Source organism: Astatotilapia calliptera, chromosome 20 (genome assembly GCF_900246225.1).
Source record: "Astatotilapia calliptera chromosome 20, fAstCal1.2, whole genome shotgun sequence".
Lineage (NCBI taxonomy): Eukaryota > Metazoa > Chordata > Actinopteri > Cichliformes > Cichlidae > Astatotilapia > Astatotilapia calliptera.
In genome coordinates, this window is record NC_039321.1 from 20,442,121 (window position 1) to 20,559,567 (window position 117,447).

At 40.3% G+C, this 117,447-nt stretch overlaps 4 protein-coding genes and 1 non-coding gene across 10 annotated transcripts; 3 read left to right on the forward strand and 2 right to left on the reverse strand.

Moving 5' to 3' along the window:
* The first annotated feature begins 26,591 nt into the window (after window positions 1-26,591).
* trnaq-uug (transfer RNA glutamine (anticodon UUG)) lies at window positions 26,592-26,663 on the forward strand. Its single transcript has one exon. It is a non-coding gene; the product is annotated as a tRNA-Gln (tRNA).
* A 2,079-nt stretch (window positions 26,664-28,742) lies between these two features.
* calcrl2 (calcitonin receptor-like 2) lies at window positions 28,743-70,627 on the reverse strand. 2 transcript variants are annotated; one of them, XM_026154779.1, is made up of 14 exons: window positions 70,562-70,627; window positions 70,171-70,292; window positions 43,838-43,895; window positions 43,523-43,697; window positions 39,126-39,233; window positions 37,424-37,536; window positions 36,602-36,693; window positions 36,256-36,385; window positions 35,908-36,061; window positions 35,352-35,412; window positions 34,127-34,193; window positions 32,033-32,251; window positions 31,760-31,801; window positions 28,743-31,584 (listed from the first exon to the last, which is right to left on the reverse strand). In XM_026154779.1, the coding sequence occupies exons 1-14, from the start codon at window positions 70,610-70,612 to the stop codon at window positions 31,306-31,308; spliced, it is 1,671 nt and encodes a 556-aa protein (XP_026010564.1). In that variant the 5' UTR covers window positions 70,613-70,627; the 3' UTR covers window positions 28,743-31,305. The 2 variants fall into 2 exon arrangements, with proteins under 2 accessions (XP_026010564.1, XP_026010565.1); XM_026154780.1 differs by lacking the exons at window positions 70,171-70,292; window positions 70,562-70,627 and adding an exon at window positions 69,595-69,615.
* Window positions 70,628-71,114: 487 nt separating this feature from the next.
* On the forward strand, window positions 71,115-94,022 carry itchb (itchy E3 ubiquitin protein ligase b). 3 transcript variants are annotated; one of them, XM_026154778.1, is made up of 24 exons: window positions 71,115-71,234; window positions 74,186-74,277; window positions 75,188-75,329; window positions 77,348-77,472; window positions 79,220-79,354; window positions 79,677-79,722; window positions 79,832-80,013; window positions 80,721-80,967; window positions 81,770-81,865; window positions 82,067-82,241; window positions 83,346-83,415; window positions 84,077-84,161; window positions 84,294-84,422; window positions 85,583-85,655; window positions 86,105-86,176; window positions 86,354-86,442; window positions 86,573-86,732; window positions 88,378-88,511; window positions 90,656-90,796; window positions 90,977-91,097; window positions 91,175-91,279; window positions 91,384-91,480; window positions 91,730-91,802; window positions 92,159-94,022. In XM_026154778.1, the coding sequence occupies exons 2-24, from the start codon at window positions 74,208-74,210 to the stop codon at window positions 92,256-92,258; spliced, it is 2,667 nt and encodes an 888-aa protein (XP_026010563.1). In that variant the 5' UTR covers window positions 71,115-71,234; window positions 74,186-74,207; the 3' UTR covers window positions 92,259-94,022. The 3 variants fall into 3 exon arrangements, with proteins under 3 accessions (XP_026010563.1, XP_026010561.1, XP_026010562.1); XM_026154776.1 differs by having other exon boundaries at window positions 71,167-71,302; XM_026154777.1 differs by lacking the exons at window positions 74,186-74,277; window positions 75,188-75,329 and having other exon boundaries at window positions 71,167-71,302.
* Window positions 94,023-96,923: 2,901 nt separating this feature from the next.
* znf341 (zinc finger protein 341) lies at window positions 96,924-105,100 on the reverse strand. Of its 3 annotated transcripts, none has more exons than XM_026154774.1 (16): window positions 105,022-105,100; window positions 104,312-104,422; window positions 102,998-103,188; window positions 102,567-102,716; window positions 102,156-102,479; window positions 101,887-102,070; window positions 101,654-101,744; window positions 101,482-101,572; window positions 101,237-101,402; window positions 99,708-99,925; window positions 99,379-99,587; window positions 98,974-99,070; window positions 98,648-98,780; window positions 98,081-98,192; window positions 97,919-97,989; window positions 96,924-97,789 (listed from the first exon to the last, which is right to left on the reverse strand). In XM_026154774.1, the coding sequence occupies exons 1-16, from the start codon at window positions 105,050-105,052 to the stop codon at window positions 97,248-97,250; spliced, it is 2,721 nt and encodes a 906-aa protein (XP_026010559.1). In that variant the 5' UTR covers window positions 105,053-105,100; the 3' UTR covers window positions 96,924-97,247. The 3 variants fall into 3 exon arrangements, with proteins under 3 accessions (XP_026010559.1, XP_026010560.1, XP_026010558.1); XM_026154775.1 differs by having other exon boundaries at window positions 99,379-99,554; window positions 101,654-101,747; XM_026154773.1 differs by having other exon boundaries at window positions 101,654-101,747; window positions 105,022-105,099.
* Window positions 105,101-105,534: 434 nt separating this feature from the next.
* Window positions 105,535-113,620, forward strand: e2f1 (E2F transcription factor 1). Its single transcript, XM_026155241.1, has 7 exons — window positions 105,535-106,921; window positions 107,161-107,260; window positions 109,876-110,095; window positions 110,250-110,402; window positions 110,683-110,797; window positions 110,882-111,164; window positions 113,007-113,620. Exons 1-7 carry the CDS (start codon window positions 106,670-106,672, stop codon window positions 113,246-113,248), a joined length of 1,365 nt encoding a protein of 454 aa, XP_026011026.1. The 5' UTR covers window positions 105,535-106,669; the 3' UTR covers window positions 113,249-113,620.
* Window positions 113,621-117,447: the final 3,827 nt, after the last annotated feature.

The following is a 117,447-nucleotide window of genomic DNA, read 5'->3' on the forward strand; positions in this document are numbered from 1 at the left end:
ATTTGAAGCTTAAATGTGTCCGCATTTCTCATCATGAATCATATATGGTTCACCTATACATAATATATGAAAGTTCCAGCTTCTTCTAACCTTTGTGCTCCCTCTGTACTGGAAACTGGTGGTAGCTGATAGTATACCCATGATGACGGGATAACGGCTTAGCCTAGAAAACATTTTGACCGACTCGCCTATGGTATGTGTCCATAATTTACCGTATATTGGGACACACGCCAAAGCTAATTTGTTTACTGGGTGAAAGAATTCTGTGGGAATGATAGGGCCCTGTGGTGCTATTCTGTGTCACCCCTGGGCGGTTACTGTAGCACATCAATCACCACATCGCCCACTCTGTAATTAGAACTGATTCTCTTCTTTTAGCTATCTCTTGTCATTTCCCTGGATGGCTCAGGGTATCACTCTGTATGACTTGGTTTATGTTACTTATTTATTTTTTTGTTTATTTATTGCTTGATCTCATTGCTTTATGAAAATCCCATGAGCTGGATTTCAAACCTTCCAACCTATGCAAAGCTGGCACTGACAACAAGCCAGTTACATAAATCCATAAGTTTCTGTACATGTGGGACTGAAAGCACTGATACCATGTGAGCATATTGATGGCTTGAACTTTTCTGTAGAAGTAGGAATTTTTTAGCATTTGGCATAAGGAAACCTGTTGTGCTTTGTTTTTGCAGCAGACCATGCTAACTTTCTCTGCTCTATGCCCCTGCAATTGCTGATAGACCTCCTGTCTTAATACACCTACATGCTTTGCGTGTTCTTAGATGCACTGTAACATTGAGATATTTCTCTACAGAAGTAGCCACTGTGGTATCTCGATGCATTTACATGTCTTTGCGTCACAGTGTGATATGCATGCGAGCCTAAGCCACTTCTGCATCCTGTACACTATAGACCCATGCTGCAACTTACTGAAACATTTTCCACAAGTGTCATTTATCAGTATGTTGTCACCATTAATGCTTGATGACACACAGGTTGAGGCTGTGCAGGTCAGTCTAGCTGCCGGAGGTCAAAGGTATTCACGCGTTCCTGTTTAACCTTTCAATTCAAGTAAACACTAACACATTGCTCTTCTCCTTCTTATAGGTGCGACTGAGCATGTCAATACACTATCTCGCTGAGTCATTCGGTCATACAGTTATGTGGCATTATTCTGTCAAAGCCTAATGTCGGCTTGATTACTGCATTGAAAATCTTTACTTTTAAGCTCTGCGCCATGAGGATAGTCAGCAGTGAATGGCACTGTAAAGGTCATTCGAGCTGACGACTGCAGATTCTCATACTTCTATTCATGTCACTCTCCCATTTTTAAGAGTAATTGAATTGCATTGCCTACTTGTAGTTTAGTTGTCATTTTCTGCATATAAGGAACAGGCCACCTTGGTTAAAATGATCTGTATGGTTGGATATCACATAAGGGAGGGAGATCAAAGCTTTTCTATTTGTTTCCCGCTTTTTCATTTAAATATTAACTGGGTTAGACAATCTCCATTTACTAACCAAATATGGATGTCAAAAAACTAATGTTTACTGAAAAATATAATGGAATCCTTCAAAACTGGATATGTGGTTCCTATCGCCAAATAGCCTTTGTAACTGCAATAAATGCATTATTCAAATTTACAGCAGCATGGCTGCTCCCATTTGGCTGATAACAGTAATGTTTCTTCTTCCCCACCCCCCGCCTGACTTTCTTATCTCAATCAAGCGGTGCATGAATCAGTGCAGCCAGCTTTAACAGGGCAAATATATATGCATGTACATTCATAAACCAATATACGTGACAATCACGTGTACGGGATATTTCCTCTGTACAGCGTTGCCTGTGTGTGCATGTGCTGGAATCTAGGCCATCCCTTGTTGCTTTGTGTCTGAGAGGCGGATCAGTCTATACGATGCAAGGCATATGGGCGTGTTTATGTCAGGGGCATGCGCACAAGGGACTTAGTCTTCCTCTGGGTTTGTGTGTGCATGAGAAAGAGAACAAAAAAGAGAGAGCGAGAGAGAGAAGGTGAGCGAGTATCACATGAGATGCCCGGATTTTCTCGGGGTGTTTTCACTGTGCACACACACTACAGCAATAGGAGCAGAAGAAACACGAGGACTCCTCATAGCTCTCTCTTCCTCAATAGTTTCCTTCCTAGAACTCGGAATGTCTCCATCTCACTTTAATGCCCCCACCTACTAACCAACGCACACACACATACACACACAGCACTCTCTCCCACTCACAGGGTGAGTCTAGAAAACAGCTGGAAAAGCAAATAGTTGCAGGCAGCCCTGGCCCACTGGCTCTTATATATGACTGGACCTTTACTTGGATGAATGCAGTCCTCACACTGGTTTTTCAGCTGCAGTCAGACGGCACAAAGACCAGTGCAATTGCACAAACCTAAAGGAATGCTGCAGTACTTGGCAAACACACTCTTTGATCAGCTTCACAGTGTGCAGCCAGAAGATTGGTTGCTGTGTCCCCTGAGTGAGCCACAAGATTCTCAGGGATGTTTTGGCACCTACACGGCCGCACACAGGAACACACTGTCCAGGGAAAGGAGCAGTCTCAGTAACAATCAGGCCCTTTCCTCTGTCCCCATTTTAAGATTTTTTTTATGCTCCTTGGCTCTGCCTCATCCTTCAGCTCTTCGACAATGTCATCACAAGCCTCCAACATCAATAAACTGGACCCAATATTCTCAACAAATTTGCTGCATTCTTTCCATTCAGACACAAGGAAATTTGAGAGCTGAGCAAAAGTGGAACATGGGGTCAGTAAGTCAGCAAATTGTTTTTGCCACTCCTGCATAGACCAGGCTTTGTTAGCATAGTCCGCTCTGATTAGAATTTACAAACCTGAACTGTAATGTTATTGGAACTAGATTACAGTCATGTAAATGGAAATCCATTTTACAGTTTTATTCAACCAGAAAACAGTTAAAAATAAGGCAACAGCGACTTGAAATGTGCTACATTTCATGGTAATCCATCTTAATGTTGAGACATTTCAGTCATAATCACAAATGTCATTCTTGGGGTAAGACTAAAGCCCATGAATCACCAGAGTAAGCAGGACTGACTTATTTATTTCCTCTGTTTATAAATATCAGTATAACATATTACTCATGTCCGTATTATAACAAGCCATATTTCTTGTGGACAGTCTTCTTAGCTAAGTTCTTCTGCTCTGTAATGAACGCGGTCCAGCAAGAGTGCAGTGTAGAAATGCAGCAAATGTGTTATCAGTGTAGCTTTGTCAGAAATCAGGGAGAAACTTACAGAAATCAGAGCCGCCGTGCAATCTGTCCATCCATCTGCCATACTCAAGTCTGGCACTGCGTTTCAACATAATTATGAAACTCGAGGAGTATTTCTCTCATACACAGCAGATAGTGCCTATTCAGCACCTTGCCCATTGTGCCCAGAACACACTGTTAAAATTCTTACAAACCACATAAAGGAAGTTTTGTATCCTGAGATTAGTGGTACCAAGTAAAAGCTCTGACCGCCAAAATCCCACTGACGCTGCAGTCCACTTTATGGAACATAAACAAGAACCAATCGAGCCGCAGAAAATGTGAAACTTGACCTGTTGTTTCTTTTCAGAGTTTTAAGTTTCCTTTTGATGACATGTTTTCTACATGCGCCAGTTTTACTTACTCATCTGGTTACATGTTATGTAAATGGTTGGCTTTTTTTTAACAAAGAGGAACTGATTCTGTTTATTTGACTCTGTTTTTAAAAAAGTGGTTTTTGTTCTGTTTACAAAATACAAAAAGCATTTACAAATGTGAGATTTTTCTTGTCTCACATGTCTGACACATCAGGTATTTATTTTACCATTTCAAACAATTTGCTTCTTCCTTTTTAGATGCTGTTTTTTTCACCTTGAGGTTCCAACAGGGACATAGAATGTGCTCTATACAAGCAATAATAATACTGATAATAATAATAATGAAAAAATAAACAAAAAAGCACACACAAAAATATTTAAATATCTCTTAAAATTGCATTTGAGCTTTTAATTAGTTGTAGTAAATGATTCCCTTAATCATTTAAATTTATTGTCAATGGAGATTTTTTGTAGAAACCTGCATTATATTTTATATATGTTTCAACACAATTTTACAATAAAATGGAATGAAATATCTAAATCACAATACTTCATAATATCATTTACTTTAAATTCATTAATATCATCAACAATTTTCCCTGTTTGTGGATATGAAAAGGAAAGAACCAGCAGAACACATGCAACTGGTTTCCCCCAAAAATAATGATTATGCTGAAGACATCAATGTCTCGAAACTACTGTGTAAATGTGATGCAAATATCTTTATAGAGTTACTGTAACAGTCATTCTTGCACTTTCCTTTTTCTCAGAATACATCCGTGTCTCACGTTTCCTCAAGAAGTGATGAGCTACAAAATATGTTGCCTGTGTAAACTGCACATTTAGACACACTCAAGCACTCCTTTCTGTGCCGCTGGAGCTCATTTTATTTGTTCACAATCTGAGAAATCATATATGTTACGTTACTGTATTGCCACTTGGCTGACGAGCGCATAGGGGTGGGGTTATTTGATGGATTATTTCCAGTCTTTTCAGCTCCTCAGGAAGCGTTTAATGTGAAGTGGCTGGGTGGGAGAGAGAGCGCAAGCACTTCCAGCCAGAGTGGAGCAGTCCACCGCGAACACCTACACAGTCATAAATCACCTCTATCATAACACACCACCTGTGTACAGACAGAGTCTGCAAAAATAGTTTCCATCTGCGCTTAAAAGAGATTTTTATTTTTTATTTTGGTCAAATGATGGAATAATTGTAGAATTATTCAATGTGGAAAAAACACAGGCTGCTCTAGGAGTTTACAGCTTAAGTAAAACCATACAACAGCAATATCACAGAGCACTTAAAGCTGTATTTATAAATAAAATGAATTTATACATTTGCATCAATGCCTAATACACATAAATGTTGAAGTAGTTGGGATATAGGTTGACTGAATAGAAGCAGGAGGATGAAAACACAGAAGACTTTTCTTTAAAAAAACAGTTTTCTTACTTTTTTGCTACTAACAGTTATTTTAATTGAACCCTCAGAAAAGAATTATTCTTACAAGCTGTGGGGTTGTAATACTTGTCATAAAGAGCTCAAAGTGAAATGTTTTAAATAGTTTAAATGTTTAAAACCAAAACACTTGGAAAGCACCTGGCTGAAAAAATGCACAAGATCGCTATGAATACAAATATTTTGCAAAAACCCTGAGCTACAAAAACGTTACAAAGTAAAGTAAAACCACACAAATGTCTCGGAGTAAAATAGCTTTCCAGAAAAGTAGTGCAGTTTAAGTATAGCTTAAGATAGTGCTTAATTGTAGTATTTGAATGTGTTTAACTATATGTCACCACTGCTTCAGTCAGATTTAAATTATTTGGCAAATTCATTAACATTTATGTTGATTTATGCAAATCAATTAGGAACAAATGATCAGAACTGTCAGATATTTAATGTGATAATTCTGATAAACACCAAATAACGACTTGAAGAAACTTATCAGTAATTTCTTTTATTCATTATTTTCAGTAATGTAAGTATTAATAAAGATGCTGTGTTTGTAATTAAAAAAACCTCTCCTTGCCTTGTGTACCCAAATATGTATTTGAAGGTAAATAAAATAAGTCATAAAACAATAAATACAAAAGGAAACATCTATGTTGAAGTTAAACAACACTAAAACAAAGTAAATATTGCACTAAAAAATTGGTTTGTTCTATATAGATTGTTTTTCTTTAGATTTAAAAAATATAGTCTGCCAAGATTCAATTAAACTTAAACATTTGTTTTATAATACATCTTCTTGTTCACATATAATATTGGTTTAAAAAAAAATATAAGCAAATAATGACAGAAAACTAAAGATATAATCATCTGAGAAAAGAAAAAAAGAAGATATACATTGTACTTATAAGAGCAGCATCTTACCACATTATAACATATTAATCATAACCTGGCTGAAAGCACAGAGGAAGCAAAAATGGAAGAAAAGCAGCTCCCACATTTCACACATAGCTCTTAGACATTCTGTGTAGAATTGAGAAAGATTTCTACAGATTTTAGATTGAGTGAAAGTATACGTTTTCCAGCTGTGGCAGAGGTGGTAGAGAGTCGTGATCATTTACACGGAGGAAAGTGTTGAGGACAGATGAATGACAGTTTGAGATTCTTGAGTGAAAAGAAATACGAGGGAATGTGATAGTTTGGGATACTTTGGTGCTAAAGTTGAAGATTTATGTGGGAAGCAGGGAACATTATCACCCTGTTTTACGAGGTTATGCCATGCCCTGTGGATACCGCTTGAACAGAGCAACTTCCTCTGATGGCAGGACACTGAGCCGAAGAAAAGGCTCACAGTGATGCAAAGACTATTTACGGAAGAAGCCTTCAGTTAGTATTTTCTTTATATTGGAGCTATCTATTGAGCTGTCGTGGGAACAGCTTTGCCTGTTGTACAGAAGAATTAACCAAGCCAATTCACTAGCTGGGAGGTGCTTTAAGAAGAGCGGAGTGAAATATCACCACATAATCTCAAACATATGCAGCTAGATTACCAAAAATCAGTAAAGCCTTGTGTTTGAAACATAAACTGATTTTTCTCAGTCAATACATGTTTCATTGCCTCTCTAATTTACTCGATAAATTAAAGTGTCAGTTAAATTTTTGGCTTATTTTAAGACTAGGTAAGATCAATTCACAAAACACAAGACCATTACATGGGGTTAAGTCCACACATTTAAAACAACATCTTAGGTTTCTTTTAGAGCTGTGGTAATGTGGACTTCAACTGATTCTCTATCTAAAGTATGTGCACAAACATAAAGGAGAAGTTTCTGGGTGGGGAGGGAGAAGTCACAAAAAGAGAGACTGCACACAGTGCAGATGGATGAGACAATGGACTGCCGCGTCATCATTCGACAACCCTGATCAATGTCAAGCGGTTGCACAACACCAAACCCCCTCTCTTTTGTCCTCCTTTCTTGCTTCATCTCCTGTCGCCCCGCAGGCTTGCGCTCGGTCCATGCAGGAGAAGTAATTACAGAAAGTTATTCTTTCTGAAGCCAAAATAAGAAAGATCCCAAACCGCTACGATGTGGTGACAATAAGACATGATAAGAAAACACAGAAAATCTTTAAATGGATCATTTTGTCAACATTCAAAGTTCAAAGAGCCCTCCAAAGTTTGGTGCCTCATCTCTCATCCTACAGCATTATATACTACATTGCTACATTAGGTAAAGACTTTTAGTGTTTTTGTTGTTTTTTTCAATGCAGGGTTTCTCAGCTGTTTTCATTCCTGTCACTCCTCCCTCTCCCACCGGCCCATCAGGACCTCCACTGTACTGCTAAATGGAAGGGAGGAAGCCCTGCCAGCCTAAACTGAAGCACTCTTCCGTGTCCAAATTGCTCACGTTCCCTTTCTTTAATTGCCGCACATCTTCCAAAAAGTCCACGTGCTGCGTAACAGCATAAAGGAATACCTGCCGTGTCAGAGGCCAAAATGGAGTGCCAGTGTTGGCTAGAAGCCCACAGATGACATACTTTCTCATGAGCACGAATAAGCCTGATAACTCCAGCTATCATCTAAACTTCATATATAAAAAAATGGGGGTTGTCTTTTTAGAACTGAAGCTAGAGAACAGAGCAGCAGGGCGAGACCCCTTCTTTTCCAGCTGTATTATTCGCCCTTACTCGTGTTATTTTTCTCATGGCATTTTTGTCCCTTTTTTTGATGTGATTTCACTGAACTATGAAATCATACACTTTGACTACTGGCAATTTCCTACCACTAAAATTCCTGTTTTTATGTAGTATCCCACACATCCCACACTGGTTTCCCCACAGCTGGAAACTGGCAGCAGGTTTCAAAAATGAGATGGTGCCTTACAAGTTCTTCTTCGCCCTATTGTTGGACATGTTGTTTGTTTGTTCTTTATGTCATTGGCGCAGAGGCTCTTGCTGTTTTGCTTTTCCCTCCGCTGGAGGTTAGGCAGTGTCTATTTGTCTTTGCCCCTCGTTTTTTCCTTCTACAGTCCATGGAAATGATCACGGCTCTCTACCACCTCTGACACAGCTGGAAAACGTACGCTTTCACTCATTCTAAGTGCACAAAAGTTAATGAAACAACTGGAAATCTTTGTCATTTCTACACAGAATTTCAAGTGCTGTTTTCTAGCATGAGCTGTAGAATATTCGTGAGCAGATCCAGGTAACACACATCACAATACTCCAGGGGTTAAACTGAGCACGGAACATGTGACTCTAGGAACATACACATCCGAAAACAAACATGTGGGAGGAATTGTTACTCTGTTTGGCCATTAGGGTTTAAATTAAATGGCAGTGATCTGATTAAACTAAGTCCAAACTGAAAGCAATAATAATAATAATAATATGAAATAAATGCATTGAATTACACTTAAATTTCCACAATTATTTACTTACTATTTGTTTATTATTTAAATTTACCACAATTAGTCTAATGAGAAAAAAATCCATGTCTTATTTATAATTGAAATAATCCCTAGATGAAGACATAACTTTATTTTTGACAGTACTGTTTTAGACCTTTGCATGTGTGCAAACAAATGCCTGATGCATATTACAGCAGTACATATGGTTGGGCGCCTCAGGATATGTTTCCACATGTTTGGTGGCATACACCAGGATGTCTGTGTGTGGCCAGGCATACTCCACCGAAGTACAGGCTGTCTTGTGCTGCTGATGTTTTGCTCTCCTTCTAAGACAACAGGTGTAAATCTGGATAAGCCCGAATGCTTTCTCCATTATCCTGTATAATTTCCACAGAGGGGAAAAAAGAGAGAAAGGAAGATCTGAGGAGGCATGAAAGGCTTGAAAAATCTCTGGCTTTCCCCAGCTGTGCAGCCGAATGAAGAGACAAAACGTGCATGAGCACACACGCTCATATGCGTATTTACAGTGTGTGTAAGTCCATAAATTTATACTTTGTGCATGAGTGGTGTGTGTTTATCCCATTAAAATAAAAGAACATCAGAAGAAAATCATAAACTGGAAACGCTGAAAAGCGTAAAGCCTCAGAGCCAGGGTTATACATAGAAAATTACACACTGGCGTACCAACACCGCCTTTCTTGAGCTTGGACATGCAAACACTGAAATTCGCCACAAACACGATTCCTACTGAGACAGCCAGTGCACGCAGCATTATTCCTTAACATCCCGGCTTTGTATTTACTCAACCGATGAAGGTCTGCCTGCCACTGCTGCTATCTGACCACCAAACTGTTATGTAATTGCAAGGCGGCTCTATTTTAATTTTTTAAACCTCTACTTTTAAAAAGCTTTGAGGTAAAACCAGGAGAAGCATGATTGTTGAAAGTCTCCAGGCAAAGCAATAAGCTCCCTGACAAGCTCAGGTTAAATGTTTAATGTGAGGGGGGAAAGGGAACTGTGTGTGTGTGTGTGTGTGTGTGTGTGTGTGTGTGTGTGTGTGTGTGTGTGTGCGCGCGTGCGCGCGTGCGGGCATGAGTGACAGGTAGGACATAATAAAGCAAGCTCAGTCAGTCGGTAAGTGACTGTTTGAGGCAGTGTTTCCATTGTCAGGTTTTGACAAAAGCATTTTAAAGCTGAGAGGAAATAAAGCTCTTGCGTGTAAAGATTCGAAGGTCGGTGTGGGACGGAGCGTCTGCTGTAGCGACCCCTGTTTGGTTCAGACTCATTTGGCTTACATTTTAAATGTTCAGCTTAAGAACTTGACTTGAGAGGGAGAAAAGGAACAGGACTGTTAGGCCCCTAGACACTGCTGCTGTCGCCCTGAGTTGTCATGGGTAAATGTTTGACTACGAGTGTCCGTGCTTGTCATATTTGCTGCATGCTAGCGTGCAGTGGAGGCCTGTGAGAGGGGAGCAGACAGTAAGCAGTGTAAGCAGGAGTAAGCATGCAAGCTAAGCTAAATTTTTTTAATTATCATTTATGTTCGCACCAGGGTATGTACGCATACACTCCTGCTTCCGGATATGTGCACTTTAGACACTTTTTAGCACTTTTTATTTCGCACTATTTATCACACACTTGTATACTCTGTATTTTCTTATTCATGCTCTTATTTACTGTATTTACCTAACCATAGGGACTGTGTACATATTTGTAAGTTCTCATTTGCTTTTCAATATAAAGCCACAACTGTTTGACTGTTTGGCTCAATGGTCAAAGAATAGCTGATATTGTCTAAACAAAGTGTTAAACTGCTCACATTTTTTTGTGAAAAAAATGAAACAATATTTTTCCTTTAGTGAACAGCACTTATCCTTGAAAGAGTAGTTGTCAAACAGCTAACAGATCATCTGCAGAGGAATGGTTTATTTGAAGAGTTTCAGTCAGGTTTCAGAGTTCATCACAGCACAGAAACAGCTTTAGTGAAGGTTACAAATGATCTTCTTATGGCCTCTGACAGTGGACTCATCTCTGTGCTTGTCCTGCTAGACCTTAGTGCAGCATTCGATACTGTTGACCATAATATCCTATTAGAGCGATTAGAACATGCTGTAGGTACAGGGAGTGCAGAATTATTAGGCAAGTTGTATTTTTGAGGAATAATTGTATTATTGAACAACAACCATGTTCTCAATGAACCCAAAAAACTCATTAATATCAAAGCTGAATGTTTTTGGAAGTAGTTTTTAGTTTGTTTTTAGTTTTAGCTATTTTAGGGGGATATCTGTGTGTGCAGGTGACTATTACTATGCATAATTATTAGGCAACTTAACAAAAAACAAATATATACCCATTTCAATTATTTATTTTTACCAGTGAAACCAATATAACATCTCCACATTCACAAATATACATTTCTGACATTCAAAAACAAAACAAAAACAAATCAGCGACCAATATAGCCACCTTTCTTTGCAAGGACACTCAAAAGCCTGCCATCCATGGACAGTGTTGGGGAGTAACGGAATACATGTACCGCCGTTACGTATTTAAAATACAAAATATGAGTAACTGTATTCCGTTACAGTTACCGTTTAAAAGGGTGGTATTCAGAATACAGTTACTTTGTTGAAATAAATGGATTACACTGCGGTACTTTCCTGTTTCATTTTGTCGCGGGTCAGGACTGTTTGGGTTTTGTTTGACAGGAACGTTCTGTTGTTCCAGGCGGCAGCGTTACGGTTGCCATGGTTACAGGGCGACGCTCTCTCTCTCTCTGCGACTGTGTGTTTCCTGGGTGAGAGAGCGCCTTTTCGTTGTTGTGCTAAGCTAACAGGCAGAATGCTACAAGCATAGCTCTAAAGAATGTAGCATCATGGGCAGTGTAGTCCGTGTTGCAGGGAGAATGGACTGCCATACACATTATGGGTCTGTGAGCGCGAGGAGGGAGAAAAAGGGGAGTGGAAAGGTACGAGTTGTCATCGAGGAAAAACGGGAGCTGGAAGCATGTAAATATAATAATAACCACTGCAGCCAAGAAGAGTGCCTGACGAGCCCAGTTGTAAGTAAGCTATTAAGACTCGACTGTACACCGTGTTCGTGTTTTCCTCCGAAAACAATAAGTTCCGTTGGAGCAGCCTTTCAACGCCTCTCTCTGTCTCTCGCAAGAAAAGTTGACCCACACAACAAAGTAAAGCTAGTTTTCGGCTACGAGCCGACAGGGACCCCGCCGTATTAGTCAGAGGTCCCTTTACTACAGTTCGGAGTCGCGGACCTTCAGTAATATTAATAAATCACACAGCAATAGTACATTCACGTTGTTGTAAAAAGCATGATAATATATTAAGTAATCCAAAGTATTCAGAATACGTTACGGTCATTGAGTAACGTAACGGAATACGTTACAGAATACATTTTGGGGCATGTATTCTGTATTCTGTAACGGAATACATTTTAAAAGTAACCTTCCCAACACTGTCCATGGATTCTGTCAGTGTTTTGATCTGTTCACCATCAACGTTGCGTGCAGCAGCAACCACAGCCTCCCAGACACTGTTCAGAGAGGTGTACTGTTTTCCCTCCTTGTAAATCTCACATTTGATGATGGACCACAGGTTCTCAATGGGGTTCAGATCAGGTGAACAAGGAGGCCATGTCATTAGTTTTTCTTCTTTTATACCCTTTCTTGCCAGCCACGCTGTGGAGTACTTGGACGCGTGTGATGGAGCATTGTCCTGCATGGAAATCGTGTTTTTCTTGAAGGATGCAGACTTCTTCCTGTACCACTGCTTGAAGAAGGTGTCTTCCAGAAACTGGCAGTAGGACTGGGAGTTGAGCTTGACTCCATCCTCAACCCGAAAAGGCCCCACAAGCTCATCTTTGATGATACCAGCCCAAACCAGTACTCCACCTCCACCTTGCTGGCGTCTAAGTCGGACCGGAGCTCTCTGCCCTTTACCAATCCAGCCACGGGCCCATCCATCTGGCCCATCAAGACTCACTCTCATTTCATCAGTCCATAAAACCTTAGAAAAATCAGTCTTGAGATATTTCTTGGCCCAGTCTTGACGTTTCAGCTTGTGTCTTGTTCAGTAGTGGTCGTCTTTCAGCCTTTCTTACCTTGGCCATGTCTCTGAGTATTGCACACCTTGTGCTTTTGGGCACTCCAGTGATGTTGCAGCTCTGAAATATGGCCAAACTGGTGGCAAGTGGCATCTTGGTAGCTGCACGCTTGACTTTTCTCAGTTCATGGGCAGTTATTTTGCACCTTGGTTTTTCCACACGCTTCTTGCGACCCTGTTGACTATTTTGAATGAAACGCTTGATTGTTCGATGATCACGCTTCAGAAGCTTTGCAATTTTGAGACTGCTGCATCCCTCTGCAAGATATCTCACTATTTTTGACTATTTATGGCACCAAAACCCATGCCACTTTCAGCCTGTCAAGTCCTTCTTTTGACCCATTTTGCCAAAGGAAAGGACGTTGCCTAATAATTATGCACACCTGATATAGGGTGTTGATGTCATTAGACCACACCCCTTCTCATTACAGAGATGCACATCACCTAATATGCTTAATTGGTAGTAGGCTTTCGAGCCTATACAGCTTGGAGTAAGACAACATGCATGAAGAGGATGATGTGGACAAAATACTCATTTGCCTAATAATTCTGCACTCCCTGTATTACAGGTACTGCACTGCAGTGGTTTGTATCATATCTATCTAATAGACTCCAATTTGTACATGTAAATGGAGAGTCCTCTTCACACACTGAGGTTAATTATGGAGTTCCACAGGGTTCAGTGCTAGGACCAATTCTGTTTACATTATACATGCTTCCCTTAGGCAGCATCATTAGAAGACATAGCATACATTTTCACTGCTATGCAGATGACACCCAGCTCTATCTGTCCATGAAGCCAGATAACACACACCAATTAGTTAAACTGCAGGAATGTCTTCAAGACATAAAGACCTGGATGGCCGCTAACTTTCTGCTTCTTAATTCAGATAAAACTGAGGTTATTGTACTCGGCCCTGAAAAGCCTAGAAATATGGTATCTAACCAGATTCTTACTCTGGATGGCATTACCTTGGCCTCCAGTAATGCTGTGAGGAACCTTGGAGTCATTTTTGACCAGGATATGTCCTTCAACGCACATATTAAACAAATATGTAAGACTGTGTTCTTCCATTTGCGCAACATCTCTAAAATTAGAAATATCCTGTCTCAGAGTGACGCTGAAAAACTAGTTCATGCATTTATTACTTCCAGGCTGGACGACTGTAATTCATTATTATCAGGATGTCCAAAAAACTCACTGAAAAGCCTTCAGCTAATCCAAAATGCTGCAGCAAGAGTGCTGACAGGGACTAGAAAGAGAGAGCATATTTCTCCTGTTTTGGCTTCCCTTCATTGGCTTCCTGTTAAATCTAGAATTGAATTCAAAATCCTGCTCCTCACATACAAGGTCTTAAATAATCAGGCCCCATCTTATCTCAATGACCTTGTAGTACCATATCACCCTATTAGAGCACTTCGCTCTCGCTCTGCAGGCCTACTTGTTGTTCCTAGAGTATTTAAAAGTAGAATGGGAGGCAGAGCCTTCAGTTTTCAGGCCTCTCTTCTGTGGAACCAGCTTCCAGTTTGGATTCAGGAGACAGACACTATCTCTACTTTCAAGATTAGGCTTAAAACTTTCCTTTTTGCTAAAGCATATAGTTAGGGCTGGACCAGGTGACCCTGAATCCTCCCTTAGTTATGCTGCAATAGACGTAGGCTGCCAGGGGATTCCCATGATGCATCGAGTTTTTCCTTTCCAGTCACCTTTCTCACTCACTATGTATTAATAGACCTCTCTGCATTGAATCATATCTGTTATTAACCTCTGTCTCTCTTCCACAGCATGTCTTTTATCCTGTCTTCCTTCTCTCACCCCAACCGGTCGCAGCAGATGGCCGCCCCTCCCTGAGCCTGGTTCTGCCAGAGGTTTCTTCCTGTTAAAAGGGAGTTTTTCCTTCCCACTGTCGCCAAAGTGCTTGCTCATAGGGGGTCATATGATTGTTGGGTTTTTCTCTGTATCTATGAAGCGCCTTGAGGCGAATTTTGTTGTGATTTGGCGCTATATAAATAAAATTGAATTGAATTGAATTATAGTGGCACAGTCATAGCAATGATTTACTTGGTATTACACAGGGAAAAAATTTACACTATCATGTCATCCAAAACAAAAGAAATAAATCTTGTTCCACGGCAATATTTGTTTATTTGTTTTAAAAACATGTATTCTTTTAAAACTTTGCTTTTGGATTTTGTGTAATTAATTTTGTCCTGGACAGAGAAGCAAAACTTAAAAAGACTAATAATGTCTCTACCCATACAGAAAAGAAATAGTAAAAACTTATATGTGATTACTCATGAAAGTGGCCACTTTCATGAGTAAATCACATAAGGCTTACATGATTTACTCATGAAGGTGGCCACTTTCGCATTACTTTCATACATTGTTTTAGTAAGTATCCAAAACATACAAGTTTCATTATATAATTTTTCAAGGGATCTTATATCTGTTTTCACACTTATATGCTTTTCATACAAGTTTCACACAAGACAGATACAAACTTTATAAGATTTATATATATCTTTTCCATATGGGTACCTTTAATCTAAGCAATCATTCTATAACACTCTAAAAACACACACACATTTACATATACACTGGAACACACATTATGCCATTAGTGACTTTGTAAACAGAATACAACATCTAAACCATGTCAGCATCGACTGCTGCATGCTACTGCAACTGCAATAATTTATAACAGTCACAAAACAGTGCAGGGAATCACTGAACATCCTGTCATTCTTCTACACTGGAAAATAACTCAAAATGTTAGAAATATTCCAGTGTTAGAAAATCAGCACTGCTCAGTGTTAGCCATTGTTGGTTAATCTTCAAAACTGACTAGGTTACTTTTAAACATATAACACTGTCAAAAGTGTTAATTTAACACTCAACAGTGTTGTATTTAACACTCAGAGGTGTGGACCCATATAGACACTCTCCAGTGTTAATTTAACACTGGAGATTTTGCTGTGTACCTTTGGCTACAAATTCTCATAAACCTCACACTTAATGCTGTCCTTCTGTAAAGTATTACCTAAAAACAGGACAAATAAACAATTTGTTATAATGGATAATAATAATGGATTGGATTTATATAGCGCTTTTCAAGACACCCAAAGCGCTTTACAATACCACTATTCATTCACTCTCACATTCACACACTGGTGGAGGCAAGCTACAGTTGTAGCCACAGCTGCCCTGGGGCAGACTGACAGAAGCGAGGCTGCCATATCGTGCCATCGGCCCCTCTGGCCAATCTTAAATGCTGTTGTCTCACTTCCCCATCCTTATTCCTCTTCCTTCCCCATGGGCAGGATGTGCTTATCTGACCAGGATCCACCATGATTGCAAATTGTTGCATGTTTTACAGTCTTCAATTTCATGACTTACACCTGTAGAATACTTTGACCACAAAATACAAATACTACCAATAATTGCTCTTAGAGTCTTTCGTCACGTTCTGTGATCATTTTGAGATTTGAGCCAAAGCAACTGGGAAAAACTCTAAGCTTAAATGAGTTCCGAATGAATAATGTGGGAGCTACTCAGATAAACATTTTACACAGGACACGAAGGGGCGATGACATGTGGTGGTGTGGCGAGGGGAAGACGACAAATTATACAAAGATGCAGACGGTGCAGAGGATGGTTGCGGGATGCACATCACATTACAAGAGCAGTAGGTGTGAAGTTGATGACAGTCTGTGGCCAGAGTGAAAGCAATAGTTTGTGACTTAAGTATACCTCTGCACATAGAAGGCTTATCCTTTATTTCATTTTGATAGTGTATGTATTTTTGTGTGGTGTAGTGCAGCATAATTTTCAGCTTGTTTTTTTTTTTTACGTCTTTTTTTATACTATACTATACACGTATAATTTTATTTGTATAGCACCTTTCAAGACAGAAATCACAAAGTGCTTCACAGAAAAGCTAAAACATAAAAACATAAATCAACCAAAAGCAAGTTTAAAAAGATGAGTTTTTGGCTGTTTTTTAAATGAAACCACTGAGTCCACAGATCTCAGGCTTAAAGGGAGTTCCAGAGTCTGGGGGCCACAGTTACAAACACTCTATCGCCTTTCGTTTTCAGCCTCATATGTTGGACGACCAGCAAGCCCTGATCACATGACCTCAGGGACCTGCTGGGAATGTACGGATGTACGGTACCAATTTTTTGGGAGCACAACAAGGAATTCAGTTTTCTCCTCATTTAGCTGAAGAATGTTATCAGCCATCCATCCCCTAACGAAATCTAAGCACCTATGCAAAATCAGTAGTTTGGAAACATCTTGGGGCTTAAAGGAGATATATAACTGAATATTATCTGCCTAGCAGTGATAAGAAATATCTTTAAAAGTGCTCAATAAGTGCTGAAGAGAGGGTATATACAGCAAAAACCATAAAGGCCCCAAAACAGAGCCCTGTGGCACACCATATTCAAGAGAAGTAGAAGAGGACCTGTATTTAGAATTAGCCACTGAAAAAGATCGTTCACACAGATAAGATGCCAACCAGTCCAAAGCGGACCCTGATATACCCAACCAATGTCTCAGCCTATCTAGCAAAATGTGATGGTCAACAGCATCAAAGGCAGAAGTCAGGTCCAACATCAGCAGGACAGAGCATTGTCCTGCATCATAATTCATCAGGATGTCACCAGAGAGTCTAATAAGTGCAGTTTCAGTAGAGTGTGCTCTACAAAAACCAGACTGGAATTTATCCAGAATGCTGTATATATCTAGAACAGCAATAAGCTGCTTAGCAACAACCTTTTCTAAAATCTTAGCAATGAATGGTAATTTTGAAATTGGTCTGTAGCTGCTAAGAAGAGAAGCGTCAAGCTTAGTTTTTTTTTAACAATGGGTGAATGACAGCATGTAAAGCCATGTCCTCATGAAATCAGTGTCTCAACAGTATTCACTTGTGTTTAGAAAAATGTCTTTAATTTCAAAATGAAAGGAAATTCTTCTCCAGACTTCTGAAAAGCCTGAATAACTAGCTTTTTGATGGCACTTCATCTCCAAGGTCTCTTGCAATACAAGTTAGTTTTATACATCCATGTGTATTTAAGCTGGCAGCCAGAATGATTAAAAAGAGTGAAATGGGATTAAAGACGTTAGTATTTTGTCACTAATTTAATTTTCATTACACATTACATTGCATCGGAAACCTCAAAAGAAACTTAGTTGGACTAGAGTGGAAAGTAATGGTCTCATAATAGCCAACGTGCAATCCAATTTTTCCCTTTCAGCAAGAAACACTGACTTCTTGTCATTTACGAGCTGAAAAAAGAAACATCTTTCATCTTGTCTGACATTCTAACATTATTCATGGCTTACAAATCAAGAGCATAAAGTCCAGCGTGTGGCCGTAGAAGTCTTTAAAGTTCTAAAATAAGACCATTAACACTATACTTCTGTTTGCAAACCACCTGCAAAAAACCTGGAATGAATTACAGCCCAGGACCATCTAAGCCAATCAGACAAGCAGGATCCCAGGAGGACGCCAGCAGCTTTCTTTGTGAAAGCGTGATTTAAATTACCACAAGTGGAACTAAATAAATATAAATTCTTCTAAACTTTAGGAAAGAGTGTGACTAAATATTCATTTCTCAAGATCCACTAAACTACTGTTCCAGTGAACAATCAATCTTTGGGGAAGAAGTTTCTTCAAACACAGATTAGTTGGATATTTTGGGAGACTCTGGTTTATTGAATGTGCTCATCACTCCAATTTCTCTATAATGCATTTGAAGCTATATTAAGATATCAGCTAGTTTTTATCTTAGCTTAAAAAATATTAATTTGTTCTTGGTATGCAGAATTGGCCAGTTTGTCTACGTCCAAAGGTTAAAATAAACTTCTTCTAGCACATCAGAAGCTCAATTATCAACAATGAATATGTTACTTACCTAATCCAAACGGCAAGTTTAAAAACACCTGTCTGGTCATTCTGTATTTAGCATAATGATGATTGGATAGGCTCATTGCCAGCGTGAATCAGGTCACATTGTGCCTTTCCTTTGCCTTTTTGCTTCTTTGATGAAGGGGACCCCTTCATTAATAAAATTAAGCACTATGCCAGGGGTCACCTCCTGCCATCCTCAAAACACCTGTAAATCGCTGAAAAGGGGGGAATAATTCTTCATAGACCTGGCACTCTGTACACAGTGTGCTGTTGCCAAGTTCAGTTTAATCTCCACACCTTAATTATAAAAAATGACTGTGTCTGACTTTGGTTACTGGGGAAACTGCATGCTGGGTACTGGAACATCAAAAAGGATAGTTCCTTTCCTGTTAACTCAAAAGGTTTTCCGTTTTCAGTGAAAAATGTGTTTGTCTGAAGATAACTTTAAACATGTAAAAGTACCAGTTTTTGTAGACAGGATCATATGTGTCTTCTCATTAGGAAAGGGATTTGTGTCAGTGTGGGACTGCAGCCTAGCTTTATATTGTTAAATGGTAATTATGAGGCAATGTGTTTCAGGTCATTATACAGAAAAATGTGATTAGTGCATTACTTTTAAGAATAAGTGATATCAACAATGGAATCAAAATGACTAAATTCTTTCATGCCTTGAACTACCGCAGTGGAGCAGCAAGTTTAACACTATCCTGGCCACTTATGGTATATACTGTGTGTGTTATATTGCAGGGGGCAGTATTACAGATCTTGTGAAGCAGTGTAGCATACCAGGTTCAAAAACAAGCAAAGGATAAGAATCACTAGAAAATTAGCTCGTTTGGCAAAAATATATTTTTGCTTGTTTTGATCCAAATGGCCTTTTTTGCATGATAGTAACTAATATTCAAATGCTGATTTGCAAAACGATTGTCAGAATAATACTCTGATGTGTCTTCTTGCCTTAGACGCCTTCCCTTATGACTCCATTTGATTTGCAAGGCAGCCTCACTATTTTACACACACACGCACGCACACATCCTTGCTTACAGTGTGAGCCTGTCTGTGGGAGTTCTTCTCAGTACAGTATGCAGTCTGTGGGTTTTATCAGAGGCGTCCCACCTGGAGGGAGTCTGGAGGCAAAATCACAGCTTCAGACAGATTTAGAGCTCTTTCTGCTCCACAGGAATGAACGAGCGGTGTTTGTCTTGCACCGTGTTTGAATAGTTCTCTTTTTGAGAGCGAGCCTCCCATTGGAAAGTGGCTCCTGGGGTGTGAGGATGCATAATGATGCCGTTGGATAAAAGTCTTGCATCTGTGAAATGGTGACAGAACACACAGAAGCAACAAAAAGATTATAATTAAAGGAAAGCAAAGTATTTCTGCACTTTTTCATTATTATTATTCAGTGAAAAGTTAGCCTTGACTAATCTTTGACATGTCAAAGAGGTTTTTTTCATCCTATGAATAACAATGTTAAAATGTGTTTTGCAGAATTCCAGCCTTTAATGAGTAAGAGAAATGACAAAGGCCTCAATGAAAAAAACATTTTTTAAAAAGAACGTTGGAGTCAAGCATGTTCCTGGTTTGTTAGCTATTAATCTCCCCATGCAAGGCTTTCCTCATAACTTTTTAGCACCTTGTTTAATGTTGGGTAAAGAGGACACTTAAGAAAAGATGAGACACATAAATGTTCCAGTTTAAGAATCAAAATCAGAGCAGTCTGAATTGCAACTCTGGGCATATCCAGTCATATATTTTCTGTGGATGGAGGAGGAAGACGTGTTCGGCAGCTGTCACTACTGAGAACTGTGTACCTTCTTAAAATATAGTGAAGGGCCAAAAATAGGTCACATGCCTGTTTCTGAGGCTGATATGTGCCTCGGATTTAATTTAGTCAGGCTGACTAAGATGCACGAGTATATGCTTTTTTAATGACTTGTCAAAAGTGCATGTGGTTACAATCAGAACACGTCTGTTTATAGTCTGTTTATAGGTATGCCACATCATAATGATTGCTCTCTCTCTGATATATATATGTATCAATGGAGGGAAACCAAATCAGGTGACCTCGCTATGAGCAGATTCATGAAGCCTCAGAATAAACATATAGCACGTTCAATTAATGTGATAAATGATCATTATAAATCCACAGTTCTCTGTGATCACTCTGAATGCAGGGGAGCTCAGATTAATAATGCCCCTCTTCATGGTGACTGTCTCCAGTGTAGCAAAAGTATTTAGTATTTTTTCTTTTGCTTGAATTTGTGAAATTATTATAATTCTATACATTACGGCTTTGAGCAAGGTGGAAAAGTTGTGAAAGCTCTCGTGTAACTAATAATTTGCCATCATCTACATTTGGGCCTTTGTAGTGCAACTATTGTGTCCTTTAGCTCAGGTCCCCCAGGAACAACAGCAGACTGCGAGGCAATTTTAGCCCCCTGATCACGCTCTAAATTTCACATCACGTGACCATCACAGAACTCGACATGTATTGTTCTCACCGATGGTTACAAAAGAAACGCAATTGAAGCCATCAAAGTCTCACTGAGATAAAGGGTTTGTGAAGTTTTAAAAAAATGTTCAACCTATGCAGGAAGGGATCAACTTAGAGGCAACTTAGAAGATTATGCCATGTGCTAATATAACATTCATGGCACACATATTAGCATTAGCACTGATAAGGATCTGATGTACAGTCATAGCTACTGACATCAAACTTTATATATTGCCTGAGTTTTTGTGAGTTATTTTTCTAGATTAAAAAAACAAACAAACAAATTTTGATAAAAAGATCAAACTTTATTTATCCCAAAGAATAATTCTTGTACTGCTCAGAAAAATCACACTGAAAAATAATAAAAAAAATAGAAGAATATATATGGAGCAATAATGTAATAGATTAACATCAACACCTAAAAGTATGACACTAAATATAAAGTATTCACTGTAGAATTTAAGAGAATCTTAAATTAGGATTAATGTAAGTTTATTTCTGTTCACTTTATACTTGTACATGTTTGTTATGTAAAATAATGACAACACAAAAAGTCAATACGTGAAACAGCTGCAACAGACAAAAGACAGAGAACTAGGCAATCTGCACAAAGTCGTGAAAACAAGGTTAAAGGGATGTCCTGGCTGCTGTGTTTACAATATTGTTATTTTTAGAATATTAGATAAAGCCTCAGAGTGATCCAGTAACTGAAAGTAAAGATGATACAAAAATAAACCACTGTGAAGTCGGAGTAAATAAAACAGAAAGAAGGCGAGTATTAGCGGAAAGGCTACAATTTGCGCTGCTTCTGGTTTCAATTTCATCTCATTATCCTGAAATGAGAACATTCTCAGAGCCTTATTTTGAGATACTGCTCATAGTTTTCTAGTGATTATAAATTTGCCAATCTTGCACATGCTTTATGGTTGCATATTTAAGCAAGGTTTAGTACAATTTCATTTTCATTTTGCTTTAAGTGGCCATTTAGAGTGTGGATTTCACTAAAGTGCTTACTGTGACTGAAGTTTAGTCACAATAAAAAAACCACAAAATTTCTACTCATGGTAGCAAGGAAGGTTTGATCAGTTTTTTATTATGTATCGCTGCAGTATAAACCAGAATGGTATTGGTTTTTTAAATTTATTTACTTTTTCTTTCTGTTTCTGCTGTCTCCTCTGTGGCAATCAGGCAGGGAGACTCTCACCAGGGCCAGGCAGGCATGGAAGCACAGACAGGAAGTGACTAGATCACATGTGACAATACTGCACTGAAGGAGGCCTGCACATCTACCACTGCGGACAGAGTGACATTACGGAGACATAGAAGGGGGTGGCAGTCACTGCCCATGCAGAAGTGAACACAAAGGAAGAGGTTGTAATTGGTTCATATACAATTTCCATCACCGCGAAAGCAGGGAGAAAAACTAAAGTGATCTGTAACTGTGAGTCTGTGTGAAAAAAAAGAAAATCAATTTGTCAAGAGACCACATCTCAACCGCAGGGAGCGAGAGACGTGTTAGAGTGAGATCAGGAGAGATTATAAGAGCAAGCTGAGAAGGGGGGCGTGAGTCCAAAGGTGCTTATCTGAAGCTGTGTGAGTTACATAAACACTGACCCCTGCCTGCCTGCCTGCCTGCTTGCTTTGCTGCTGGATGGAAATCAGGTTGCAGCATCCAGTCAGAGCATTTAAGGTCACAATCATGGCCAGGACGCTATGTACAGCCAAGAGGTGACACAGCAGGCTGAGACACCAATAATATCTACAGTACACCAGAGTACACTGAAGGGCTAGGAAATATGTTTTTGGCTTGTTGCCTCATAGCGGTGTTCACAAGTGCTCTACACTCTTTGCCTTTTGAAAACTAACCAAGATGAACAGATTTTCTGGAGATTAGGGGGGGAAAGGCGTAATTTTGGTAATTGTTGTTAAAAGTTGTTTAGATTCATCCTGTTAGGGATACAATGTAATCCCATCCCAAGACGCTGTACCCTTAGCGTGGTTGAAGATATTGCTGTGCGATACTGCACATTTTGGCACCAATCTGATGCCAGATACAGGGCCAGTATCACCAATAACAATACTTTTGATATATAATGGCAGTTTATGTGAGGGAGAGCAGTGTGTCGTGATTCATGAGATGAATGGTCGTTAATTTGCCAATTCTGAACACATTTTAATGACCACTAAATCACTGTGATTTTTACTGTACGTTATAATTAGCTAATACAAAAAAACACATCTTTTAGCTTTTTGTGGGGTTTGGAGATCTGGATTGCAAATATGCCTGTCTCTACACAAAAAGATTCACACATTTTTCACAGTGCATGTTTGAGGTATAGTTTTTTTTATAACCAAAAAAGTGTCGTTCATGTGTGACCCATTGGACGCTGCCTGCATTTGCTCTTTCCTGCAGCACCTGCAGTACCCACATTGCTCGAGCCGCACACCTTACCTTTTACGAGCTTGGCTAACATCACAGAATATCAGATTAAATATGTGATGGCTTGCAAGGGCGAAATTTGGACACGCTTCAGTTAAAATGCCAAAGAGGGAGCGAGTGTATTCATACCAAGAGAGGCTGCACAGCCATCAAAGAGCTAGATCACAAATCTCAAGAGATGCTGCAAAGCACACCTGCGTAGAGTAATGGGGGTTAGCTGAGGTGCCTGCCTGTAAATTTGAAGTTCAGAAGAAACAGTGTGCTTTACTGTCTTTTTCCTCTCCTGATTTACTGCAAATGCGGGATCTTACTTCATTGTCTTTCGCCAGACCTTTCATTGACACTTTTTCCTGTGAAAAACTGGAATACTATCCCATTGTGATGTTGCCACAAAAGATGAGCCTTAATAAGACCAAGCCTTTAAATCAATAACAAATATTCTCAAGAGTAATCCACCTTTTGCAAATCACACCCCTTTAAAATCAGACCAGACAAACCCCAGCTAGACGATGATATCTGCAGTTATGGCCCGAAGAGCTACATGAAAGCTAAAGACGCTGTTTGCAGATTTGAAATATGTATTGCAGTATTGCAATACCTGAACTCCTTTTTCTGTCCATAGTGTGTTTGCAAAGAGAGACTTAGGCGATCGGAGCAAATACTTTATGCTGTCAGTTTTGATTGGTCACAAACTAAGCAGTGACATTGCTCACTTAGCTTAGACACTGAATTAAAGCTTTGACATTTATTGTAACACAGGTATAATTCAGCTACAATTTAGTAGCTAAAAATAATGTTTTTTTCAGAATGCTTTTCATGCTCATCTTAAGAAATGATTCACTTAATGCTTTTGAAACCTGTTACCTTCACTCATTCTTTTCCTCACTGTAATAGTGAAGGGCAGCAGCAGTTAGGAAGGAGCCATCATTTTACAGCTAAGAAGGACTTAAAAATGATCGGCAGCTCTTTTCGTTTCTCTTTGAAGCATGAACTTGCTGGCTTTGTCTGTCAGACATGTTCTTATAATGATAATGCCTTAAGCTCAGCCTCCAATTTCTTAAATAAAGGTTGAACATTTTAGTGCACTGCACGTGTTATACATGAAAGAGGTTTTTTTTAAAGCTTCAAAAGATTAGATGGTTGATTTGTAACTGATTTGTGTTGATAGAGCTGTTTTTTTTAAAGCTGTTGACTCATGAAACAGTATTAAGTCAATAGATGTGAAAACTGGGTGAAAAATAAGTCCACTGACCCACTCATCAATAGTTTATGTGCTAACTTGGTAACACTGATTCTACCCCAGTTCACACATGATTAAAATAAACTTTACTGATGCATACTATAGCAAAAAAATGACTTAAAAATACTAAAACTATAAACATTGTAAAAGCGCATTCCAGAAAAATGAAACAGTGTATAGTGTGTAGAACATACTGAAGGGCCACGCATACCATCTTGTCTTGCCTGGACAAGAACTGAGGCTATCACTAAAACAGGATTTAGCCTAAATCTGACAGGCTGGGATTAAAGGAAAAGAAAAGAGGCTCATCTACTCCTGTGCCTGCTCACATGTGATGTGCATATGGGATTTATTCATGCTTGCACTCAGCAGTTTTTCACCTCGAATGCTTCAAATGATCTTTGATCATGAAACTTTCAAAATGTCAATAAATGTGTGTGTAAATTTAAGTTGGGTAGAGATAAACATAGCACATCGATAATGACCCTGCATTTGATAATTGGGTGAAATTAAAACTATCAGGGCTGTTCTCAAAATAAAGATTGAAATGATATCTTATCTATTTCCTTCTGTGTGGCTGACCTACTTCTATAGGGGTTACCACAGTATAGGATGATCTGCAACAAACACTCCACTAAATTGATTTCAGTCACATTCCTGCATCCAAAGTTCAACACCACATTGATTTCCCTCTGATCCTTCTTAGGTCGAATGTGAGTGTAACCAAGTGGCCTGTTTGCTTAAACATACGTGCATTAAAACCAGTCTTTAATGGGGCCGAAGGTGAAGCGGGAGGCATCCGCTCACATGCTAGAGATTGTAACGAGTATGGCTGCTTTAAGCTGTTAGTATAGATAAGCTGTGGGGTATCAAGTGAATGTATCACCATAGCACCTCTCTATTACACTATGTGTGGATGGAGCTGTATTGGATGGACTTGCAGAGCTTATACAGAGAAGCTCATCCACAGCATTCTGTAATTATCTAGGTCTGCACAACTGGGGCAGAACCAGTCGTGCTTATTCGGCTGTAGTGCATAAGCTCAGTGACCGTGGAAACTTATTTTTAGGTTTGATTAAAATATAATCAATCTCATTTAGGGGGAAAATGTCATTACAATAGCTTAAACAGTGTAGGGACAGAACTTATAGCCTGCCTGATTACCTGCATTTTCAACAAAGCATCCGGGGGTGGTGATTTAATATGCGTGGAATTCCTTCCTGTACAGCCCAATAAAGAGCACGGTTTTAGTGAAATTATATAATAAAAATGCAAACGATACAAAAACATAGAGAAGTAGACGACGGTGTGGAGTGTGGTTAAAAACACATCCTCTGCTGCCTCCACGTGGCGTATTGTGTTACTACAACTCAGCAATAACCAACAACACCTAATGATAATAACATAACATAACAGATGTATATATGTACTTTATTCTCACCCTGCTTTCTCATTTATCATTCAGTTCATTTCAAGCATCCAAAGTAATTTACGTGTGCGGTAAGAATGAACCTGGAAGCAACGGTTAAGGTTAGCGGCGTTTCATATGAGAACTGTGTTGTAATGCTAGCTAGTTATACTACTGAGTACACGTAAACTACTACTCATATAAAAGCGCATAGAATCAACGCTGCCTTTTCAGTCTTTGGCATGTTTGAGTTAGCTAAAGGAGCTCGCTTAAAACTTACAACATGTCTTTGCAGCTAACGTCACTCATATCCTGTTAGCTGTCTTTAAAAAGCTATAAACATAAATTACAGTTTACTGTCATCGTTTCAGCTGTGTCGTTGTAATGTAGCTGAACGTAAATAGACAAATACACCTAAAATTTTAAGCAGAGAGTCTCTTCACTTTCTTCAAAAGTCGACGACCCACACTGGCGATACCATCCGGTCCCATGGTGTAATGGTTAGCACTCTGGACTTTGAATCCAGCGATCCGAGTTCAAATCTCGGTGGGACCTCGTCCTTTTCTACTACAGTACAATAAAATACGGTTTTCTTTCAGAAAATCGACATGTACTTAGAAAACAGCGAATAACCTTAAAGCAGATATGTATGCCCATGTTTAAGATATTTTACAAAATAATGTATTATACACCTAAATACTTGGGGAAGATTGTCCTATCGTATCAACCAAGTGATTTGTTATTTGATGATCTAATGGTAAATGGCCTGTATTTGTATAGCGCTTTTCTAGTCCCTAAGGACCCCAAAGTGCTTTACACATCCAGTCATCCACCCATTCACACACACATTCACACACTGGTGATGGCAAGCTACATTGTAGCCACAGCCACCCTGGGGCCATTGACAGAGGTCAATGGTCAATGGAATGGAAATCTAAATGAATAATTCTAAATGAATTATCAATTCATTAACAAATGCCTTTAATGAAAAACGAATTTACAGAAAAAACTCTAAACATTAAACTCTCAATAAAACCTAAATCTATTTAAAATTGCAATTTGCTTTCCCTATTAGCTGCTGGATTAACTATTCAATTAACTTTAGCATTTCAGTGACTATTTTGGTCCTCGGAAATGATCAAACAATGAATTGGTGTATTAAAGGTGAAATATTAATGTGTACACAAATTTACTAATACATATTTTACTGCACAATTCATTAATAAATCAGGAAACGTTTCATTTTGATGCTGGTCATCCTAGCAAACCGCTTATTTCCCAACATATAATCTCAATTAGCTGTTAAAGTTAATAGTACTTATTTTAATTACTTTATATAGTGTTGGTTTACACTAAATAAGATATATTAAATAAAATAAATAATAAACAAACCAAAAAAGAAATAAAGTAGCACACAGATTGCCATATTAAATATACGCCAAATAATAAAGTAACTAGCAAAAGTTAAAATAGTTTAATGGGAAAATAGTTGAGCATAAGTATGTAAAATAACAGCAGAAACACTTGTGTAAATTACAAATATTCCCAAAATAACCCAAAGTATAGAATAGTAACAGACACAGCTGGATTATAGTCACACAAATTTATTTCCACACATAAATGGCAGTGTTAAAAATATAAATACAGTATTATGTTTGTCTGTGTAGGTTCTCAGTCATCCACGTCATGGCGATCTAAGCAGCTGTGAAAGAAACACGACTGGAGTTCTTTAGGGTTCTTGAAGACAGATGGCTTGAAAGAGGAGTGAAAGACGCTATCTATGTCCACTGTGAACGACCATCCTTGAGTCGCTTTTCTTTCCAAGCTCCTTAGAGTAATATGTTTGAAGTGAAAATTTGTTTTGGCACTTTATTGGAATGTTTCTCAAATTGCTTTGCAAATGCATCCATGACAGTTGTTTCTCTGCTGAGCAGGCACTTCCCAAGTGGGTGGGATTAAGTGAAATAGCTCTTTCTCATGCTTAGTTAATTTCCTGTTACCTCACTATATTCACACTGGAGCCTTTGTTTTTCTATTATGATGTGTGTGTATGCATGCTGTAATAACAGCTAAATACATTTGCTAACAGCTCACCTTTAACAATAAGACTTGTTCAGTTTTCTAGTGGACTGTAGCCAGGATACATACAGTGCACTACTATTAAATTGTATTTCTGTAAAGTCACTGTAAATGCATAACTGTGCAAAGGGAGGGGGAAAGCATTGTGTAACAATAATAAGCACTCTTTGAAATAATAAAACAGCAACACTATGGAAAAACTATAACAAAAAAGGCACACACATCTGTTACGCACAAACTCTTCTCCTGTCTACAGAAGTTAGACAAAAGCTCATCTTCGTTTCATCTGAAACCTCAGGGTATTAAAGCTTTACATCAGATCAGTATAACCTGTTCCATTACAATAAAAGTAATATAATTATAAAAGAAACATTAATGGCAGACATTAAATAAGTGCTTTTTTTTCATACATTGTTCACGAGAAAGTAGTGGGGAATTTGTGAAGAAACAAATCGTCTGATACCAACAATTGGTGGTTTAAAGTTCAACATTCCTTTTCCCCCCCTTTAAACACATGAAACATGAATAGATTTTCCTTATATTTTTGTTGTGTGTAGCTATTTATTTACTTTTATATGCTCTACCCAGCTGGTTGTTGTGTTTGCTTCATTCCAAACAGGTGTGTTACCAACAGGGAAGTTGCAGAGTGCCCCCTGGTGGACAAAATATTCATCATCAACATTCATGACATAGTTGAAGGGTAGCTCTCCATCTTGTTTTCTTTTACAAATTTGAATTATCAACTATATTTAATGTCTTCAGTACCAACAGATTGGCTGAGATTGGCTGATAGTATTGGTCTGCCGATAAATTGGTCAGGGTCTAGTGCACACACTATTTATGGAACTTCTCTGAGCCTTTCCTGTACTTAAACCTCAGCCTCAGAGTTTTGAGCCAACCTAGTTGAGCCGTTCTAGTTCTAATCTCATTGTAGAGAAACTGAAACCGGAGCTCAGCAAGAGACAATGAGAAAAGACGAGCAAAAGAAATATTTTTTTGCATATGTAAATATAGTTTGGATAATATGTAAATAAAGTTTTGAAAAATAAAATACCACTCCTGTATTTTAGCTCTTTTGCTGACTGTCCAAAAACCCCCAACATTCTGGCTGCTCAGTTACAGATTGAAGTTAAGGGATAAAACTCCAAACTATAACTAGTCACGACAAGTCTAGTTAAACCACAACAACACACAATATTGTTTAGTCTTTACCTTACATTCTCTTGAACTGAACTAACTGAATTACATTGTGTAAGAAACAGCTAGCATAGCAGTTGCTAGCTTCACATTTTGCTAAATTTTAACTTGGTTCAGCTTTTCACCTCAGTGGGTTTGCTTGTGTCATTTACTTAGGTGATGAAGTACCATAACGCCACTTCAATTTACCAAAATTGGTATTTTTCGACAAAATGCTAAAGAATACGTAGGGTTTAAGTTTCAGATTATCCAGCTGCAGCTATTGGGCCAGCTAGCTTAAACTTTGGATATAATTTTTAGATTTACATGTCTAGTTAGCTGCCTTTCTGTATCATTTGGTTTTGAAAAAAAAATTAACATCTTTTTTTTTTTTCATTGTTACAGTAAAAGCCAACTCAAACTAAATATTACAGCATTTTGCCTTTTTTGCATTTTGTATAGGGCAGATTAGTTCTATAACAGTGTATTTTCCAAACTCTCTGGGCACAGCACTCCCTCTGGTAATAAATTCCAGCTCTATTATAGGATTCACTGTGATGTGAAATTTAATATGTGAAACAACTTAAATGAGGATGCTGGCTTTCAAGACAACATGAGGTGTTTTTATCTTTCTTAAATAAAAGTTTGTAAAAAAAAAAATCACATCTCTGGGCTACGACATTCACTTGGTCACTCTGATATACAGTTAAGCATTCGGCAGCTCTATGGGGCAACTAATGACACAAACACTCACCTGAAAATATGCATTAACTGTTTAGAAAAGAGCAATGTTTTAATACACAGTTATCAGAGGTTTAAATAAGGCTTCAGATAAAATATCTGGATTGATTGCAGTTGCTGGAACTCTCAATATGAGGTCCCGCAAGGTGTCCATGAAAGTGAAAGAGGAAATCATTCCCAAAAAATAAACCTATCAGACAGATAGCAAAAGCTTTTCAAGTGGCCAAATCAACAATCTACTACATTTAGTAGAAAATGTAGTGCTGACCATTAACAGCTCTAAAAGATCTGGAAGCCCACAAAAGGCAACTTAAAGAAGATGATTGCAAATTCTTTCCTTGTTTAGCAAGACCCTTTGAATTTAGCTAACCCAAGAACGCTCTCAGGGAGGTAGCTGTATAATTTTAAAGTCTACAATCAAGCTAGTCACCTCATCTCAGTCTAATAAAGCATGCTTTTCAGTTACTAAATACAAAACTAGCGGCAGGGAAACAAGCAGCAACTGAATGTGGCTGCGGTTAAGACCTGGCAGAGCATCTCAAAGGAAATGCACCATTGATGATATCCATAGTTTTTAGACTCCAAAAGGATTTTCATCCAAATCTTTAAAAACTGTTCAATTAAAATTAAAATTTAAAGTAATTGGTTTATCCAATTACTCAAAGAAAATAGGGGACAATGTAATAAAATGGCTAGAATTCCTAAACAGCTAATGCAATACTTTTATTAATCGCATATTGATTGTTTGATTTGCTGTAGATCGTGTTTGGTGGTGTAGAGATGTGTCATTGTCCAAAAATCTATTTTCCTAACTGCATCTAAGATACAGTGTCAGGATTGTCATCTTTCTCTATTCTGATGAAAACTACAAAAAACAAACAACAACTGAAACTTGACTTGACTGCAGCAACATAACAAAACGTTACAATACGATTACTGGATATTACTGGATATGATGAACGACGATGATGAACGCTTGTTTTTTTCATCAGTTCCTAAAAGTCCAAAAACGTAAGCGTAGAAATGTGCCTGTGTGAGCTACACATTAAATGCTTTTAAATCGCTCTCCAGACATTATGTACATACATACAAAACCTAACATTTATTGTGAAAACTCTCCGTCAGTCCCTGTTTTTTTCAGTGTGTGTGTTGTGTGTGTGTGTATATGGCACTAAAACCGTCACCTCTGTGTTTTATCCAATCAGATTTGAGTGGTCTCCAGAATGTTGCTTATCTCCCCGTTGGTGCATGCATTGCTCTTCTTCCTGCTGGCGTTTTGCGGCACCACGGAGATCGAGTCCTTTTTTTCCGAAGGTGCATTGGCAGACGGCTCTACGTTCATGGTGATGCGGCTGGTTTCGGTGATGGAAGAGTTGGTGTGGTAGTTAAAGTGGTTGTTGGTGAGAGGTGTTTCACCCCAGCCGGTTTTGCCCCAGGCAGATTTACACTGAAACCACTTCCTCCGCACTGCTGTTTGAGCCTGCACATCAACAGTGAATAAATGTCATCTTATCTATGCTCTTTTGCCAATTCTAAGTCAACATTTTGGAAATTCGGACAGAATTTATATCGAATGAGTAAAAAAAAATCTGCATTATTTGTGTCATGACTGAAGTCTTAGTCAGTTTAGCACTTTGAAAATTTCTTAGACATACCTCAGCATTGCAGAAACAGAAAATAGATGCCACCAGGAGTCCCTGAAAAGTAACAGCCAGACAGATTCAATAGCAGTAAAAAAACATTTCTTAGTGAGAGCACTATACATGGTAAATTTGGAATGGGTTAATATTAATACACAGTGCTTATTTATGCAGTTTTAGGAGCAAAAAGTGCTCTTTGTCACTGCATGTTGCAAATTATCGAAAGCACTCTTTTGGTTTGATCACAGAGTTTAATGTATCTCAAGTGTGCCATTGTTTTGAGTGTACCTGGAAGTGAGTGAAGATGTTAAGAAAGAACTCATAGACAGCGTGGCTAATGCGTCCATCCGGCGCCCAAGGTATGAGGATATACTGGATTCCCAGCAGAGGGATGAGGATGAGCGTGGCTCTAACTGCTTTCATGTAGGTCGTGGACTCAGCACAGTGTGTCTCTTTCAGTTTGGTTATCAGAACCCGGACGATATTCAGGAGAAAGAAAAAGTTCACCTGGATAGATGGATGGAGGGGGATAGAGAAAAATATATGTGGTTAAAACAAATATGGATGAAAAGAATGAAACATAATGTTTATTATGAGGCTTTAAAAAAAATCTTTTATACGGAAAATACAACAAGTGGCCTGATGGTGGCACTGGAGTCCCAGTAATTAAGGAGACTGAAGTTTAATACATGACTACTTACTGTCTACATTGTGTGCCTTTTACAGTTTAATACAATCATTTTGGCACTCGTTTCAGAACCTGGATGTCATGTTGGGTACTACGTGCTAATGTGTAACATGTTTTCAGGCCAAATCTGCTCTACAGTAATACTTTTTCTCTTGTAATTATTCCAGTGGAATTGACACTAAACCAGGCAGAGACACACTCTTAACTGATGAACAATAGTTGGCCGTGATTGGCTTCTTCTGCATCAGAAGACAACTTCAACAATGTGGAATCTGTAAGTATCCCAACCACTGCACATATGCTGAAAAGGTACCCAATTTCCCTAAAACAGCTCTACTATGTGCTTTTCGAGAGAAATGCAGACATAGAGAAGCAACAGACCATTAAGTATGTTCAGTTTATGGCTCTGGATGCAAGTAAAAACACTCTTAAGTTCATTTTTGTGGCTCAGGCAGGCTTCCAACAAGCCAAGACAAAGAGCGAGGTCAGAATTTCACTGGCCAGTGGAACACCATCACAGTATCTTGACAACGAGAGGCCAACATCACATGTCTGCTGCTATATTAGAAGATGGTGTGGTGGGATGCAGATCTTGTGTTGGCTCATACAATGCAGAGCTCCTTGTAGCATTCTTTATGAGCTAAATCTGGTCTTTGGGACTGCTGGGGAATTCTGTGATACTGTGTGGGACAATGTTAATTTGCATGATGCTTTCAGCTGGAACCATGGTTTCAGGATCATCCACAGCTCACCATCATAGACTTGCCCATGCACTCTCCTTTCCTCTGTGTGACTGAGGATTTTTCCCCACATGGAAGTAGAAAATATGTGACAGGCATCTGCATCAACAAGTGATCATCCTCCAGACATGCAACATAACAGCAGACAAGTGTCGGGCCTGGACTCGCCAAAGGTTCTTTCCAATATGTTCCAATATGTATATTATTTTTAGCAAATTGCTTTCATTTAAAGGGAACCACGCTGTTATTTACAGTGTATTTTATCTATCTAGTCGGCTATTTTTCTTCACTTATCTGGGTCCCAGTTGTGGGGGCAGCAGACTAATTGGAGACTAAGTTTTTTCCCAAGCCAAACGAGAGATGTAATCTCTCCAGCATGTCCTGGGTCTGCCCCAGAGGCCTCCTGTTGAGTGGAACATGCCTGGAGCAACTCATCTAGGAGGTGCATAGCAGAGGCTCTCCTCGTCTTACAGTGGATTTCATTAGTAAATTTAACATTTGTTCATTGACTCCACTGCATCTGTTGTATTCTCTCTACTGGTTCTTTTACAGCAACGACATATGTGTACTGCATGTACTCTAATATTCAATGATTTTCTAAACAACTAAACAGTGAAACTGTACCAGTTTTCCTTAAAAACATATGAACGCAAATGCAGTGTTTTGAATGAGAATTTTGTTTTTAGCGTTTTGAAAAATGACATCCAGGTTCTGAAACTAGTGCCAAAGCTATGATTTTATTAGCATTTTATCATTTTACTGTAATTATGCTGGCAATATTTATCATGGCACTTAAAGGCTGACACAGCGTATTTGATCTCTCTGTTAATAAATGAATGTGTATCTGGTATATTGTCTATTTCATGTATCAGAGTGTGCAGCAGTGTAATGAACTGTCACTCAATATTTAAAATTTGGGTAAAAGATATTTAAAATGCACTGTTATCAACTCACAATGAGTGCAACATGAATGGGGGCGTGTATGATGTAGAGCAGCTGAGTGTGTGTGCTAATCCAGCACCTGAAACAAACACAAAGAGGAAATCATTGTTCATCGTTTGTGCCACACTCAATGAACACTGCAATTTGATGAGATAATTCTATATTTTATAATTCTTCTTAACAAAAGACTGTACTATGAGGCTAGAGTAAAGACCTGCAAAAGCACTTTATTCTTTGAGTCCATACCGGAGGCTGAACAAAGGATCACAGTGTTTTTTTTAAATATTCTTATATAGTCTCTTATGTTTTATTGTATAAAAATATTTTACTGAAAAAGCAGTTAAATTGACAGATATTCTAAAAAAAAAAAACTCCCCAAATTTTAAAAACTTCTGAACAAAGTTCAGATGGGAGAAATTTCATAATGGAAGCTCTGATTCAAACCAAATTAGATGTGACAGATGTGGGCAGAGGGTTCTTCTACGTATCTGAAAAAAAGAATATAAATATCATGATGGACTGATTGAATAGAGTGCTACATATATAAAAATATAAAGATCAGTAAACACCAAACATTTTTGGGGGGAGAAGGTCTGACTGTGATGAATCCAGCAATATAAACCATGTGACTGTATCAGGTGAACTTAATATTCTACATTAAAAAAGCACGTAGCAAGTAAAATAAAGGTGTGGAAGGGGTGGAGCTATCAAATTATCCAAAAACTATAACTGACAAATTAAAAATATAATACCACAATATATTTTACTCAACTAATGTCAAAGGTGTTCATCTGCTTATAATAATGATGATGGCAAAACATCTTTTACGAAGCTGCTGTAGACATAGTCGCTATATAAACTATCCCTGTAAGCCACAATCTTTATCAGTGTTTTCGCAGGCTGTAAAGATTGTGGCTTATGGGAATGGGTCACATTGCAGCTTGTACATGTGGATTACAGTGAATCAAATTACTCTCAGCGAGTCAGGCTTTGTCAGTCATTAGCTTATATCCATTATATACTGACCTTAGTTTGTTGAACATTTTTCAGTCAAATATTTCTATACAAGAATCCACTTCATATTTTAGAGACTATAGAAAAGATGAAAAACTCTCTTGTGCTTTGCTCTACTTCCAGTACGGATATCTCTACACGTCTTACTACATTTCTCATCTTAGTCTGAGCTTCTGATTTACAGAGATGACAATGGCAAAACAGTAAATGTGCTGCATCTTACGGGTCGTTGTGGAAAAGCCCACGAGCCACAGCGTATGTGACAGCAGGAACGATGGGAAAACCTTTGGACAGAGAGAGAGAAAATCAGAAATGAATACTAGTCTGACACCCAGGATCTCTGCAGAGGCTGCTGCAGCCGCAGCAGTACATCTTAGTGTATTAGTGAATGAGGATGTATATGTATGTATAATACATGCTCACGTGTTTGGATACAGTGCCGTGAAAAAGTATTTACCCTCTTCCTGATTTCTTAGTTTTGTTTTGTTCTTTTTTTATATATATATATTTGTCATGCATATCATGTTTCAGATCATCAAGCAAATTTTAATAGTGGACAAAGATAACCAGAGTAAATAATTAAGAGGAAATAATAATAATAATCCCCTTAACAATAATATTAAGGGGGAAAAAAGCTATCCCAACCTACCTGGCCCTTTGTGGCCAGAGCCAGGTCTGCAAATTTGCTGCTAACATGATGCAAATTCCTACATAACTAGACTAAGGAACTCCAAGAAGAATTGGAAAAGGCACAAATGTGTGTGATCCTCCTGACTCACCCCACCCCAGGATGTAGTACCAGAAGAGCTGCTGTTCCCCAACAAAGACGGCCACTATGATGAGTGTGTGGAGGTAGATGCCTTCACACAGCATCCAGAAGTAGGTGGAAGTAGAGGTATACTGAGTCAGTACAGCCAGGATCTTACAGTTCACCTGATAGAGGGGATATCGTAAGTCCTTATATACTGAATATGTTATAAGCAGATTTTTTATAAATATGTAATTAAACACAAACAGAGGACCACAGGTGAAAACTGAGAAAGGCACTAGACTATGGATTATAAGGCCTTTTTGAAAACAGAGAAAACTCATGAGTGTAATGAGATGAAGACTAGTTGGTGGCTCACAGAGTTGCTGGTGTCTGTGCCCTGGTTATTGACTATGCTGAATGTGAGCCATATCATAGTAACAATTGAGTTTAAGATGAAGGAAAGAAACATGTTCTTATGAAGGGAGATTCTCTGGCAGCTAAGGCTCCTGAAAGAGAGCAGAGAGAGCAAAGGAACAGCATTAATGGACTACCGTATTAGTTACGGGTGCTTCAGAGTGAACTAATACTTTTCTCAGGAGATTAATATTCCCATTCAAGCAATCACCATTATTTTCTATGATAATTTAATCATATGATTATGAAGAGGGAAAAAACAAGAAGCAGTCAATTAACCCAGACAGAAGAAACCTCCCATGACTCACTTGAAGTAGGAGAAGATGGTCAGACTGATGACTAAGGACACAATGGAAAGACTATGACCCACCATGGCCATGTAGTAGACACTGATGGCAAGCTGCAGGGAACAAATTGCTCAGCTATGATGAATGTAAATAGATTTATCGCTGACTAAGAGTGATTTTCTTTTAAAATTAAGATGTTAGCCAGCACAGAATACAATCTTTGCATCTTCTCTTCACAGTATGTGAAAGCAGCACACAGCAATGCAAATAAAACAACTGTAAACTCTCTTCTGAGAGAGAAAGTATTTGCTGAATGGCCATCAATTAAGATGCACTAAACAGTAATCACTGCTGGAGAAATGGCATGGGAATTTTAAATTGATTAAAGACAATATACAAAAAGTCTGACAGGCTTTAGAGATTTGTTTCTGACAGGAATATTCTTCAAACAACTGGCCTGTTCAGTCTAGACATGAGGTTGATTAGACTAAAAGCAGATTTGAGCAAGGTGAAAATTTCTATCAGAACTCTACTTAGACATATTTTGGAGGGTTAGATGAGTTTGCAAAGTTTTATGGCTTTCTAATAGTTAAATTGGCATCTCCAAATCAGATCAAATGAGATAAGATAAAATTGCAAGTTGAAAGTTGAAAGTGCGAACAAATTCTAACTCCAGTCAGAAAATTTCACAAAAAACATTCATTTATTCAGAAAAATAGCTCCCGAAACAGTGGCACACAGAACCAGATTACAGTAAAGGTCAATGCTCCAATTTGGTCAATTCAGCCAAAACCAAACCAAATTAAACAAATGCAGTAAATGATGAAAATAGCTCCATTTTACCTTGAGTTTGTGGTTAGTGTGTGCAGAACACATGGTGTAGTTAGACCAGATTCTCTTGCTCTCTGGGTGATGGAACCACTGGCCATCAGGATTACAGACTTTGGTAACCCTCTCTGTTGAATGAACAGATTTTACATGTTGTCATAGTTGGCAATGATAGGCCCATTATACATGAAATACAGCACGTGGACGATTTGTAGTACATGCAGTTAGGTCTGTTCTTTGCTGCACAAAGGGACAATTTTTGCAGTTTTGCCCCTGTAAACCACTACAGTGGATTTTAAATAAAACCATCAAATTGTCCTTGAAGTGAAGGCTTTTAGCTTTAATTAAAAGGGTTTAACAAAATTATTACAGTTTAACAAATGCAACAACTTTTAAACACAGTCCCCCATTTTTGAAGTCTCTAAATTAGTTAGACAAACTAACTTAATTTTTAAATATCAGGACTGTTTTTAATACTTACATGAAGTCAATGACTGCCTTAAGACTTTAACCCATGGACATCTTTAACCCTGGAGAACCCATGGGCTCGGATCTGACCCCATTGGTTCTCCAGGGTTAAATGCTGTTTTTTCACCCTTGAAATGATCTGCCATGTGTCTACTGTAGCTTATTTAAGTTGCTGTTTGTTTGTGGAACTTTCTGCATTTAACTAGCGAAAAGGTTGTTTTTGCAATATGCTTTGGGTCATTTTCGTCTTACCCAACAGTTTTGCAGCATTTGGCTGAATCTGAGCAGAGAGTATAGCCCTGTTCACTTCAGAATTCATCCTGCTATTTCAACTAAAAGTCAAAACACCATTCATCACTAGTGATCTAGTTCCACTAGCAGCCGTACGGGCACATGCCATAACAAAGTCTCCACTATGTTGGACAGATGATTCCGCTTTGTCTTCCTTTTCTAGTAAATTACCCTTAGTTTCATCAGATTTTTCTGGAAAGTCAAATCTGGTTTTCTTGTTCATTAGTGTAACCAGTGGTTTGCACCTTGTTGTAAACCACCTGTACTTCATTCATGAAGGTGTATCTTGATTGCAGACTTTTGACAATGACATGCCTACCCCCTTGAAAGTGTTCTTGACTTGGCTAAATGTTTCAGAGTTGGTTTTCTGAACCATCGACAGAATTCTGTCAACATCCTCTCTAGTTGTCTTCTGATCAGTGCAAAAAATTGTTTTAACACTGCACAAGATTGTTGATTTGGCTACTCCTTTAGTTTTCCGATCACACTAATAGATTTATTTTGGTTTTGATCCTAATGACGGGCTTCTTCACTTGCACTGATAACTTTTTGAGCCTTACATTGACTAAAATGACTAAAAAAGCTATAAAACACAAATTCATTACTTTGAATGAAATTCAGACATTACGTGTCCTTTATTTCTCACGAAATAGCAAGGGAATGGACACCTGTCCAAGAAACTTCTTGTCAGTCCAATGAAAATGAAAATTGGTGACTATGTATCGACTATGTATAGAAATGCCTCTAATTCCTAAACAAATAATACAACATTTTTGTTAAACCCGTTTGATTGTGATTTAGAGATCAATCACATCTTCATTACTTGATTTAAAATTAACTATGGTGGTGTAAATTCAAAACTATAACTATCTTTGTTCAATCTATTATTCACTTACTGTATCAGTACAAATAAAAAAGAAGAATACAAAGAGACCATGTGTGTCCATTACGGCCTTACCAGTAGGGTCAAAGTCCATAAAATATGCTGGACACATCTGCATGACAGTTCCTGGAGCTGAATCATCCCAACATAGCCAGCCATCCCATGTACGGTTACAGTAAGGGCCTAAAGAGGGCAGAGGAGAAATGTCATTGAGATTTGCATGTCTGTGCAGTGGTAATTTAGGGTAAGATAACCATAAAACACACACACACACACACACACACACACACACACACACACACACACACACACACACACACACACACACACACACACACACAGACAGAGAGAGAGAGAGAGAGAGAGAGAGAGAGAGAGAGAGAGAGAGAGAGAGCAGCTGGATAGTGTAGTGGTAACACTATAAGCCTTTTGGAAGTTCTAACCAAGTGGTGGCTAAGATGAATAGGCACATAGACAGGGGTGCACATAAGTGGTCCGCAGGTGCGCATTCGCTGTCAAAATAAAAGACGTGCACCAGATAAGAAGTTGCAACGCGTGTTTGCGTAGATAAAAGGCACTGTTTTTGTCCGCTAGAGTGAGATTTTCACGGCATATTCTGCACCACATCTCTGTGCGTTCATCATTTGAAGCCAGCTCACCTCCTGCAACCACTTTTCAATACGTGCTTCTTTTGCGGTTCGGACTCCTTATGACATTTCTTTGGAGGTGGAGGAACACCAAAGTAATTGCTTAAAGGAGCTTATCTGGTGCGCATCTTTTATTTTGACAGCGAATCCGCACCTGCGGACCACTTTTGTGCACCCCTGCAAATAGCTCAATACAGCGGCACACAGAAAGGAATTGGCAGTAATACCAGAGGGGTAAAACACCAGCCACTTGTAGACAGAGCAGTTCCTCAAGACTGCAAGACCAGACTGACCAACATGTCCACTGCCTGGATTGACTACAAGAAAGCATATTACTCAATGCCCCACGCATGGATCCTAGAATACCTAACACTATACAAGATCAACAGGACCTTAGGAGACTTTAAAGTTTGTAATATTTGCAGATGACACAAATATATTTTGTTCAGGTGTGGAATTGCCACAGGTTTTGGAGATGATCATACAGGAATTAACGATATTAAAGAAGTGATTTGATATAAATGAATTATCATTGAATCTAGATAAAAACTAATTTATGTTGTTTGGAAACCAAAATAAAAATATCAAAGTAGAAATATGTGTTGACAATGTATATTTAGAAAGAGTAAATGTAATAAAATTTCTTGGTGTGATCATTGACCACAAGGTCTGTTGGAAACCACACATTACTTATGTTCGAGGGAAATTGGCACGGAGCATTGCCGTCCTGGGGAAAGCAAATAATATATAAAGTAAGAAATAAATTGCTTCCAAAAGAAATCTGTAAATTGTTTATAGAAAGACAAGGTGGGTGTAACTTAAGTAAGTAAGTAAAACTTTATTTATATAGCACCTTTCAAGATAAAAATCACAAAGTGCTTCACAGAAGCTAAAGAGGGAGGGAAATAGAATTTGAAAATACAAAGCGCTAGAACAACTTTGAAAAGTATGTCTATCTCTATAGCAGGAGTTAAATTATGGAACAGTCTAACAGAAGAAATGAAAGAAAGTAACAACATAAACTAGTTTAAAATGAAATATAAAAAACAATTTTTTTAACAAATATAAGAATGAAGAAAACAGGGTTAACCCAGTGCGGAAATGTTGTTCGTAATAGTGTTTTAGTTTGTTTGTCTCATAATTTGTCAATCTGCAAACGTTACCACTCAGTCCTTATTTATATGAAAGTAACTATACTGTGGTGGGGCTTGTTTATTTGTTTTGTTTATTTGTTTGTTTTGTTTTGTCTTTGCTTTACTTTTACTTCATATGTTGTTTGTTTAATTTAAGGCTAAAAGAAAATTTAATTAAAGGCAAAATTTGAGGGGGTAGGGAATAATAAGTGTAGACTTCTGCCTACTCCTTTTCAAACAAAAGAATGGAATGATATTTTGTAATGAATGTGAAGGCGCATGTTTGAAATAAAAATGAACTGAACTGAACTGAACTTCATTACAAACTCAATGGGGACATGGCAAACAACTCTAGAAGCCAACTTCAACTGCATAAGCCTTAAACCCCTTGGTGAGCAATGGCTATGGATACCGACTATGGAGTGGAGCAATTGACAGCCACCTCCTCTACATGGATGACATCGAGCTATATGCCAAGAGTGAATGAGACATCGATTCACCAATACGCACCACTAGGATCTACAGCAGTGACATCGGAATGTCATTCGGATTGGAAAAAGTTGAATAGTAACAAAGAGAGCGAAGGTAGTCAGAAAAGAGGGGATCAAACTACCAGAAATGAATTCTACAGGCAGCAGAAACCCAAGAAAGAAAAAGAGCAAGGAGAAGAATCATCATGGTAGGACAGGCCCCTTCATGGTATGTATGAAGGCAGATTGAGGAAATTGTATCAGTGGCTGGACAAAGTTGGACTGAAAGACAATACAGAGGCCCTAATCATGGCACCACAAGAAATAGGTCTTAGCACGAGCTCAATAGAAGCAGGGTTCTACCACACCAAGCAAGATCCCAGGTGCAGGCTGTGCAAAGATTCCCTGGGATACATGGAACAACATAAACAAGTGGCCAGCATATACACAGAAACATCCGTGCTGACTATGGCCTGGAAGTCCCACGGTCAAAATGGGACATGGTTCCTAGGGTGGTTGAGAATGACCAAGCTAAGTTCCTGTGGGACTTCCAGATACAGACAGACAAACTGGTGATAGCTAACCAGCCAGACATAGTAGTGGTGGACAAGCAGAGGAAGATGGCTGTAGTGATTGATGTAGCTATACTGAGTAATAGCAACATCAGGACGAAGGAACACAAGAAGCTTGAGAAGTAGGGCTGAGAGAAGAGCTCAAGAAGATGTTAAGGGTGAAGGCAATAGCTGTTCCGTTGGTAATCAGAGCACTGAGTGCAGTGCCCTTGAAGCTTGGCAAGTGCCACCAGTAGATCCCAGACATCCAAGATTTCTGTCCAGAAGAGCGCAGTCCAAGGAACAGCAAAGATACAGCTAAAAGAACACCCGGAGGGGCGAGAGGCACCCTAAAGTGATTATACACCAACTGCTCATTTTGAATTTATTTTATCATCCACAGGCAACCCTTTAAATTATTATTACTATTTATATAGATTTTCCATTCATTATAAATAGTGTGTTACTCTTATATAGAGAGTGTAACCACAGCTGGGCTACACAAAGCTTCTCAACAATACTCGGAAATTCGCTTATACCAGGTCCCACAGAGGCATGCTGGGAATTGAAACACACAATAACATTTCAAAGGCAGTGAAGTACTGAATGGGAGTAACAGGCACTGGGGAAATACAAAGGGCAAGTTTCCTTTCTTTCTGACTCACTTCCTCTCTCTCTCTCTTCCTCTCTCTCTCTGTCCCTCTCTCTTTCTCTTTTCCAAGGAATGTGCACACACCAAATAGGAAGGACTGCCAGTAATACACCTCACTTCCTTACTATTCAACTGCTATCAGTTACTTAATATGTTATATGTTGCTTTACGATATATATACACTACTGTGCTGTAAACAAAATGCTGTAAACAAAGAGTGCTTTCAGAAAAAGAAATGATTGTTTATTGGCCCCAAATGTATTCTGCAGCAGGATAATGACCCCAAACACACAGCCAAAGTCATTAATAACTCTCTTCAGCGTAAAGAAGAACAAGAAGTACTGGAAGTGATGCTATGGCCCCCACAGATCCCTAATATCAACATCATCAAGTGCCTTTATGTATTTTTACTTGATAAACAGAAAATAAAGCAACTGCTTTATCACACAGAGAGGTCTACACAATAGCAATGGACTCCTTTACTGCCCCCGAAAGGTGGAGGATGGAAAATATCCAGACTTTTGTTGATGGTGGTTCAGGGGTTTATTTCAAGCCAATTTCACATTCTAAAACAACTTAGTGGGTTAGCGGTAAACAACCCCACCTCCTGTGTATGCTTGCTCTACGGAGCTTTTAAATGCCATTGCTACCAACATTTAAAGTCTTCCGATATAGGTGAGGAATTTGAGGAGTTTTTCTTCTGCCTTGGTGAGATCATGAGTTAAAGTTTTATTTTCCCTTTCCTCTTCATTTACTAGTAATGCAACAAGTCATCTGTTCTAGCACTGGCTCTGATATAATTATGTGGAATGTTTTCCAAACACAATGAAAATAGATGAATTTTTATTAATTAATTTTATTAATTAATTGTTTCATGCATACTGTGCATGTTTATATTTGCAGAAGAAACGATTTCAATGCTTCTTTAATACTGCAGCATCCTCCATCTACCAGGAATAATATACTTAAAAGAAATTCATCCAGCTGGGATGGAACAATGGGTAAAGTGTTATCATCACCTTCTTCTGTTACTGGATCGTGGATTATTTTCAAGTAGCATTCAAACTGAGCAGCCAGGATCTGCCGTCTCGACTGTCCAAGTAAGTCGGCCAAATCCATGTTAGTAAAATTCTCCTGCCGTGGCATTGTTTTTTCAGTGACTGCCAGGGACTCCATATCCTGACAGTGGGCCACCTGGGCAAGGTAGTCATCAAAAACAAAGAGTATGTTAGAGATACTACAAATCTACGTCCTCTAATTTAATCAAAGCACATTCTGGCTTTGACATAAAGCATTAGACACTTAAATAGCTAATGGGTGAAAGGAGTACTCACCTCTGTGAAGAGTGCCAGTGCAACCAGCAGGGAGAGTGTTAGGGTTTTCCACATTTCTCTAAAAGGAAAAGAAGAACATGAACAATGTAACTGTGAAACATCTGTACGCTAAGTCTCCCACCATATGTACATGTGAAGTGGCTTCAGCTGCATCATTCAAGTACGACATAAAACCACCACTAGCATGCATGAAATCAAGCGCTCCGCATAGCGTCACTGTTGCAGGCCGAACCCAAATGCCTCTGTGTGAACGCACAGTTTTTATAAGCATATTCGTGTATGTTTATTCGCTGTTTGTGTATCTTCTCATTTATCAGCAAAGGAAGTTCATGCTCCCGCAGTCATTTCTCTCTACTGTCCACTCAGGGTCACAGAAACAGATGTGTGTTTATTGTTATTTTGGGGCAAAAGAGCAGCGAGTTCCCTTTAGCTTTTCATCTTTAATGAGCCAGCCAGTTACAGAGTCTCTAACAACAAATACACAGTCAGTGCTTTAATTCTGTTGTTCTCGCTCTCTATAGTCAGACTTTGTTTCGGGGATTTGCTCAATGCAAAAATCTACAGCTGCATATTCTGTTTAATTTTTCCTTGAAGCAAAATGTATTGTGAAACGGAGGCATCTACATTTTTTTTAAGATTTCAAATGATTAAAGTCAAACACAACTGATAAAATAGCAACATTTTATCAACATGGTTACAAAAACATTTTGCCAGATGTGAAAGGGATATAAACTGAAGAGTGTATGAGAAAAATATCTGAAAAAGCAATAAGAGTTCGCATTATCGTCAATAAATTCTCTGTAGGGGACAGAGTAATGAAAGCATTTTGACAGATGCGAATAAGAGAGATAGAAAAGCAAAAGGGGAAAGAAATGTGTGGAAATGTTGTGAGTCAGCGGTGTTGTTTCTCTAAATATTCAGTTTTATAATTATTTTTGTGTGTGTAAAAGAGCCTGGAGAGAAGAGCTCTCAGAATACAGGCAGACTTGATTTCATCATCCAAAATCTTCTGCGTGACTGGATCATTTTTTTCTCCACTCAATCCAACATATAAGATGAAAACGTTTAAGTTTACAACTGAAATATTCTTGTTTGATGCTTTTGTCTCTGTTGCTTATTTACTCATTGTGACAATAGAATATATTAAAAATAGTTTTGTAACTCTCGTGAAAATTTAGTTCTCTTATTTTTAATTGAACATACACTGGTGATGAAAAGAAAGAAACAAACACTGAACGGTGTAGGTGAGGACAGTAAGCAGGCTTGGTAGACAGATTAACAAATAACAGGACCCATCAAACGCTTAGTTATTCAAATAATTAAACATTTAAGAAAACATGCTTAAAATATAAACTTAATGTATTTCAATTAAGTAAATTTAATTTGACCAGATTCCATTAAATGTAACATTTTATATTCTACACAAGTAAAATTACCATATAATAAAATGAAGTTAAGTCAGCATTATCGACATCAATATTTTTTTAGTGTACTAAAAATAAACTAAAATAACAGAGAAAATTAAATGTATGCTGATTTCTTCACAGATTACAGCTTGTTCAAAATGCTTCTATCACTCCAGTTCTTGCTGACTTGCATTGGCTACCCATCAAATATTGTATTGATTTTAAAATCTTGTTGCTAATAAATAATATTGCGCCTAGCTATCTCACTGACCTTCTCAGCCTGTACACTCCTAGTCGAGCGTTAAGATCATCAGGTCAGTTACTCTTGGTGCAGCCTAGGTCTCGACTGAGGACCAGAAGACGATCGTGCCTTTGTCTCAGCTGCACCTAACCTCTGGAACAGCCTTCCTGCTACTACTATTCGTGCCTTGGACTCTATCCAATCTTTCACATTACGGTTGAAAACTTACCTATTTAATCTGGCATTCCCAACTAGCTAGTGCCCTCATCTCATCTATTTTAATCGTATTATTATATCTTTGTTTAGCCTCTTAGCTGATATTATATTTGTATGAATTGACCCTCCGAATTGAGGTCTGATACCTACTTTATTTAGCCCACACTTCTGGTCTAATTAGTGCTTCCCATCTGTTAGTGTTAGTGCTAGTGCTTGTTTTGTATTTTGGTAATGCCTTTTATATAAATTTATTTTGATCTATTGTAATATTGTGAAGCACTTTTCAAGCCTTTGGTTTTAAACGTGCTATTTAAATAAAGTTGTATTGTATTCTTATAAGTCTGGACACAGACTGGATGTCATGTTGTATTGCGTAAAACAGCTTAAACTACACTTATTATAATTAAAATATCAGTTCGCCAATGTTAAAAGTTAAAGTCAAGTGCTTCTCAAATGCTCATGAGTCAGTCGCAAGCATATAAAAATGACTTGTAACTAGGTTTGAAGTGAAGGCAACACACAGGAAATGTCCCAAGCTCATTACAGCAAAGCTTGCCTGCAAGATTCTTTCCGAACTGCTTGCTTCTGCAGTTTTCCTCCACCAACCCAGAGAAAGTTTTGGTATTGCTGAGTCTGCTAAGATCAAGTGCAACCACGGATTACTTTAGATTGTTTAACCACAGCTTTTTCCCCCAGCTGAGGAGTATTTCAAATCGACTGCAGCACAGGGGGAATTTAATGTGAATATTGATCTTTAAGTAACTTACAGAAGTAAAAAAGTCACTTGTGTTTTTGCATTCTTTATATTAAGAATCATCAACTATTATCTTTACTACTACCATGTGCAAATAGGTTTCTGATTTGGTCTTTTAATGCCATCCTACCAGCGAAGAACAACATCGTAGCCACAGGCTATTGTAGCCTGCCCTTACTTTTTTTTTCTTCGCATCACAAACTGTGCTGTGACAGTTTTTCCCATGAACTTCAGTTCTGAGTTTCCGTCAGTGACAATGATGACACGCACAAACACACACAAATATTTATAATTATGATTCAATCCATCAAGAACCAAACAATGATTGCCCCTCTTTCTGTTTTGTACACAGTTGCCTCTCGTAATGTATTGTTCCCCATCAGAACATTGTTAACCCAAGGACACGCACCCGCACATATCATAATGCCTTGGCAAGTGCTCGCTATGTGCCATTGTCACCAATAAACACTGCTTGCAATCTATCTGTGAATTGTAGCCAAGTGGTTTGGATTGTCTTTGTTTTGCGGTAACAAACTGAGATGCTATTGCTGATTCGTCACTTCCTTTGTCCCTGTGGTTTTATTGTCTTTTATTTTCTCTTAGGCCGTCACCTCTCAATTTGAACTTAGGTGATGCAGATGCATGCTGATTTGACTGTGCCCAGAGAATTGTGTGTCCTATATTCAGCCAGACACATTAAGACGCACACATACAATAAAGCCAACACCCTTTCCGCTTGATCTCTTTCTTTTTCTCTTACTGCTGCTCTTGAAGACTCTTCCTCTCAAACTATTTTTTGTCCTCTGGTTTTTCTCATCCTACACTGCTTCCTGTCAGCATTTATCTCAGTCATACCGGTTCATCTGGTGAGAACAAAAGCCCGAAAATCACTGACATGTCAGTGAGACTGAAGAATATTGTGACTGCTTTTCTTTTACGGCTATGAAAAAAAGCTGGGAATCACTGCTGACCAGTGTTTGAACTCAGAGATTCAAACAGTGTTTAAAAAAAGAAAAGTCGTACTGAGTGCAGACATAAAAAAACACATCACTTTGACAAAGCATCAGCACATGCAGCTTACAATAACCTGGTTCATGAAGAAAACAATGAGTCTTTATACTGTAGCTCTGAGCACCATTACAGCAGGCCAGCTGGGACAGTATCACTAATACTGTGTAAAATAACAACAATAACATAAGTTTCCCCCCTAATTTAGTTAACCTTTCCACACCATTATATTAAGAAATTTTACTTTATAAGTCACTATGCTGTCAATCTCCAAACAATCTCCAAATTTTGACCATGTTTATTAAAAGTCCCAGCACCGTCTGCAGTACATGTAGCAGAGTAGCATAACAGCTGAGCAGAGACTGATGTGGGTCAAGTCCCTGTGCTTTTCTTGTGTTGCATGGCTTACTTGGATAGATATTTATATTGCACTAGTCTACACTTACCCAGCGCTCAAATATTTACACTGTAAAACCAAAAGATCCACACACATACACGGAGCAGTTTCTATGCCCTTTTGGTGCATTTTGTCCAGCACACGCGCACTCATTGCCACTACATGGTGGTTCAGTAACTTGCCCTGATTAGTAGACCTAAGACACGGCTTTGGTTTTAATCAGCTGTGCTGTGATTTACCACCATATTTATACTTGAATGATCAGTTTTCCACAGATGAGGTTTTTTTCTTATAAAAAATAATTAAAAGTCTGTTAAGGCATTCTTGTGGTTCCTTGACTTTCCAAAATTAAAGCCTTCATCTGTCAGGCTCCTCACCTGTGAAATCAACCCTCAGTTTGACTTCAGGAAGCAGACATCCTCTCTACTTTTCTGCTCATACACTACTTATCCTTTTCTTTTCTCTTTCCTCTCAAACCCAACAGATCGTGGTAAAAGACGCCCGCCTCTCTGACCTTGATTGTGCTTGAGGTTTCTTCCTGTTAAAAGGGAGCTTTTAATTTCCACCGTCACCTACTGTTTTCTCACAGGTTATCATTTCCCCATTGATACTGTACGTCTTTACCCTACAGTATAAATTGTCTTAAGGTGTTGTTGTTGTGAGCTGGGGCTAAACAAATAAACCTGAATTAAATTAAATACTTTAAAGATTAGGTTTCAAAGTTTATTTTTTATCGGGCAGATCCCTCCTCAGATTAGGTCATCTACCCAACTACCAATCTTGAATTCCCAACTTTAAACATTCTTCTTCTCATTTCCCAGCTTCAGGCCAGCTTCTGTTTTATTTTCCCCACTGTGTCTCTTTTTCTTTTACTATCTTCATTTTTAGTATTTATGAAAGTTGCTATGAATTTATTTTTATTATTATTTTTTTATCCTTCATTTGTATTGTTTTCTTTTTTGATTGATTGATTGATTTTGATTTTACTGTTGTGCAGCATTTTGGTCAATGTCTGTTGTTTAAATGTGCTGTAGAAATAAACTAACTTGACTTGACTTTTTGATAAAGCTTACTGTTACTGTGGATCACGTGATCCACTAGCTGCTCACATTACAGTCCTCCATGAGGCTGATCCTGATCTTGGAAAAACTTCCTTCCAGGCTGATGATCCTGGAATAATGACCTTTTAACTGGAAGTGTCTTCCTGTTAAAAAGGAAGGCTTGCTCCACATAGTGCTTGCTCATAAGGGATTATTTGAATGTTGGGGTCTTCTCTCCAATATCATATCTCAATAAAACTGAATTTAATTGGAATTAGATTGACATGTATATGATTATTGAACTAGTGACAAAAGCACTAAAAGCACTATTTTAAAATTTTAATTTTAAAATAAAAATAAAAACATTAGCAAAATTACATAACAGCAACTAAACTTCAGTATAGGTCAGGCTTTTACCAATAGCTCAGTGCATTCCTTTAATAGAGTTCTTTCTTTCTTTCTTTCTTTCTTTCTTTCTTTCTTTCTTTCTTTCTTTCTCTTTCTTTCTTTCTTTCTTTCTTTCTTTCTTTCTTTCTTTCTTTCCCTAGTGAGATGTTTAGATGGTCTGACAGCGGTCACTGTCAAACTGGTATGCATTGCTTGCTTGTCTGGTAACAGCTGTAAAAACAAATCAAGGCCACCAGTTCACCACATGTAGCAGCCTCACACTAGTAATAATGCAGGAGTAACAGCAGAGAGTCATCACCTATTGGAAGTGCTAATAACAGAAAATACTAACATGAGTCCAAACACGTGTCAGATGCTGTAGCCTTTCTTGGCAACCACAGAACTCAAGGTGATGTTTTCAGTGGATGGCGAGGTTTCACTCACAGACCTCGCAACATATGCGCAGCAGTTTGAAGTAATTAGGCCAAACTGCTACTTCACAAGTGATTTTGGCAAATGAATTCTGATTAAGATAAACTGTCAGACTCTAAAAGAAGGAGCGACCTAACAATAAAACCTAACACGTTTTATGGAATAGAAAATGAAGAAACATACCAGGATCCTGATGTTCTGAGGTCATAAAATGCTTTAAAAAAAGGATCAGTCATCTGTGGTATTGTGAGAAGCCTTTATTGCTAAAGACTTTTTCTCTCCTTAAACAGAATTGTTTCTCATTATTTTTGTTAAACCAAAGTGACTCTAATAAATCGTCCCTTTCCCTCTTTCTGGAAGGCAGAACATAAATATGTCTACATCTGAAAAAGTACAAACTGTACCTCTTGATAGTTCATGAGAAACAGAAACATGGGAGTCTGACTGGAGTGGCCCGTATTAAGCAAAAAGTCAGAGAAAAATATTGATAATGTAGAGATAGCTTAACAATAACAACAACCGTGCTATGTTTCTTTGGCCTGTGTTCCACCCTTTCATTTCCTTCCAGTGTTTGAATATCACCACACTGTAATGTTTTTGCACAAAATACACAAGAAGAACAATCCTGCCCACAAGAAAACCACCACCCTGTAGCTTTAACACTTCTTGTAATGAGGAGCTTTGAAATGGTTGCTGTTCTTCAGATACAGCAGGCATCAAAACCACATCAACATACTGAAGATTGTGGCCCACATAAAGGACCCCTTGAGCTCTCCTGCATTATCCAGGGCCCAGGGGAGAAAAAGCTTGACCTTGGCGCTTCTAAAACCAATACAATTGTTGTAGATTTCCATTTTTGAAGGAATGGATTACACCTTAAATCGGTGAGGTCATCTTTGCAAAAAAAGCCAAGAGTGCCTACATTTTCTGGGGGTGAAAAATGTAAAAATATTCAGTCATCGAAAGAATTCTGCAGGTCTTTTGTAAGAGCATCAGTGATAGCTTGATTTGTAGCTATGACGAACATTGGCACAATCCCGAAGAACATTTGGATCAGGAATACAATAATCGTACTAGATCGGGAATCACGAAACACTTACAGGAACAAACTACAGTTAAATGGGTTAAATGAATCAGGACACAACACACTATCTACAGGATCAGTACACAATTTCTCCAGCTGGACATAACCATAGCAAATTTCCCATCAACCTCCTGGTACTTGGACTGGTACTTATACGTTAGAAAGGACTATATCCAGTCCATTTACTAATACTAGTCCATTTACGATTTATCCTTTGCCTTTTGGACACACACTGTTTTATATTTATCTTGAACTATGTCTATCCAGCTAATATTATTATATTTCATTTAGTTATTTCATTTACATGACCATTTTAATTTGAACAGTATATTTAGTTTTATAGTCTCACAGTTCTTAAACCTGGCTCCTATTTTATCTTTCAGTGTGAACGGACGCTCTTTTCCAAAAATGAGACGAATCAAGTCAATTCCATCTGAATCGAGCTATTTACTGACAAGCTCCCTAAACGGCTACTTTTTCTCAAACTGCCTTTTTCTTTAAATCAGTTGTGACGTCCTATAGTTTCCACAATGCCAGTTTGACAGCATCCAAAGAGTGGTCATTTCCATCATGAAGTTACATGTGCAACATGTGTAGGCAGGAGAAGCAGTGGTGATGTTATCAGCAGAAGATACAAGAAGACTTCCAATTAGGGGGGAACTACGAGAGACACAGCATGTCTCATAACATCACTGCATTCCGGTCTTTTGAGGTAACTGTTTCTGAGAAATAGTGTTTCTGTAGTGTGGTTAGTATGTCCTGTATAGCACTGTTTTCCCTGTTTTACTGTGTTTGCTAAAATCCCCTATTGTAGAGTAAGAGTTTAGATCTTCCCCAGTCCTTACTGAATAGATTTAATTCATTATTGAATCTAGTTCTTCATGATCAGTGATATTGTAGCAAAATATATTCAATTCAGTTCAGTTTTATTTATATACAGGGAGTGCAGAATTATTAGGCAAATGAGTATTTTGTCCACATCATCCTCTTCATGCATGTTGTCTTACTCCAAGCTGTATAGGCTCGAAAGCCTACTACCAATTAAGCATATTAGGTGATGTGCATCTCTGTAATGAGAAGGGGTGTGGTCTAATGACATCAACACCCTATATCAGGTGTGCATAATTATTAGGCAACGTCCTTTCCTTTGGCAAAATGGGTCAAAAGAAGGACTTGACAGGCTCAGAAAAGTCAAAAATAGTGAGATATCTTGCAGAGGGATGAAGCAGTCTCAAAATTGCAAAGCTTCTGAAGCGTGATCATCGAACAATCAAGCGTTTCATTCAAAATAGTCAACAGGGTCGCAAGAAGCGTGTGGAAAAACCAAGGCACAAAATAACTGCCCATGAACTGAGAAAAGTCAAGCGTGCAGCTGCCAAGATGCCACTTGCCACCAGTTTGGCCATATTTCAGAGCTGCAACATCACTGGAGTGCCCAAAAGCACAAGGTGTGCAATACTCAGAGACATGGCCAAGGTAAGAAAGGCTGAAAGACGACCACCACTGAACAAGACACACAAGCTGAAACGTCAAGACTGGGCCAAGAAATATCTCAAGACTGGTTTTTCTAAGGTTTTATGGACTGATGAAATGAGAGTGAGTCTTGATGGGCCAGATGGATGGGCCCGTGGCTGGATTGGTAAAGGGCAGAGAGCTCCAGTCCGACTCAGACGCCAGCAAGGTGGAGGTGGAGTACTGGTTTGGGCTGGTATCATCAAAGATGAGCTTGTGGGGCCTTTTCGGGTTGAGGATGGAGTCAAGCTCAACTCCCAGTCCTACTGCCAGTTTCTGGAAGACACCTTCTTCAAGCAGTGGTACAGGAAGAAGTCTGCATCCTTCAAGAAAAACATGATTTTCATGCAGGACAATGCTCCATCACACGCGTCCAAGTACTCCACAGCGTGGCTGGCAAGAAAGGGTATAAAAGAAGAAAAACTAATGACATGGCCACCTTGTTCACCTGATCTGAACCCCATTGAGAACCTGTGGTCCATCATCAAATGTGAGATTTACAAGGAGGGAAAACAGTACACCTCTCTGAACAGTGTCTGGGAGGCTGTGGTTGCTGCTGCACGCAATGTTGATGGTGAACAGATCAAAACACTGACAGAATCCATGGATGGCAGGCTTTTGAGTGTCCTTGCAAAGAAAGGTGGCTATATTGGTCGCTGATTTGTTTTTGTTTTGTTTTTGAATGTCAGAAATGTATATTTGTGAATGTGGAGATGTTATATTGGTTTCACTGGTAAAAATAAATAATTGAAATGGGTATATATTTGTTTTTTGTTAAGTTGCCTAATAATTATGCACAGTAATAGTCACCTGCACACACAGATATCCCCCTAAAATAGCTAAAACTAAAAACAAACTACAAACTACTTCCAAAAACATTCAGCTTTGATATTAATGAGTTTTTTGGGTTCATTGAGAACATGGTTGTTGTTCAATAATAAAATTATTCCTCAAAAATACAACTTGCCTAATAATTCTGCACTCCCTGTACCTACAGCATGTTCTAATCGCTCTAATAGGATATTATGGTCAACAGTATCGAATGCTGCACTAAGGTCTAGCAGGACAAGCACAGAGATGAGTCCACTGTCAGAGGCCATAAGAAGATCATTTGTAACCTTCACTAAAGCTGTTTCTGTGCTGTGATGAACTCTGAAACCTGACTGAAACTCTTCAAATAAACCATTCCTCTGCAGATGATCTGTTAGCTGTTTGACAACTACTCTTTCAAGGATAAGTGCTGTTCACTAAAGGAAAAATATTGTTTCATTTTTTTCACGAAAAAATGTGAGCAGTTTAACACTTTGTTTAGACAATATCAGCTATTCTTTGACCATTGAGCCAAACAGTCAAACAGTTGTGGCTTTAGATATCCCCCTAAAATAGCTAAAACTAAAAACAAACTAAAAACTACTTCCAGAAACATTCAGCTTTGATATTAATGAGTTTTTTGGGTTCATTGAGAACATGGTTGTTGTTCAATAATAAAATTATTCCTCAAAAATACAACTTGCCTAATAATTCTGCACTCCCTGTAGTGCCAAAACACAACGCCAGTCACCTCTACCCACATAGCAAGCAGGTCTGGCCTGGATCTGGTATCAAGCCGGCACTGCTGGTTGACTTCTGGCATGATAAGACGTATGTCATCCAGATATGGGCCAGGTTTGGCAATGATGCCACTGTTTATGCGATGGCATGCCACATCTGGCCCGATTGTGGTTTGGTGTATGTGGCCCAGGCCCATAGAAAATAGGTCTTCCCTGGATCCGGCATCAAGCTGGCACTTCTGACTGACTGGTGTCATGGCAGGGTGTATGTCAACCAGATGTGGGCCAGGTCTGGCAATGATGGCACTATTTATCTTCCTATTTTCCTATTTTAGTCAGAAGACCTAAATGCCATGTTGCAATACTATACTGCTATGGTAGCCAACGTTTCAAATGCAGATTTGACAAGTTTGTGAGTGTACACTATATCCCAAACCTAGTGACGGTTTACTCTCTGCACCAGTGGGTGGCTGTAGCTCAGGAGGTAGAGCAGGCCACCTACTGATCGGAAGGTTAGTGGTTTGATCCCTGGCTCCTCTAGTCTGCAAGTCTGTGTATGAATATAGTTAGAAAGCACTCAGTCTAGAGAAAGTGGGAGAATGTGGAATGTTGTATAGAGTACTTTGAGTAATCTGGGAGAGTAGAAGAGCGCTATATATGAATCAGTCCATTCACCATTCACTGTCTGAACAGTTTTGTCATGTTACTTTTGCACTATTATGTTCCAGCACATGTTGTTATTACATGGCTTGATTAAGGTACACATTAGGCTGACATCTGGGCCAGCACAGGGCCAGCAGTGTGTTTGCAACTGGCCCTTGGCTGCACACAACTTACACATGGCCCACATACCGCAAAGAATGACGGCCCTTTGGTGGCCCAAATCAGGTTTACCAGAGGTAATCCACACATGGGCCAGCAAAGGACCACCAGTGTGTCTGCAACTGGTCTTGTGCTGGCCCATGTGTGGGCCACCTCTGGCAAACCAGATCTGGGCCACCAAAGGGCTGTTATTCTTTGCGGTATGTGGGCCATGTATAAGAACATTGTGTGGGCCAGATCGGGGCCATACCAATTTTGCTATGTGGGTAGGTGATGTACAAGTCATACAGTCTCAAATAATATGTAATAGAGACATGACTGGTATTATCACTTGAACTAACAAACATGTTATCCAGTGGCTGTAGATAGCAACTACAACTTTTTAGCCAGGGTTTAAAAAAAAAAAAAAATCCAATTAATTTATATAAATCATTTCACAGTGAGGAAGGTCGTTAACAAAAGACATAGCTTTTAAATGTCTGACAAGACTCGGCTCCCCAGCAAATTCAGTCTGTTTAAAGAACTCCAAACTTTCATCACTGGATCTGCAGGTAACTCTTGTTAAAGTTCAAGTGTTTGAAACCAGGAGAAGACTGCATTTGTGTGTTTGTGCATTGATTATTATAACACTCTTCTTTCTGGGTTACCAAAAAAAGGTTTTAGAGGTTTACAGATTTACAGATGGTACAAAACGCAGCTGCTTGGATTTTAGCCAAAAATTGTGAAATTTGAGCACATTACCCCAGTACTGAAATGTCTTCACTGGTTGCCTTGTCAGGTTCGAGCAGATTTTAAGTTCCTGTTGCTCACCTACAAGGCTTTAACCATGTCACGCATAGTGGCCACTACAGTGGACAGCTATCGTTGTGGACAGCTGTTTTCTTGTATTTGTGTCAGTGTTGATATACTTGCACATAAACCACTACACTGGACACTGATGTGTCAAATTCATAAGTCAAAACGTATGTTGTGCACCTAAGTGGACATGTAACCAACTCTTTGAAAAGTACATATTTTAAAAAATGAAGTTCAAAAATGCCTAAAGATGAATAAAAGTACTTAATAAAAAAAATCCTGATTGAGGTTGTCATAATTCATGCATGAAAGGGTTAAAGCTAAGTTAAAGACCTACTTGGTCACCTGATCCTATGCGTCTTAATTTTATGCCTATTAGTTTTTAAATTGTTATCAGTTTTTAAATTGTAATGTTTTTTGTATTGCTTTTATTCACTTATCTTTTTTTAAATATTCAAATAGCTGTTCAGCACTTTGTTTAAAAGCGCTTCATAAATAAAGTTATCATTTTTATTATTAATGTAACCTCCATCAGAAGCCTATGTCACATCTGCTGATATTTTTGATTAATAAATGAATGAAAGTGCACATTTTTCCTTGCTTGAAGGTAGAACAAATTTCCCTGCCGTGGGATCAATAAAGTCTTATCTTATCTTATCTTATCTTATCTTATCTTATCTTATCTTAGACTATCAATTTTGATAAAATGTTTGCTTCTTGCTCAGAAAAGCAAAAAAAAAAAATTGGTTAAAAAGAAATTCCTATAATTTTCATGGGACATACTTGTTTTTTTTGCATGACTATATGGTCTGTACTACAGCTCACCAGCCGGAACTAATAAGAAATCCAAATGTTTTTGTTTTTGCTGTCCCAGAATTAGCTTTATTGGTTCTTTTACTCAGTAAAATGGACTGCAGATGTGGGGCGATCGTGGCTCAAGAGTTGGGAGTTCGCCTTGTAATCGGAAGGTTGCCGGTTCGAGCCCCGGCTTGGACAGTCTCGGTCGTTGTGTCCTTGGGCAAGACACTTCACCCGTTGCCTACTGGTGGTGGTCAGAGGGCCCGGTGGCGCCAGTGTCCGGCAGCCTCGCCTCTGTCAGTGCGCCCCAGGGTGGCTGTGGCTACATTGTAGCTTGCCATCACCAGTGTGTGAATGGGTGGATGACAGGTTGTGTAAAGCGCTTTGGGGTCCTTAGGGACTAGAAAAGCGCTATACAAATACAGGCCATTTACCATTTGCAGATGCTGCTGTGAAATAAAACGACTTTTTTTTTCCTCCACTGACCCTAGTGGTCATTATTGCATAATTGCACAATGGCTAATTTTGTATAAACTAAAATAGAATATTATTGTTAGCACATGTGTTATCAATTGCAGTATTGCATTTTTGCAGGGTTAAAGGAATTTCAACTGTAGGGGAAAAAAGCATTTTTGCCTTAAAAGCAGTAACTCGAGAAAGTTATTTTGGGAAGAATGCAGTTAGTTTGAGAAAATCCAGACCCCATGGGTATATATAAAAGAACAAAAGCTCAGACTGAAAGCTTAAATTAATTATGAAAAACCAATTTAAAAACTAACAGGCCTAAGAGCAAATAGCTGGCTGGAATTCTCACGCTGCTGTCAGCAACATAACAGAAAAAAGGACTGTGTAATTAAAAACTCTTCTTTGTTAGATAACTAAAACAAATGCCACTCAAAGCAACAATGAATGCACTCCACTGGATAAGAGAGAGTTTATCAGTGATAAGATAAAATACCACAAACACCATGGAGAACCAGAGGGAAGAAAAAGAAAAACTGGCCTTGATATTTATTTACAAGCCATATTTCAACTGTAGCTGAAAACTGTTCTGCACATCAAAGCTCTAATAAGCTCTACAGCTTGTTTATGTATCAATAAGTACTTAGAGTTAAATTTAAGTGCCAATATTGTTTAAATGTTTAAAAAACTATCATTGACCTAAACTTCCATTAACAAAAGTCTTTCAGACTACTGAGTGACTGTCTGAAAAGCATACTTAAAAGTGTAAACACTCCTCATTTTGTAAATACTTGAGCTTATATATTCATAAAGTGCTGTTGATGTTAACATTTCATTCTTACTTTTTGCAGGATGGAAGGACTTTAAGTTGCACGTACTGTAGAAGTTAGATATGGTAGAATCCAACCATAAAGGTCAACCTTCAGGGTCATAACCCAGATAACCCTGGAGGTGACGTAAGATAATAGGCGGGGGTGGTGGTGGTGGTGGTGGCTTTGGTTTGAATACCTCTCTTTTTTGAGTTCATTTAACTCACCAATGCGCAAGCAAAAGTGAATTTAATCTGCAGGGCACTTTATTTTCCCATGGGGTCCCATGAAAAACTGGGACTGCTGTGGAGGGCCCATTAATCATTCCCAAACACTAAAGCTACTGTGTCTACATTTTCAGGCACCTTATATGACTCTTCCATGTTTGACAGTTAGGGGTATGAATTTAATTTTCTGAAGGGGCCATATGACTGGGCCTGTTGTGGAGGGCCACACCAAGAGACTCCAAAGTGCACACAGAATACTTTTAATTTAATAACATTTCATAAAAGTACTGTTTAAACTCAAACCTTGAGGCAGAAAAGTAACTAGTAACTGTATCTCTTAGGGTTGAATTGTTAAATAAAGTGCTCATATACAGTAAATTTAGATTTGAATGAATTTACTTTGTTTCTAATAATGCTTACAGAGTCAAACAGGTATTTGTGGCTCATCCAGCTATATGGTTTTTTTTTTTTGTTTTTTGTTTTTTGTTTTTGCCTGTCCCATTTAGTTCTTTTGCCATCAGAATTGTTGTCTAAAGGCGAAGAAAGATGCCCAACGGATTTACTTTACCAAATTGACCATCCCAGCCTTGCCGTAATGGTCTATTTGATTCACCTTTTATTGTTTATTTTATTTATTTTTTATTTTCACTTGCTAGATACGGGACAGACTTGAATGAGGAAAAGAAAAGGGAGAAAGGAAGAGGGGGGGGAAACAGCGGAGAAGAGGGACGGGGATAAAGGGCAAAAAAAACAAAAACCAACTAAATAAGCAGACAAAAAAAATACATATATCAATCACCTGGATCACCTGTTGAGAAAGAAAAAAGAAAACAAGCAGAAGAAAACGAGAGTAATACAATAAACAACATCACGATGATATATGGGAATATAACAGTAAATACTAAATATTAAACATTATTGTGCAGCACGTAAGATCGACAGCGCACAGTGTGCTTTGAGGTAGGAGCCAAAAAGGGTGTAGTTTGTGTGTGTGAGCACCCGTGTGTACACCTGTGAGCATGGACGCGCTTGTTTTTAAAAGTAATGATCTGCTAGAGGGTGTGGGGGGGCCACTGCCCCGTCCTCCAGGGCATGAAGCAGGTATGGAGGAGATCAAAACTCCAGGCATCCAGAGGCCCCTAGAACACAAGAGACCAAGGAAGACCAACAGAGGGGCAGCCGCGCCACTGTCCCAGAAAGAGCTGAGGAGAGTCCCAGATGAGGGGTCACTCAGCAGCCACGGAGCAGAAGCCAGGGGGTTGCAGTGACGTGCCCGTGAGCTCCGCTGCTCCGCTGCTTGATGTTTCTTAAATATCCAACATTTAAAGTGAGTTTTTTCCAGTTCCTTTCAGTAAGTTGCTCTCGAACACTATCTAGTAGGTCAAACTGTCACAGCTTCTCTCCCATGCAGGTCTACTGTGGCTGAGGAAGTGTCCCTCAGTGCATCTGTTCACACATTATTTTTATTTATTTGTATTTCACTGGGGGTGGGGTGGGCATCACAGAGCGGCAACACAAACCATAGTAATATGTGAGGGAAGGGAGACAGGAAGGATGGATCTTCTGTCATCCTGCACCAGCTTCCTGCCTGCTCTCCCCTTGCCACTTCTAAAGAGCCCAACAGGTTAAAAATAAGCCATTGTAATGTGTACACAAAGGGATATGGAAAGGACTTTTATAGCGGGGGGACACAGATAACATTCTCAAAGCTTCTTAATATAAAAACACTCAGTTCGGTAGGGAGAGGTGAGGAAGTTCATTTGCAGAATTATAAACTGAACAATGTTGCATCTATTCTGTCACCCTTTGTAGTTCAGTTTGTGGGTGTCGAGTACAAAGTAAAATGGGAGGGCAAGTTCGCTGTAAGTCACAACTTTGTTTAACATGCTAATATGTAAACATGCAATAAATCTACACAGTATGAAAGGTCTGCACCTTAGAACAACACGCAGCAACACTACACATCAGTAGTGAGCGAGAGGAGGGAGGTTTGGGGTCTTCACACACCCCTGTTCTCTGCTGGCCATCAGGGCGGGGGGGCTGGGAGGAGGTGTGGCCGTCCGATTGGGATCTGGGATGCGGGGCCTCCCTGCTGCTGCGGGCACTCAGATACAGTGGGGCAAAAAAGTATTTAGTCAGCCACCGATTGTGCAAGTTCCCCCATTTAAAATGATGACAGAGGTCAGTAATTTGCACCAGAGGTACACTTCAACTGTGAGAGACAGAATGTGAAAAAAAAATCCATGAATTCACATGGTAGGATTTGTAAAGAATTTATTCATAAATCAGGGTGGAAAATAAGTATTTGGTCACCTCAAACAAGGAAAATCTCTGGCTCTCACAGACCTGTAACGTCTTCTGTAAGAAGCTTTTCTGTCCCCTACTCGTTACCTGTATGAATGGCACCTGTTTGAACTCATCATCTGTATAAAAGACACCTGTCCACAGCCTCAAACAGTCAGACTCCAAACTCCGCCATGGCCAAGACCAAAGAGCTTTCGAAGGACACCAGGAAAAGTATTGTAGACCTGCACCAGACTGGGAAGAGTGAATCTACAATAGGCAAGCAGCTTGGTGTGAAAAAATCAACTGTGGGAGCAATCATCAGAAAATGGAAGACATACAAGACCACTGATAATCTCCCTCGATCTGGGGCTCCACGCAAGATCTCATCCCGTGGGGTCAAAATGATCATGAGAACGGTGAGCAAAGATCCCAGAACCACACGGGTGTTACACCCCGGCCTAGGCAACCGGGGTGCAACGTAGAAAAACAAAGATAAGGAAAATAAAACCACGAAGGCCCTCCACCAAAATCCCAAAACGAAGGTGTCCCAAACGAAAATATTAACAAACCCATTCACAACTATTTACAACAGACTATTTATTTACAACAAACACACCAAACTATTTACAGCACGGGGAAGATCGCGACTATGACATACTGAAACACAAGGCTTAAATACATAGAAGGAGCAATCAGGGAATGGACCACAGGAGGGAAACACAGCTGGGGCAAATTAGAACTGACGAGACAGGGAAAACGTAAACTGAACACACTAAGATAACACGGACTTTCAAAGTAAAGCAGGAAATACATAACAGTCACGCAAAAACAAAACACTGACACACCGAAACGTAACATTTCCCCCTACCCAAAAATCAAACATGTAACCCCAAGTGAAATGTTTGATCAAAACCGGATGAAGGCTGGTGGAGGCTGGAGCGGTCCCACAGACCCTCCAGCGAAGACGGATGAAGTCTGGAGCGGTCCCACGGACCCTCCAGCGAAGGCAGACGAAGGCTGGAGCGGTGCCTCGGACCCTCCAGCGAAGACAAACGAAGACTGAAGCGGTGCCTCGGACCCTCCAGCAAAGGCAGACGAAGGCTGGAGCGGTGCCTCGGACCCTCCAGCGAAGGCGGACGAAGGCTGAAGCGGTCCCTCCAACGGACCCTCCAGCGAAGACGGACGAAGGCTGATGAAGGCTGGAGCGGTCCCACTGACCCTCCAGCAGACGACGAAGGCTGGAGCGGTCCCTCGGACCCTCCAGCGAAGGCGGATGAAGGCTGGAGCGGTCCCTCGGACCCTCCAGCGGAGACGGACGGCGGAAGCGAAGGCAGACGAAGCTGATGAAGGCTGGAGCGGTCCCACTGACCCTCCAGCAGACGACGAAGGCTGGAGCCGTCCCTCGGACCCTCCAGCGAAGGCGGATGAAGGCTGGAGCGGTCCCACGGACCCTCCAGCGACGACAAAGGCTGGGGCGGTCCCACGGACCCTCCCCCCAGCGAAGGCGGATGAAGGCAGACGAAGCTGATGGAGGCTGGAGCGGTCCCACGGACCCTCCAGCAGACGACGAAGGCTGGTGCGGTCCCCCGGACCCTCCAGCAGAGGCGGATGAAGGCTGGAGCGGTCCCTCGGACGCTCCAGCGAAGGCGGATGAGCAGCCCACCAGCTGCACACACGGACATGCAGCCCACCAGCTGCACACACGGACACGCAGCCCACCAGCTGCAGAAGGCTGGAGCGGTCCCTCGGATCCTCCAGCGAAGGCGGATGAAGGCTGGAGCGGTCCCACGGACCCTCCAGCGGAGGCAGATGAAACTGATGGAGGCTGGAGCGGTCCCCCTGACCCTCCAGCAGACGACGAAGGCTGGAGTGGTCCCACGGACCCTCCAACGAAGGCGGATGAAGGCTGGAGCGGTCCCCGGGCCCTCCAGCGAAGACAGAAGGCCGAAGCTGTCCCTCCTTCGGACCCTCCAGCAGACGACAAAGGCTGGGGCAGTCCCCGGACCCCCCAGCGAAGGCAATCCCGGACGAGCCCCCATATGTTACACCCCGGCCTAGGCAACCGGGGTGCAACGTAGAAAAACACACGAGGAAAAAAACTAAAGCTCTCCACCAAAATCCCAAAACGAAGGTGTCTCAAACGAAAATATTAACAAACCCATTCACAACTATTTACAACAGACTATTTATTTACAACAAACACACCAAACTATTTACAACACGGGGGAGATCGCGACTATGACATACTGAAACACAAGGCTTAAATACATAGAAGGAGCAATCAGGGAATGGACCACAGGAGGGAAACACAGCTGGGGCAAATTAGAACTGACGAGACAGGGAAAACGTAAACTGAACACACTAAGATAACACGGACTTTCAAAGTAAAGCAGGAAATACATAACAGTCACGCAAAAACAAAACACTGACACACCGAAACGTAACATTTCCCCCCACCCAAAAATCAAACATTTAACACCAAGTGAAAAGTTTGATCCAGACAGACGAAGCCGATGAAGGCTGGAGCGGTCCCACTGACCCTCCAGCAGACAACGAAGGCTGGAGTGGTCCCACGGACCCTCCAACGAAGGCGGATGAAGGCTGGAGCGGTCCCCGGGCCCTCCAGCGAAGACAGAAGACATTTGTTTTTCTACGTTACACCCCGGCCTAGGCAACCGGGGTGCAACGTAGAAAAACAAAGATAAGGAAAATAAAACCACGAAGGCCCTCCACCAAAATCCCAAAACGAAGGTGTCCCAAACGAAAATATTAACAAACCCATTCACAACTATTTACAACAGACTATTTATTTACAACAAACACACCAAACTATTTACAGCACGGGGAAGATCGCGACTATGACATACTGAAACACAAGGCTTAAATACATAGAAGGAGCAATCAGGGAATGGACCACAGGAGGGAAACACAGCTGGGGCAAATTAGAACTGACGAGACAGGGAAAACGTAAACTGAACACACTAAGATAACACGGACTTTCAAAGTAAAGCAGGAAATACATAACAGTCACGCAAAAACAAAACACTGACACACCGAAACGTAACACGGGGGGACCTGGTGAATGACCTGCAGAGAGCTGGGACCAAAGTAACAAAGGTCACCATCAGTAACACACTACAACGGCAGGGAATCAAATCCCGCAGTGCCAGACGTGTTCTGCTGCTGAAGCCAGTGCATGTCCAGGCCCGTCTGAAGTTTGCCAGAGAGCACATGGATGATACAGCAGAGGATTGGGAGAATGTCATGTGGTCAGATGGAACCAAAGTAGAACTTTTTGGTATAAACTCAACTCGTCGTGTTTGGAGGAAGAAGAATACTGAGTTGCATCCCAAGAACACCATACCTACTGTGAAGCATGTTCAACATCATGCTATGGGGCTGTTTTTCTGCCAAGGGGACAGGACGACTGATCCATGTTAAGGACAGAATGAATGGGGCCATGTATCGTGAGATTTTGAGCCAAAACCTCCTTCCATCAGTGAGAACTTTGAAGATGAAACGAGGCTGGGTCTTCCAACATGACAATGATCCAAAACACACCGCCCGGGCAACAAAGGAGTGGCTCCGTAAGAAGCATTTGAAAGTCCTGGAGTGGCCTAGCCAGTCTCCAGACCTCAACCCCATAGAAAATCTGTGGCGGGAGTTGAAAGTCCGTGTTGCTCGGCGACAGCCCCAAAACATCACTGCTCTCGAGAAGATCTGCATGGAGGAATGGGCCAAAATACCAGCTACTGTGTGTGCAAACCTGGTAAAGACCTATAGTAAACGTTTGACCTCTGTTATTGCCAACAAAGGTTATGTTACAAAGTATTGAGTTGTATTTTTGTTATTGGCCAAATACTTATTTTCCACCCTGATTTACGAATAAATTCTTTACAAATCCTACCATGTGGATTCATGGATTTTTTTTTCACATTCTGTCTCTCACAGTTGAAGTGTACCTCTGGTGCAAATTACTGACCTCTGTCATCATTTTAGGTGGGGGAACTTGCACAATCGGTGGCTGACTAAATACTTTTTTGCCCCACTGTATGTACCAGCTCACTCCCAGTGACTACTTGGCGGGGCCTGGTGCCTGTTGCTCGGTCAGGTCGGGTCTTACACTCCACCTCTCTGGGAACTCTCAGGCCCTCCAAAGGCCTATCTCCCCTCACCACACTCACACACACAACTGATGCCTTCAGGGGTCGGTGCGTTGGTGGTTCTTGGTGTCCGGGGCTGGGTGCTGAGATATGTACCAGCTCACTCCCGGTGACTACTTGGCGGGGCCTGGTGCCTGTTGCTCGGTCAGGCCTCTTCCGGGGCAAAGGGGGCCCTCGGGCCTCTGGGCCTGCGGCTCGGTTCACTCTGGCACAGCTGGCTGCCGGCAGAGCCGGCGGGCACGCCACTGCAGCCCCCTCTGGCTTCTGCTCTGTGGCTACTGGGTGACCCCTCATCTGGGGCTCTCCTCAGCTCTTCCCAGGAGGGTGGCACGGATGCCCCTCTCGCACTCTGGGGCCTCTGGATGTCTGGAGCTTGGATCTCTTCCATGCCTGCTTCATGCCCTGGGGGACGGGGCTATGGCTCTCTACATCCTCTAGCAGACCATTACATGGGGAAACCTTTTGAATACAAGCACGCTGATCCACACAGGTGTGCACACGGGTGTTCACTGTTCATAGACATAAACTACACCTCTATTGGCTGCTATTTCCAAGCACATTATGCGCTGTCGGTCCTGCTTGCTACACAACAACATTCAATATTTAGTATTTACTGCTGTTTACACTTAGCTAGATTAACGTGATGGTGTTGTGTTTAGTATGTTGCTCTGTTTTTTTTTGCTTGTTTTCTCTTCTTTTTCTCTCAACAGGTGACGTGCCCTTTCTCACTGTCCCTCTTCCCTTCTGTTTTTCTCTTCCTTCATCTTTCTTTCTCCCTTTCCTATCCTTCAGTCATGTCTGTCCCATCTGTTACAACTGAAAATAAAATAAAATAAATAATAACAACAACAAAGGTTGATCAAATGGAGCAATACAGCAAGGCCGTGATGATCCATTGGGTATCCTTGTTGGTCTTCAGACAACAATTCTGACGGCTAAAGAACCAAATGGGACAGGCAGAAAAAAAGAAGAAAAAAATGAACAGTATGAAAGGTCAAACAAGGCCTCCTTTGTTGCTCATAACTTACATCACTAGAAAAATAAGCTATGTCGTAATTTCAAACAAGGAGGTACTAATTGAAAAAACAGACTATATGCAGCACAGAGCAGCTCAGCTAGTCCTGAACAGCAGCCCCGAGGTCATTTTTCTCACAAGTAGGCAGACGTTTACAGTAATTTGGAGTGTGTTTGGAGATATCAATACCATTACAGATTCATTTGTTTGCCTTAAGTAATATAAAACACGTCACATAATTTTTATTATTATTTTTTAATAAACGGGAGGATGAGAAAGTCTATTTACCACATCTGCACTCATAGTTCAGTACTGTTCACAAACCCAGAAATAATTTCCATGAGCTGGCTTTACTAAACCTAATCATGCTGTGCAGTCACACAACAGAGGTTATCAACTTGCCAGTCACTTGTGGCCAGGAGCTTGTAAACATGGAGTGAGAGTGCACACTTCTTGTTCTATTTCTCACAAAGAGGAAAAAACTATAAACCTAAACAAATATGAGGAATAAGCGACAAAGCTGGTGAAGCCAAAGCCAGGAAGAAAAGCTGGCTCTGGCCAGACTGTGCCAAGTTGTGAAGTTGAAAGCCTTATCAATAACACTTCCCCTGCATTAACAAAAAGGTAGATCCCTCTGTAGTTACAATTCTGTGTTCCACTAAATTAATGTCTTTCTTAGATGTGTGCATGTAGCATGGATTACACTTGTCCTTAATATTGCAACCATGTTGGTGTTGAATGGTGAGTAGTTAAACAACTAACAATAAAAACCTGTACAACCTTATAGTGACAACCTGCACAAGTCTTTAGGGTTTTAATTAAGATTATATCTAAAAACATCTCATTAAGCTGCCTGTCAGCAAAAGATATGATTTTGCTGGTCTCTGAGTAAGCCACCTCTTAACGCTTAGCTTTGAAGAGAGTTGAATATCTCACTAGTTCTAACTAAACTGAATTGAAAATATTCTGAAAATAACTGCTTCATAAAAACCATTCATATTAAACCCGAGGTTACCTCGCTAGCACCCCACATCTTGCTTCTAATTTCAGAAATGTTTCCAAAAACACATCCTATAAAATGTTTTTCACTTGATTTGTAAGTCTGGCAAAAGTGGAAATATCTAGTGTATCTAGTATAGTGTCAATTCCATTGCATCCCCCCATATAACACTGCTTTTACATTCAGGTATTTAGCTTGCTAAGCAGATGGTTCCTTATTTTGTCTGTTGTTTGATGCAGCTAGTGAGAGCCACGAGACTCAACCATATGATAAATGTGTTTTGAAAAGCATCTACAAGCATCATGGCGGTTCAGAGTTAGGAGATCATTCTCAGTCTGTTTGTCACTATGTTTGAATCATTTCACATCATATTTGTATCTGATTCCATTTAATACTGATATTACGTAACAATGCTAACCCTGGATCCAGGCCGATCTGAGGACTCGTGTTTCTGTTTTCCCTTATATGCAAAGAGATTTTCATTGATATGCTACTGAGTCATATCTGCATGTTATGATCTGTTTAGAAATGCTGACTCATTGCTATAGTTGTTTGTACACTGAAAAAAAATATTTATGCCCCAAATACTGACTTTAAATAATCTGATTACATTTCAGTTTCCCATGTTACATTAGTACAGTGTAAAATGTTGAATTTGATCAAATCTGGTCAAATGAAATTGACTTGATTGGTATTCAGTTTATACCAAGCGTATTTTCCTTAATGATTAGTTATTTGAATAAATGAACCTATAATTTTATATAATTAGTGCTTTACAGATTTTTGTGAGTGTATCTCTGTCCAGCTGCATCCAGAGGCATTTTGGTGCGCACTGGCTGATAACTCCCTTCAGAAATCAAAAGTGAACTGAAAAATTTCAGAGGTCTTTGCATTTCTGCATTTGTCTGGTGTAATTAAAAAAAAAAAAACAAGTTGAAAATGTGGAGCTACAAGGAAGACCCCTTGTGAATGCAGGAACAAAGTGAAGGTAGCTTCTTTCTTCTTTTGTCTGGCAATATCTACTCACACATCTTATAAGCAGCTGTTTGGGAATAGAAGACACATTTCCAATAGTAAACAAGTGAGAGTCACTTATAAAACCTGCCCACTAACCTGTTGCAGAACAACAAGAGCCAGCAACTAGTCAACACACAAGAGCCTGTTATGCAATAACCACAAGGAGCTTTAATTACAGGTCAAACAGGGTACTTGAACCTACCGGCAGGGGGTGATGGAAAGGATGCACAGCGCTTTCATAAAACAAATGCTTTCTACTTAGAGTGACCTCAAAGAAATATGATCTCCACATTGTAAAGTGATCCAGACAAAACGTATTGTTTGATTTAAAACACTTTACAGTTGAGGCTCTGTGTTTGTTTGATGCTATGAACAACGGCAAGGTGTGCAGAAAGTGGTCTCTTAACATTATCTGATTCTGTAAATCACTTATGAGAGTCAGCCCACCAATAGCACCAGGATTTACAGCCACCATGTTGTCCATGTATGACTTATTGGGAGCTTGGTTATGTTCCCATAGCTGGACCCAAAAATAGCTCCTGCAGCTTGGAGCTATGCCATGCGGTTCCTTTTTTGTTTCTTATTTATACTTTTTTGTCCCTGGGACCATAAAAGAAGCACAAGCAGCACGGACCAGTGAATAGAGGAAGTCTGACATCTTCTTAACTGCTCTATCCAACCAAACACAAGCGCTCCCACCTAACAGATTACTGCCAACACCCGTGGCTAATGATGACACAGAGGGAAGTTAAAACTAATAAAATGGTAAATATGCCAGGTTTAGCCATCCTTCCCATCTATCAGCCAGCGTGGGAGCAAGCACACCCTGACACAGTTCCCAGATATGGTCAGCCTGACACCATGTTCACTACCAAAGCATCTACTATGATTCTCCCCCCCCCCATTTCCCATATATCACACTAAAGTTCTTCTTTAGTTTCCCCTTGAGAATAAACAGACTCAGTCTTGTTCTTTCTTTCCTCCACTTATTCAACTTCCTAGGAAAAAGAAAATCTAATATAGCCATGTAAAAAAATGGAATAATTCAAATGTGACATCAACAAGGTGGTTCCTGTTGTAGAAATAACCTTTAAAATGACCTTTATCTCTAAAGTTTTATAGATAACACAATCTAAAAAAAAATAAAAAATCCTATCTATGACTGAATGACAGGTCATCTTAGGCTACCTAACAACAAACCCTGCAACTCACCACCTATTATTAACATACAGCATGCAACCCAAACTGTCAGTTATCTACCACTGAGCCTAAAATAAGCTCATATTTTTATTTTTATTTTCTTGTTTTGTTTTATGTAGCAGTGGGGGGGGGGGGGGGGGGGGGGGGTCGGGGTCGGGCAGGGGGGTTTGTTGGCCTGTTTGTGTTATGAAAACTGAAAAGCCAGTTGGGGGTTGGGACCAAAGTAGCAGCTCAAACACCTATTAATACACTGATAGCTGCCTGGCAAGAGCAGGCTGTTCCACTCAGACACACACTAGAGTGCAGGGGTGCAAAGTTTCCCACAGGCACATGCAAAGTCCAGGAAACATCTTAGAGCATTCACACGAAATCAAGCAATGAGGTGGTCTGAAAGCTGAGAATGCACAGGTATGATGACTACACCTTGGCAACACTAGGTCGAGAGCACAGTGTTGAAGAAACTTAATTCGAATGGCAAATATAAGAAACAAATGCACAAAGCAAAACAGGAAACTGTTGTTGACATAAAAGTTTCTTGTAAAGTTTTGATAGAAATGTAATAAAACAAGTGAGAGTCACTTATACAGAGCATGTAATTCTCTATCGCTCTTTTTTTTTAAACACACACACATTCAAAGCAGGTCCTACCAGTCTGCAGAGGTTTTCTAGTGATTGCTAATGTGCATGTAGAAGGAAATGAAAATCACCCGGGAGAAATGCAAATGCTAAGAGAAATAACAAAGCACTTGTCAGTCTGATGCGAACAACTTCGAGCAAGCTTGTGTGCACCTCTGTGTTTCCTATATTATTTTACTCTCTGTGCTGTTAAGTCAGACTGAATGTCAAAAGGAGCACTTGGGGATGCCTTCCTTAATTTGCGTTCTGTAATTAGTTTATCAACCGGCATTACTCAAGGATGTGAAGATTTTACAACAGCAATGTCAATTTCAGCAGAAATCCCTTCCCCACATTGCTTACTGCTTTAAAAAACTGTTCTATTAGAAGCCATCTAGCGTTTGATTGAATCTCAGAGTGCTCCTAATGACAGGAAACACTATCACCTCCCACTAAAGCACTGCTATATTGTCCATCTTTACTGTCAGATGTCATTTACTTTTCATGCTATGTTGACTCACTGCAGACTCCCTGATGTTGACCATCTGCCATCTGTGCTTCGCAGTAGTGAAGATAATCATGGCATACACTATTTTATCCCTCTGTATTCTATTCATATATTACTTAGAACTGCAACAGCAGTAGCAGCCAAGGAGTCAGCTCAGGGTGTGACCTTCCCTCAACTTGCATGAACCCTATATACAAAACCCCATAAGGGAAAAAAAATGTTAGAATCTTTTAATATTGCATAAAATGCTTTCAGTGAGTGTCAGCTACAAAAACCTTATTGTTCTCTATCATAATAAACATACTCGTAAATAGTTCTATTATTTTTTGTGAAAAAATACAACGTGCATGATTATTACTACGTGTTACAGACACCTTGTATCGGATTTACATGCCTACATCGTGGATTTTCCACAGTCATGGAGTAACTTTTCTTATGCATTGCATTGGTGCAGTTTTTCTTTTTCATAAGACACAACACGTTTGCATCTTGCGCTGTGTGGCCACAATTCAAGTGAAGGCTCATAAACATTGTAATAAGTCGTGCCCTGGACTGTTCCTAATGCCTGATGTTGAGATTTGTGGCTTACCTTTTCTTTGAGTTAGCTGTCAAACTGTCTTCTCCTCCAAATATCCCCATGCTTGCATGATCCGAACAGAGAACTGTCTCATGCTGTCTCTGTATCAACAGTGACCAAACCCGACCACCCCGCTATAGGAGTCAAGACAAACGTCATAGCGAATACTACGTTCCTGTTAGCACTTTCAAAATAAAGCATCTCTGAACTGAACTGACATATTTGTATTCATTAAGTGTATAGTACAATACATCCTATTTTACATTTATGTTCTATTTATTAGATTGTAATATCTATGAATTATAACACACGCAGTATGTAGTATATTAACCTATTGCAATATTAAATTTAGTAAGCTTTAGTAAACACTCTTCTCTTTGTCCCTACAGCTCTTTGTCCTCACCGAGGAGGTGACAACGATTACACAGTCAGCTATACAGCACAACACTTCCATCTGCCGTTTGTTGTTGGACCACCATCTGTAAATAGGAAACAGCCTCCATAAGAAATATTTCTAACCAAATTAGAAATATGACTACATTTAAAGTCAAATACAAAATATGTTGGTTATCAAGTAGTCTTTTGATATTTTTAATGGCATGTTAAATTTTACATTGTCAAGAGCTACATAGGACAGATTAAGATTGAACAGGAATTTCTTTTTGCACACAAGAGATTTGTGGATATTTTATTCTAACTGTATTTACCTAAGCCTATTTTCACTAAACACATCATAAACACATTTATGTATCAAGTTTGCCACAGAAGATGATGGATATCCTTCATATCAAGTATATATAAAAATATATTCGTTATTTTAAAAAATGCTGCACAAGGCATTAAAAACATTGCGTTAACGTAAGGTTTATGAGTAGACTGCAAGTACCTTAAATGCATCATTATGTTTACTGACCGTCTATTGGTTCGTAGCACTACAACTCTTGTCCAATCACGGCACAAAGAGGGAGTAGCGTGCGCGCTCCACCTTGTTTCGATCACGTGATACGAGCTTACGAAGATGGTGGAAGTTTCTTCTTCCTTGAAGTGAAACCCCCAACAGAAACCCAAACATCCTGGTGAGCGAAGGCTGGGTGGACATTTTAGATACAGCGCGTTAGTTTTACAGCTCCTCGCTCGGACTCCGGTAAGTAATGGGAGCCAATAACTGGAGTTCTCATCGGTGATATTAGCTTTTTCCACAGCCGTTGGACTTTGGGATTTCCAGCCAGCCATGATGATGACACAAGCTAGCAGGCTAGTAATTAGCCTGGGCTGGGATGGCACCAGGCTGTCAATTCTGGTGGCCAGCTGACATTCAACACGTACTCAGCAACTCTAGTTAAAAAGCCACAGCGGCGAACATAACTAAAAGTGGTCAACTTCATGGCTTTTGACTTTGGCAACCAGGACATACTGTACTTCTTTCTCCGGCTAACCGAATTAGCGTTAGCTTGTTATCAATTCCTAGTTGGATTAAATTATGTAATCTTACGAACGTTTCTTAGCTTAGCATCCAAGACACGGAATGTGGAGGTACATTGAGTAGTTTCTTCTCAGCTATGTGCTGTCATTTGCGAAGGAAGGTGCGCCACACTCAATCTGATATTTTAGTAGTTCGATTAAATCTTTACGCTTAGACGTCATGGAGTCATTTCTCAGTACGCTATTGAGGAATGTTGAAGTGATTTGGTAGGAATTTATATTATTATAAATGGGTTTGTGTCAGTGAAGCAGTGAAAAGAAGTGTTATTAAAGGTATACGGAAGCTTGTTGACTCTTCGGGAAACTGACTGCACCTGTCAAACGTCACTGCTCCCAAGTGCCCTCCATTAGCAAGCTGTCCTGACCGCATAGTTTTCTCTTTTGACATAATTGCTTTGTAAACATAATGCAAGAATGACGTTTACGTTATTTTGTGCCCTCAGTCGCAATTGTTCTCAACAGTCTCCGATTTTTACTTATAATGACGGTTTTTGAGTATTGTTTGCTTGAATCGTAATATTAGAAAACCCATTTGTCCCTTTTATCTGACAAAGATTTCGTGTTCGTCATTGCGACGGTATGTTGTTTTGATGTGCTGCATTGTTTTGCCCTCTTAGTCATGATGTAAACAGCGTGTCCATGTGATTTAACAAGGTGTTAGCAACCTTGACAATAGAAGTTCAGCATATAGTAATGAAAAGCTCCTCTTATGCGGTTTTGGTCATACTGTTCAAAATAGTTGGTTCACCTGCAACACCACAGCACTAACAGGCAATAGTTGAATCAGTCTGAGTTCAAATTAGTTTCAAGAAACCCCAGATGCACTTTGTGAAATAGTGGGAGATGTTGCTTAGCTGAAAACACAAAAATCCAGTTTAGTATCCAGGAAATACACTCATCCATGATACACATTCAGCCTACTTGCAAGGATGCAAAGTCAGCAATTATAATGAATTATTGACTGAGACCCGTAGCCAACGTGAAAGTTTACCCGGGAGCTCCTCACTGTCTCCTGCTCTGCTGTGTGCGTAGACTGTTGGATGAGCTAGAGCTGAGGACCCTGCATTATTCAGTGCCACACTGAAGTAACCACAATCAAGAAAAGATCACAGGGCCTGCTTCAGAGCTTTCGGAGTTCATATACTGTTGACATGCTTATAAGCAAACAGTATAACTGGCCCTGGCAACCTTATCCTCAGAACCAATTATTGCTGTTGTCGGTGTATTTTTGGCATGAGCTTTATGTAATTGCTCTCATGTATTATATAAATGAAATTGTGATCTTAAAGTGAAGACTGGTGACAAAGATCACAAGTTTTTTTGTAAGACCCATAAGATTTTCTTTTACAGCCACCTTACAGGTTTCACAGCCTGCAGCCCTGGCCTTTGCCTCCTTTTGTGGTCTTTTATTACCTTCCATGATGACGCAGCATTTAGGAGATTTTTACTGTTGCTTGAACTGATATTCTTTTTATTTTGAGTTTACCGTCAGTCTGTTCCCTTGTTGCGGACGTTTAACAGGTCATTATACTGTTTAGTGTTGTTAAGGATGGGATCCTGAAAGGAAATACAATTTTTTTTTTTTTTTTTTTTTTTTTAATGTAGACTTTCTACTATTCAAAATGACTCTCCAGGTGATGAGATTATTTAGGTAGAAGTCTTTGTACAAAGGAAAAAATATGTATGCATGTTGCTGATGTCCTAAGTAGGGTGTCCGTTGAGCTAAGCTAAGCTAACTTGTTTGCACAGATTTGGCGAGAATAGTGATTTGGCGTATTTCTTGTTTATCTTAGACTTTGAAAATAATTGGGTAAAGGCTGCTTGCTTCAAGCCAAACCCAGTGAAAGCATTTGCACAGGAATATAGGAAGAAATATGCATTAGAGGTAATTTGGAGCCCACAGTTATGATACTTTTGTGTCAGCTATGGAAGATGTACGAGCTTGATGTGCTTTATGCATCTTGCAAGGTTCTTATAGTGACTGACTGTTATAGCTTTGACTGCTGAACTGCAGCTGATTAAATTGACTAATTGATTAATTCAGTTTTAGTTGCAACAAATGTAGTCTCAGTGCACTTTACAGACAGGTGTTGGAGCGAGTTTTCCATTAATCAAATAGTTAGTGGTTTGTTTCCCAGCTTTGCCACCAAATGTCTGTGACTGTGTATGAATGAAAGTCATTGTGTACTATTTTAATCTCAGATGTTGTACATTTTAAGAGTATTTCAGTAAGAAATATAGTTGCAGTATAACTCCTGTAGTTAATGAAAATTTGCTCAAAGCTCTGATATTTTTCTATTTTACTGTACAGTGTAGATTTGCAGAGATAATTTGTGAAATATAAATATTTTTAATGTAGTGTTTCATATTTTTTTAACCTATTAATAGTCAGAAATCAGTTCAGCTCACAATGTAAGCTAAATATATTTGAGCTAAATGATCTCACCAGTATGGTGCACATCTGCAACTTACAGATGAGATCATTTAGTCATATCTGTATGAGTTCTGCATGATTGTCACCAACCTAATGATGTGTTGTATACAGGCCTTTATACCAGCCCTATGTCATGGCCAGTGGAGCCACCAAGTCGGGCACTTCCAATGGATACCCTATTAGGGCACAGCTACAAATCGTTGGTGAGTCTTCGGTCTTCATCAAGAAGTGAAGACCGACACACAGAGGTTAAAATAAAAGTCAGGTTGACTTATTTTATTTCTGAGCATTCAGATAGCTGCTTAAGTTTTTCAGATGTTCTCATTAGTAAAAATCTGTGCTTCTTGCTATTACTGCATATTTTTTACTACCAGTTAAAAAAACAAAATTTGTATGTTTGCTCATTCACAAAGAAAGGAACAGTCTCTAATTGTTATGGTAATAATAGAGTGAGAGAATACCAACCACAAAATCCAGAACAAACTGATTTGCATGTCATAGAGTGAAATAAGAATTTCATCCCCTACAACCACACCACAATTCTGGCTCCCACTAATTACAATCAGTCATTCAATTATATTTATTATATTCCTGATCTCAACTCATATTGTGTATGAAGCGCACCTCTCCACAGAATCAATTTCTTCCATTCCAACATAGCCGTCACCACGGGCAAGACCAAAGAGCTGCCCAAGACGTCAGCTGGGTCGTAGACATGCACATGGGTCCGTGGATCAGTCTTCCATCATGACAATGTCTCAAAACATACTGTCAAGCAGCACATTAAGGTCACATAGTGTTCTAACCAGTCTCCAGACCTGAATCCTGTAGAAAAATCTGTGAAGGGAAAGAAACCTCAAGCTGCCAAGCGGCAGCCTAGAAACCTAAAGGGTTTAGAGTTTTAGCGTTTGGGACTTTGTTTCTCTTCATTAAAATGACTGTCCATTTCTTTGTAAGTAAACTTGTAAATTCAGCAGGGGATCAAATAATTGTTCCCCCACTGCCTTCATACTAGTATTTTGTTCCTAAATTAAAGTTGTAAACAATTTATTTGTTTTGTTTTGGACTCCAACATCTGACTGCTCATTTACTATATGTATTCTTCCTGTTTAGTGCTATCAGCAAAACTGAAAGAAAACAAGAAAAACTGGTTTGGTCCCAGTCCCTATGTGGAAGTGACAGTCGACGGCCAGTCCAAGAAAACAGAGAAATGTACCAACACTCACAGCCCCAAATGGAAGCAGCCGCTCACTGTGTGAGTCAGTCTTGCCAGGATTACTAGACTCTTATATTAATTCATATCATAGATACTCCTATGCCATACTTCTATTTTATTACCCATAAAAGGTATTTAACTCGAGCCAAACCTGTCTAAATAAAACCTGTATTTAAATTGCAAATGTTTGAATTTATGAGAAAGGATACAGAATGAATTCTAATGTTTAAATGTGCCCATAAAACATCTAATAGCCCACTTACTCAGATGCCATAGACTGTTTATTGTCATAAATGTTACTACTTATATTTTCAGGAAACCAAACCAACTGTGTATTTACCAAATCAACTAGAGAGCAGAGTAGAGTAATTGCATCATTCACAGTTTAAAAAGATAGATCTGTATTTATCTTATGTTGCGACAGACCCTTTTCAGTCCTCTTCTTGCAAACAGGAGGTTTGAACAGTAGGTTAATACAGCTGTGAGATGACCATATTAAGGATATCCCCTGTTTTTGACATCATACAACATCTAAAACCCTAATTTTTAACTCACCAGAACTACTTTTACAAATGCTGACCTCATTATTTGAAACTTTGCCCATGTTTGTATAAATATCCATATGAAAATCGGCAAAAGCATAAAGGGCACCCTTTAAAGATTCTCTAAGCATCTCTATGGAGTGAGAAATATTCAACTATGTTGAAGGAAAACAAAAGTTTTGGCACTAATAAAATGATAGTAGTTTATATTTGTAGCTTATAAAATATGCATATCAAAAAGAGAGCATATAGTAAATAATGCCTGTGCTCCTCGGTGAGAAGAGCATCTTTCCATTGTTCAAACATTTTTACAGCCCATTTAATGGCTATAATCCCTAGAGACTGCATTAAGTGATTAATAAAAACAGTGTGGTAATTTGGGTTTTGGCTCAAAGGAAGAAGTGTACCATGCACGATTACTGCTGACTGCACTATGCGGTAAGACAAATCATCATTTCCCCAGCAAACTGTCAGTTTCTCTCATGAGAATATAAAAATAGAATTTCACTGAAACTGTGCAATTGTTTTTCGTGCATACGCTCTTGGGATCGGTTTTCATAGAGTTTCCAGTTTAAAGAGAAGTTTAAAGACCTGTGTGTTTGGAATTGGCTTCCATTAGCAGTTACAGTCCCACACAGTTGGGTGAGTGTCCTGTGCATTTACAGGACTCCTGTTTCCAAGAATGCACTTCACATTTAGTGCACTCACACCACTTCACTTCCTGCAGTAAAAATATTCACACATTTAGCACCCCCTTAATTTTAGCCTATCTAATGTCTCCTTCTATGCAAAGTGGCCTTCTTATTATAGAACCCTCCTACAGTTTCTTTTAGACCAACGGGGGAAGCGTTATTATATAACAAGTGTTTACTATGGGGTGTAACCGGACCCAGTCCACATATCCACTGTCTCTTTTCCTGGTGACTGTTAAACAACTGTCGTAGTGACGGTCATGGACACTCACTGTCCCTGAATAGCTTTTGAACTTTATTGTCTGTGGTTCGCTTTCAGGACAACACAAAGATTTTTGCTGCTCATACAGACAAAGTGGTGTTCACTGTTTAGCTTGGTAAAACAGTTGTCAAATAGATTGCAGTGCTGGGAATTCCTGAGAGTAATTGGTTGTTATTTCCTATATTTGTAATTATTGATGCTTGTAGAACTTATCATTGGGAATTGTACTTAACACAAATGTTAGATTGGAGCTGTAAAAGGTTTTAAGACTCACACAAAATGGTATTCACTTGACATTGGCTAGCTAAGGACTTGTGATTGAGAAGTGGAATAAGAACTGCTTACAGATTTATTCATTTAGACAATGGAAAGTCTATAAAAACACTATCAGCACATATTAATCTGTCAACCTGGTTGTTGAAATGGTGTACACGGCCATGAAGAACTTTCCTATGTTAGCTTTTCAATCGAAAAAAGCATGTTTGTTTTTTTTCTTTCTCTTTTTAGTTTGTTTTTTAAACTTTCAAAAGTAACTGTTTCTAAATATATTGGTTTTCACAGGATCGTAACTCCATTCAGCAAACTAGTGTTTCGTGTGTGGAGCCACCAGACCCTGAAGTCAGATCTGTTGCTAGGGATGGCCACGCTGGATCTTAGTGAAACACTCAAATCTAATGACATGAAAAGTGAGTATATATGACACAAAGGGGAAAAAAAGGTTCCTACATACAAGCGGTGCGTTCTGCCTTAAAGGTAGAGTAAGGAGTCTAGTCATTTGGGTGGGGTCAGAGTAGAGCTCCTGTACTTCCACACTACAAGGAGCCAGCTGAGGTGGTTCAGGCATCTGACTAAGATGCCTCCTAGGTGAGCTGTGTGGGGACATGTCCAATTGAAAGGAAACAGCTGGGAGATTATGCTTCTTGGCTCTCTGAGGAATACCTCAACTTACCCCTAGAAGAGCTGCAGGATGAAACATGTTAGCTTGGTAAAAACAGTGTCTTGTCACTCTGAGCCTTGCCTCAGAGTTGACATATATGATTATAAAGATATATAATTTAGTAAAATTTTTGCGAAGGGATCAAATATAGAGAATAAATTTTGCAAGCATCTGATGACAAAAAAAAGGGAAACCCTCAACCCTTTAAATTATGTTTATCACATACAGCCGTTTGCCAGTGATGAAGCAAGATGTACTCAAAAGTACCACAGAAAATGTAAATTAAGTCCCTGTTTTACAAATTCTTGTGCCTTGACAAAGAAGTTTGATACACAAGTCAGACAGCTGTGATAGGCTCCAGCACATAATAATATGCAGCGGAAAATCAATGAATTGACTGATCCAGCAAATAAGATCCTGGATACAAGCCGTAGAAATGCGCTTTGGCTAACCCAAGTAACACAACAGTTGCACATAGAACAAAGGAGATTGCTAAATATAAGAAATTATATGTGTAGACAATTAGACAGTAATGGTTAACTAGTAATTTTCTACTGCAAAAGTAAACTGCTGCAAGTATAAACCACATCACTTCCTGCCCACCAAAGTTTTGTCAGATAATTTCCTGCTGTCTGTGTGAGTTGATGCAGGTTTACATGGTTTCACTGCAGCACACGCACATACAGAAAGAATTTCAGAGCGCTTACAGATGTGGTTTATCTGACTTACACCCAGTAAAACAATCAGTAGAGTATTCCATTTATAATCTTTGTCATCTGCTTGTATGCTGGAAGATTTTTGGTCTGTTTATCTTTTTGTTTTTCCCTCATAAAGACCAGTTCACTGTGCGGTCATTTTTTAATTTTTTTATATGCATGGACCCTGTCCAGCAGAGCAGAGCTAATGACAGGGAGCTCTGGGAGCAAATCAAATGTCAAGAGCTGACTTTGATATCAGAGCAGGGAAACACATGCTGATTGCCATAACTTTGTAATTTAAATATTCAAGATTTCATGTTTGAAATCATTTGTCATGTTTGTTTTTTGTGTTTTGGTGTTGTTTTCCACCTCAAAAATGAACCTTTTCATTATTGTACTAGGTACAATATTTAGCCATAACAGAAGCAGGAAAACAGTCTTTTAAGTAATCTTTCTCATTTAATTAAAAAATGTATTATAATATATAATTACATCTCCTGGCGGTGAGCAGGGTAAACTGCTTCTGTCACTGTGCTATCAATAAATGGTTATAACAGTGCTTTTATATTTCTTTTTGTTAGTATCCAGTATGTGATCTCAGGAGGCTTACGGGGGGCAAAAAGTACTTCTTTTTCTACTATGAATGTTGTGTAAAATACTACTGTGTATTGTTGGTTAGAATTTTTTTAAGGGACATTATACCACTGACTGAAGTAAAGTTTGGTGGCATCATTAATGGCAAGGTTTGTATTTCAGATGCCATAGTAGCACTGACCATCGTGTGTTTCTTGTATGTAGTTTCTGAGGTGGTGCAGACCTTACAACTGTGTGCAGACAGGGACGAGTCAGACGTGGTGGGGGACCTGTCTGTCTGCCTTGACGGCATGACTGTTGATCCTGATATGTTCGCAAAAGCAGAAGCCGACCATCACAGTGAGTCACGGAAGAGCACAAAGAGGAACTTACATTGGAAGCATGTGAAGTTTTTCATTTTATGTTGTCATTTTTTTGTTTTATTTTACAGGACCTTTATTTTTTTGTTTTTGTTTTGTTTTTTACAACTTTTTTTTTTTTTTTTTTTTAAAGTGAAAAAGGGGACTGAAGATATTTTGACATGTTTTTTTTTTTCAGAAGTTCAACTTTTCATCCATGTCAGCAGTACTAATAGCAGAGTTCTTAATTATTTGACTGGTTATGTTACATTCTAACAGAATCTCTCATTTTGACTCTTTTCTCTTGCATGCTTTTATTTCAGGTACATCAAATGGGGAGTCGCAGCCAAATGGTGATCATTCCATAAGGTACAGTACATCTTCCTGTCTTTAGGCAAGTTCTACCAGTGTCACATTTCTGGTTTCTTCTTTTTTTTTTCTGCTTTGTTTATCAGTATCCACCCACCCTCCTCCACAGGCACAGTCGAGACAGCTCTCCGGCTGTGGACAGCATAGAGCACAAGTCCTCTCCTAGTGGCCGTAGATCAGTAAACAGCACAGGGTCTCCATCGGTATCTTCAACAGGGCTGAGGCCTGTTCGACCACCTAGGCCATCTAGACCTCCGCCTCCAACCCCACGCAGACCCAACTCTTCACCAGGTAAGAGATTTAATGAGTGAAAACTGCTCTAATCTGTCAAGACACTGAAACTATGAACTAAAGGAAAACAAAGAAGAAGAGACACTCTTTTTCTATACCCACTCTCTACCATCATTCCAGTGTCAAATATTTAACCCAGAGGTAGATCTGGAATTAAGCCAAAGCACAACTTGCTCTTGATATGTTTGTACAACTGGTTTCCTTAAATATGAGCTTTCTTCATGCACAACAACACAGAGATGCACAATAAGATCATTTCTAGCTAAATCCTCTCGCACATGCGCCTTAATGATCTCTTATAATCATATTAATTCCACAGTTTTGTTCTTGCACTCCAAAATGGGGCCGATTCACACAATTCATGATTGGCAGCTCAAAATGAACTTTATTTAACTTACAGTGTTCCTTGTTTCAACTATGCAGTTCATTCGCTGTCTGAAACGAGGCATTTTAAGTTAAGTTTCTTCTAATTGGCTGGCCCTCACCAGTACAAAAAGATTTGAACAAAAATGCTCATAGTTAGATCCATGTCCCTAAGGTGAATATTTTAAGGAAATGGTGACATCACACAGTAGTGACATTCAAGAGCAGACAAAACTGTCTTAAAATTTGTTTAGAGCAGTGTGAAGCCTGTTGAAGCCTGTTGAAGCCTTGTTCATATGCTCTGGCCGTGTTTAAAGTGAGGATCCACCATTTTCTTTCTTCAGCATCTTCCAGCAATGACTCTGCTGCAGCAGACTGCAGCGACGGCCAGTCAGGTTCTGATACCCCAGTGCGAGCGCCGGCCTCGGGTCCCTCATCAGCCCCAGACTCAAGTCCATCATGGGGCTCTGACAGGAACTCCACAGTGGCCTCCGGTTCTGGAGCTGCAGCAACCAGGCAGCCGACCAGCACCATCACCCCTGCTGTCACTCCCAGAGTCCCCGCAGTCAGCACAGGACCCTTGCCTCCTGGGTTGGTGCTCATTTTCTAATTCTTGCAGAAGAACTGAGAGAGGTTTTCTGTACAGTCATAAGTCATGAATGTGAAAGAATGGAAATGATTATCTAATCTCCAAAGCCATGCTAAGCAATAATAGTGCCCAAGCCAAACTACTAATTGCTAAAGCGGCTGACTGCGCTGTAGTATAAATAGACCAAGAAAAGGAAGCTTCATCCAGAGAAAAAATGCTTAACTACTGAGGAAAAAATAAAGAAAAGGGGCTGTTGCTTAGCCGTAAATTAATGTTTTCTAAAACAGAACAGAAATACCTGAACAAGGCAAGGTCAGATGAGCATTTATATTCCATTCATCAATCTAATGACACGTTAGATGACGGAGCATGCTGAATATTGTAACGATAAAAAAATCAAACGAATATGCAAACATGAGTGATAAATGTGAGAGCAGTTTTTAGCATAGCAGGATCTTCTTACTGAAAAGACAAGGTGACATGCTACTTGTTTGTCTGTTGAGAGCAGATATGCCTAAACAGTGAATGACTTTATCTCACATTTTATATATTAAACATGGTTGTGACAATCGTGGTCTTTTTTTTGGTCTGGCTTCATCCAGCCTGTAATTCTGTAAACATCCCTTTCTGAGCTCTGTGCTCCTATGACATCATTGTGACCTTCACTGGCTGTTAGCTGTTTTTCTACTAGGATGACTCATGTAGAAAATGCTAGAAATTATAAATCTGTACCTAATCTGCTAGAGTAGTGTCTTGCACCATTAAGAAAAGTGGCCTGAACTTTATCATTGTTCCTTTTTCTAGATGGGAGCAGAGAGTGGATCAGAACGGCAGGCTTTATTATGTTGATCACGTGGAGAAGAAAACAACGTGGGAACGGCCTGAACCACTGCCCCATGGGTAAACAAAAAAAACCCTCTATCACTTAGATTTTTCTTAGAAAGTCATCTCTAGTGTTATTGGACTGTTATAATAGTAGATACTGGTTATATTATTGTTGTTCACTTCGTCCAGTGATATATTTGTCATGTCCTTTAGCCTGGAAAAAGTGTATGGTTTTTCTGTCATTAAAGCATTTATTCCCCCCCTTTACACCTTCAGCTGGGAGCGTCGTGTTGACCAAATGGGGCGGGTCTACTTTGTTGATCACATGACACGTACCACCACATGGCAACGCCCCACTGTGGAGTCAGTGCGCAATTATGAACAATGGCAGCACCAGCGAAGCCAGCTGCAGGGCGCCATGCAGCAATTCAACCAGAGATTTATATTTGGGGTGAGACATCCTCTTTATCATGTGATGCATTGTGTTGACTTGGATGGTAATAAGCTGGAATATAGTGACTATAGGTGTGTCTCATCTGTGAATTTACAGTCTTGTAATACAAATACTAAATGCAAAGAAAAGCGCCTGGACTTCTTTAAGTTGCTTGAAGACGTTTCACCTCTCATCCGAGAAGCTTCTTCAGTTCTAAGGTCAAACTGTGAGGAGTTCCAGATTTAAACCTAGTGGGAGTATCCCGCCAAAGAGGGACAAAAGGACCCCCTGATGATCCTCTAATCGCCTGAGCCAAGGTGTGAAAATGGGTGTGGGTCCCAATCAGCCAGGGTTTCGGGTGAGCTCATTGTGAAACCTGGCCCCACCTTATCATGCGAATTCCTGGCCCAGGATCTACATCCTGGGCCATCTGACCTCAGGAATTTGACCTTAGAACTGAAGAAGCTTCTCGGATGAGAGGTGAAACGTCTTCAAGCAACTTAAAGAAGTCCAGGCGCTTTTCTTTGCAAGCTCCTTTGACTACAATGACCTGGATTACTGAGAACCTTCACAGACACAAATACTAAATGATTAGGAAATGGGATTTTGATTGAAGATCGATTGAAGGATGCAAGTTGAGAAAAAAAGCTAGATATCTTTCTTTTCTTGAAGCATTTTATACAAAATATATACATAAGTACTGTGCTGGATATAGCTTATAGTTTACTTTATGTTGCCATATTTCTGTGACATTGCTATTAATGGAAAAAGGTGGCTCACTGCTTTTGAGATGTTACTTTGGCCCTGTAGTTACAGGCCTCTTGCTCTAATATAGAATAGAATAGCCCTTTATTGTCATTGTACATGTACAACGAAATTGTGGGTGCTCCACGCCACCTGTGTCAGAATAAAATACAAATAGTAGACAGCAGGAATAAGCGGGGTGTGGGGGGAAAACACAAAAAGATGCACAGTAGTTGGGATCGCTGTGCCACTGCATATGTCCTTACACGCCACTATCTTAAAAACATGCCAAGCTTGTTAAACACAAAGCTTGGCATATCTGTTATGTCATACATACAAGTGAAGACGCTTCATTAACGATCATCTTCTGCTGTGTAGGCCCAAGACCAGGCCACAGCCACTCAAAATAAGGAGTATGATCCTCTTGGGCCTCTACCACAGGGATGGGGTAAGGTCATAATGACTTTCTAATTTAAATACAAAAGTTTCTGTCACTGTTAACTACAATTGTTGCTAAGAGACATCCACACAGGAAGCCATTTGCTTGTTGTGCAATGCTTTGTTGCTGATAGTGTTTTACCAGCGGACATTCAAGGTTCCAGTTGCTGAGATGAACTCTATGTCAATCAGTGTCCTACACTCTCATTGGAAGTGGCTTAAATCGCATATTGTTCTCATATTTTCTGTCACATTTGGATTTTTCATTGTTTTAGCATTTGAACATCAGTTTTCAACATTTATTGTGACTGCCTTCTGGAACCTGTTGGATTATATTCGATGTCTACATTGGGGACTTTTTTTCTAGCAGTAGCCTGGTAGCTGCTGAGCTGCCAGCCCTGATATAAAGTGTTATATCATGATAGCCACAGCAGGATTTATTTTTATTATTTAATATAACCCCTTTAAATTAAGCTATCTTTATATTTGATTAAGGTAGAGATGTTTGTAGCATGAAAAAGACACTCGTCCCTAATTTCTCAATAATAATAAAGTTAAATAATTCAAAGGTAGCTATGCTTAATTGTGGCTTTTGCATTAATCTATTATAATGTAAAGTAAAGATGGAGTTAGGGTAGGGCAATATAATGTCTCACTTTGTGTGCTTGCAGAGAAGAGAACAGACTCCAATGGCAGAGTTTATTTTGTGCATCACCCTACACGGTCAACACAGTGGGAGGATCCAAGAACACAGGGGTTAGTGTGTGTTTGCATATTCCACTGTTTTTGTTATCAGATAAACATAAAACTTGTATATCTGTAGTGTGTTTTTTTTCATAACCTTTACTGAGAACATTAAACAGGAAAAGGTCTAATATTGTTTTTCAGTTTGCTGAATGAGAAGCCCCTTCCTGAAGGCTGGGAGATGCGCTTCACTGTAGACGGTATTCCTTATTTTGTCGACCACACCAGGAGAACCACCACCTACATCGACCCCCGCACTGGAAAATCCTCACTGTATGTTATTCCAATGCATTCTTTTCCATTCTCCCAATTTTAAGGCTTCAGAAAGATATAGAAGACACAGTCACATTGGCTAACTAAAAGACGTACATTCTTTTCAAAAATAGTTTTATTGCTAATTACTGCCATAATGATACTTTGTAACAGAAGCAACAAACACGTTTATATCTCAAACCATCTTGTGTTCTTCTAAACATAATCATCATTCTTTTAAAAGACATTCTGAGTATTTTGGAAACAAGGTTTTATCTTAATAGTCTGGTTTGACCGAAGCAGGTACTAAAGAAACACAACAACAAAAAGCTGTGCTGCTATATGAATTTGTTTCTAAAAGAACTTATTGGTTTGTCTTTGGGATTTAGTTTTTCCTTTTAGTGGCCCCTTTTTAACTATCATTTGTTAGTGACATGTGATCTGGATTCACTGTCAGTGACATTCTGGCTGCACACAGTCTTTTCAACAGTTCTGCGTGCCACAGATAAGTAAGCAAGTGCGTTTGAGTTTCCAGCCAGAGAATACAAAAGACTGGTTTAATGTTATGCAGAAAGTCATTCTGGTGTGCTGATAAGCTGTTACTGAAACAAAGGCAGGTACTTGAAGACCTTTTTTGTTTGTTGTTGTTTTTTGTTTTGCTTTTTTTTTGGGGGGGGGGGATCAACATAAATAGTTTAATTTCACAGTTGATCTAGCATCTCACAAGGTAGCTTTGATATACCTGATAGTTATGTTTCAGCTGATTTTCAGTCATATGTGTCACTGTCCTAAGAATCCCTCTCTAATTTTAGAAGTCGTGATGCATTAGCCTGATATGACTAATGGGTCACCTAGTCTCCTACAGCATTCTCAGTCCTGATAGTTACTGAGTTGAGGCTTGGGTCTGGTTTTTTCACTCAGGTGGAAAAACCAGTTTGGGTGGAAGGTGATGAGAATGTGGTTATGTAAACTAAGATGAACAGTGGCGAAATTCACATGTTTATAACCTTCTCATGTACGTTTTTGTAAGTGGATCGCTTTTTTAAAATATATTTTGCAAGGACATTTATGTGGGCGTTCATGGGAGTGGAAGCGAGTGTGAGATCGAAATATCTGAAAGTAATATTTAAGGTATTAACGGATTAAATGAAACTCTGGTTTTTCCTTCTTTTTTGTCACAGTGAAAATGGACCCCAGATCACCTATGTTCGAGACTTCAAAGCCAAAGTACAGTACTTCAGATTCTGGTGCCAGGTGGGTGTCGCTACAGGAAAGGAGAGTTGTTGTCTTTAGAATAAAAATCTGCAGATTCCTGGCATTACACCATATCCACTGACACTATGTGGAAAATGGAGTATTTCATATCTTTCTAATGGATCTCTCAAATTGCATGATGAAACAAAGTAGAGATGAATTCCGTTTAGTCAGTCATAAATTTATTCACGGTGACTGATGACCTTAGGTTCATTTCAACTCAATTTGTTGTTATCAAGTCTGAACTCCCACAGTCTTCGATGGATAACAAAAAATCCCAAGTCATCATAAACAAGGGAGTGCACTGTTTTTGCTTTATTTAGTGTGCATGTGTAATATTTGTGTGCGTACCATGTTAAATTAAAAAAAAAACTTAATCCTTCCTTTAAGGCGAACCAGTGAGTCTTCACTGCAAAATTAACTGTTGCTGGCATTTTTCTTTTCTCCAGCAACTGGCGATGCCTCAACACGTCAAGATCAACGTATCCAGAAAAACCCTGTTTGAGGACTCCTTCCAGCAGGTACAGCAACCACCTTGAGCCACACTGTTCATTGTATTTATTAATGCATAATAATGACAAAAGTGCAGGGCATAAAGTAAGCAGACTGTAAAATTCCTAATTATGATACTGGGGTATTTTGTTTTAGAATAATAGTGATTTCACAGGTGGTATATCAGTCTGTTGTCTTTGTTGTAGATAATGAGCTTAAATGCTCAAGATCTGCGAAGGAGGCTGTGGATCATCTTCCCTGGAGAAGAAGGGCTTGACTATGGCGGTGTTTCCAGGTTAGTTATGAGAAGTCTCAGAATTCATAGCATAGAACTATTATTGGGCTGCTGCTGTCATTTTTATTTATGTATTTGCTGGATTTCTCATCCCACACTCACTTCTGCCTTGTCTTCTCCTCACTCACAGGGAGTGGTTCTTCCTGCTGTCCCATGAGGTTTTGAACCCGATGTATTGCCTGTTTGAATATGCTGGTAAAGATAACTACTGTCTTCAGATCAACCCAGCCTCCTACATCAACCCTGACCACCTCAAGTATTTCAAGTTCATAGGACGCTTTATTGCCATGGTTAGTCACTTTCTCATATGCTGGTTTTAAAGCTGTAATGGCAAGTAAGATATTGTAAGAGTCACTGTAGCATTATTTATAACAGTAAGGTGTTTCTCTTTGGCTCTCAGCGAAGGCGGTCGCACCTTTTCTCCTCTCCCTTATCTTCCCTGCTTAGATCCTCATGTCCTTGTCTTGTCTCGTGTTTTTTTGTTTTTTTTTTTTTTTTATTACTTTCCCTGGAACACACTCTCACAGTCTGTATCTAAAACCTAAAGAGAATTATGGATTTGATCAACTGGTCTCTGAATGCTATTGACACCCTTTTCTCAACGAGAAGTCTGGGCTCGGGAGAGCCCGAGTGCCCTGGAGGGACTTTCCCTGCCGGATACACAATGGACGGGTGGCAGACATGGAGGATCGTGTGCCTGGCGGGACTGTCGATCGAGGACGCTGAAGATATCTACCTATTCGGAACCATGATAACAGGGTTCTTGCTGATCGGAGCTGGCTTGGCCCTGGCTTATCGGAGAATTAAGAAAGCGGAACTGGCTGTTCAAACCCCCCCCAAGGCTGCCCGCTGGGATTGAAACGATGGGACGAGGTGCGGCTTCTCAGGTAGGGCTCACTGAATGCAGCATGGTTAAGAGCTTGGAGGCGCTAACGGCTGCAGTGAAGGCTCAGAATAACACCTCTGAGCGTATATTGGATTACATCAGGGAAGAATCCACTCGGAACAACACCTCTGGGCGGAAGCTGGATTACATCGCGGATCAGTTGGCTGCGGTCATGAGGTCTCAGAATCTGCTCTGTGAGCAAAAAACTGAAAAGACCACAGAATTGAAGGTAAATAACATCATGGAGAAACTCGCAGCTATCCAACGGGAGATTGAGAGACCAGTGTCGGTGTCGGAGTGTTAAAACAGCTTGAAATTCTCATGAGTTGTTTGTAAAAGAAAAATCACCATTATAATAATGCGGCTACCCCTTCGGCGCCAGCTGTGGGCTCAAGGCCGGAACCGAACAAAAACTCCCTGATAACGACTGTTGAGTCTGTTCCTTCCCATTCCATGCAAGGCCACCTGGGTTGGCTGGTAGACTGTTTTCTTAGCCTGGCAGGGCAAAGGACACTGTCTCAGCTGAACTATGGACACGCACACACATACACTTACACTGATAAGCACACACTCATCCCCCTCCATTTCCAAACGCCTTCGATGCTTGTTTCCTGCGGGGGAACACGTCAGGTCTGTGTGACGCGCTGGGATGGTAGCGCTGTGCAGGGCGGCTGCTGTGTTCGCTTCGGATTACTCCTCACCCCCACCCAATCCTGTGGCTTGTCATGTCCTTCACAATGTTGTGCTGTGGACATTTTTGTGCTTTTTGTGCAGAGGAGTTTTTTTGTTTCCTGTTCTCATGCTGTCCTACCATGGAAGCACAGCATGAGTAGAGGTCTCTTTTTCCTCTTGTACTTTCCCATTGTAATGTACATTTCAGTGTTTTTCAGTAACGCTACCGATCTCAGACTTGTATCCCCATGTAATGTCTGTGTTGTGTGTGTATGGTCGGGGGGGGGGTCCCATTTCACTGCAGGGCAACCTGCATGTGGCGAATAAAGCTTTGATTGATTGTGTGTAATAATGATGAACATGCATTTCCCCCTCAGGCTCTTTTCCATGGCAAGTTCATCGACACTGGTTTCTCACTGCCATTTTACAAGCGCATCCTCAACAAGCCGCTGACCCTCCACGACCTGGAGTCCATTGATCCAGAGTTCTACAACTCCCTCATGTGGATCAAGTGAGTTCACAAAACTGCTGTGTGTGTAAAGCGGTTTGAGAGACGATGCATTCTTAATTATTCTCATTCTAAATGAACTTGTTGACATTTCTTATTACAAAGTTACTAATACATTAGATTGTTTATGTCTTTGTATTGGTGTGTATCACCCTATACATCTCAGGTTTTATTTATGACGAGAAGAGTAACAGTGTGCTTAATGTGCTGCTCGTGTTTATTTGTGTGGAGAAATGACACATCACTGCACTTTGTTACACTAACTCATTAATGAAAGAAGAACTGTCCCCCAAACGGCAGGGGCTGTAATAAAACTTTGATGTTTTATGATTTTTTTTTTTTTATTACAACATGCTGACGTCAGCCTGCTGACAACGAGCTGATACCTGACCTTTGACCTGTGACCTTGAAGCACATACAGTCTAAAATGGTTTATTTTCTATCTTTTTCACCCACATGATTGGGGCAGAATTGGCTGAAATCTTTTGCTTTTATAAGCTGTAAAAACGTGAGATTTTTAAGATGTATTCATGCAGCGTGTGATTTCTTTTGCGAAACATTATGGGTCCATCTTGACGTTGTAGGGTCTCATATTGGGGGGGAGTAACCATATGTCCTTTCATATTGCACTGGTCAACTTGGGCGCTAAAAATGAAGGTCAACCCAGTTGCTCACATCCCCAGAGACCCTGTTATTGGGAAGTTTGAAGAAAAGAAATTGTGGGTAAAATAAAGCTTTTACTGCTTTTCACATTTTGTGGGGCCTTGACTTTGATCCGATAATTTTTTATTTTATTTATTTATTTATCCATCCATCCATCCATTCGCTTCCGCTTATCCTTTTTCAGGGTCGCGGGGGGCGCTGGAGCCAATCCCAGCTGTCATAGGGCGAGAGGCGGGGTACACCCTGGACAGGTCGCCAGTCTGTCGCAGGGCCAACATACAGGGACAGACAACCATTCGCACTCACTTTCATTCGCACATTCACACCTAGTGACAATTTGGGTTATCCAATTAACCTATCCCCACAAGCTGCATGTCTTTGGACGGTGGGAGGAAGCCGGAGTACCCGGAGGGAACCCACGCAAACACGGGGAGAACATGCAAACTCCACACAGAAAGACCCCGGCCTGATGTTGGAATTGAACTCAGGACCTTCTTGCTGTGCGGCAACAGTGCTAACCACCGTGCCTTTATTTATTTATTTATTTATTTATTACCAAAAATTAAATAGACTCAAGCTGTCATGGGTTTTTTACCATCACATAATATCTTGAAAACTGTGGATGCTACACTGCTGACAAACAAAACAAATTAAGCCGATTACATATTTCCTGTCTTTGTGGGGACAGCCAATTGAAATGATGCCTCAAAACCCCCTCAAGATGAGTACTGAGCTCAGTCATTTGGGATTGCAAAGTCTAGTCCTATTAAGTAATCTAACCTACAAAGAACTGGAGAAAAAAATCAGTGAAGTCTTATCTAAAAAGCTTGAGAAGAAAAGTGGCTAGACTTGAGTGTTTTTTTTGAGTACGTTTCACATCTCATCCGAGAAGCTTATTCAGTTCTGGAAGTTTTATATTAACTGGCTACAGATGACATAAATATTTTTATGCCATCATTAATTGTCAACAGAACCCCAGCACAATGATCAAAACCTCCATTAACATCCTGCGGTTAGCCAAACATCTCATGTGATTTTTAGTCCTTTTTAGTCACATGAATAACTGTGACTAGTAACTCAAAACTGAATTTACATTTTTACAAAATAATTGATTCCATGTTCTTCAGTCACTTTTAATTACCTTCTAATGCTAATCTAATCTAATTCAAGCTTAACATTTCCTGGGGAAACCATGAAGAAAATGTTCTTAAAATTGGGCCTTGAGTAGCTCTAAATCCCCTTAGGCAACATTTTAGCTGGATGAGCGGAGGAAGAAATGTCGTCAGCAGCATTAATAGGTCACTGAAACGTGTTAGTCTTTAACCCTTGGTCAGGTTTTCAAATCATTCTTGGCTGCAGCAAATTTCCTGTGGTGTTAGACTCTCAGAGCTTTAAGTGTAGAATGTGTCATGATAACGGAATAACATGACACGGATGAAAACTTGTTGTAACAGTAATGCTGCAGGGACCTTGTTGCTCTTTAGGGATAACAACATTGAGGAGTGCGGGCTGGAGATGTTCTTCTCTGTTGACAAGGAGATCCTGGGGGAGATCTCCACCCATGAGCTGAAGCCAGGAGGAGGTGACATCCAAGTCACAGAAGAGAACAAGGAGGAGTACATCAGGTGGATTTCAGGGTTTTCCATTTAGTTGTTAATTCAGATCATTGTCTATTATTATTATTATTATTATTATTATTATTATTATTATTATTATGTCAATTCAATATAAGGCTCATATGACATGTTTATTAAGATAAGAGGTTTTTTTAGGTTTTAAGGTTGGGCTTGTGTTTGCCTGTGCAGGCTGGTGGCAGAGTGGCGCCTGTCCAGAGGAGTAGAAGAGCAGACACAGGCTTTCTTTGAAGGCTTCAATGAGGTCCTCCCTCAGCAGTACCTGCAGTACTTTGATGCAAAAGAGTTGGAAGTATGCTTAAAGACAAATACTCAAGAATGGAGTGGGCGGTATACTTTTTGTCTTAATGAAAATGTATTCCATCCCAGGTCATGCTGTGTGGTATGCAGGAGATTGACCTGGTAGACTGGCAAAGAAACACCATCTACAGACACTATGCTCGCAGCAGTAAACAGATCGTCTGGTTCTGGCAGGTCAGTGTGAAGCCGAAGGAGTGACTCATTAAACTGAAGTTTATAATAATATGATAATATGGTCTTTAATCTTTCTTGTTTTTTGTTTGTTTTTTCTCCTGCAGCTGGTGAAGGAGATGGACAATGAGAAGAGGATGAGACTGCTGCAGTTCGTCACTGGTACCTGTCGCCTGCCAGTCGGAGGCTTCAATGACCTCATGGGTAAATATTGCAGGGATGACCATTTGAAGTGCCAAATGATTCTACATGCAGCATGACGCCAAAGGATAACCTACAAAGTTTTGTTGGTGGTTTATTTCAGTTGTATGTTTGTTCTCATTGTTAAGATTTAAGCCATTTGTAGCCTTTAGTGTGTTAGGTAGGAAACTGTCAAATTATTGCAATTTGTTTTGAAAGTTCACCTTTTCTGTAAGGATCAAACTTAACAGTGAGTTGTGCTTCACCTCGTAGGAAGCAACGGTGCTCAAAAGTTCTGCATTGAGAAGGTGGGAAAAGAAAACTGGCTTCCCAGAAGTCACACATGGTGAGTTCATACAGAGGACTAAAGAAACTACTGGGTGCGGATGGATGATAATGGGCATACACCTCACACCCCACCTCATGTAAAAGAACAGAACTGTTTTGAGTTGCAGAAGTGTTATGGACAGTGTTGAAATAACTATGGAGACAGTACAGTTTTCCAATTGGGCCTGGATATTATGAATGCAGATTTACAACCTACTTCAGTTGTTTCAACTGTCCTTAAACTTCTTTAGTTTTCATCCAAGCACACAGCTCCACACTGACATAGACTCACTTCAGAATCAAGCTAGGTTTGTTGTGGTAGCACCAGAATCAGCTTTTCAAGCTAAAATACATTTTTTAATGTTCATTTTCCAGCTTCAACAGACTGGATTTGCCACCCTACAAGAGCTACGAGCAGCTGAAAGAGAAGCTGATGTTTGCCATTGAGGAAACGGAAGGCTTTGGACAGGAGTAAAGAAAACCAGGAGGAGCTGGGTGCAGGAGTCTGGAGGAATGAAAAAACCCCACCAGTGTTCAAATCAGGGAGCCTCTTTAGAATAGGCAGGAGTTTTTGGGAGTTTGTGCTCATGCATGCACTCACATGTGTAGTACTTCTATGGGAGCATATGCTAGACTGTTGTCTGCATGTTGTTGGGTTTTGGGCACGGGCCCTGCACACTGCAGTCTCAGCAGGCCTCTGCACGCCCGACAGCTTGGAGAAATTTTTGTATCGTTTCAAACCAAAACACGGACGCTGCTCCCATCTCTCAGAATGTGCACCGCTCTATGCCCGGTGAACTCGTCCTCTGTGACATCTGTTTAACAAGACTACAGGTTTTTTGTTTTGTGCTTTCGACTCATATGATCATGTCAGGTAAGAAGGAGGGGTTAAACTGAAAACATCTTGACCTGACGGAGCACAAGAAGTTCCAGGAGTAAAACCTTTAAAGAGATTGAGAGGGTCTGCTTTTTCTTCTAAAACTGACGTGAGAGTCACCAAAAATCATTTTTAAATTCTGTTGTTTTAGAATCGAACTCACACTTTGATCTGCATGTTAATTATAACAAGACCCTTTTTTTTCTCAAAAGTAGTGCTTCAAACTTTTACTAACAGACAATCCTGGTGCTTCAGAGAGATTTGGCCACATGCCTATTTTGCGTTCCTGCTTCTTTAGTATTTGATCTGGGAATCGATTCGATGATTGTGAAAAGTGTTGTAACCTCCATTGTCTTTAGTGGTGGGAAGAGTGGAAGAGAACTTAGAGGCCCTAGTTTTATAGGGCCAGAGTTTGCACGCTGTGATGTGTGATGGGGGACACTGTGGATTAGAGTATCCTGGGGGAGTCTTTTAAGTTATTCATCTTAGTATCAGCTTTAAAATGTTTTCCAGCTTTCTCCTTTTATTTCACGGGATAGTCTTGATTAAAAATTAAATAAATTAACATCCTGAGGAAATCCTTTTTAGTAATTAATGAATCGAGATTTGTTTTGATGCTATTTAAAGTTAAAAGTTTGAAAACAAGACACCAAAATCAAGTCAAACCAAATCAACTTTTAAATGATAATGGATATTTTGAATGCTCACTTAACAGCTTGAAAATAAGCAGTTTGTAGCTTTTTGTACACGTGTAGCATTTGAATTGGATCGAGCGCTTTGCCTTAGTTGAACTTTTACAAACCCTACAGCGAGAGACAAAATGAAAGAGACAAAGCGTTTTGGAATTGAAAAAGGTTGAATTCTGTCTTCCCTTTTCCACTTAGAGGAACATTTTACCTCTAAATGCTTTTAGCAGAGAAAGCAGTTTGTAATTCTATAGTTTGTGGATTTGGGTAATTCTAAGAAAAACAGAATTTTAAAGCTGTGCGAGGCATTGTACTGCTTCAAGGAAAAAAAATAAAAGTCATGAATTCCTGGGAAGAAAAAGTCTGAGATTAAAGTGGTCAATTTATAAGAGGGGGAGGGGTGAGCCCGGACTTCAAATTCAGACCCGAGACGACACCACCTGCTGGTTCGTGCCTGCAGTGTATCACAGCTGACAATTATGGTCACAAAATGACCTTCTCATTATAAACATCTGCACTTTGAAGATACTCGCCCATGATTCAGGCCTGTTCAAATGAAAATAACATACAGACCGAGATGCTGTGATAGTTGTTATCACAGACCAGCACTCTGTAATGTGACCACTTCTTACCAAAACTTTTTTTTCTCCTAAAATAACCACTTTAATCTCAGACGGGATCTTGATTTTTATTTTTTTATTTTTTTAAATCCTGCATTATTTTTAATGTCATGATTTTAAGCTTTTTGTTTTGTTTTTTGGTTTTTCTTTGAAAATGATAAGTCTTCCATAGCTTCGTATTCTTAAATTTTTTTTACCTTACCTAGAATGCATTACGAAAGTGAAAAGGTGTGTTTGTGTGTGAGAGAGATTCTTGCTTCACCTTCTAGGTTATGTATCATGGAACAGCTGACTTGGGCAGATTGTTGTATTAAAATGTGAATGCACAAGAAACCTCCTGATGCTTTGCCAAGGTGGTATCCAGAGTTTTGTGTGTGTGTGTGTGTGTGTGTGTGTGTGTGTGTGCGCGCTGAGGTTGGTGTAGTTTGGCATCAATCATATGAAATTTAGAGCAGCAGGTAGTGTGGGTTCTCATTTTTAGAGCGCTCCTTTGAATGATTCAGGTTACACACTTGAAAGACTGTTGGGGTCACTGATGGGGGCATTGGATTCAGGCGGTGTTAGTCTAATAAAGCACGGCACTTTCTTTCCCAACACCCCCAGCTTGTGCGAGTTCCATTCTGCTTTGTCTGTACCCCTGGACTCACCGTTTCCACGTGCATGGTGAGATCATCTGTCATTAGCCTTCAGGTAGCCTTATTTCCACCCTCGGGCTTCAGGCATGCTTTGTTAGCAGCTTGAAGCCGGCAGAGATGATCCACCGCAGGTTGCTTTATGCTAAAGTGAATACTCTGGACTGCACCAGATTGAGCTTGGGGGGGGGGGTGTCACGTGGCCTGTTTTTAAATAGTCAAGTGTGACCTCGGCTAGGACAACAACTACTGAGACAATGCTAGCATAAAAACTGATGAATGTATCAAGATGGAAAGTTGGTCTAGTTGCCTATTTACAGCTTTGCCTCAGATTGTTTTCCCTGATGCAGGATGACGTTTTGATCTTGTTCTGGGTCGATCGCATATTAAAATCTTGGGAACATAGTTGAATAGATATGTAAATATTAACTGCTTCTTTTTTTCTTTTTTGGGTTTTAATTTTTTTTGTCTAGAAGCCTCCATATCCAAATAAACCACTGTCACTCCCCTGTACATGAAGTTGTAAATGGTGTCAATAACAAAGTTTCTTTTTTAAAAGAGAGGTTTTAAAAAGAGGTTTATGTTAACACTATTTTCTTTTCCCTGTTTAATTTCTGATGTATATGAACGATGTGTAATATAGATAATGCCACCTTAATAAATTAACTCAGAAATGTGTGTGTGCCTTTACTGGGATGCAGTTGGTAAAAAAGACATTTTGTATCATCTTGTTTATCACTTTGATTTACTTAGTCTTGCTTGCCCTGGCAGGTTTAAGGACACAGTTGTGGTTTGGTTCCTTATCCTCTCTGCTATGATAAACATTTTCTCCTTACATGTGGTGTTTCACTACCCACATTATCAGGGTATTTACTATGCCAGATGCATCCTGGTTGCTTTTCCCAATAAGCAAGCTTGCATGCTTTCTTGGGACTCTGATCTAAAATGCAACTGCAGTTATGCAACTGCAGTTACCCAACAGCAAGAGGGTCAAAGTCTAAGTCAGCGCGAGCCGTCTGTTATAAACTGCTAAATCTACCCAGGCATATGCAAATTGTAAAGGCCGATGCGTGACCCACCTGTTACTGGGAGACAAATGAGATCAATAAACTTTGGTCAGAGTAATGGGTTAAATCACAAACTAACTACCTTTATTTACCGATTTTAATTGACCTTTTTATATTAATACATTTCAATAAACATGTAACTACATATGTTTAATTTCAAGCTGAGTTTCTTCCACACTTTGGGAATCACTGGTCTAAAGCATAATGTAGTCTGGATGAAAGAATATACAGAAGTAGTTAAATAAGTGAAATTTGGTGTTGGAAACATTTTTGGGTGATTCACCATTATGAATGGCAATGAATCACTCTAAAACTAACAGTAAAGGCTGATTTTAAAGGAAGATTTACCATCTACTGCGAGTTGAGCTGAAGTTAAAAGCAATGTTAAAAACTGGTCATTCTGTATAGTTTAGTTTGTGGGTTTTTTTTAATCAGTCATAGATTACTGGTGTAAATACAGCTAGTTTATAAATTATTTTATTAATTATAGGAATTTGTTAAACCTGTATGAAAAAGTAATCACCCCCTATTGTTAAATCATGAATTAAATGTAATTAACCCCATTTTTTTATCAGAAGTTTGAAATAAATTTCATTATCTAGACCAGGGGTGTCAAACTCAAATTCACAGTGGGCCAAAATTCAAAACTGGAACAAGGTCGCGGGCTAACATTAATATTTATTGGAAAAAAATCTTCCTCCAGATTTAAGAATGAATCTCTTCTTATGGACTCAAACAAGTTTTGCTGAAAAACTGAATATGGAACAAGCAAAGCTTAATACTAAACAATATATATATTAGCTGTATAATACCAGTAGGCCAGCTCTAATAATAATTTGGTATGGCTTTGCGGGCCAAATGTAATTAGGCTGCGGGCCAAATTTGGCCCGCGGGCCAGAGTTTGACACCTATGATCTAGACCAAGAGGTAAGTGAAGCAGGTAAAAGAAAGGCATTTCTAAGGCTTTGGGACTCTAGTGAGCCACGATAAGACCCATTACCCAAACAGAAAACCTGGAAGTGTGGTGACCCATCCCAGCAGTGGCCAGCCTACCAAAATACTCTTGAGTGCATTGATGAGGAGTTCCCCAGAAGTTCCCCTTTCCCCCAGAGCTGCTTTGAAATGCTTCTCAGACTCGCTGAGTGACCCAACCAAAGCCAAAACTGAAACCATTATAACGTCAGCAGCTTTGGTGGCACCTGCACTAAAACATGCACTAACATGCATTTAAATAGACACAATTACACTTTGAGTCACGTACAAACCTTAAAGTAATTTTATTTGTCGTTACATGAAATGACATGAAAACAGAACATTTTGGCAAAGGCTTGAGATTATGTTGTGACGGAGCCGGCATGGTTTGAACTTGCACATAATACAAGAATTTAGAAACTTTCCACTGGGCATCATAGATCCAACAGATCCTTCAAATCTTCCAGTTCCTGTTAATCCAGTGTAATAATTTAAATGACGTTTTAATTTAAAACAAATAATGTTATGTAAATGTGTGGTTTAAATAATAAAAAAAAGGATAACAAAGCTTGTCGACTGGTCCTGGAAACATTCGGACTTGGCATTAGGACTACAAACATGGCTGCTGCAAACAGCTTTGGTCATCGCTTGAAATCTGCTCCAGTCCTCCTCCACCATGATTCACCCCGTCATCCTCCTCCTCTTCTCCCTTTGTCTGCCTTTCGATGGTGCTGATGGACAGCACAGCCTGACAGCCCTCATCATTCCTTCTCTCCTCTCCCGCCTCCCCATGTGTTTCCACTTGCTGCCGGATGCCATTTATGCCATTGCCCACCGCTCCATCATCTCCCCCTGTCTCCGTCCTTTTTGCTTTTCTCGTAAACCCGTTTCTTCTCTGCTCATCCTCTCCGTCCTTCTCCTCAGCCTCCTCTACCTCGTCTCCCTCCATTTCTCCCGTCCCCATTTCTGCTTCCAGCTCATTTCCTGCGGCAGGACATTTGTGATCTCTGTAATAGCTCTGCCTGGTGAAGCCCTTGTTGCAGGTGGAGCAACGGAAGCGGTAGTTATCAGTGTGGGACTGCTGATGCTCGAGCATGTGAGCCCTGCGGCTGAACGCCTTCTGACAGAACAGACACTTGTAGGGCTTGATACCTGGAAAAAAGTTCATGTGATGATGCATTAAAATATTCGCATATACATACTGTATCTGGAATACAGAAGATCCCTAACAGTGCTTCTTCATCTTTTTCCTCAAAAATATTCTTGGTGTTATCCACTCACCAGAGTGTGACAGGATGTGGGCCTTGAGTTTGTCTGGTCTGTTGAATTCTTTGGTGCAACCGACATGTGTCCTGATGAAAATGAGAAAAACAAGAGTGAATAACTTTTAGAAAAGGAAAAACAAACAGAGGAGAACAGGGCTTTCCCACTTAAAGGTCTCACCTGAAAGGACACTTGTATTTCTTAAAGGGTTCATGAATGAGCATGTGTCGCTTCACTTTGTCTTTCCTGTTGAACGTCGCCTCACAGAGGGAACATTTATATGGCTTTTCACCTAGAAAATGGAATCAGCATTAAACTTACGCCTAAGCTGTATGCACAGCGAACAAAATCGGGTGTTCACATCTCATGAGATGCTAAAACCAGTCTAGAGTCACTGCACATCTGCAGACCACCTTACAACCCACCCCTCTCAGCACCTTCTTATCATGCAGCCTTGACTTAATCGTTACCTGTCTGTTGTCTGCTCTAGTCTGTCCTGTTATTCCAGTCCCATAGTCTTCCATTGTATGTATCTGTATATATTAGAGCTATTTTGTAACATTGTAATACATTGTATTAATAGTTGCTGTTCTTAGTCACTTGGAGCAACTGTGACCACCTAATTTCCTCTGACATTAATAAATACCTCCTTCATAATAACTGAACAGAAGGGAAACTGTGCATGTTTTGCATATAGTCTGCGGTGCATGAGGTCATACAACATAGCCAAACAGATGAAAAGATAACCTGAGTGAATCCGTGTGTGCAGTTTGAGGTAGTGCTCCGTCTTAAAGGCCTTCTTGCAGATCTGACACTTGAACCTGCCGCCAACGCCGTGAGTGGGGAGGTGGCGTCTGAAGTATCTTTCACATGGGAAGACCTGATGGTCGCAAAGGGCGTGAGTCAGAGACTGAACTGACACGGGAAACAAAACGCCTCAAACAGCTCAAACCTATGTTCATGAACTAAACCATTCAAGCCAAGTTGCATTAGGCACAGGGAATCTGAAGCCTACTTTAACATGTGCATACACAGTGAATAAAAGGTGAAACGTCGGGTGTGTCATAGTGTACCTTTTGACAGTGTGGGCAGGGAAAGCTGTGCGATGCAGTTAGCAGGTGTTGCTCTAACGCTTCTTGCGTAGAATATCGGCTTTGGCATTTCACACATCTGAAGGAAAAACGTAAACTGTCACTGTTAACAAATCCTATGAAGAAGCGCATTCAGTCTGACAACTGTAGAAATGACTAGTAGACATGCAGTTCAGAGTAAGACGTGATATATAATTTTTGCTACAGGCAAAAGTACAAGTGATTATTTACAGCAGCAGAACAGTGAACGTGAGACCTGCTCAAGACAAACTATGCAACAAAGGAATATGACATATGTGTTATGGGATTTATGCAAGCAGGCTCTCTCCACCTCTCCAAACTTCTTCTCTCTACTCCTTCCACTCGAGGATAAGTGCTTGAGCTGACCTGTACACGGTGGCCTCCTTGCGTGTATTTTGCTGCGGGCAGAGGGAATGGGAGTACTGGTGGAGTCCCAGCTCAAAGAGCGAGGGGAACACCTTGCTGCACAGGTGGCAGCGGTAGGTCAGTTGCTCCTGGTGCGTCCGGATGTGTTCCAAAAACTGATCCAGAATCTGGAAGGTCTGGGAGCATGATTTTAACACACACTTATAAACCTGCAGGAAAACAGTCACAAAGTCCGAGTGACTAACCCCGTGTGTGTCTGGACGTTTTCAGTCAATCCAACTCATCAGCACAGTTTTCTAATGTGTACCCATCATGTCTTTATGACTCACCTGCTCCCCCTTGTGTTGGGTCAGGTGGGACTTGAGCTGGAAGTAGGTCTTAAACCTGCTGGCGCAGAACTGGCACTGGTAGGAGCTGTCTATCACCACGATCTGTTTGGTCTGAGCCGGGCACTGCTGGTTCTGCCTGCTCTGCACATCCTCCACTTGGCTGCCCTCTGGATCAGCCCGAACCTCGGCCACTCTCTCCTCCAGCTCCCCAGGTGCTTCTGCAGTCAAGCAGTGAGTTAACAGTGAGGGCTGTGAGTGTCCACATGTGTCAAGAAACCATAACAATGAAAAGACAGTAGAGGCTGATTTATCAGTGACAGTCACTGTTACTGACAAAAACAGACTTCTTGAGGAACACCGCCACACCTCTACAGCTGAGGGACACAGCAGCAATCTGCCCGCCTGATTTAAATCTGGCTGCTGTCACATTCAACGTTATCTCCTTAGAATCACTGGAATGATTTCACTGATGCTGCTATTTCTGGCTCGCTCATTCACTCTGACTTGGTGTCAGGCAGCGTCAGCGTCAGACCTATCAGCTGTCATTTTGGCGAGGACTACAAAGGAGGCAAATGTGCTGAGTAGTACTGAGCTGACTGCTTTGCTCCAGGAGTTCAGAGCGTTTGCCTAGAAAGCTCCTACTTAGATGTCACAATATTAAACAGTAGAACTTTATCACAGGACCTGAGGTGGTAAAGTGTCTGTGCCTGGTCATGGTCCTGACCTGGAGCACCACATCTGGGCTTGGACCCTGTGAAAAACTGCAGTTTGGTCTCAACATGACAGTCAGGTTGGTTCGACACAGGAAGTCAGTGGTACAAAGGGTCAGAACAGGACTTCCTGTGAGACTGGAAACAGTCCAGAAGTGTGCGAGGATGCAATCTCGAAGAGAAGTTTGACCAAATTTAAATCAGGTACATTTTTTACTTTACTTTTAAAATTGTCTCGTGTTGTAGCTGATCGTTACTTCTAACTTTACATAGCCCTTTTCTCCTGAGTTTCAATTGTTGAATAACATTTTAAGCAAACTTTTTGAAATCCATTGATTAACTCGTGCTTATCTGGAAATCAGGTCGCAGTGGCAAAGTGTCCCAGATGTCTTTGTCGTCAGCAACATTTTCTAGTTCCTCTTGGGAGATCCTGAAGTATTCCCAGGTCAGACAGGGCATATACGGCAAGATTAACTAAACGTGACAAAATACCATGCAAGTACAATCTCCAAAAAGCGCTCATATGTGTGGTTAGTTTTACAGATGATTTACAAAAGCTGTGCTGCTTTCTAAACACAGGTGCAGTCAGTTCATTTAATATCAAATGCAAAAACATGCTTTTGTTCTGCGTCAGATATAAGCACAGTTAGCAAATGTTAGTAAACTCCCAAAAATACATAAAGGGAGAGTAAAACAAGCCCAGTTTTGTACTGACAATGTGTAAGTAAACTGGGCCTTAGTCTCTTCAGTGGGTTCTGGATCTACACCGGGCTCTGCTTGCAGTGTGTTTTTCACAGTGTGTTATTTAACAGACGGTACCTGCTTGCGTTGGCTCCTCTGTTTGTGTTTCCTGCATCCCGTCCTCATCCCGCTCACTTTCCTGCTGCTGTTCCCCGCCTTCTTCTTCCTCACTGGGGGGCACTGGCACCACCTTTACTGTGATTGGTAGTCTAGACACAGTGCTGGCCACGCTCATAGGCCACACCTGTAAGATAAAGACAGCTGTTGTTAGTGTGTTGATTAAAATTTAAATACATCATGCAGATACCTCTATATCACAGCACCTTGTGTGTCTGCATGTGTTTCTTCACATTGGACTTCTGCGCGAAGGCTCGGCCACAGACGATGCACTGAAACGGTTTCTCTCCCGTGTGGCTGCAAGAGGGAAATTGTTTTAATGAATCCTTTATTTCAGCTTTAAAGCTGGTCGATTCTACATCCTGGAAAGCAACTCACCTCCTAATGTGCTGCTGGAGATCAAAGTTTTTCGAGAAGACTTTGTCACAGAAGTTACATTTGAGCTTCGGACCTTTTCCCTTGAGCTGCTCTGCTGAGGAGTCCAATTCAGACAATTAATACAGTTTATATAAACAGTTAATACAGTTTATATAAACATCCATCATGTTGTCTTCTACAGTTCCATTAGATAAAAACTGTAGCCTACAAATGTAATCTTTTTCCACACATACCTGCGACTCCATCTGAGCTTTTTTTACAGTTCCTCGGTCGCTTGGGAACGATAACCTTTTCAAAGTCACCCAGCTCCGCCATGCTGGCAGTGATGCTGCAGGTCTTGGTTTTGGTGCCCTGCTTCCCGGGGCTGTACACGGGAGGGGTTGTGAACGAATGACTCTCCACACCCTGACTGGGCACCTGAGGAAGACACGCATGGTCACAGAAACTGGAAACGTATCATTTTAACCACTGCGACGGCAACCAAACAGCAAGCCTCACTCACTTGCACAGGATGGAAAGGCTGCAAACCCAGTGTGTGGATCTCAGCTCCACCCCCGCCACCCCCTCCACCTCCGACCATGTGGGGCAGAGTGCTGTACACCTGCACCACTGAGTTGCTGTGGCTCGCCGGGACCTGGGAAGTGAGTGTCTGCTGGGTGGGCTGTGCAGGTGGCAGGGGATGGGAGGGCGGCTGCTGCTGCTGCTGTTGTTGTTGTTGTTGCTGCTGCTGCTGCGGGGGCTGCTGCTGCGGTTGATGAAGGTGATGGAGGTGGTGGTGATGGTGCTGTAAGTAGGACACACCGGCTGTGTGCATGCTCAGGTTACTCTGTCATAAAGGAAGCGCACAGATTTGGTGACAGGATGTAATAAATTCAAATGCTGGGCGTGAAAGAGAGAAGGAAGCAAACAGTACCTGTATGGGAGTCTGCATGGGGGCCATGGGCTGGTCGATGGAGGTGAAGGCTGAGATGGCAGACATGAGGATGTCATCGCTGACGAGCACGTTGCCTTGGACCAGAGTGTGCGTCAAAGGGGAGGGAGGGACTGTGATGTAGGTGGACACCTGTGTGAGTGCCAAGTTAAACAGTCACATCAGCTGCTTTTTGAATCATTATAACAAAATCTTTTTTCCTTTACAGTCCTGGCCTCTTATATAATGTATTTATAAAATACTTTTACCATCAGGTCAGCTTTACCTCAGACCATTACCTCTTTCCCACTTCTCCTTACATTTCTTATCAGTTTTATTACTGCTTTAAGCTCTGCACTCTGCACAACTAACTTATTAAACCGAGCAAGTTATTTATCACCCCCACAGATAAATTGCCCTTTTGCTTTCCTCACCTGTCTGTTGGCAGGAGTCTGCGGTACCGAACTAATAGACGGGACAGGCGTGTAAGCATTGGTGGAGGCCAAGGACACTGTGGACAGAGAAGGGGTGCTAGACTGGCACTGCTCCCTCTTGTGCGTCATGAAAGCAGGCAAAGAGTTGAACTGTTTTTTACACTTCCCACACAGGAACACGTCTTCGTCGTCTGTATAAAGGTTTTAGGCAGCAAGAAACAGCAGACGGGGGAAAAAAAGACACACATGAGTCAATTTTGAGGATGTTAATGCACTTTTGGACATTTAATGGGTGGTGATATTCATCCTTTAATGTTTTTGCAGTGATGCACTTGGCTTTAATAGCTATTTTAGCGGAAAAGTATTTTTCAAAGACTGCACACGATGACATCATTTCACAGCAAAAAGTGTGCACCACCAGATAAATTAAACTAGCAGTCGAGTCTGTCACGAGGACCTCATTTTGGTTTGATGAACCAGCTAATAGCTAACTAACTAATAACACAACCGTAATAACGTGTCAAATTCTTGCCTCTAGATTCTTCTTTTTGTGTAAGGTTTTTGTTATGTGACACAAATATGAGCTGCAATAACATCAGGATGAAAAACATGTGCTTATAAACTACTTAAATTGTTTTAACTGACATTTACTTAATAAGCTGATCTGACGACAAGACTTTTCAAGAACCTTGGTCTCTGCGATGATTAATCAAATTAAACTGAATCCAACCACCAGGGTCACTGACCGCCACCCAATCCACAAGGCACCGAACCCCTGTGGTACCTTTTGTTTGTGGTGGGCTCATTGTTGCTCATTCTGGCTATGCCTGGACAGGCCCCGTGGATAAGGCCTGACCACCAGGCGCTCTGCCTCAAGCCACATGTCTGACTCCATGGTTGGGCCTTGGTAACCCTCTCCTAGGCAGGGTAAACTGTTCTCTATTTTTAGTTCTTGGTATTGGGGTTTTCTGAATTGCCCTTTGTCTGATCCTCTTCCACACTGAAAGGAGCCAGTTGAGGTGATTCTGGCAAAAATACCTGCTACCTGAGGGATTTTTCCGACACATCCTCCCTTTAGAATGCACTGGGCAAAATCCAGGACAGAATGAAGAGAAATATCTCAGCTGGCTTAGGAATGTCTTGGTGTCCTCCTGGATTAGCTAGAAGAGATGGGCGGGCATCTCTCCTTCTGCCCAAAAACCCAGACCCAGATAGGCGTCAGAAAATGGATGGATGGATGACATGTCTCTTGACATAAAAGAATAACAGGACAATGACACAGCCTGTCCCACAGCTGTGCATGCTATTACATACCCATAGACTGGATTGTTGGCGTCCCAGAGACGTTTTGGTTGTTTGGGTCAGGAACACCTCCTTGGCTGTCTAGCAGTGACTGGACTGCCAGCACTGTCTGATTGTCCATGCCTGAAGAGTAAGAAGAAGAAGAATTCACCTGCTGCAAAGATCCATTTTAGTCTGATGCATGACTTACTGAAATGTCTAAACATGAATTAGTAGTTTTATCTAATCAACTGTGATCAGAAGCAATATTAGTGTGGAAGACTAACAGCTTTCGATAAGGATATCTCTACATCCACTTCAAATCTGCGTACAGTAATCTCCTGATACTGTACTCACTTACAATAACAAAAACAGTAATAATCCATTTACAACAAACAGGCTGTTAGTCCAGTAATATTACAAAGTCTTGTCATTGAGAGGGCCTGAAGGAAAGAAAATCACCCTGAAATGTAAATACATTTACCATCTGACTGCAATACGATGACTACGATTAATAATAAGCTGTCCGTTAGGTCGAAAAAGTGTTTAATCACTTTGTTTGTTTACATTCATACAGAGTCCTTCCTATGTGTTTTCCTGATTGAAACAAAACCAGAGGCTTGTACGTGGATTTACGTTATTTTTCTGCGTTTCCGAATGGGCCTACATCAGTGAAATATCTAAAGTAGGAGCAAACGTTTTGGGTAACTGTAATTACGCTGCAAATAAATAAATACTCATACCTTCCAGCACCTCAAATATTGCCTGCGCCATCTTGTAGCACTCCTACTGGGTGGTAGGCGCTCGATTACTTATGGCTGCCTCTTGAGGTAACTGCTTAACTAAGGAAAATCGCTTTCACCCAGACATGTTTTATTATTATTAATGTTATTATTATTGTTGTTATTATTATTATTATTATTATTAGTAGTAGTAGTAGTAGTAGTATTATTATTTGTGAGAAACTCTTCTCGAACGCGAGACCGGCAAGAAGAACTGCGGTTAATAGTTTTTTTTTTACTCCGACAACAACAAAAATGTAAATTTATATTAATTACAAACAACTTGCTTGACATCAGCCTAATAAACTAAATATATTTGCTTCAACTAAAATAAAATGCTTTATTTTCCAAGTTCCGCGAACGCGCTTCTCATCGATTTATCTGCGTTCGTGACGTGACAGACACCCGCTTCTGCCAATCAGAGCTCCTCGGCCCCGCCCCGCGAAAAGCGCACAGCTCGGACCAATCCCAACCGACTGCTTGGCGCACGTGTTGGTTTCGCGGCAAAAAAGATTTCGCGCGAAAACCGTCAGGGGCTTGTTTAGATGTAGATCAGCTGAGACAAAAACAACAATAAAGGACGATAACGGGGTAATGACGGCGTTTTAACGGGTGGATTGCGGCCGGGGTGAGCAGGCGAGGTCCACCGATTGTTATGTTAAACCGTGCGCTTGTTTTTCGCCGCTTTATGTGCTTATATTTCCAATTTTGTCGGACTGCTTCCTGCGTGCCCCAACAAAACAAGGGGATTGAACAACTGCCGCTAATAAGTTAGCTAACATGCTAATCTGCCCTATATATTCATATTCGACCACATCTATGTACTATCCGCTGGACTGATGCTCGCTTTTATAGATATAGTCTCAAAGATGATTTTAAGTTCCCGTGATGCTTTTTTGCTGCGTGGATATTTTGTTCTCATCGCTCACTTCTGTAAGCTGCTGTAAAGTTTTAATAGCCTCTTAACTTCGCTCGGTGTTTAATACAAGGAGAAGTAATATTGTTCTACCGGCGTGACCTGCTAGTTTGGCGGCTGCTCGAGTTTGTTTTGTGACCCTGTTCGAGTCTTTGTCATTTGGTTGGAAGCTAGCTCGTTAGCCGGGGTGGTAGCTGTTCAGGGGCAGTGTGGCCAGGCCTCGGCTCTACTGTACTGACAGGAGAGATGAAAACAAAAGGTTAGCTTGCTCCCTTTGCTAGCTTGCCTGACTGGATTTCTCCCACGGCCAGTTTCGGACTGGTTCTCTGATAACTTATTCGCGGCGGAGCTTTTATAGTATGCATTTAGCAATATTTCATGTGCCAAATTTCCTGTTTGGCAGCACACCCTGGCTTGCTGTTTCAGCCTCAGTCTGAGTTTTAGGACGTGGCTTTACATTGCTGTGGTGTAATCAAAATGTGTAACAAAATAAAACAGTTTATGAAATGTTCCACCTGCTAATGAACTCATTCGAGACAGTTTTCACGAGAATTCACCCTTGTTGCCTTTATTCACAAAAAAATGGCAGATGTGAGTCGGTGCTGATACTGTCATAACAGCACCTTAGTTTATAACTACCACAACCACCGCCACCCAAGTCCAGTGAAGAGGGGCTCCTGGTGACACACTGCAATGTCAGAGACTCTGATAACAGGGCAGACATCGGAGGATCTGTTAGCAGACTTTGAGACTTTGCTGAACTCTGGGAGTATCAACTTGGACGAGGACCACCAGATAGTGATTATCACCAGCCCCAGCAATGAAGGACTCCACCCAGCCCCTGCCCCGACGAGCACGGGGGAGATCCTGCTGTTCGCCACTCCGCAGGGCCCAGCTGACGTAGGGATCCAGGACAAGAGGAGACCGTCTCTGGGAAGGCCACCGGTGAGGAAGGGAGGTGTGGGAGGAAAGGGGAGAGAGAAAGTGAAAGAGCAATAAGGGAAGTGGTTAAACTGAGGAGTTGTTCGTTTACATACTGCACGTAGCAGAGCTGCTGTAAGTTACCCACCTGTTGCTGGTATCATTTTCACATTTCTCTGCTCGTAAACAGTGCGTGTCTGTGTCAGCAGTTAGTCTGTTACTGTCTTACGTCTGTTTCTTACTCCAGACGTGTGTTCCTTCAGGTAAAAAGGAAGTTGGACCTGGACAGTGACCATCAGTATGTCAGCACCACTCGACCTTCCACAGGCCAGGCACCGCTTTCCACTCCTGCTCCTCCCAGAGGTACAGCTGACAGCCCACACCCCGCTCTAAAAAATCCTCGCCCACACATCCTTGCTCACCTTTGCTCTCAGTCATTGTCATAAAAGCAGCTGTTCTTTTATCAGCGCGGCCTGTCATCCTGTCTCCTCCAGGCTGGCTGTAGTGAGAGAAACTTACAAATATCTTTCTATTCAAATAATGGAGAGACTGTTTTTTTGAGAATGGAGCAAGAGAAGAGGCGTTGCGATTTATCAGTTCATTTGATCCCTTTCATTTGCAGTATTTGGGCTCACTGCATGCACCAAAAGGATCAAATGATGGACTTGAAACGGAAAAGCTACACGTGACACACACATTATATTAATTGGTATAATGTAGAAATATGAGTCTATCCCTCATGCAAGATAGACTTCTGAATTGTTAGAAATGCAGTCCATGTGGATTTCCACTGGGATCTGTTTGGAAGGAGATGGATGCAAAGCAACTTTGCATCCATAGCAGAGAGGAGCGAGGGGGGAATTCTTTATTTTTATATACCGTATTTTCACGACCATAAGGCGCACTGTGCTAAAAGGCGCAGTCTCAGTTATGTGTGCCCTTACTGTATTTAACACACACATAAGGCGCACTGGACCATAGGGCGCATACAAGTACCGTATGCGTATTTAAAAATAAAGCGGGAGCAAACCTGAATTCGGTACCTTACTCACATTTCTATTGCCGGTAATCGTCATCATCAACAACACACAAGCATACAAGTGTGCGTATTTAAAAATAAAGCAGGAGCAAAACTGAGTTTGGTACTCACATTTTTATTACCAATAATCGTCATCATCAACAACACACAAGCATACAAGTGTGCGTATTTAAAAATAAAGCAGGAGCAAAACAAAGTTTGGTACTCACATTTTTATCATCAATCAAACCCATCGAAGTCCTCATCCTCTGTGTCTGAATTGAACAGCTGCGCTAAATCTCCATCAAACATGCCAGGTTCACTGTCTTCACCGTCAGAGTCACTTTCCGTGCCGTGCGGCTCCTCGGAAACGATGCCGGCTTTTGCGAAAGCTCGAACAACAGTGCCAGCAGACATGTTAGCCCAAGCATCTACAATCCATTGGCAAATTGTGGCGTAACTCGACCGGCGCTGCCTTCCACTCTTAGTGAAACTGTGGTCTCCACCGGTCATCCATCGCTCCCAGGCCGCTCGCAGCCTTACTTTGAACGGGCGGTTCACACCGATGTCCAGCGGTTGGAGTTCCTTTGTCAGGCCTCCCGGAATGACAGCAAGCTCACAGTTCATTTGCTTCACAAGTTTTTTCACATCGGCTGTGAGATGGGCACGCTACCGTGCTGGTCCCCTTCTTCTCCACAGTGTGACTCACCGGGATGTCAAAAGTGAGCGGGACCTCGTCCATGTTTGTGATGTGGCTGGGCTGGATGTTTTTGTCGCCGATGTGTTTGCTGCAGTAGGAGCGGAAGATGGCCAGCTTTTCCTTATAATCCGCTGGAAGTTGCTGCGCTACCGTAGTCCTGGTCCGGATGGAAAAATGGCACCGTTTCATAAAACGAAAGCACCAAGACGGACCTCCTTGGAAATGTTCAATGTTCATCTCTTCAGCTAGTGAAACTGCTTTTAGCCGAATGGTGACCGTCGAAACGCTTCTCCCGCTCGCTCTTTGCTCGATGATCCACCGCTCGAGTCTTTCCTCCAACTCGAGCCACCTCGCCTTATGTCCGCGGAAACTCAGCTGCGTTTTCTTGACCTGCCGGAGCTTGTTTTCCAGCTTCCTCCATTTGCGAACCATCGATTCGTTAATCTTAAATTCTCTCACGGCTGCTCGATTTCCATGTTCCTCCGCGTAGCTGATGGCCTTCAGTTTAAACTGTGCTTCGTAAGCGTGTCTCTTTGCCATTTTCAGGGTTGTTAAAACAACGATGTCCTGCATAATGCACATACCTGTTCTTTTATACAGGTATGTGCGATTGTCCCGGTATATACGATCAACGCCCACACTTCACCCTTTAACGTTCTCATGGTGTTCTCTACTACGTCCTCCTTACAACACATAGGGCGCACCGCGCTATAGGGCGCGCCGCACTTTTTGAAGAAAATCTAAGACTTTTAAGTGCGCCTTATGGTCGTGAAAATACGGTATCAAAAGCACAGTGGTTAGCACTGTTGCCTCACAGCAAATGTGTCCTGAGTTCAGTTCATTCCACCATCAGGTCAGGATCCTTCTCTGTGGAGTTTGCGTTTGTGTTCTCTCCAGGTACTCTGGCTTCCTCCCACTGTCTGAAGACATTGTAGTCAGTGTGGGTTAGGTTAATTGTAACCCTAAATTGCCCATTGGTGTGACTGAGTGTGTTGTTGTCTGTCTCTATGTGTTAGCCCTCTGACAGACTGGCAACCTGTCCAGGGTGTACTCTGCCTCTCGCCCTAAGGCAGCTAGAATAAGCAGTAGCAGAAGAGAATGGTTAAGTTCTTTTGATGCTGAAGAGTCCCATTTTTTTAAAGTGACTGATAATCTTCATTTGAACCTTTTGCCCACCGCAAACCGCTGTCTCAGCTTACGCTCTAGACCAGTAATATGTGCATTTCTTTTCATTCTTGTATGTATTCTCTTTCTGCCCAGTTCCTCGGACCACGGCAGAGAAGTCTCGGTATGACACTTCTTTGAACCTGACCACCAAGCGCTTTCTGGACCTGTTGTCCCAGTCGGCCGACGGCGTGGTGGATCTGAACTGGGCGTCTCAGGTGCTCGATGTTCAGAAGAGACGCATCTACGACATAACCAATGTCCTGGAGGGGATCCAGCTCATCTCCAAGAAGTCAAAGAACAACATCCAGTGGCTGTAAGTGTTCAAAGACGCCTAAAACAGCAAATGAAAGAAATCTGGGAACGGGAGCAAGAACTGTGGCAGAATAAATTTGAGTGCTTGGTGTGTGTGTGTGTGTGTGTATCTGGTGACCCTAAGCAGTCAGTTTTTCTCTCGTCTACCCCTGCAGCGGTAATCGCATTGATGCGGCTCTGGTTTCCCGCCATAAGGAGCTGCAGAGGGAGGTGTGTGACCTCACAGATGCTGAGGAGCAGCTGGATGAGCTCATTTCCAAATGCAATCTGCAGCTCAGATTGCTCACAGAGGACCCACAGAACAAAAAATATCCTTTTTGTTTTGAGTATCAGGTTGTCTGAAGCGGTTACAGAGCTCTGAGTGTTGCCGTGTGCAGACTCGTCACGTGTGCACAGCTCTGTGATCTCTAAGTGATGAGCAGCGATCTGTTAAACAGAAAGTGGCTCTGGCAGCAGCAGTGGAGCTGAGCTGGACACGTGATGCTCGTGACTTGTGCGTCACTCAGAAACAGATGTCAAAAAACAGATGGCCTAAACATTTACATTAATGAATATATGAAATTATTCCTTAATCGCTGAGTTCATCACGTTGGGGTATGTGCGCTGTCAGGACTTGAGGCAGTCGTTCGATTCCCCCGACCAGCTGGTTATGGTGATCAGAGCTCCACCAGAAACCCAGATGCAAGTTTCAGAACCCTCTGAGGTAAAAGCTTTGAAAACATTTTGGTCACTGGACTCACTGTTGTTGGAGTTTCTGCTAATCTGCACATCTGCATGCACATCCCAGGGTTACCAGGTGTCGCTGAAGAGCACGCGAGGTCCGATCGACGTCTTCCTCTGTCCAGAAGACAGCTCTGGCGTCTGCAGCCCTGTGACAGGAGGCAGTCCCTCTAAACCCATTGCCGACCCTTCCCTTGTTCAACCTTCCACACAACCCACCGACCAATCACAACCCAGAACCTGCTCAACAGCCCTGGAAGTGGGTTTATCATCTCCAGCATCCACATCATCCACTGTAACAGCAGTGTCGCAACAGGACCCCTCATCACTGGTGTTAGGTGGCGACACAGGTGAGTGTTGTAAATAAACCACATTTATGTATTAATTTGTATAATTATCATCAGGAACTATTTTAAGGCCACTTCTGCGTAACACAGTCTGTTTCCAACATTTATATTTTAGCCAGTGCAGACAAAACATGAGGGGAATGTTTGCCTCACCTTTCTTGGACTGATATATTTCCTGGAAGTTTTTGAAGCAAATATTTGCTTCACAGGTAACCGAAGAAGGAGAACAGCAAATAGGTGGAATTAATAACATATCAAACTTGGCAGGAAGTCCCACAATTTTGCTTAAATTTCACCAAGGACATATGGATGGCGGCACACTCCACGTCTCATAAAGTGCCGCTGCACTAAAAATAGTTTATCAGAATGTATCTAGAAACATACAGGAACACATTAACATAAACACAATGTCAACAGTGAACATGTAACATTGACATGATGTCACAGTTTGTTCTGATTATATAGAACTTGTGAGGCTTTGAGTTTTATAATAATAGGGTTCCCAAAAGCTATATAGATGATGATAATCCTTCCCATAATATTGTCCATATTGATGTAGGATTTAACACAGCAAAGCATAACTACATCCTGTAATCATTATTGTAAAATTAACACATTTTAGTGCTAAAACCCCAAAAAGGTAAATGAAGCTTAGATTTCTGCTATTTCTGTTACAGATTTGACAAAGTAAGAATAAATTAAAACTACTACCAATTATCCCAATATATACATTTAGTCTGGCTCAGTTCAGAAACTTTGTAACACTTTTTTTTTTTTTAATAAAGTAGACGCTTAGTCTTGTAATATGAGACTTTCGACATTTTGCTGTTGTGTCGGTCGGAGCGAGTTGTGTATTTACTAGAAATGGCATTTGCAACATGTCTGTGAAGGTTCTCAGTCATCCAGGTCATCGTAGTCAAAGGAGCTTGCAAAGAAAAGCGTCTGGACTTCTTTAAGTTGCTTGAAGATGTTTCACCTCTCATCCGAGAAGCTTCTTCAGTTCTAAGGTCAAATGGTGGAGAGTCCCAGATATAAACCTAGTGGGAGTATCCCCCCACAGAGGGACAAAAGGACCCCCTGATGATCCTCTAATCGCCTGAGCCAAGGTGTGAAACTGGGTGTGGGTCCCAATCAGCCAGAGTTTCGGGTGTGTTCATTGTGAAACCTGGCCCCACCTTATCATGCGAATTCCTGAGGTCAGATGGCCCAGGATGTGAGTGGGCGTTAAGGCGTCTGGGGAGGGAACTCAAAACTGGATTATAGATGGCAGAGAGTTGGTGTCGTAAACCCCCGCCTCTGTTCAAAGATGGTCGCTCACAGTGGACATAGATGGCTTCTTTCACTCCTCTTTCAAACCATCTGTCCTCTCTGTCCAAAATGTGAACATTGGCATCCTCGAAAGAGTGTCCTTGGTGACTCTTTCGAGACACTGTTTTCACTGCTGACACTTTGTGTCATCAAACAGGTGGCTTTAATTGTATTAATCAGTACTTGTAGAATGCAGTCATCCCCTTCCTGCTGTGCCACGTCAAAATGTCTACAGTGGAAAAAGCTTTGCTTGAGGCACTGCTGCTGAAGTGTTCCTGACTCCCATAGATAAAATATTATGCACACTGGTACCTAATGCAAAACTAAGAATAAATTGTTTTATTTATGGTCTTTAGCTTGGTTTTGATCATGGTAATGGACTTACTGTGCTTATTTCCAGCTCCATATTTTTTATTCTTGAGCTTTTCATGATTTATTTTGAAATAATTTTCACTGATCTTATACTGTAAGTTGGTGCAGCTCTTTAATCCTCTCTTTAATCTCTTACTGTTTCTTACATTTCTCTTTCTGTGACAGAATCCATCCTGGGAGGCGACCCATTCTCCAACCTTGGAGACCTACCTGATTTTGATCTCTCACCGCTCTCTTCTACGGACTTCCTGAACGGAGAGGGCCTTCCTCTCCCATTGGACGGTTTCATCAACTTGTCCCCCCCTCACAGTCACGACTACCACTATGGACTAGAGGACCATGAAGGCATCAGTGAACTGTTTGACTGTGACTTTGGTGACCTGTCACAAGTTTTGGGGGACGATTAGAAGTTAAAAAGCAAAAGAAGAGGAGCGCGTGGGCAAATGATTATAAATTCAGGCCTTCTCCTCAGTGATCTGGAGCTCCTTTAAAACAAAAAAAGAAGAAAAAAAGAATGGGAATCAATATTTTATGGACACATCATTATCAAAAATGTAGTGTTTTCATTGTGGGAGTTTGGAGAAATGTTTTGTGTATTGTTTTAATTGTGTTCCCCGAAATACCACCCTAACTAAAATCTCAAATAATTCCCCCTAAATTGTACAGCATATCATTAGCACTTCTCTTTGGCCATTCAAAAGTTTTAGACCAAGAGTTTAGCTTTAGAATAGCTATTTAAATTATTTATATGAATGTTATTTTCATATTTTGTACCTTGTGAGGTTTTTGTGTTTGATGTTTTTTCCCAAGCGGATTGTGCAGGTGTTTTGTGTGTGTGTGTGTGTGTGTGTGTGTGTGTGTGTGTGTGTGGCATTGGGACTCTTAGGGCTGGTTTCTAACACTGACATGTTATACCTCTTCAGGTTTGTTCCTCAGATGGCTCGGACTAAACGAGAAACTTCCGCACGCGTCCAGCACGTTTAGCCCAAAGCTGCTTCAGTGAGGCCAGCTGGGCTTTACAGAAGCATTTTGGCGTTGCGGTGTAGTTTATTATTTTTCTTTCACACCCGCAGAGATCATTAAAAACCCAAATTTAAAAGGCTTTTCCCTTTTAATGGTAACATGGCTTCATTGTGAGCTCCAAATTAGATTTGCACAGACCCAAACTCTACCACAGTCAGTGGATTTGGATACAGTGTTGCTGTTGTTAACACAAAGTAAAACTGGGGAAAAACTGTGGGAAACTGGAACTTAATAAATGGTAAAAGATTTACCACGACACTTTAAATTTCTTTTTCATTTTGTAAAGAAAACATCTGCACAGTAGTCAAGCGCTTTAAAGTATGAAAATGGCAAAGATAGAAATTCCCCTGCATGACAAAAAAAATGGCCGCTTGCTTTGAAGGATCAATGTGAACTTAGCCTGAAAACTTAAGGTATGTTTTGTCAGTGTGCAGGAAACCAGGTGGGTAAAAACTAATACTGATTTGTTCTCTATTAGTTAGCTAAGCGTTTAGCCATAGTCTCAGGTGTTCGGAGCAGAGCAAAGTCTTAAATCAACTGTTTTGATGCAAAGGTGTGTGGGCGTTACGTAGGTTAATGGTAGATTTTTAAAGGTGTGTGTTTTAAAAAATTGTCGTTTAAATATTTTAGCTGTAGGTTCAAGTGAGTTCACCGGATGTCTGCAGATGGAAGTTCCTGAAACAACCCGACTGTTCGTGTCGTGTAGGTGGGGAGGAACTTCCAGCAGGTCCCGAACCCCGGACCTCCCAAACTAGTCATTGTTTTCTGGACGCACTCAGTGTGGTTTGTTTGTCGTCCTGGGTGAATCAAAAGACAGCTGGAGCTTTACTTTTACCAATCCAATCAGTGTAAAGCAGTGACGACTCCAGGAAGGATTCTTGAGAGTTCAGAGCAGGCGCATCCTGTTATTGTTCAGTACATGCACATCGAGTCAGTTCAGAAAGTTGTTTGTGATGTTCATGCCTTAAATCCGTACCCAGTCAGGTCAACAGGGTGGTACATCTTATCTTAGGTGCGAGTGATCGATTCTGTGTGTCTTCTGCAACGGGCACACCGGCTTCACTGCACGTACTACTTTGTTTTATTTTTTCATTTTTTGTTGTGTTGTTAAGGAAACCATATTGATTTTCAGAAGTATGTGGCAATAACAGACATTTTCACATCATGTACTCAAGAGTATGAGATGATCATTGTAGTTAAAAATGTCTGTCGTATTTTCTCGTCCTAAGTTATGTAAGCTAACATTTTTTCCCCCCCTATCATTCTTTAAATATTGGGTTTTGTGTGCAGGTGCATGCGTGTGGAAAATGCACATTTTGTTTTTATTTTTTGGAATTTAATATTTATTTAAAAAGGGTACAAAAAATTTTTTGATCTGTTTTCTGTCAGGAAGGGACTTTTATTTTGTAAATCCGCGCAAATCATTAATTTCTAAATGTGCTATTTGTCAATTAGCTTCTTATTCGTAGCACGTTTTTAGATTTTTGCCGTGTTTTCTACTCAGTGCATTTTCCTGCCTTAAGCTGTTGTCCATGTGCAACCTTTGAATTGCCGTGTGGTGCCAAAATTTGAAAAAGAGAAGTCTTTTTTTTGTTTTGTTGTTGATTGATTTATCTGTAACTTATTTACAGTTCAGATTTAAGTTTTTGTCATGTTGCAGGCAACATTGCTGTTCTAAGGTTGTACATGAAGTATTTTGTAGCCTTTGGGTGCCTCAGTCTCATCCAAATGTTTTAAAATGTTGTAACTGCTGTCTTGTTTCCGTATATCTTCAAAATACCATCTGAGAGGTTTTCAACTGTTGTTACAAGCAACTAGACTCCTTTTATAACAGATGATGTAACACGTTTCGTCTCCATGTTGGACTTCAGCTCCCATCTATTGTGTTCGCCGCCCTGCTTCACAGGACAAATGCAGCAAGTGCCTTGCTGAGGTAAAGCAGTAAGTTCCTAAAAATATTCAGATCAGGAAATCTTAATGTGTGACGTCCTGATTTTCCGCTAGTTGTATGTAGAATCTGTTTGATTTTTGTTTGAAAAACTTTGCACCTTCAGTTTAAACGCAAATCTTTTGCAATTGTAAGATTCAAAGCACGCTTAAGGGCACAAGTGGGATTTTTCTGAAACAATGGGCTATATTGAACTCATCATGAAATGACATTTGATCCTAGATTTATAACACTATAAAATGCACATTTTGAAAGGCAGATTTCTTTCTGTTGAAGTCACCTTAGAGTACAAAATAAAATCCAGATCTACTGACAAATCTTTAAAAAAATGATGTGGCTTAAGAGAACAGAAGTGAACGGAGTGCAGCCCTGACTAAGTTGCTGTTCTCAGTGCTGGCTTATCGAGAAACTTAACAATCTTCTTGTTTTGTTTTTTTTCTTCTTCCTTCATTCTGGTTAAAGTTTGTACTTGTGATTTACTTGTGGATCCCAATATGCCCTTTTGTATCGAAATGTCTTTTGACAAAATAAAAATAACTATTTTCATTTGAATCATTTGTGTCGCAAATTGTTTTTGTGTGATGTAAAGAAAATACGAGGTGTAGCTATTACCTAAGACTAATGATGCTTTCTTTTACATTAGGTAAGTCTTGTTATTACGTAGTTAAACCTTCACTAGTATTCTATTGAACCATGTTTGTTTACTTCAGAAGGCTGATTGTAATTTAGTACTATCAAAAACATTTCCCCCACAAAGGTTAGCAGTGGAAGTCGCACAGGAGCCACATAAAGTCTGTGCTATACATTTCTGAGCTAAAAAAAAAAAAAAAAAATTAGAGGTGGGTGGATCGATCCCAACACTAGCATTGGTATCGGACTGATACTTTGTCGGTACTGATATTGGCAATACTGGCCCTGTATTTAGCTGCTATTGGATTGATACCAAACTTTGTAGTGTGGCACAGCACTACTGTGGCCACCAGACTGCTGAACACTGACCACTAACACTTCATAGACACTTCACTGTCACTTATCGAAACTACAACACGTATGCACTCCATATTGTACATAAATCCCATTTTTGCACAATATTCATCTGCTGACTTCTGTATATATATGTATGTACACCCATACACGTATACTATATGTACTGTATGTGTAGATGTATGCATAATTAGTAATGTGCATACATTCTTATATTTGTACATATATTTATTCTTATATTTCTCATATTTCTTATTCTTATATTTTACTTTGTTTCTTGTGTTTCTTGTATTTTGCACACCGCTGTTGCTTGTGAAGCTTGCACACAAGAATTTCACTCACATGTGCTGCACCAGTGTATCAGCAATGATGTGACAATAAAAGTGATTTGATACATGTTAAATGACAAGATATATGTGTTCAAATAGCATCAATTAACACACAACTTCAGTAATTTTTTTCTATGTAATAATTCTTCATAATTAAACAATAAGAACAAGTAGTCTGATGTCCTGTAATCATTATGATGCTATAACTTGAAATACAATAACACCTTAAGTTTTTGTACAAAGTATCGGTATCAGATCAGTATCGTAGACGCCACCCTGAATTTTATCAGATCGGAAAGGAAATCAGTGGTATCACATGTCA

Coding starts and splice junctions, on each gene's coding strand:
- calcrl2 (XM_026154779.1), bottom strand. CDS start 70,612: ATGGAAGTGTTGTGCTGTATAGCTGACTGTGTAATCGTTGTCACCTCC. Junction 70,293..70,561: donor TAATCGTTGTCACCTCCTCG/GTGAGGACAAAG, acceptor TGACTCCTATAG/CGGGGTGGTCGGGTTTGGTC. Junction 43,698..43,837: donor CACTGGCACTCTTCACAGAG/GTGAGTACTCCT, acceptor TACCTTGCCCAG/GTGGCCCACTGTCAGGATAT.
- e2f1 (XM_026155241.1), top strand. CDS start 106,670: ATGTCAGAGACTCTGATAACAGGGCAGACATCGGAGGATCTGTTAGCA. Junction 107,261..109,875: donor CACTCCTGCTCCTCCCAGAG/GTACAGCTGACA, acceptor CTTTCTGCCCAG/TTCCTCGGACCACGGCAGAG. Junction 110,403..110,682: donor GAGGACCCACAGAACAAAAA/ATATCCTTTTTG, acceptor TGAGTTCATCAC/GTTGGGGTATGTGCGCTGTC.
- znf341 (XM_026154773.1), bottom strand. CDS start 105,052: ATGGCGCAGGCAATATTTGAGGTGCTGGAAG. Junction 102,071..102,155: donor AGCCTTTCCATCCTGTGCAA/GTGAGTGAGGCT, acceptor TGTCTTCCTCAG/GTGCCCAGTCAGGGTGTGGA. Junction 97,990..98,080: donor AAATACAAGTGTCCTTTCAG/GTGAGACCTTTA, acceptor CATTTTCATCAG/GACACATGTCGGTTGCACCA.
- itchb (XM_026154778.1), top strand. CDS start 74,208: ATGGCCAGTGGAGCCACCAAGTCGGGCACTTCCAATGGATACCCTATT. Junction 82,242..83,345: donor ACCAGAGATTTATATTTGGG/GTGAGACATCCT, acceptor TCTGCTGTGTAG/GCCCAAGACCAGGCCACAGC. Junction 86,443..86,572: donor GACTATGGCGGTGTTTCCAG/GTTAGTTATGAG, acceptor CCTCACTCACAG/GGAGTGGTTCTTCCTGCTGT.